The sequence below is a fragment of the Carassius carassius genome, chromosome 28 (assembly GCF_963082965.1).
Source record: "Carassius carassius chromosome 28, fCarCar2.1, whole genome shotgun sequence".
Taxonomy (NCBI): domain Eukaryota; kingdom Metazoa; phylum Chordata; class Actinopteri; order Cypriniformes; family Cyprinidae; genus Carassius; species Carassius carassius.
The window spans coordinates 3,684,575-3,828,753 of NC_081782.1; the positions used below are offsets into that span (position 1 = coordinate 3,684,575).

The 144,179-nt window shown below is 38.1% G+C and overlaps 3 protein-coding genes, 1 long non-coding RNA gene and 2 pseudogenes across 8 annotated transcripts; 5 read left to right on the top strand and 1 right to left on the bottom strand.

Annotated features, from left to right (window-relative positions):
* Nucleotides 1–584: 584 nt before the first annotated feature.
* LOC132107578 (NACHT, LRR and PYD domains-containing protein 12-like) lies at nucleotides 585–80,851 on the top strand. Its single transcript, XM_059513689.1, has 12 exons — nucleotides 585–589; nucleotides 692–805; nucleotides 910–1,069; nucleotides 1,518–3,181; nucleotides 4,273–4,446; nucleotides 7,756–7,929; nucleotides 16,145–16,318; nucleotides 17,123–17,296; nucleotides 18,523–18,696; nucleotides 79,599–79,772; nucleotides 80,289–80,467; nucleotides 80,775–80,851. Coding segments are annotated over exons 1-12 (3,168 nt in total). The 3' UTR covers nucleotides 80,777–80,851.
* Nucleotides 80,852–83,610: 2,759 nt separating this feature from the next.
* Nucleotides 83,611–101,808, top strand: LOC132107737 (NACHT, LRR and PYD domains-containing protein 12-like; annotated as a pseudogene).
* Nucleotides 101,809–102,752: 944 nt separating this feature from the next.
* LOC132107721 (ubiquitin carboxyl-terminal hydrolase 16-like) lies at nucleotides 102,753–109,879 on the top strand. Of its 4 annotated transcripts, none has more exons than XM_059513883.1 (17): nucleotides 102,753–102,815; nucleotides 103,254–103,334; nucleotides 103,419–103,603; nucleotides 103,677–103,777; nucleotides 103,865–103,980; nucleotides 104,160–104,368; nucleotides 104,450–104,545; nucleotides 104,629–104,759; nucleotides 105,274–105,361; nucleotides 105,525–105,606; nucleotides 105,723–105,868; nucleotides 105,944–106,117; nucleotides 106,845–107,493; nucleotides 108,309–108,400; nucleotides 108,481–108,567; nucleotides 108,708–108,855; nucleotides 109,021–109,879. In XM_059513883.1, the coding sequence occupies exons 2-17, from the start codon at nucleotides 103,274–103,276 to the stop codon at nucleotides 109,143–109,145; spliced, it is 2,490 nt and encodes an 829-aa protein (XP_059369866.1). In that variant the 5' UTR covers nucleotides 102,753–102,815; nucleotides 103,254–103,273; the 3' UTR covers nucleotides 109,146–109,879. The 4 variants fall into 4 exon arrangements, with proteins under 4 accessions (XP_059369866.1, XP_059369865.1, XP_059369868.1 ...); XM_059513882.1 differs by having other exon boundaries at nucleotides 102,813–102,942; XM_059513885.1 differs by having other exon boundaries at nucleotides 102,813–102,942; nucleotides 109,024–109,879.
* Nucleotides 109,880–110,713: 834 nt separating this feature from the next.
* ccdc150 (coiled-coil domain containing 150) lies at nucleotides 110,714–123,761 on the top strand. 2 transcript variants are annotated; one of them, XM_059513910.1, is made up of 25 exons: nucleotides 110,714–110,924; nucleotides 111,437–111,790; nucleotides 112,430–112,608; nucleotides 113,190–113,294; nucleotides 113,442–113,571; nucleotides 113,665–113,708; nucleotides 113,778–113,870; nucleotides 115,127–115,234; nucleotides 115,436–115,560; nucleotides 115,869–116,022; nucleotides 116,553–116,621; nucleotides 116,814–116,906; nucleotides 116,991–117,074; nucleotides 117,263–117,361; nucleotides 118,425–118,490; nucleotides 118,575–118,699; nucleotides 119,285–119,357; nucleotides 119,445–119,569; nucleotides 119,642–119,759; nucleotides 119,921–120,091; nucleotides 120,179–120,247; nucleotides 121,248–121,379; nucleotides 121,707–121,793; nucleotides 122,085–122,222; nucleotides 122,957–123,761. In XM_059513910.1, the coding sequence occupies exons 2-25, from the start codon at nucleotides 111,439–111,441 to the stop codon at nucleotides 123,089–123,091; spliced, it is 2,874 nt and encodes a 957-aa protein (XP_059369893.1). In that variant the 5' UTR covers nucleotides 110,714–110,924; nucleotides 111,437–111,438; the 3' UTR covers nucleotides 123,092–123,761. The 2 variants fall into 2 exon arrangements, with proteins under 2 accessions (XP_059369893.1, XP_059369894.1); XM_059513911.1 differs by having other exon boundaries at nucleotides 119,645–119,759.
* A 552-nt stretch (nucleotides 123,762–124,313) lies between these two features.
* Nucleotides 124,314–126,787, bottom strand: LOC132108353 (uncharacterized). The gene is made up of 2 exons (XR_009424430.1): nucleotides 126,660–126,787; nucleotides 124,314–124,525 (listed from the first exon to the last, which is right to left on the bottom strand). It is a non-coding gene; the product is annotated as an uncharacterized LOC132108353 (long non-coding RNA).
* Nucleotides 126,788–128,835: 2,048 nt separating this feature from the next.
* Nucleotides 128,836–144,179, top strand: part of LOC132107745 (neutral amino acid uniporter 4-like) — a 22,377-nt pseudogene continuing 7,033 nt past the window's right edge.

The window sequence follows — 144,179 nt, forward strand, 5'->3', positions numbered from 1 at the left end:
TATAACTGCAACAAGATGATTTAAAAAATAACAGTACTGTTATACCTAAATGCTGGAAAGACCTTTATTTATTTATTTATTTTTTTAAAACTAGCCCATCATGCATTTAACCATCCACTCAGCTTTAAGAGCTGTTCAGATTAAAACTGCAGCTCCGCAGTGAGTCAGTGTCATGGATGGAGGACCTGTTAAATGCAAAGAAATCCTTACAATTAAAAAAGAAAAAGTTATTCACTCAAGAGCAGCGAGCAATGTCTTCAATTCAATTCACATTTATTTGTATAGCGTTTTTCACAATACAAATCGTTACATGTGATTTCCTAACTTAAATTTTTTTTTTTTCTGTTCATCATAGGAGACCAGGACCAGAACTCAGCTGTGTGTCTATAAGGAGTGAAGAGTCTATGGATCATATAGTACATTTTAAGAGTGGAGATACACAGATTGAGCTTAGGTTTATTATAAAATATGATTATATATGGCATTTTATGTTTTAAGTATAGTGTCAATAGTATTTTAAAACATGATAAATACTTCTTGTATCTACACATTTTATAATTTTAACTTACAATTTTTGTAATGATATGGTGTAAATAAAAATCAGAAAGTGCACTTAAAGTCTTTATAATAATAAATCAATAATTTCTTTAAATACAGTAATTAAAATCATTAAATGTGATCTCTGTAATAGTTCAGTTCATCAGAGGCGATCAGAACAAGAGCCCAGCTGTATGTCTATGAGGAGTGATTCGTCTGTGGATCAGCCATTAGATTTTGAGAGTAGAGAAAGACAGACTGATCTCAGGTAAAACATTTCTGAAGATATTATTTGAAGATATAATGTGATTTTTTTTAAAAAGACATCATGTTTATAGAATTATCTAAAATTGTGGTATTTTTATTTTAAAGCCATGATGTCCTAAACGCATTTAGATCAAATCTGATAAAGAAGTTTCAGTGTCTGTATGAAGGAACAGCAAAGCAGGGAAACCCAACACTCCTGAATGATATCTACACAGAGCTCTACATCACGGAGAGTGAGAGTGGAGAGATCAGTAATGAGCATGAGGTGAGGTGACTTGGGGCGTGCAATATCATGATTTAATGTCTTAATTTTTAATTATTAAAATGTCTCCATAATCTGCATTTGTAGAACTATCATAGTATTGTGCTTCAGCACACATTCTATTAGTTGCAGACAGTTACGGCACCTCTGTCTCATATATACTGTACAATGAGACATACTGTATGTTCACACTCTGGGGACACTGCAATTATTCGCAATCACAAAAGTACATTAATTGCATGTGGATTAAAGCTTTGCCAGTTAAAGATTTTATTTGTGTACACCTGAAGCACACGCACACTAAAAAAGTCTGTCAGACAGTGCCTGATTAGTGGACAACTTGCAAAATAGTAAAAACCAACATAACAAGGAATCGGGATAAAATCGTGAATTGTGATTTTCCTGAAGAAAATTTGTGATATGATATTTTTGCCATATTGCCTACCCCTAGGTGACGCAGATTGAGAGACAATCCAGGAGAGCAGCAACAGAGGACACATTGATCAAATGTAGTGACATCTTTAGACCTTTACCTGAACAAGACAAACCCATCAGAACTGTGCTGACAAAAGGAGTCGCTGGCATTGGAAAAACAGTCTCTGTGCAGAAGTTCATCCTGGACTGGGCTGAAGGACAAGAGAATCAGGACGTCCAGCTCATATTTCCTCTTCCTTTCAGAGAGCTCAATCTAATGAAGGGGAAAACACTCAGACTTTCAGATCTTCTTTATGTATTTTTCCCTGAAACAAAAGAAATGGAAATATCCAGTGACAAATATAAAGTGTTGTTCATCTTTGATGGTCTGGACGAGTGTCGTCTGTCTCTGGATTTTCAGAGCGATGTGAGGTTGTGTGATGTAAGTGAATCAGCATCAGTGAACGTGCTGCTGAAGAACCTCATTGTGGGGAATCTGCTTCCCTCTGCTCTCATCTGGATCACCTCCAGACCAGCAGCAGCTGATCTCATCCCCTCTGAGTGTGTCCATCGAGTGACAGAGGTACGAGGCTTCAGTGATCCACAGAAGGAGGAATACTTCAGGAAGAGAATCAGAGATCACAGTCTGGCTGATAGGATCCTTTCACATCTGAAGTCATCAAGGAGCCTCTTCATCATGTGCCACATCCCAGTCTTCTGCTGGATCTCAGCCACTGTTCTGGAGAAGATGTTGAGTCAAGCAGAGAGTGGAGAGATTCCCAAGACTCTCACTCAGATGTACACACACTTCCTGATGCTTCAGACCAACATCAAACATGACAAGGACTATGAGAATAACATGACTGTTAAAGACATGATCCTCAAACTGGGGAAAGTGGCTTTTCAGCAGCTTGTGAAAGGCAATGTGATCTTCTATGAGGAAGACCTTAGAGAGGGTGGCATTGATGTGACAGAAGCATCAGTGTACTCAGGATTGTGCACTCAGATCTTTAGAGAGGAGCTTGGCTTGTTTCAGGGGAAAGTCTTCTGCTTTGTTCATCTGAGCATTCAGGAACATCTAGCAGCTCTATATGTGCACCTCTCCTGCATAAACAACAACATAAATGCGTTTGACCAAATCATTAAACAGAGTTTGTGGTGTACATTTAAGGACTGGTTTCAACTTCATTCATCAAAGCATGTTTCATTGTCTGAGTTGCATCAGAGAGCTGTGGATGAGGCTCTACAGAGTGAAAATGGACACCTGGACATTTTCCTTCGGTTCTTTCTGGGTCTCTCAGTGAAGTCTCATCAGATTCTCCTACTAATGAAATTGACAAGAAGAAGCTCTGACAGCAATGAGGCAGAAACTGGCAGAAATAAGAAAACAGTTAAGTACATCAAGAAGAAGATCATGATCATTAAGGCTCCAGAGAAATCCATCAATCTGTTCCACTGTCTGAATGAACTGGGTGATCATTCACTAGTGGAAGAAATTCAGCGTTATTTGAAATCCGGAAGAATAAAAAAAGCCAAACTTTCTTCATCTCAGTGGTCAGCTGTAGTTTTTGTGTTGTTGACATCAGAGAAGAAGCTGGATGAGTTTGATATAAATGAATTTGTTGGAGAAAAAAATGATACCGAAAAACAGCAAATTTTTAAGAAGCTGTTGCCTGCGATTAAAGAATCCAGATCAGTTCAGTAAGTATTTGGCCAGATATAGGTTTGGGCAGGGGTGAGCTGAGCCCACCCTATTAGAATTTAGGCAGTGTTTTTAAATGTTTTCATGATTTATGCATAGAATTAAATAATCTGGGGTGGGCTGTTCATATTTGTAAATGTGAAGATACATTTTTATTGCTCTTGATTTTTTTTAAAATTGGTTCATACCATTAAATTGACTTGGGGTGCGTTTCCCAAAACCATAGTTGCTAACAGGTTAGCAACTATGCTTTTGGGAAACGCACCCCTGAGCAGTTGAAGGGCTGACATATCTTACCTGTTCAGCAGGCAAAAGCCATTTCTGCATCTCTGTCTTTAATCTATAAAAGAGTTGTTGCCACTTCTCGAAAGTCCCCTTGTTTCAGCCTAGACTCTGTAAGTTTCCATTTTTGACAACTGGCTCTCCGCAGTTAAAGGTTTTGACAAAAGGTGATTCCCAAGGTGTAAATTATAATTGCTGTTCAGAACCTTACTGATTAAAAGCACGAAAGACGAAATATGTCTGATGAATGACAATTCAAACTGATGAAAGACATAATTCAACTAATGAATGACATTAATTCACTGTGAAAATGGTCCAGATGACTCAAATTATAAATCATAATTATAAGCATACCATAAGGACAGGTGTGGAACACTGATGTTTTATATACTTGCTCACTACATTATGTTTATTTTACATACTGCAAATAAAGAGTTCATATGCAAACTCCACTAAGAGTTTTCTGATATTTATCCATTTTTATCTATTATTAGCATTTTTATCAAGCTTCTATGCTTAGTTTCAGTAATTTTACTTTAATGGCAATGTGTAGGTCATTTTCTATGCCATTACACTGAAATAAATAAACATAAATATAGAAGCCTGATAAAAATGCTAATTTCAGATGAAATTTTAGATGGCACTTAGAGGCTTTTGTATTTGAACTCTTCTAATATAAATAAGTTAAACAAGTTTAAATTTCTAATGGTATGAGTCATTGCATTGGAATTTCAAGTTGTTGCTTATTGTTATTTTCTCTTGCTTTTTGTATTCAGTTAATTTTGTTTAAAAAGTCTGATTTCTACAGGTTAAGTGACTGTGGTCTCACAGATGAAGGTTGTGCTGCTCTGGCTTTAGCACTGAGATTAAACCCTTCACAACTGAGAGGACTGGATCTGTCTGGAAATAAACTAAGAGATTCAGGATTCATGCTGCTCTCTGCTGTACTACAGAATCCTGAATGTAAAGTGGAGGAATTGTGGTAAGGTCATATATGACTTTCACACATGAAACAAAGTATATAATATTTGAGGTGTTCAGCCTCTTTCTTCTGCTGTGACTTCAGCTGATTGAGTTGTAAATAACTGAACATATGAGCTGCTCCTCAGTAACATGATACTGCATGACTGAGAACACAATGAACTACACTTTCAGACACAATCAACATTTCCCTCCTTTGCTTTTAAAGAGACTCGGCTCAACACATTCAGAACAGAGAAATCAAGAACATGTTGGATTCATACTTACTGTTGATCACATTCACCTTTCTGTAGTGACTCTTTTTAATTGTATATAATCATAGATACAAACACCCAAATTAGTACATATTAGTACAGATCTACATAACAGTGAAACTTAGCTGTGTTGGAATTGGAATAGTTTAATTACAACCTGAATTCTGGAAATGAATTTGCATAAATTTGAATAAAATGAAAACTAAAATACTTTCAAATTACATGAGCCAATATTTTATTTACAATATAACATAGAGAATGTCTCTGTTACATATGTAACCCTTGTTTCCTGAAGGAGGGAATGGAGACGTCACTTTGGATGACTGATGAATTGGGATCTCAATTTGAGAGATCAATCCACCTCAAGTGTGAAGTAAATGAGCCAAAGCACATTGGCATCCAGCTGCTGCTGATTACAGTGTGAGTATAAGAAGGCAGTTGGTGCAGCGCATATTTAGATTTTCGCTGAGAGGTCGAACCGGTGACCCTGCCATTCAGCGGTGGTACAGAAGACATAGCGAAGGGACGTGACGTCAGTAGATCCTTCCTCAGAGGAATCCGCCAAGGAGGGGCTGTTAGGAGGAGCAGATTTTCAGGAACCAAGTCCGAGTGGGTCAGTAAGGCACCACGAGCAGGACTTGCTCCTTGTCCTCCCTGATCTTGCACAGTGTCTGTGCTAGAAGACTTACTGTGGGAAACACATACTTGCTGAGGCCCAGCTGTCAGCTATGAGCCAGTGCTTCCATGCCAAGGAACAGCTGGCAGTAAGAAGTCTCTAGAGAGGCAAACAGGTCTACCTAAGAGACTATGAAATGTCTCCAAATCAGCTGGACTTTCTGGGGATGGAGTATCCATTCTCCGTGGAGTGCAGCTTGTGACAGTTCGTCGGCTGCCCGGTTGTGCAAGTCTGGCATGTGAATGGCACAAAGCAACCTCAGATGTTGATTGTGCGGACAAGTACATGCTTGCCTTGTAAGCGCCTCCTGAGATGGCGCAAACCAGGCGTACTGCCAGCAATTCTAGGCAATTGAGTTGTCACTGCAGTTGGGGGCCAGTCCAAACCACCAATACTGCAAGCCTTTTGAACATGCCCCCCCAGCCAGTGGAGGAGGCATCTGTGTGAACCACAGCATGCATGGAAATCTGTTCTAGGCGCACTCCTGCCCAGAGAAAAGCCAGGTCTGACCACAGGGTGAAGATTTGGCAGCAGGCTGGTCTGACTCAGACCCGGTAAATGCTGCATTGCCACGCCCACCTCAGGACTTGGCCATGGGTCCAGTGCTGAAGCAGTCTCATATGTAGCAGACCGACATGCTGCTGTAGCTGTCATATGCCACAGGAGCCTCTGAAACTATTTCAGTGGGATGGCCATCCTGCTCTTGAACGTATTCAAGCAGTTCAACACCGTCTGAGCACGTTTGTGCATAAGTCATGCTGTTTGTTCAACCAACTCCAACTCCATACAGAGACCCTCCAGGTTGATCGCTGCAAACTCTTGGGCTCTTGGGGACAGAAGCATTTAAAGATGCACTTCTTCGTGAGCATCTTTAATGGAAGCTCGTGAAGGGCCCGGTTCAAGATGTGCAGATCCAAGATTGATCTTACCCTACCACCTTTCTTCGGTACAGTGAAGTAAGGGCTGTATAACCCTGTCTTCATATCGGCATGAGGGACCAGCTCTATTGCATCTTTCCCCAGTAGGACTGTGATCTCTGCATGCAAGACAGGGGCATCTGCCACCCTCACTGAAGTAAAGTGGATGACCCTGAACTTCGGAGGGCACTGGGCGAACTGATTCACATAGCTGAGTCTGATGGTCTGACGGAGCCAATGAGGCGGACTGGGAAGTGCTACCCAGACCCCAGAAACCTTACAAGTGGCAACAATTAAACCACCGACGTAAACAAAACCTCAAACTAAGACTAAAACTATTGGTCAAAAAACATTTTCATAAACTGAAATAAAATTCAAATTTCTAAATAAATGAAAAGGTTAAAACTATACTAACAACAGAAACTGAAAAAATAACTCAAATAAAATAACAAAAAATAAATAAATAATCGTGTTCATGATTTAATAAGCTATAATTCTGTGCCAGAAAATCTGAGATGTGGTTGTTTAGGGAAATACCTGTAAATTGCGTTTCATGTACTTACGCAGAAAGCTAAGTGCCTAATCACAAAAAATGTGTTTTTGCATTTAAAAAACAAGGGGGAAATGAAATGGGAAATAACTATAAAATGGGAAATGGGAAATAAAAATAACGCACACTTTTACAATTTTTGGATGAGCTGACTGTAGTGAATAGTCATTTGATCACGCTTTACGATTAACTATGGCAATGTCAGCCTCGAGTCTGTGATACAAGCATCGCTTTGACTGTGCAAAATGCATCCAAAATGAGAGACAGCAGCAGCTGCTCAGGGATTTCACTGCTTGCCGTGTCCTGTGTAGCTTTAGAACTGAGATTGAGTGTGTTGCTCATCTGAAGTGCGTGCATGCTGGAGCGGCTCATCAAAGTGAAGTGCAAACATCATGTAAATCACCAAATCACATTGAGTTTTGAGTAGTATGAGGTTTCAAAGCATTTTAGATTGTTTCTTTTTATTGTGTACATTCATAAAGGGAGAGACGGGACATACTGTAGTGCGCGCCGGTGGCTGGTCTGTGCAAGAGATCCTTCAAATTAATGCATTGAAAACGCAGATGGGCAAAAATTAAGTTTACAGAGTTTCAGTAACGATTACAAAGAACAGGTTTCCTCAAATCCAGCACTGTAGGGGGTCATTGTCCTACATAATTTAGCTCCAACTCTGATAAAAGCTCAGCTGCCTGCAGCTTTCTAGTAACTCTGAAAACCTTTTTTTTTGAAAACCAGTTATTTTGAGACCTTTATCAATGTTCTGTTTCATTCTCTGTGGCATTTTAGATCTTAATCTTATCATCCATCAAATATTGATTTGTGCTTTTAAGTTCATATTTTCTCTTTAATCATGGATTCACTGCTAAACTTATCTGATCTGATGGACTGAGGAGTGTGACATTGTTCTCTGCAGGTTGAGTGATTGTGGTCTCACACATGAAGGTTGTGCTGTTCTGGCTTCAGCTTTGAGATTAAACCCCTCTCACATAAAAGGACTGAAACTGTGTGGGAATAAACTGGATGATTCAGGAATCATTCTGCTGTCTGCTGTACTAAAGAATCCTGACTGTAAACTGGATATATTGTGGTAAGATCATATTTGAGTCTCACAAATGAAATTCGTGGTATAGTATATTTGAAGTGTTTAGCTTCTTTCTGCTTCTGTCAGTTCAGCTGATTGAGCTGTAATTGACTGAATACATGAGCTGCTCCTCAATAACATGGTTTACAGAGGGACTGAGTCACACTGAAATACACACTTTTAAAAACAATTAAATTTTCAGTCCTTTGGCTTTAACCCTTTGAGGGTGGCAAACACACTGGCTTGTTCATTTGCATTTTTTTTCTGATACCAGCAAAAAGAACTTAAAATTTTTTGTCCAGATATGCATTAAGAAAATCACAGTTTGTTTCATTCATCGTCACATGTCGAGGCATGGAAATGTCACAGTCACAGGCTCTGTAAAACTCTCTGACAAATTTTAAAGATTCTATGCCACAAACTTTTAATATTTCATAAGTTGATCCTGATAAGGGCTTGTCGTCACAGTTGTAAACACGACAGCTTTTTTTTTTTGTGAGGGGGTTTGGCGCCACGGTATCTTTGTTTCCAGGCAGAACTTTAAAGAAAGCGACACATGTCTCAAGGAAATCCTGTAGAATTCAACCAATCTGAGGATGACTTTGACAATCCTGAAGTGTTTTCACTTTTGTGTCCCATATGACCCATATACAGACGATAAGCCAACGGTCTGTGGCGTGACATCTGAGGCTGAGACAATTGCTCTGATGACATGCTGATAGTAGCGGACATGAAACAGGTTAAATAAAATAGGCCAAGCATTGTAGTGTATGCATTTCAACAGGAGTTCGCCATATGCATCTGTGATTATCCCAGTTTCACGTTAATTATTTCTAAGGTCGATGTTTCCTCATGATGAGTGTGTGGTTGATTTCAGCTGTACACAGCGTCAGAAGCTTGTGCTTATCGCAGTCAAATCGATAGGCTTGTACAACTTCATGCGGCGGAGTAAAGATCGGCTGCCGTCAGACAAAGCAATGCATTCTGGCTTGAGAGAAAAATGCACATAGCTGTATGATACTCCCATGTAACTTAAGTAAAATATTGCTGTGGAGAGATCGCAAAATTCCAGCACAGGTATGTTTTCATATCATCAGTGCTTGTTCATCAGTGAGTGCACACAGGGTTGCCAGATTGCACATATTAAGTAAAACACTGGGAAGAAAGTGTATCCTTAAAGGATCACATCACCCATTTGCATTTAGCTTTGTATTGTTAGAAACCCAGTCATATATTATAATGATCATGGATTTTTCCTTTATTTTTCCCTGAGATGGGAGAAATAAGGATTTAAGTGTTTTACTTCCTGCTTATTATGACGTAAAAATCGTAATTTTGCGTCATAATAAGCAGGAAGTCAAAATTCATTGAAAAGTGTAGAGACCACACACACTAGCTTATTATTATTCCAGGGGGTGGGACTCACTCACCCTACAGGCCTATTACAGATCAGTGGGTGCGACTAAACTTACAGAAACGAAAATGAAAATCCGCCATCTTGTTTGGAAGCTATGTAGCTAAGCTAACAAGCGCTTATGGAGTCAGATTTACGAGAATGGCTGGAGGAACAACTCATGATATGGAAGAAGAGGATTTTCAAAGTCTGTTGCTCGAAACAGATGTTCGTGGCTATCTATACGAGCCACAATATAGCGCAGAGCAGCTGAGGCTGATGGAGGAACAGGAGGCGGCGGCTGCAGCCGAGGCCGGAGACCTGCCTGTCGCGTCCGAGGAGCCAGGGCATGTTCGAGCTGGTGCGGACTGGTGGTGCCTGTGCTCTCGTTGTGCGCCTACGGACACAGAGCTAGAGTCCGTCTGCTGCCAAGAATTTGAAAGATGCCAATTTCTCCTCAAAGAAATGTCTGAGGCAGACAAGGACACGGATGTTTGCGTTGTGAACCATCCTAGTTTCGCCCCGCATATGGACAGAGGCGTCCTGGAGACATATTTCAGAATTGATTTCACGAAATGATTCCCGGTTAATAAGTTACGTAACGTCAACTGTAAAATGTTTGTGCAGTACCTTTTTTAATGCACAAAAAGCTTACTGTGGCATTGTTTACTACTGTGGCACGTAAATACCATACATCGCTAACTGTGTCCTCAATGTCTTGGGAGTGGGAGTGGCTTGTGGAGCTGTGCAAATGTGTTGCATTGTGGGAGTTGTGGTTTTCCATACAAATGAGCCCTAAAGTTACTTTCTGTAATAACTCGGTCAAAAAGGCACCAAATTCGAAAATTTTAATAGATTTCGACTACATATATGACCCACTTTCAATGAAGATCAATGTTCCCACGGGTGAAATGCTCCTTTAAAGGAGACGAGCTCTGTTTGGTGAATAAAGCTCTTCACATCTGTCAACCACAAGCATGAATGCTAAAGTAATGAAGAAAAATCAAAAAATAAAACCCAGTTTTTAGGATAAATAAAGATAACGAGTCGGCCAATATCATGACGATTGTTTTAATTACTCGAGAAGGGTGGATATTGTCATCAAGATTAAAATATAAACTAAAATAAAATAATCGCACAGCCCTAATCTATGGCTGCGGAAACAGTTAAGAGTGAAATGCATTACGGGAAGTTTAGTTTGAAATGTGCTCGTGCAACATGTGTTCTCGCTGTGCTGTGTAATTCAGAAGTGGAGAAAGAACATCATTCAGGTCAGTTCACCCAGGGGTTTTTGCACACTGTAACTTTGACAACTTTTACCTGCATGACAGAGTAAAATTGCATGCATCGGATAAGTTGTCCGCCTTATCATTGCACTAATATGAATTAATAAGCTGTAACGCTGTCGCTGGGACAGATGAATTGGACAAAGTAACAGCAGTCATCAAATTACTAAATTATGATATATGCATAGGTGGGTGCTGGGGTCTAATCTGTCGGATTGCAACATATATCCATTTTGTTAATTAAACATTGCACATTGTGTTCGTCTAATTAGAGTTAAGACAGTCGGTGTGTTAGCCAAGGCTCACATAGCCACAGGCCACTAACTAAGCTGGTTGGCGAAGTAGCCCAGGCAAACATAGATAGTAAAACATGCGATTCACATTGCTCTTTGGAGCATCAGCAGTACATATGTCTTTGTGATAGATCTGCTTGTTGGGGTGTTTTGTTCTTGTTTTGGCATTTATTGTTCCCTCTATGTCTCCTGCTTTGTGGGTTTATTACATGTATGTTATATTTGCAGCAGCAATATTTCTTACATGCTCACAGCAGCATGTTGTGGATGTATTGGTAGTAGCAAGTCTCTGTACTTGCTCTGCCGCAGCAGCAGCATAGCAGATCTATCTCCAAAATTGAGAAATCAGCCTTGGCTAAGCATTGAAACTAGAGTTTTAATACAGAAAATAGAGGCAGGCAGAGAGAAAATGGAAACAAGATAAATTTCAAGTGTCCTATGAAATTTTGAGAGACTGTCTGACAGTGGCGTAGACGGAGAGGGGCCATGGGGGCACTTACCACCTCTCAAAACTGATTGCCCCCCGCAGTGTGCCCCTACCTTCTACATGTCCATCAACCAAAAAATAAATAAATGAATTCAAATCATATCTTTAAGCATGCATTTGAATAATTAACAATTCCATGATGCTTTTTAACGACCAGGATTGAGGATAGCGAGCGAACCTTGTTTGTAGAGGCTAATACACTAATCAATCAATCAACTTTTTATTCAAGACACAGAGGTCCATAGAGACAACACAGTACAGATATATACATAAATACAAGACAATACAAAACATTTAAGTATGATGCAGGCATCATTAAAACATAAACTAACTCTGCACACCACCGTGTGATTCACCTATTAAAGATTAAGACGATCGGTTATTGTCAGCTTTAGTGTCACAGATGGTAAAACCTGTGTCATACGCATTTTGTCATGATCGACCCTGGTTTGAATCTGCCTAATGGTTTACTTATTTCTCCCATTTTAAATTACATCAGAAATGCATTTATTTTCAATGAAAATGAAAAAATCTAAAAGTTGAAAATAAATTATTGGGTAGGATTAGGGTAGGTGTGAGAGTGCTTTATTGTCCCAATAAGGTGGCATCCATTTATTATTTTGAATTAACATTTACACTCAATAAGTTATTATTGCATACTGTTTATAATTGTAACGATGAGCCAGAGACGTTCGGATCCATATGCAGAACTTTTACTATAAGAATGGTCAAACAATAATCAGTAACGGCGCCCGGTATGTCAGGGATATCCAGAATCAATAACAGAAACAAGCAGATGTCGGGGCAGGCAGCAGAGAATCAGAGTCAGTATAAACAATCCAAAGGTCAGGTACGGAAGGAACAAACACAAGGAAAAACGCTCAGAAATGTCAGACAGGCTAAACAAGACTTCGCAAAGTGTCTGTGTGGGAGTGCTGCTTATATGTGTGTGTAAATGAGGTGCAGGTGTGGCAAGGTGATAGTGATGCAGTGACTCATGGGAGATGTAGTTCGGGTGGGGTGCAACAGTATGAGAGGTGCTAGTGTCCAAGTGATGATATAGTGACATCTGGTGGTTGATGGGTGGAATGGTCCTTAGTGGAGTGCCCTATACTGAAGTTCATGGGCACTCCAGCTGATGATCGTTACGATAATATGCTACAATACTGAGGTGCAGATATTTCCACTATTTGCAGTAAGTATTATAAATAGCAGAAAATCCTGCTATTTTAACATATATTGTATTGGAATCTATAGCTATTTGCACTTAGAATAAAAAGCATATCACTAAAAATTCTGTTTTTTGCACTTAGTGTAAATAGTATCTATCGCTAAGAAAATATGCTATTTTCATTTAATCTAAATAGCAACTATCACCATTTAAACTTCTATTAGTGCAAATAGCCGTGCCCTTTTTTTCTGCTTTGACCAAAAGCTTTAAAATGCAGGAAGGCATTCCAAGGCAGAAAAGCCACATTCAAATCCAAATTCTGCTTTACTTCCTGTCTCCGGAGGTACCTTCCTCTGATCGAATTTTGAAGGCAGCATAGATGTTTCCTTCACTGCCTTGGATATCCCACAATTCTGTGAGTTCCATTCCGTGACTATTGAGCTAAAAAATATAGATGTCTTCTGAAAGTTGCGTTTGATGTCAGTTTGTGTGTAAATGTATATTTCTGACTAACTTTTTGCACTTCGATGTTATTTCTGGAGAGAAATCAGTATAACAGAAATGAAATATTAGACAGAGAGAAAGAGAGATGGAAGTTGTGTGTACACGCGTCTGTGCATCTCTCTTTACAGTGTGTGTGAGTTTACTTCAAAAACAGCTATTTTTTTCCTCTCGTTGCTGGAAATTATAATGTAGGGATTCATTATTAAAACTGTTATTAATAAAAGTTGTGGGGCAAGAGCGTAGACAAGTTTCTTTGCTTCTGGATGTGTGAGCTGTGTGTGTCTCAGTAAGCAGTGCATTAATATGGAATGGTAAGTCTCTAATGCACACCAGTATAGGTGTGTTTATTGTAGGAGCTAGACGTTTTATGATGATGTGTGTATTTTGTTAATTGGGTTGACTATTAATTGTGCTCCTATCCTTGTTAATTAGGTGAATTATCTGAACAGACTTCTCCTAAACTTTATTAATAAAGAATTATATCTGTGTTTGTGCTGTCACTGAACCAGAGAGAGCAGTATTCATGTATTGGCAACAGCTTCACAAATTCTACAAAGTCTTTTCAACCAAACAGTATTTATTGTAAAAATTCTAATTATCACAGCAATACTGGGATAATTTTATTCTTATAGGATATAAACACTCATGTTAAAGGTAGAGATCAAAAAAAAAAAAGAGTAAATCACCTTTTAAAAGAAACTTGATGCTTCAGATAAAGATGGTATCAATTACAGTGACTCCCAGCACTGGGTGGCATTAGTAAGAGCATCCAAGCTAAAACCTCTGCCAAATCAATTTGTGGTAGTTTGCTGTTGTGGTGCCCATAGTAAATTAAGAGATTTGTTCAAATTGCTGATACATCCATTAATGAAACAAGTTACATTTTTATGTGTGTGTTTTAAATAATTATTTTTAGTTAATTAATTATTTTTTAAATAACATTGTAGCATATCAGACCCGAACCAGACAAATTAAAGAGTTGATCAGGACTGTGGTTGAAACACGAGACAAATTCCTCAGGAAGGCAACAGGTTGTAAATCATTCATTGCCACAATTCCGAAGCAAGATAACCAACCAGCCAACTCTTTCACAGAACAGCTTTCAACATTAAAACCACTAGAACAATTATTGACATTTTCATTTCTGAGAAGAGATTGTCAAATTTTAGGCAAATAATTGAGATGCAACCTCGGCCATCACATGTTAACCCATGAGAGTAATAAACAAGATCCTTGGATTGACCCCCCCCCCACCCCCCACCTAGCAGAACCAGACTGAAATTCCTAAGGGGGGCCTTCTAACCTCTGGTCTCCACAGAAATCTTAATGTAAGAGAATGGCACAGAAACTGTCTTTTCCAGATATAAATGGACCAAAATGAACTCAAAAATTACTTATAAATGAATATCAGTCCATCGCTTAACTCCATATTCATTTAAATGTAACCCACACATTTGTCTATCATGTTATAATCACTTATTGTGTATGTCTTTTAATAACTATTGGATAGCTTAAGGATACATATTCATGTTTAATATGTACATGTTTGAATCTGTTAGCTTGAAACAGTCCTGACCATCAGTTATTTGTTAAATGTATCATATTCTTGTTATACGAATCATGTCCAAAATTAGACCCTGCAAGATCCGGAAAATTCAGACCACGTGCTTAATAAGATAACATATGATTTATGATACCCCGAGCAAAGAAAATATCTGATTGTTCAAGACAACATTTGAGGTGTGGCCAACAGGCCAGTTTAAATACTTAGGACACCATCAAATCCTGCTTTTAGCTTTGCTTCTGCTATTAGTCATGCCTGCTTTTTGCGTTTGCTTTTAGTTTGCTTTTAGGCTGCTTTTCGTTTTGCTATTAGCCATGCTTTTAGTCATCACTTTTAGCGTTCTTTGAGCACGGCTCCAGCGTCCGTCGGCTTGCACGCCTGCTGCTACTTAGGCACGATGAGAAGAAACACCACCTAGTCTCGTCAAACTTTACTTCTGTTCTTTTACTTTAGTTTCTTTTCTTTTCCGTTTGAGAGTTTTGTGTTCCGAGTTAAGTTTTGTAACGCCGTGTCTCAGAGTCTGACCTCGAGTGCCCGTTCAATTTCAACCAGCCACACAACTCCGCGTCTTCAGCCAACGCCCAACCACGGGCTTCCCAAAACGTCATTTCAGTGACTGCTGAACTTCCAGCCAATCAGCGACATCGGGAAACCCCCTTTCAACAACAACAAAGGGAACCCCTTTACACAGGCAAAGTACCTCCAGACTGATCTATACTGGAGTATCTAATATAATTTTAACCTCACTGAGGAACTCAATGCGAGGGTTAATTAAGTGATTGATGGCTGTTCATGTCAATGCAATTTCACATATTGCGGTAAACTTGGGATTCCAAATTTTCGTTCTCGTTAATCATTCTTCCCTAACTTACTATCTTCCTGCAACTTGTATGAATGTATGAGTGCTTGTGTGTATGTGTTAGATTAGTTTATATGTCTTCGATTTATCTAATAAAGCCTTATTCATATTGAAAGGAGAAGTATCTTGTGTTTTGTGCTTACAAGTTAATGTCTTAAACTGCCGATCTTGTTACTGTGCTAATTGATAGTGTTTTCACTATACTTTGGATATTAATATCCAGCACAGATTTGATGTTAAACGGCTCGTTCAGTGAATCGCAGGGCGTCTCAGTGATCATCCATGAAACAGTGATTCTGTTCAAATCCCCTTTAAAATTTTACATGTTTAAATTGACCTGTTTCCCTAACAACATGCAGCAATGAACTTTTTGTTTTCTTCCAGAGTCTCTAGTAAATTACATGTTGGTTTTTCATTCTGAATCATGGGGAAATCATGATATAGATTTAATACTAAAAATTGTGATTTTCAATTAATCCAGAATCGAGCTGCTCTAAATGGGTTTCCAATGTTTTGTAATCATGTTTTACAGTCTCTGATATTTTAGATTTGTCTAATGATCCATCAGACCCTTGATTTGTGTTTGTTCTTGTTTTCTTTATAAATTAATTCCCGTCTAAACTGTTCTGAACTAAGAGAGTGATTGGTGCATTGTTCTCTACAGGTTGAGAGATTGTGGTTTCACAGATGAAGGTTGTGCTTTTCTGACTTCAGCTCTGAGATCAAACCCTGAACACCTGAGAGAACTGAATTTGTCTCGTAATAATATAGGAGATTTAGGAGTCATGCTGCTGTCTGATGTACTACAGCATCCTGATTGTAAACTCGAGAAACTGTGGTAAGATCATATGTGACCCTCACACATGTTCCTGTGGCTCAGTGGTAGAGTGTTTGCAGCACAAAAGGCTGTGGGTTTGATTCCCAGGGGAACACATGTTAGGTAAAATAAATGTTAGCCTGAATGCACTGTAAGTTGCTTTGGATAAAAGCGTCTGCTAAATGCAGTCTGAGTTGATGGTAGCCATTGACTTCGTAAATAAAAACACATGAAACACAATGTAAAGTAAATTTTAAATGTTCAGTCTCTTTCAGCTGCTGTGAGTTCAGTTGATTGAGCTATAAATGATTGAACACATGAGCTGCTCCTCAATAGCATGATACTGAAGACTGAGAATTACACTGAAAAACACACTTTCACACACAATCAACATTTCAGTTTCATTTTTTTAAAACAGACTCAACCTCAACAGTCAGAAATGAGAAATTAAGAAGATGCTGTGTTCACCATGATGTGTCTGCAGTGACTTATGCACACCCACATCAGTTCATATTAGTAACGATCTAAATAACAGTAAAAATAATACTACTAATAGTAAAACTCATAAAAATAGATTTTGCATGAGACATTTTACATAAAAATACAGACATGGTGCAATGAGAAAATATATTTTAGACTTACTGAATGAGATCATGTTCTATGATCATATTTTGTGCTCTCTGATATTTTAGATATCAGTTCAGTGATCCATCCAACATACTAATTTGTGCTTTAAGTTTGTACTTTCTCTTTTATAATGCATTAACTGCTAAACTAATATGACCTGATCTGAGAGAGTGATGAGTGTATAATTGTTCTCTTTAGGTTGAGCTACTGTGGTCTCACAGATTTAGGATTTGCTGCTCTGGCTTCAGCTCTGACATCAAACCCTGAACACCTGAGACAACTTAAACTCTCTGGAAATAAACTAGGAGTTACAGGGGCCATGCTACTGTCTGATATAATGCAAAATACTGACTGTAAACTGGAGAAACTGCAGTAAGATCATATGGCTCTCACACATGAAACAAAATCTAAATTTGTATGTTGTATATCCAACTAAAAGTATATTTGAAGTGTTCAGCCTCTTTCTGCTGCTGTAAGTTCAGTTGATTGAGCTGTAAAACTACAGGACTGAGAGTCACACTGAAATACACACTTTAATGCACAATCAACCATTCAGTTTCTTGATTTCAAACAGAGACAGCCTCAACAAGTCAGAACTGAGAAATGAAGAAAATGCTGGATTCATTCTTGTTCACTACATTTTTCTGCAATGACTCTTTTTAAAATGTTAATTTAGTGTGTAAAAGCACACATTCATGACTACACATCACTATGTACATATCTAAATAAGTGAAACTAATTGAATAATTATTTGAATAATTTAAATTATTTTCAATAGTGAAAATACTGACATATATATCTGAAATATAATTTATCCTGACTGAATGAGACTGTAGATTATGATCATGTTTTGTGCTCTGTGACATATTTGACCTCAGTCCAGTGATCCATTTAACATTGATTTGTGCTTAAATCTAATCTCATTTGATCTGAAAGTGAAGAGTGTGTCATTGTTCTCTACAGGTTGTATAATTGTGGTGTCACAAATGAAGATTGTCCTCATCTGGCTTTTGCTCTGAGATCACACCCTGAACACATGAGAGGGCTAAATCTGTCTAATAATAATCTAGGAAATTTGGAAGTCAGGAGGCTGTTTGATGCATTACAGAATCGTGACTGTAAACTAGAGAAACTGTGGTAAGATCATGTGTGACTCTTACACATGTAACACAAGTATATTTGAAGTCTCTTTCAGCTGCTGTGAGTACAGCTGATTGAGCTGTAAATGACTGAACACATGAGCTGCTCCTCAGTAACATGATACTGAAGACTGAGAGTCACACTGAAATACACACAATCAACATTTCAATCTCTTGACTTTAAACAGACTCATGTTCTAATTTTGTGAACACACAAAAAACTAATCCAATTTCCATTTTAGTACAGATCTAAATAACAGTAAAACTCTGTGTAGTGGCTTAACTTAAAACAGACTTTGTATAAGGCAGACAATGTGCTTAAAAATAGCTCTATTTTAGATTTTATACGATCAACCAAATAGATTTTTGCTTTAAGTTTGTACTTTCTCTTTAATAATGGATTCACTGCCAAATGTATCTGTTCTGAGAGAGTGAAGAGTGTGTCATTGTTCTCTACAGGTTGAGTAATTGTGGTCTCACAGATGAAGGTTTCTCTGCTCTGGCTTCAGCTTTGATATTAAACCCCTCACATCTGAGAGAACTAAATCTGTCATTTAATAAACTAGAAGTAACAGGAGTTACACTGCTATCTACTGTACTACAGGATCCTGACTGTAACCTGGAGAAACTGTGGTAAGATCATATTTGGCATTTCACATGAAATACAGTGTCAGGTATATTTGAAGTGTTCAGTCTCTTTCTGCTGCTGTGAGTTCAGCTGATTGAGCTATAAATGATTGAAACAGTAGGTGCATTTACATGGAACATGTGAATGTGGCTAGTTTTTACATAAATGTTAAATAAAGTGATCTGGTTGAGATGCATGTTTATGTCTCACAAGCTTCAAATTGGATTTGATCTTTGGGCATTTGCACTCTGCATGAATAGACAGTTTCCTGCTTTTTGTGGATAGATAGTCAGCTCTGGAGGGGGCTGGCTGTGGTCATAAAATGTCCTGGTGTACAGGCTTGCACTATTGGATATTTTTTAGCTCCTCTCCTGTTAGCGTTTCTTGTCAAGGGAAGAACTAAATGGTGAAATAGTAATCTGGCCTATCGAACAATGTTTTTCTTGACTGGTTGTTTTTTGGCTGAAGTTGATTCAGCAGAATTAAAAGGTGGAATAATCATCTGGTTTTAATGAGGTAGATGTCTGCATAGAAAGGCTGAGTGTTGCTACATGAACCCTCCTGAAATTGGAAACTGGAACCCTCCAGAAACTGAAGGTTGAGGCAGCACTTGCAGCCGAAGTTCTCCCAGAGGCAGATGGTTCTAAGGACCATCATGCTTTTGATGAGGGCTTCAGTTCAGTTCTTCAAAGTTCAGGATGGGTTGGGTTCTTTCTACACCCCAGACAGTGGTATATTCCTAATGATCCCACTAATGTAGTTTTGCAAGCCTTTTGACCTATGCCCTTCCAGATGTCAGACTAGGAAAAACTAAATATACTATGCCCAGTTAGGGCATTGGATGCTTATCTCTATAGAGCTGCTCTGTGGCATATAACTGATTATTAATTGTGTGTTTTGAGTTCCCTAGATGAGGGGCACCAGCAGCCAAGTAGAGAATATGTAAGATAGTTGAGGCCAATGTCCACATGTTATTTAGCCTGTGGGCGACACACTCATGTTGACCGACTGGCTCAAAGTACACAGACATAGAATGCTATAGAGTTGTTGCCTTATTATTAATGCCTTATGTTAATTAAGAATGTTACAAACTGTAGATGAATTTAAGTGAGGAAGAAATATATAATGTCTCATCTCAAAACAAACATTAAAACAAACACAAAACAATATAAAGGCTTTTTACATGAGTAAATTTGAAAATAAAGGATTAACACTTTTATTAATTTAAAAAACTATTACATAGGAAAAACAGACATTCTAGCTAGTTACTGACCTGATGCAGACAAATATAGCTGAAGCTGACTGAATTCGTCCTGATCTGGAGTGAGATAAGATAAAAATAAGCGGGGCAGTCTCAAAACTGTCCAGATGGCTCTCAATTACAGGTGCATCTCATTAAATTAGAATGTTGTGGAAAATCTCAACAAATTAGAATACTTCATAAGACCAATAAAAAAAACAAAAATTCTGTGAATTGTTGGCCTTCTGGAAATTATGTTAATTTACTGTACATGTACTCAATACTTGGTATGAGCTCCTTTTGCTTTAATTACTGCCTCAATTTGGCGTGGCATTGAGGTGATCAGTTTGTGGCACTGCTGAGGTGATATGGAAGCCCAGGTTTCTTTGACAGTGTTTCTCATTTTCCTCTTGACAGTAGCCCATAGATTCTCTATGAGGTTCAGGTCTGGTGAGTTTGCTGGCCAGTCAAGCACACCAACAATCATGGTCATTTAACCAACTTTTGGTGCTTTTGGCAGTGTAAAATCAGGATCTTCAAATAGCTGGTCAGCAGATGGAAGTATGAAGTGCTCCATAATTTCTTAGTAAACGGGTGCAGTGACTTTGGTTTTCAAAAAACACAATGGAATAACAGTAGCAGATGACATTGCACCCCAAATCATCACAGACTGTGGAAACTTAACACTTAACACTGGACTTCAAGCAACTTGGACTATGAGCTTCTCCATCCTTCCTCCATATTCTAGGACCTTAGTTTCCAAATGAAATACATAACTTGCTCTCATCTGAAAAGAATCTTGAAACACTTGGCAACAGTCCATTTCTTCTCCTTAGCCCAGGTAAGAGGCCTCTCACGTCTGTGGTTCAGGAGTGGCTTAACAAGAGGAATATGATAACTGTAGCCAAATTCCTTGACACGTCTGTGTGTGGAGGCTCTTGATGCCTTGACCCCAGCCTCAGTGCATTCCTTGTGAAGTTCACTCAAATTCTTGAAATCGATTTTGCTTGACAATCCTCATAAGACTGCGGTTCTCCCAGTTGGTTGTGCATCTTTTTCTTCCACAGTTTTTCCTTCCACTCAACTTTCTGTTAACATGCTTGGATACAGCACTCTGTGAACAGTCGCGCACCACGCGTCACTGATGTAAACACATAGCACGCCGCAGGTTTTTCCTCCTGTGACGAGAGCCCTGTCCGCTCGATAGCACATCAGCTGGTCGAGCTGAATAGCGCCATCTGGAACGCTGTTACTGAGCCATGTTTCCGTGATATATATATATATATATATATATATATTAGGGGTGTAACAGTACGCAAAAATCACGGTTCGGTACGTACCTCGGTTTCTAAAGTCACGGTTCGGTTCATTTTCGGTACAGTAAGGGAAGGAAATGCAATCATTAAACTGCAGGTTGTTTATTACTATACACTTTTAAAAAAAATACTTTTTAATAAACTATAAATAAAATAAAAAAAGAATAAGAAATAAAATAGTGCTGCAAAGTTCTCTACTAAATAAAATACTCTCAGTCTCAAACCAATATCATATAATAAAATATAATGAAAAATATAAATAAATAACTATGATTACAGTGCAGCATTACCAATCCCAGCTTGTAGGCCTGCTTCACCAGATTCGTGCCTGCTGCGGCGCTGGCGCGCTGCTGCTGCTGTAGGTGACAGGGAGACCGCCGACAGACCAGGATCTTGTCTTCATGACAACAATATCTATGCTTCATGTTGAGCATAAATATAAAGCCTACTGATAAAGGACACCGTCAACAATATTGACGGCAAAATAGACTATGTTTGACAGGTGCAATATTTGAAAATCGATAATTAATTTATTTTTTAAATTACATTTATATCTGAATTAATGTCAACCTATAGACTTTCAAACATCAAAGTGTCATGAATTAATATGTATTTGTGTACAAAATGACATATAAACATATTTTCCTATTCTATTTTGCCTGGTAACGCTTCCAACATGCTTGCGTGTCGCGTGAAAAATAGGCATCAGTTCTATTTCTAGCATACACGCGTTTTCCGCGCGGCTCGAGCCTGCAAGCTCTAACCTGTTAACATGGGAGCCGAATTAAAAACGGACATGTCACGCAGCTGAGACGCTTGCGCCACGCATCCAGTGTGTCGCCGGCCTTAGAATCAGCTGCAGGGCGGGATTTGCGCTGAACGCTGAGACTTCCACTACTTAATATGTTCGTTTGGAAACACGAAAATTCACTTATGTTCCGCGCACAAAATATTGCATTCCGTCATTCGGTACACACGTGCACCATAGCGAAAGCCCTGTACCGAAATGGTCCGTTACGAATACACGTACTGTTAAACCCCTAATATATATATATTAGCATTATTTTCTTTTTTGCAATAGCCTGTTAAGCAAGCTATTGTAAATGTGAAATATCTGAGATTGTAAATCCACCCCTTCAAGTATGTCTTTGTCGTCTACAGGTTGAGGCATTGTGGTGTCACAGATGAAGGTTGTACTGCTCTGGCTTCAGCTCTAAGATCGAACCCCTCACACCTGAGAGAACTGAGTCTTTCTGGGAATGAAATAGCAAATTCAGTGAAGATTTTCTCTGATGTACTAGCAAATCCTGATTTTAAACTGGAAGTACTGAGGTAATATAATTTCTTTGATAGTCACGTCTTTGTCCTCAGTAAGATGTCTTCTTTAATGTAAATAAAGACTGAAAGCAGCATGTAAATAAAAGCTCTTTAAATTCACTAAATCTCAGTTAATTTAATTTCATTCATCTCCATTACATAGGGTGGCCATATGCACCAATCATACGGTGACATGTCCCAGCCATGATTTTAATATTGCCTAAAACATCCAAAGCATGCAGGTATTTTACATAACCGACCAATCGTGGGACTGTGTGTGAGAAGGTGAGATCTACAGGGAACGATCAAAGTGAAGCAAATATGCGCACGTGATTGTTCGTTCATTTGAATTGAAGCGTCGCTGTGCATTTGCAAGAGTGATTCGAAAGCATAAGGAGGTGTCTGCTCTGCTCTCTGTAGCTCTCATGAATGCACAGTGCAAACAGCCAAAACCTGGATATTTTAGTCAATAATAAAGTCCTGGCCAGGACGTGTTCTGTATGAACAATGCATATGGCCACCCTGACATTACATCACATGAGCTGCTGCTACTATTTTTGGCCCACCAACCATTTACTGTAGCTTAAGTTGCTTCTGGTAATACTCTTTCACCTGCTCTTCTCTTTTAAGGGTTAATTAATTATTTTATTTTATTTTTTTCTGAAATCATCTGAGCCCACTTTGTGTTCTCATAGATGTCATAAAACATATCATCAATTTAAAGTGTGAAATACAGTATACATCTGTAACCTGGATGTAAATTTGTGATGATCCAGAGGAAATAAGGCTTATTAACATGACTTCAATGGATGTGTAGGCAATAGTTCTTACACTGTACAGTAAGACACTGAATGTCTCCATTGAGTTTGTCACATTTCTAATCAGTTTATATGCCACTATATGAGACCAAACATGACAAAATTATGTTTAGTCATAAGAGTTAAATTTTTGTAATGGGGAACAGTTTCTTGGCTGTTGACTGTTTCTTCAGACAGATCTGTCCTTATATCACTATGAAACAACATCTCACATTCAACTCGGTGTCTGTTCAGTCCTGAAGCACCTGATAGTTTCAAAAAGCATTACTGAGCATCAATATGCATAAATCTCATGCTTTCAGGAGCAGTTTGTGGCAATGCTTGTATCTCCTCTGGAGCTCTGAGAACAGAGTCAATAACAAACTACAAACACTTCAACTACAATTCACAGTGTATGATTGTTTTCTACAGGTTGATTGATTGTGGTGTCATAGAAGAAGATTGTGATGCTCTGGCTTCAATTCTCAGATCAAACCCTTCACACCTAAGAGTACTTGATCTGACTGAGAATAAACTAGGACGACCAGAAGTGAAGTTACTCTCTGATCTGAAAGATGATCCAAATTATAAACTGGAGGAACTATACTATGTGCGTATTTTTATAAATATAGTCTTTGAAGTTTAAGTTCAGTAACAATTTCAAATGTTTGTAATTGGCAAATATAAGATAATAATTCAGCTCCACTTTAGTCTCTGTAATTTAATAAGAGCTGAAATGTGTAATGTTTTTGTCTTAAATGTTTTCATCTTTCACAGTGTCTCTGTGTGTAAGTGATAAAGAGAGAGTTGTCGATAATTTACTGTTATTAACCTGTTAGCAGTTTTTCATTCATATCTGTTGCTGTAATATGAATATCCTAATATCTCTGGCTTTCTTTTCTGAAATGGATCTGATATGATGTGACAGCAGTAATATCTCATACTCGTATGTGATTGTCTGTGTGTTTTATTGTAGAGCTCTCAAAGTAAATAAGGAGTCACTACAGAGACAGCCACGAAATCAACAGAGACTGAAGACACAGAAATCACACTATTGTGTGTGTGTGTTTGTGTGTGCGCTCTTGTTTTTGTGACATATCAGGACACAACTCTGTATAATGACATGGGTATGACACAGGTATTACAAGGAGAGGGTGACTTATGAAGACATGACCCATGTCCCCATTTTTCAAAATGTTTATAAATCATACAGAATGAGTTTTTTTTTTTGAGAAAGTAAAAATGCACAAAGTTTCCTGTGAGGGTTAGGTGTAGGGGTAGGGTTGGTGTAGGGCGATAGAATATACAGTTTGTACAGTATAAAAACCATTATGCCTATGGGATGTCCCCACTTTTCACAAAAACAAACGTGTGTGTGTGTGTGTCTCTCTCTCTCTGTGTGTGTGTGTGTGTGTGTGTGAGACTAACAACACTATTTTTTTATTGTTGTAAAAACACTTATTGCACTCTACAAGCAAGTGTTATTAAGCAGCAATAAAGTGAAACATTTTAATTAACAAAATATATGTAACCCTGTTACAAGAAAAAATGTTTTGTTTGTGTGTCCAAATACATAATGTGTTGTTTCTTTAAAGGGATCCCTGGGTTATTAAGAATTGTATAGCTTAATATAACGTAGCCTAAATATGTAGTAGAAAACCTATGAAACATTCATGTTATTTAAAAAATCCACATCATTACATATTTTGTGCCGTTATTTTGATTAGCCTCTGTGTGCTACTTGCACTGCGAGCTAAATTTTTTATTTCTATTTTTATCACCACAACACTAATCAGAATACACAACTTGGAAAATACTGATGCAATGACCACAGCTACTGAAATAATTTACAGATGGCGATGGATGTAAGCATAGGCTTGAACCAAATGCTGTATCATCGATTTTCACCTAATGGCTTGTTTCCACTGAGCAGTACGGTACAGTACAGTTTAGTATGATTGGCAAAAATTCGCATTTTTCGCTATCGAATTAAGCAACCATCCATATTAATGGGAGGTAGCAAAATCTGACAGAGTAGCACTAATCTTCACATGCATTATAGTATGATGAGGGGCATAAAATTCCCATCCCACTTTAGCTTTATAAAAATCGATGCGTTTCAGAAAGGCGGGGAATAGAGGAGAAAGAATAATGTACAGTACTGTATGTGGAAAATAATGTTTTTTAACCTTAAACCACAGGAATACATTTCATTACACCAAATACACAAAATAATGTTACAACCCGAATTCCAGAAAAGTTGGGACGTTTTTTAAATTTTAATAAAATGAAAACTAAAAGACTTTCAAATCACATGAGCCAATATTTTATTCACAATAGAACATAGATAACGTAGCAAATGTTTAAACTGAGAAATTTGACACTTTTATCCACTTAATTAGCTCATTTAAAATTTAATGCCTGCTACAGGTCTCAAAAAAGTTGGCACGGGGGCAACAAATGGCTAAAAAAGCAAGCAGTTTTGAAAAGATTCAGCTGGGAGAACATCTAGTGATTAATTAAGTTAATTGATATCAGGTCTGTAACATGATTAGCTATAAAAGCTTTGTCTTAGAGAAGCAGAGTCTCTCAGAAGTAAAGGTGGGCAGAGGCTCTCCAATCTGTGAAAGACTGCTTAAAAAAATTGTGGAAAACTTTAAAAACAATGTTCCTCAATGTCAAATTGCAAAGGCTTTGCAAATCTCATCATCTACAGTGCATAACATCATCAAAAGATTCAGAGAAACTGGAGAAATCTCTGTGCGTAAGGGACAAGGCCGGAGACCTTTATTGGATGCCCGTGGTCTTCGGGCTCTCAGACGACACTGCATCACTCATCGGCATGATTGTGTCAATGACATTACTAAATGGGCCCAGGAATACTTTCAGAAACCACTGTCGGTAAACACAATCCGCCGTGCCATCAGCAGATGCCAACTAAAGCTCTATCATGCAAAAAGGAAGCCATATGTGAACATGGTCCAGAAGCGCCGTCGTGTCCTGTGGGCCAAGGCTCATTTAAAATGGACTATTTCAAAGTGGAATAGTGTTTTATGGTCAGACGAGTCCAAATTTGACATTCTTGTTGGAAATCACGGACGCCGTGTCCTCCGGGCTAAAGAGGAGGGAGACCTTCCAGCATGTTATCAGCGTTCAGTTCAAAAGCCAGCATCTCTGATGGTATGGGGGTGCATAAGTGCATACGGTATGGGCAGCTTGCATGTTTTGGAAGGCTCTGTGAATGCTGAAAGGCATATAAAGGTTTTAGAGCAACATATGCTTCCCTCCAAACAACGTCTATTTCAGGGAAGGCCTTGTTTATTTCAGCAGGACAATGCAAAACCACATACTGCAGCTATAACAACAGCATGGCTTCGTCGTAGAAGAGTCCGGGTGCTAACCTGGCTTGCCTGCAGTCCAGATCTTTCACCTATAGAGAACATTTGGCGCATCATTAAACGAAAAATACGTCAAAGACGACCACGAACTCTTCAGCAGCTGGAAATCTATATAAGGCAAGAATGGGACCAAATTCCAACAGCAAAACTCCAGCAACTCATAGCCTCAATGCCCAGACGTCTTCAAACTGTTTTGAAAAGAAAAGGAGATGCTACACCATGGTAAACATGCCCCGTCCCAACTATTTTGAGACCTGTAGCAGAAATCAAAATTGAAATGAGCTCATTTTGTGCATAAAATTGTAAACTTTCTCAGTTTAAACATTTGCTATGTTATCTATGTTCTATTGTGAATAAAATATTGGCTCATGTGATTTGAAAGTCTTTTAGTTTTCATTTTATTCAAATTTAAAAAACGTCCCAACTTTTCCGGAATTCGGGTTGTATTTTAGTAACATCATATGACCCTTTTAATACACTGTAAAATATAATTTATTCCTGTAAAGCAAAGCTGAATTTTCAGTGTCATATGATCCTTTAGAAATCATTCTATGCTAATTTAGAATCAATGTTGGAAACAGTTGTGCTGCTAAACATAAGCATATTAACCTGCTCTGGATATTCTAATATGGTTATTATTTATTTTATTGGCATATATAATAGTTACCTGTATAAATTATAAAATACTATGACAATGTAATGTTTAATTAATAATATTATGTTTATTCATTTATTTCATTTTATATTATCATCTCACACATGGATCGGCATTTTCTATAATGTCTAAATTCTAAATCAAAAAACATAGTTGATATGACTTAATATATAATTAGCATTAAACAAACAATATCATTCATATTCTCAAGGATTTAAACAGGATTCAAAGATTAAACAGAAAAAAGATTATTGAACAACCAATTAGGTGGCGATATGCACTAAGTATGTAAATGGCCATTTAAAAAAAGAAGAAGTAAGAAACAGAATGGCGCGCTTTTTCTTAGCGTCTTTTTCCACTGTGACTTGTTGATTCATCGCTCAGTTGAGAATGTCTTGTTAACCTAACCAGGAACATACTCTGCAAGCAAGGTTCTCTTACGAGAGCTCTCTCGTACTGCGTCTTAGCTAAGACGCTACGGGAAAAGTCTCTTTACACGAAATACTGAAGCAAAAAAATTATCCTTAATTTTGTATTTTTGTAAAGCGCATTTGCAGCAGTACACAGCCATAGGCGAGACGGCTCGTTCGCTCATTGGCTTGTTCTGCGGCAACTGCACAGCCTTTCGAGCGCAGGCTGATGCAACATCAGACCAATAAGGGCGCAAAGCGCCCTTCTTGCCACTTCCCGCCGAAACGGGTGTGGCCCAACCTTTAAAAGGAGCTCGAAAAGGCTGACTCACCTGATTTTTCATCTCTTCAGCGAAGCTCACGCATCGCTGGATCACGGAGGAAGCAAGCGCCGTCTGAGAAAGCATATCAGCGGGACGAGCCATTCTGAAGCTGCTGGCATCGCCGCCTTCCACTGCCGTTCCTGCTGCGCTGTCCGGCGCCTATATCCTTTGTATCCTTATATATCCTGTGTGTGTTCGCCCTGCGACGCACACTCACAAAAGAGCTGCGTCTTTTTAAAGATGCCCTCGTGCGGCTCGTGCAGAGCCCTGCTCAGCGAAGGAGATCGTCACGTCATCTGCGTCTCCTGGCTGGGTGAGGACTATGCAGCGCTCGCGCTCGCTGACGGCGGCTGCCCTCATTGCGAGCTACTGTCTATGGTGACTCTGAGGACTCGCCTGGCGTCCTTCTCGAAGCCTGCATCATCCGCTGCGCCGCAGCGCCGTAAGAAGTGCCGCTCGCAGCGCCTAACGGAACCGCCTCCAGCTCGGCAGAGCTCGCCGGTTCCCTCCGCTTCGCCGGCCTCCACTGCATCGCTTCCCGATGTTCAGTGTTCCGCTGTTTGTCGACGCGTCATCCGAGGAAGTGAATCTTAGGCCCGCGTCGGAGGAAGAGGACACGTGCTCTCTGCTTGCTTCGGGCAGTGAGGGTTGGGCGAGCTCCGTGGATCTCGCGCCCTCTGCTCAGAGGCCCAGCAGACGGGGGGATATCGATAAGGAGCTGATGCGAGTACTCGCTCTGGCCGCGGCGAGCCTCGGCCTCGAGTGGTCTGCACCAGCGCCCCCTTCACGTTCCCGGCTGGATGGTAGCTATCTCCCGGATGACCGTTCTTCTTCAAGCTCAAAGCACGCCCCCTTTCTTCCTGAGCTTCACGAAGAAGTGGCGAAAGCTTGGAACGCTCCATTTTCGGCGAGAATCCGTTCATCTGTTTCGCCAGCATTCTCCACACTGGACGGTGCTAAGAACAGAGGCTACCTGTCACTTCCGCCGGTGGAACAGGCTATAGCAGCGCACCTTTGCCCGCCCTCTGCTGGACGGCAGAATAAGGGCGGCATTGCCATCCAAAGCCTGCCGCATGACGTCATCGCTGCTCGCACGGATCTTCTCTGCTGCTGGGCAGGCTGCGTCTGCACACCATGGCTACGCTGCAGATTTTCCAGGGCGATCTTCTCCGCAAGCTGGATGAGATGGGACCTGAAGCGATCTGTCTCGCGGATCTGAGGAGTGCTTCGGATCTCTCCCTCCGCGCTACTAAGTCCGCTGCACAGGCCATGGGACGGGTTATGGCTTCCGCTACGGTGGCTGAGAGGCATTTGTGGCTGACGCTTTCTGACATCAAGGAGTCTGAGCGCGCAGCGTTCCTCGACGCGCCGCTAACTCCTGCAGCTAGCCGCTCTAGACCGGCCCCACAGAGCTCTCAGTCACGCCTACCGCCTCCTACTGCGTCATCGCGACAGCGTCAGCAACGCAGCTCGGGACCCCGTTCTCGCTCTTCAAGCCGTTGCCCCGCACCGTGGGAGCCGCGGCAGAGGATTGCGGTGAAGCCAGAAGCCCCGAAAGCATCCTAGCACTGCTGGGAAAGCGCCGGTGTTCGAGTTCCACTGCGGCCGAGCTCTCACCCAAGCGCGCCGCTGTTGCAGTTCCAAGAGTTGTGACTGCCTCAGTGTCTTCTGCAATGCGCAAGCCTGCACGAGTGCCCGCTTGCCTGCACACAAAAGCCGTTATCACGGCTACCCAGATGTTTCACGAAAAGAGTGTTTTTTCTGGTGTTCCGGCCACGGCCGATGGTGCTATAAATGTAGTGACGATGCCCACTCCTCAGTGCCCATCTCCACATGTAAGCACAGCCCTGCACACAGGGCCTGCGCCCATAAATGCGACTCAAGTCGATCGCGAACACTGCATAGTAAGCGTGCCCACCCCACTGTGCCCACAATTACTATGTCACACGCGTCATGTGGTTTCTGTAAAAATGAAACCCGTGCACGCTCGTCCGGCCACGGCCGATGGTGCTATAAATGCAGTGACGATGCCCACTCCTCAGTGCCCATCTCCACATGTAAGCACAGCCCTGCACACAGGGCTCGCGCACATAAGATCGACACAGATCGGTCGAGCGCGCCGCATAGTAAACGTGCCCACTTCCCAGTGCCCACATACACTATGTCACATACGGCGCGGGGCTTCTGTAAAAACGAGGCCCGTGCACGTACACTCTGCACAGGCAGACAGTGAGTTGAAAGTGGTAAATGTGCACACATGCAGCCCACAGTTACTCGCAGACATATCGAGTCCCACGGGACCTGCTCAGCCTTCCCCCAGTCGGTTAAGCGCCGGGACGGGGTCGAGGAGGAGCGATCTGCCCGATGTGATCAGCGCGCTCCCCGCCTCAAATGCGCAGCACACCCGAGCGCCGCCATTGCCCAGTCAACAGAGCGCGCTTCGCATCCAGCCCTTAGTCATTCATGCAGATGCATGGTCAGCGCTTCCAGGGGTTTCGGATTGGGTGCTAGGCATTATAAAGAGAGGCTACTCGCTACAGTTTTCCCGATGCCCTCTGCGCTTTTCAGTGCGCGTCGAAACTACGGTCAAAACAGAAGTAGCACACATACTTCGGGCCGAAATATCAAAACTGTTGAGCAAAGGGGCTGTAGAGCCTGTGTCTCAAGCTCAAAGCGAGGGGGGGCTGTACAGCAGATACTTTCTGGTGCCCAAGAGAGACGGGGGTCTCAGGCCCATACTGGATCTAAGACAGCTGAACAAGGCATTGATGAAACGCAGTTTCAAAATGCTTACGACCAGGAAGCTCCTCGCGCAGATTCGCAGAGGGGACTGGTTCATGTCAATAGATCTGAGGGACGCGTATTTTCAAATACAGATAGCGTCAAACCACAGGCAATATTTGAGATTCGCCTTCGAGGGCCAGGCATACCAGTTTACAGTCCTGCCGTTCGGCTTGTCCGTGGCTCCTCGTACGTTTACGAGGTGCATGGATGCAGCGCTCGCTCCTCTCAGACTCAGAGGCATGCGAGTGCTGAATTATTTGGACGACTGGCTGGTTCTGGCCCGATCACGAGCGGAGCTGTGGACCACAGGGCCGTTTTACTCGATCACCTCGAGAAGCTCGGCCTCAGTGTGTCAATTGGGCGAAGAGTTCGCTGAACCCCAGTCAGACGATTCTGTTTCTGGGTATAGTTCTGAACTCGTGTTCCATGACGGCGCAGCTGTCACCACAGCACGTGATGGGCATTCAGCGCGCATGAGGCCACGCATTCAGCGCCATGAGGCCCAGCATCTTTTGACAGTGTTTGAGCGACACGGTCGCGCCGCAGCGGAAAGAATGCGCCCCCTGCAGTTCTGGCTGAAGGCGCGGGTGCCGCGCAGAGCGTGGGTGTCTGGCTGGGTGCATTTCAAGGTCAATCAGAGCTGTGTTACAGCTCTGGCACCTTGGACAGCGAACGGCTGGTACCAATCAGGTGTAAGCCTGGGGACTTCCCCGAATGTGAAGATGGTGTCGACGGACGCCTCCACTTCGGGATGGGGAGCGCTGCTCGAGGGCAGACCGTCCTTTGGCCTATGGTCAGAGCGGGAAAAGCTCCATCATATCAACTGTCTGGAAATGCTGGCAGTGGAGAACGCGCTGACGCGCTTTTGTCCCCAAATCAAGGATCACCACATCTTAGTCCGTTCGGACAACATGTCTGTGGTGTCCTACATAAATCGCCAGGGCGGTCTCGGGTCCCGAAACCTGTACAGGCTGGCGGAACGCCTCCTGGTTTGGGCTCAGCGCAACGTGCGTTCGCTGAGGGCAGTGCATGTGCCTGGGCTACAGAATCTGGGTCCAGACAGGCTGTCCAGAGGCAATGTTCCTACGGGTGAATGGTCTCTACACCCGCAAACAGTCCAGCTGTTGTGGGAGAGATTTGGCAGGGCGGAGGTGGACCTCTTCGCGTCCCACGAAAACGCTCACTGCCCCGCGTTCTTTTCCAAGAACGAAAGCGCGCTGTCACGGGAATGGCCGTGCTGCCCGCTTTATGCTTTCCCTCCCGTCTCCCTCCTTCCGCAGGTGATAGAACGGGTGAGAGAAACGAGATGTTCATTACTGCTTGTAGCACCTCTTTGGAAGAACCAACCATGGTTCCCAGATTTGATGCAGTTAGCAGATGTCGCCCCGTGGCCAGTACCGTTGTGGAGGGACCTCCTCTCGCAGGCCAGGGGCTCGATTTGGCACCCTCAACCGGAGTTGTGGTCCCTCCATGTGTGGGCGCTCAACGGTTACCCGCTGATCTCGTAGTGGGAATGCTAAATACCATCACTCAGGCTAGAGCTCCGTCGACACGACGTCTGTATGCCTCGAAGTGGTCGGTGTTCTCCAGCTGGTGCACAGCTCGAGGCTATTCACCCCTTAGTTGTGAGGTGACGGAGGTTCTCTCCTTCCTACAGGAGCTGTTGGATAAGGGCAGAGCCCCATCCACGCTCAAAGTTTATGTGGCGGCCATCGCAGCGTTTTCTTAAACAGCGCTCGGTCAGTCAATAGGAAGGAATGATTTGGTCATCCGGTTCCTCAGAGGAGCAAGGAGGCTGAATCCTCCCAGACCTCCGTCAGTCCCTATGTGGGACCTCGCAGCGGTTTTGGAGGCCATGAAGGGTCCCCCTTTTGAGCCTATCCAATCGGTTAGCCTTCAGCATCTGTCGTTCAAGACAGTATTCTTGTTGGCTCTCGCTTCGGTGAAGCGTGTGGGTGATTTTCACGCACTCTCAGTGAGCCAGTCGTGCTTGGAGTTTGGGCCTAATGACTCAAGGGTCATACTCAAACCCAGGCATGGTTATGTGCCGAAATCCCTCAACACACCGTTTCGGGCTCAGGTTATTGCCCTGTCTGCCCTGCCGGTGTCAGGAGAGGATAGAGACTCGAGTCTTCTTTGCCCTGTCAGGGTTTTAAGAGCTTATGTGTCTCGCTCTGCTGCCTTTCGGCAGATGGAGCAGCTGTTTGTCTCGTTCGGTTGACGTTCCAAGGAAATGGCTGTTTCGAGACAGACTCTATCCAGATGGATAGTTGACGCCATAGCGTTAGCTTACGCTTCCAGGGGCCTTCAGTGCCCGTTGGGCATCAGAGCACACTCCACAAGAGGTGTCGCCTCGTCGTGGGCGTGGTCCTCTGGGATCTCCTTGCAGGATATATGTATGGCGTCAGGTTGGGCCTCGCCGTCTACATTTATCAGGTTCTATAACCTGGAGGTTCCCGCCTTGCAAGCAAGGCTGCTGTCGGTGTAGTCGAATCAGGGCCCTGAGGGGAATTCTGAGTTCACGAGCGCAATGCGCTGCCGACTGTTATACGGGCAGTATTGCGTAAGACCCGCATTGCCACATTGGTCAGGCCTTGCCTCGGCTGTGTGATGTCATATTGCCGCATCTACGGATGCTGCTAGATATGGGACGGAGGGCTGTCCCCCCTTTCTGTCCTGGACTCTCTGTGAGTCCCTCAGGTGACTGTGCACTGTAAATCCTGGGCGTTGCTTCAGGTTTATTGCTGTGATCCCTGTGCGCACGGCGTTTTACATTGGGTTCCCGTAGCGTCTTAGCTAAGACGCAGTACGAGAGAGTTCTCGTAAGAGAACGTACTCGGTTACTAAACGTAACCTCGGTTCTCTCTAGAAGAGCGAACAAGTACTGCGTTCTCTGCCATGCGTACGATTCACTCTGGTTCGCTTCGGCGATGAAATAAATCAGGCGAGTCAGCCTTTTCGAGCTCCTTTTATAGGTTGGGCCACACCTGTTTCGGCGGGAAGTGGCAAGAAGGGCGCGAAGTGCCCTTATTGGTCTGATGTTGCATCAGCCTGCGCTCGATAGGCTGTGCAGTTGCCGCAGAACAAGCCAATGAGCGAACAAGCCGTCTCGCCTATGGCGGTGTACTGCTGCAAATGCGCTTTACAAAAATACAAAATTAAGGATAATTTTTTGCTTCAGTATTTCGTGAAAAGAGACTTTTCCCGTAGCGTCTTAGCTAAGACGCAGTACTCGTTCGCTCTTCTAGAGAGAACCGAGGTTACATTTAGTAACCGAGTACGTTTTCAACCGAAAGTTCAGGGTATAGCTGACGGGAAGATAACCGTGCTTTCTGGAATACACAGAAGTGTAAAATACTTGAGTAATTTTACTTGTACTTAAGTATTATTTTGGGAGATTTGTACTTTACTCAAGTACAATTTAAACTGACTAATTGTACTTTTACTTGATTACATTTCTGAAGAAAAAACTGTACTTTTTACTTCTTACAATTTTATTTCATCTTGAAAAGTACATTATATTTTTATTTTATCTTGTGCACATTAAGCTCAAACATGTGTGCCTGACGTGAGAACTAATGATCATTGTTTTCATGCATCAAACACACACGTTTCTACTTCAGTTATTGATTTGTTCCCCCTATTCTTTCTTCCCCCCCTGTATTTTAGTAGAGTGTGCCATGATACTGTTTTATTTGTCAACACCCATCAGACATCATATTGTGTGTATTTGGTTGCTTAAACTCAACAAACTATGGAAAATAACTCCTATATAATACTCTCGAGTCAGCTTTATGCATGAGCTTTGGATGTGACTGTGAGGGCACATAACACAGCCTTTGGAGCGCGTGAGTACCAATTGGCTTAAAATTCTTAAAAAGGTGTACAAATTATTATACATTTTTGTGACAATTTGTGACAATGCAACAATGACCCGATTAGTCAAGTGACAGTTCTGTCAGCTGTCCTGAAATGCAAGTGAGTCTTGTATCGCAGCTTGCAGGTCAGTGATGCACTGATGAGAAGCTTGCTCTGAGAGAGTTCATGGATTCAAATGACTGATTTAATTTTAGACTTTGTGTGGATTTATTTTATTATTCAAATCTACAAGCTATGTTGAATAAATGCAGGAATTTCCCTCATTCTAAACTTGAAAGATGCGAGATTTATTAAAACCATGCGACACATAGCCTCCCTCAGAAAAGTTTTTAGGCCTGGAAATTGTTGTTTTAAAATCGCATGTCATTTCCATGTTATTCATGACCTTACAGACCCTATAAAAGCAACTGATGCATGCTCTTAATCACTTAAACTGGTCCACCAATGTGATTGCGCGAGTGCTCCGTTAGCTCTCCCTTCTGTAATTATGTGCCGGATCCGTTGCCCCGCTTTGTTCCGGTACCTCGCAATTTACAAATTAAGCACTGTACATATTGCTAGCAAACGTAACTTCACTGATAACCTATATGGTTACAATTTAATTTAACACCACTGATCTGGCTGTTGCAGGTGAAGGGGCCACATCTAGCATTCCAGGTCCCAGTGAAACACAGACCACTGAGACCAGGGATACTCAGCCTGGGGGACGCAAAACTCAATCTCCCCTAGGGCAAACAAAGGGCTAGAGACTGAACTGACTGAACTGCTGTGAAGAGAGAACTGAAGATGAACACCGAGCCGAGTCAGATAATGAAAAATAGACTGACTCGTTCACGAGTCAAGAACCGGTTGCATCGGTTTTCGGATCACCAGTACTTCTTTCAGACAGTTCGATTCAATAAACCAGTTGAAGAAAACGTTCACCGGTTCTTTTGCACTCGATGTAATGGCATCATTGGCGATGATTGCCCTATATTCAAGCCTTCGGTTTACCTGGGCTCATAACACTAGCACAGAATCAGTTCAGAATCAATCACCAAAACAGTCAGTTCGGTTCAGACGCTCTGTGTGTCAGTCTGCTTCACGCTGAATCACACATGGGCAGTATCATCAGCTCCTCGGTTCTCGAATCGGACGGGTCTGACAGAAATGGTTCTTGACTCTTGAACGGGTCAGTCTTTTGTTTGTTATCTGGCTCAGCTCTGTGTTCATCTTTAGTTCTCTCTTCACAGCAGTTCAGTCAGTGTACTGTTTGAGTAAATGAATTACTCCGGGATATTGGTTTGTTTGAATTCAAGGGGAGTGTCAGCCACATTAAAAAAGTTAACAGCTTGAGTCAGTGGTTTTTAACCTGTGGTCCGCGGTGGTATTGCAGGTGGGCCGCCAATTATATTCTGTTAATTTCCAGTCCATTCTAGGGCTGTGCGAAAATCGTCATAAAATCACGATTTGAACGTGCACGATTTCTTAATCGCTTTATAGCACGATTTTCCACGGCCCTGACCTCCCGTAGTATGCTATCCGATCCAATCAGAATGAACAGAACAGACTGGGCATATGCCTTACTCCAGGACAACACTCTGTCTGTGATGCGCCTTTTTTCCGAGCCCATGTTAACGGATCAGAGCATTCACACTGCACACGGTAAAAGGCTAGAAATAAAAACGTGCGAAAATAATTAATATCTAGCACACGAGCATAGAGAGAGTTGTGATCGCAAAGGATGCAGTTTAAGTGAGAGCAGACACGTTTTAAGTTCGCACACTCTCTCCGCGCAGAGCAGCGTGTATCTGAGCAAGCACGTCTGGTTTTGTGACAGAGCAAAGGAAATCTGCGTGCGAACAGAGAGATTATTTTAATGTGCTTTCGCTTTATATTTATGCGCTCTCGCTGCTAACCGCATACACATACTGTATACACACTGCAAACACCTGAGGCACCGGTACAATTAATGAGCTCTATGAACAATGCATGGCAAAAAAGAAAAAAAAAAGTCCCTGTACACGGGATTTTTTTTTTTTTTGCCATAATTCTATACATTTTGTTACATCTTTACTATAGTGATAATTTGGATTTATGTCTGTTCTAGAGACGTTACAACTTTTTTGAAAAAGCTGTAATTGGTTTTTAATCCTGAATGCATTTATGACTGTAAAAGCATATCAGTGTGTGTCACAATCGCAAAGTTGATCAAAGAAATCGCAATAGGTTTTTTTTTTTTTCCATATCGCACAGCCCTAGTTCATTCAATAAATACAGTTAACAATCTAGCTTCTGAGTACTAAGTTATTAACCCAACAATAGCGGGGTCAGTTATTTTTTTTGAAGTGGGCCGCGCAAACATTTGTGTGTGGTTGTGTGGGCCGCGAGTTAAAAAAGGTTGGGAACCACTGGCTTAAGTAATTTGTGGATTAATGCTTATTGGAGACGCGAACCGTTTAAAACATTTCAGTTTGATTTGGTGAACTAGTTCAAAAAGATCCAGTTACATCGAATGATTCATTCCCGAACCGGATATGACAAACTGCTTTGTTTTGAACTCGCTCACAACAGACACGGAAGAAAAGACAATGTTGAATAAAGTTGTCGTTTTTGCTATTTTTGGACCAAAATGTATTTTCAATGTTTAAAAAAATTCTAACTGACCCTCTGATGTCACATGGACTACTTTGATTATGTTTTTCTTACCTTTCTGGACATGGACAGTAGACCGTACACACAGTTTCAATGGAGGGACAGAAAGCTCTCAGACTAAATCTAAAATATCTTAAACTGTGTTCCGAAGATAAACGGAGGTCTTACGGGTTTGGAACGACATGAGGGTGAGTTATTAATTACATAATTGTGATTATTGGGTGAACTAACCCTTTAAGAAGTCACTGGTTCATAAAGAGGGCTTGCATGAGTTACTGTCATATTCTCTTTGTTTTTGAAGTGTCATTTTGGATGTCCCATACACTTGCATTATAGAAAGAGAAATGTTTTTCTAAAACTCTTAGTTTGTGTTCATCTGATAATTGAAAGTCATAAAGGGTGGCATGAGGGTGGAAAGAATGTAAGTTTTTTGTGTGTGTGTTCCGCTGTGTTTTATTTTAATTGTTGTTGTTGAACTAAATATACATGTTTGACCTGTGCCATTGAATTTTTTCGTTCTCTCCATTTAACCATTCTTCTGTATGTCTGTCAGAAAAAATGTACTTCTAATTTTTTAATACTTGAGTACCATTTAAAGTTGTACTTTTTTACTTTTACTCAAGTATGTTTTTGACCAGATACTTGTACTTTTTATTGGGTAAAATTTTTACTGAGGACTTGTACTTTCACTTGAGTAAAATGTTTGTACTTTTTATAAATCTGGGAGTTTGATACTTGCACTTTTGCCTGTTATTCTTTCCCCTAGTTTGCAGAAACACTTCTAATGGGGGAGACTTGAATATTCTCATGTCGTATATGAGGCCACTATTGCACACGTACAAGAAGAAATGGGTAAACGCTCTTAGAATTATTTATTTTATTAAATATAAAATATATATTTTTAATCCGATGCAGGGGATGGTGGATGATGATGAACAGAATGTGTAGTTTAACACTGTAATAGTTAAACAAATCAAATGCAAAATATAAATAACACGTATACTATTTGATACAAATGTTAACCAGTTTTTAAGTTTTACTACAATTTGTTCCTGAAATCCACATTTGGAATCAAGATAATCAGAGGTAATCAAACCATGCACATCCTAATAAAACATGTTTCATGGATAAAGGGGAAAAAATCATGTTGGTGGATATTCTACTATTAATAAAAACATGTGGGTTTTTATTAATTATATGGGTATAAACAATATGGTCCCATTGATTTGGAAGTATGTTTCTTCTCCTAACATTTAGACGGATTTCATTAAATTTGTTTGTGTTATATAAATCTCTGTTTGCCATTTGTTGTTCTTATAGGAATTTATAACAGGTTTTAGATAAGAGATGACTTGCCACAGAAATCCTTTAGCATGTGCTTGCTTGAGTTGATCAGTAGGCCTATCCCGAAAGGCCTATACAAAATAGACACTTGTCTGTTTTTTTTTTTTTAACAAGACCATCTATTTTACATTTATACAGGTGTGTTGTAAAATACATTTATTTATTTATCACATCTGTTAATGAAACTTTAAACACAAAATCATTTGCTGTCTTTATTCAGCAAAAAAAGAAAAAAAAAGATAGAATGTGTCACGGTTCATGAATTCACTGTCTCACCTTTTCTGTGCGCGCGGTCATGTTGGAGGCGTGGTTACTGATTACCTATCACTCTGATCACTGCCACCTGCTGCACTCATCACCGGGGCTATTTAAACCTGTCTCTCACCCAGACGTTGTTAGTTGGTTTCAGTGTGTTTGGGGTTTGGGCTGTTCATGTGCTTCCTGGTCTACACTCTCCGTTTCGGATTCCTGGATCCCGCCGGTTTGGTTTGTCCATTGCTTCCCTGTTGCGTAAAACCTGATGATTACATTATTTTAAATGAGTCCACCCCCCAAGATTACTGTTATAAACATGAGCCGTGTCTAAAAGGCAAAGGGGGAGGTATTGCTTCAATTTATAACAACGTTTTCAGGATTTCTCAGAGGGCGGGCTTCAAGTATAACTCGTTTGAAGTAATGGTGCTTCATGTAACATTATCCAGAGAAACAAATGTTAATGATAAATCCCCTGTTATGTTTGTACTGGCTACTGTATACAGGCCACCAGGGCACCATACATAAAGAGTTTGGTGATTTTACATCTGAGTTAGTTCTGGCTGCAGATAAAGTTTTAATAGTTGGTGATTTTAATATCCATGGTTATTGGAATCAGCATTTATAGACATTCTGAACTCTATTGGGGTTAGACAACACGTTTCAGGACCTACTCATTGTCGAAATCATACTCTAGATTTAATACTGTCACGTGGAATTGATGTTGATAGTGTTGAAATTATGCAGCCAAGTGATGATATCTCAGATCATTATTTAGTTTTGTGCAAACTTCATATAGCCAAAATTGTAAATTCTACTTCTTGTTACAAGTATGGTAGAACCATCACTTCTACCACAAAAGACTGCTTTTTAAGTTATCTTCCTGATTTATCCAAATTCCTTAGCATATCCAAAACCTCAGAATAACTTGATGTAACAGAAACTATGGACTCTCTCTTTTCTAGCACTTTAAATACAGTTGCTCCTTTACGCTTATGGAAGGTTAAGGAAAACAGTTTGACACCATGGTATAATGAGCATACTCGCACCCTAAAGAGAGCAGCCCGAAAAATGGAGCGCAGCTGGAGGAAAACAAAACTAGAGGTATTTCGTATTGCTTGGCGGGAAAGTAACCTATCCTACAGGAAAGCATCAAAAACTGCTAGATTCGATTACTTTTCTTCTCTTTTAGAAGAAAACAAACATAAGCCCAGGTATTTATTCAATACGGTGGCTAAATTGACGAAAAATAAAGCCTCAACAAGTGTTGACATTTCCCAACACCACAACAGTAATGACTTTATGAACTACTTTACTTCTAAAATCGATACTATTAGAGATAAAATTGCAACCATTCAGCCGTCAGCTACAGTATTGCATCAGACAGTGCACTATAGGCCCCCTGAGGAACAGTTCCACTCATTCTCTCCTTGATTCCTTCAACTCAAAAGTTAAGAATGTTATTGATGATATTGCTCCAATAATAGTCAGTAAGAAAACAAACAGACAGAAATCAGTTTGGAGAAGATCAACAGCAGTTCAGACTATGAAAAGACAATGCAGAAAAGCAGAGCGGATGTGGCGGAAGACAAAACTTGAAATTCACTATAGCATCTATAAAGACAGCCTTCATGCTTTTAATTTGAAACTAGCCACAGCTAGACAGAATTTCTGTAACTTAAATAACACTAACTTAAAACAGTAACTTAAAACAGTAACTTAAAGTAAATTAAACTAGCCACAGCTAGACAGAATTTCCAAACTTCTTAAAAACTGCAGTTGTTAAGCCCCTGCTGAAAAAGAGCAATCTTGATTACACCATTTTGAGCAATTTTAGACCATCTTCCTTTTATAGGCAAAATTATAGAAAAGATCGTTTTTAATCAGCTGAACAAATACTTAAACTCAAATGGATACCTGGACATTTTTCAATCTGGTTTTCGACCTCATCACAGCACAAAGACAGCACTCATTAAGATAATAAATGATATTCGCTTAAATTGTGACTCTGGCAAAATATCGGTGCTGGTATTGCTAGATCTCAGTGCTGCGTTTGCACTATCGATCATAACATACTACTAGAGAGACTGGAAAACTGGGTTGGGCTTTCTGGGATGGTACTCAAATGGTTCAGGTCATACTTCGAAGGAAGAGGCTATTATGTGAGTATAGGAGAGCATAAGTCTAAGTGGACGCCCATGACATGCGGAGTCCCACAAGGGTCAATTCTTGCACCGCTCTTATTTAGCCTGTATATGCTCCCACTAAGTCAAATAATAAGAAAGAACCAAATTGCCTATCACAGCTATGCTGATGATACCCAGATTTACCTAGCCTTATCTCCAAATGACTACAGCCCAATTGACTCCCTCTGCCAATGCATTGATGAAATTAATAGTTGGATGTGCCAGAACTTTCTTCAGTTAAACAAGGAAAAAACTGAAGTCACTGCATTTGGAAACAAAGATGAAGTGTTCAAGGTGAATGCATACCTTGACTCTAGGGGTCAAACAACTAAAAATCAAGTCAGGAATCTTGGTGTGATTCTGGAGACAGACCTTAGTTTCAGTAGTCATGTCAAAGCAGTAACTAAATCAGCATACTATCATTTAAAAAACATTGCAAGGATTAGATGTTTTGTTTCCAGCCAAGACTTGGAGAAACTTGTTCATGCCTTTATCACCAGCAGGGTGGACTATTGTAATGGGCTCCTCACCTGCCTTCCCAAAAAGACCATTAGACAGCTGCAGCTCATCCAGAACGCTGTGACAGGATTCTGACTAGAACCAGAAAATCTGAGCATATCACACCAGACCTCAGGTCCTTACACTGGTTTCCAGTTACATTTAGGATTGATTTTAAAGTACTTTTACTCGTATATAAGTCACTAAATGACCTAGGACCGAAATATATTTCAGATATGCTCACTGAATATAAGCCTAACAGACCACTCAGATCATTAGGATCGAGTCAGTTAGAAATACCAAGGGTTCACACAAAACAAGGGGAGTCCTCCTTTAGTTACTATGCCGCCCGCAGTTGGAATCAGCTTCCAGAAGAGATCAGATGTGCTAAAACACTAGTCACATTTAAATCTAGACTTAAAACTCATCTGTTTAGCTGTGCATTTATTGAATGAGCACTGTGCAATGTCCGAACTGATTGCACTATATTTTCACTTTTTTTATTTTATTTTCATTTTAAATAAGTAAATTTTAAAATAATTTTAATAGTTTTAAAATTGCTTGTTTCATTCTTGTTATTATTTTTCTTCATTATTATTTTACTTTCTTTTATGTAAAGCACTTTGAATTACCATTGTGTACGAAATGTGCTATATAAATAAACTTGCCTTGCCTTGCCTTGCCTCTACTATAGGAGAGGAACAATTGTATAAACTTGTTAAATCATCTAAACCAACAACATGTATGTTAGACCCTATACCATCTAAGCTCCTAAAAGAGGTGCTTCCAGAAGTCATAGATCCTCTTCTGACTATTATTAATTCCTCATTGTCATTAGGATATGTACCCAAAACCTTCAAACTGGCTGTTATTAAGCCTCTCATCAAAAAACCACAACTTGACCCCAAAGAACTAGTTAATTATAGACCAATCTCGAATCTCCCTTTTCTGTCCAAGATACTAGAAAAGGTGGTATCCTCACAATTATATTCCTTCTTAGAGAAAAATGGTATATGTGAGGATTTCCAGTCTGTATTTAGACCGTATCATAGTACTGAGACTGCTCTCCTTAGAGTTACAAATGATCTGCATTTATCATCTGATCGTGGGTGTATCTCTCTATTAGTTTTATTGGATCTTAGTGCTATGTTTGTCACAATTGACCACAACATTCTTTTGCATAGACTTGAACTCTTTGTTGGCATTAATGGAAGTGCATTAGCATGGTTTAAATCGTACTTATATGACCGCCATCAGTTCGTAGCAGTGAATGAAGATGTATCATATCGATCACAAGTGCAGTATGGAGTACCTCAAGGCTCAGTACTAGGGCCGCTACTCTTCACGCTTTATATGTTACCCTTGGGAGATATCATCAGGAAACATGGTGTTAGCTTTCACTGTTATGCTGATTATACTCAGCTCTATATTTCTTCGCGGCCTGGTGAAACACACCAATTTGAAAAACTAATGGAATGCATAGTCGATATAAAAAAACTGGATGACGAGTAATTTCTTACTGCTAAACTCTGAAAAAACAGAGGTGTTAATTATAGGACCTAAAAACTCTGCTTGTAATAACCTAGAACACTGTCTAAGACTTGATGGCTGCTCTGTCAATTCTTCGTCATCAGTTAGGAACCTAGGTGTGCTATTTGATCGCAATCTTTCCTTAGAAAGCCATGTTTCTAGCATTTGTAAAACTGCATTTTTCCATCTCAAAAATATATCTAAATTACGGCCTATGCTCTCAATGTCAAATGCAGAAATGCTAATCCATGCATTTATGACCTCAAGGTTAGATTATTGTAATGCTTTATTGGGTGGTTGTTCTGCATGCTTAGTAAACAAACTACAGCTAGTCCAAAATGCAGCAGCAAGAGTTCTTACTAGAACCAGGAAGTATGACCATATTAGCCCGGTCCTGTCAACACTGCACTGGCTCCCTATCAAACATCGTATAGATTTTAAATATTGCTTATTACTTATAAAGCCCTGAATGGTTTAGCACATCAGGATTTGAATGAGCTCCTTTTACATTATAATCCTCTACGTCCGCTATGTTCTCAAAACTCAGGCAATTTGATAATACCTAGAATATCAAAATCAACTGCGGGCAGCAGATCCTTTTCCTATTTGGCGCCTAAAGTCTGGAATAACCTACCTAACATTGTTCGGGAGGCAGACACACTCTTGCAGTTTAAATCTAGATTAAAGACCCATCACTTTAACCTGGCTTACACATAACATACTAATATGCTTTTAATATCCAAATCCGTTAAAGGATTTTTAGGCTGCATTAATTAGGTAAACCGGAACCGAAAAACATTTCCCATAACAGCCTATGTACTTGCTACATCATTAGAAGAATGGCATCTACGCTAATATTTGTCTGTTTCTTTCTTATTCCGAGGTCACCGTAGCCACCAGATCCAGTGTGTATCCAGATCAGAGGGTCACTGCAGTCACCCGGATCCAGTACGTATCCAGACCAGATGGTGGATCAGCACCTAGAAAGGACCTTTACTGCCCTGAAAGACAGCAGAGACCTGTCGCCTCTGGCTTGCTTAGTTGGGGTCACTTCATCTACAGCGATATCGTTGACTTGATTGCAAATAAATGCACAGACACTATTTAACTATGGAAGCCTATGGGTAGCATAATTCAATTTGGGATGTAATATGCAATATTGACAATGCAATATGTAAAATGACAATGCATTTCTGTATTTACATTTACATTTTCCAATACATTTGTGCAACGTTTGGTGCAAAATGAAAATGAAAATTAAATTACATAATTTTCATTTGCCATTTCATACACCAGTTTTAATATGTAAAATGAATACTAATTTTAACGCTTTATAAGTTGCAAAATTGAAATGAAAATGTATTACAGATATGATTAGATATGAATAACCTGTTCAAGCTAAAACTGTGGCAAAATTATCATTTAAATGCTATTTTTCTTAAATGCATTAACACTCACAGTCAAGACACTTCGATTGCATTTTCATTCAGTGTCCCGCAATGAATGTAGCAAAATTCAATGTGCACATTGAAAATGCATTCCGAGCTGATCACGTGTCCGCCCCCTCCCGCCATGTCAATCACTGTGTGAACAAGGCGGGGCTTGCAGAAGGTCTTAGACTCAAATCTCAAGAAGAGGATTCAAGTGAGAGAACATGGACAAGACAGTTGGTCCATGTACGTTTTGATCATTTCAGTTTATGGCTTTAATATTTCATTCGCACTGGTGGGCGGAGCTGAAACGCTGCTTTCATCTGATTGGTCGAATCGCTTCACCTTCAACTCGGTCTTTTCATTCTTTCAGGCAGAATAAGAGTCAGTGCGAGTGTGACACTGTAATGTCTGAAACCACCGCTCACTGTTAATTAGCATAATATTTGAACCAGATGTAGCTGGGCACATAATTCATGCTGCTGAGACCTGCAAATTATTTCTAGGTTGTAGTATTATATGAATATTGCCCCAATGTTAAATACAGTGCAAATAGTTATGTCTCTTTGGAAAAAAGTGAAGTGGAAATAAAAATCAATAATAGACTGAACAGTTCCATGTCTGTAACATTTACCACTCTCATCTTTTAAGTCATAAGGCACTAGGTATGTGTGTGTGACATTAATAAATAATTGTAAAAATTAATATTGTTACATTTCTGAAATAAAAATAGTAAAATTAGCTCTATGCTGCTCAGTGCTCCTGTAGCCTACCCCAAAGCGCCCTCTCGCGGCTGTAGACGGTAATGTTTTCTCTTGGTTCTGAATAAATGCGACTTACATGTTTTTTTCCTCGTCATGACGTATTTTTGGACTGATGCAACTTATACCGAAAAATACGGGTAACATTATTATTATTATTTATTATGAGAGTAATTGACACAGACTAGAACTTTAATGTTTCACCAAATTCAGCTCAGATCTTCAGACTCGTCTGACTCGTGTTGCTGTATAACTGGCCAGACTTACCTTCCCAAAAAAATCCTATTTAATTTTATTTCATAAATTTAACTTTATTTATTTCCACTTCACTGTTATCCAAGGAGACAGAACTATTTGCACTGTTTTTATCAGTGGGACAATATTTATACAATACTATAACCTTGCAAGTCGCAGCAGCACGAATTATGTGGCCAGCATAATCGGATTCAAATATTATGCTAATTAACAGTGAGCGGTTTCAGACATTACAGTGTCACACTCGCACTGACTCTTATTCTGCCTGAAAGAATGAAAAGACCGAGTTGAAGGTGGAGCGATTCGACCAATCAGATGAAAGCAGCGTTTACGCTCCGCCCACCAGTGCGAATGAAATATTAAAGCCATAAACTGAAATGATCAAAACGTACACGGACCAACTGTCTTGTCCATGTTCTCTCACTTGAATCCTCTTCTTGAGATTTGAGTCTCAGACCTTGTGCAAGTCCCGCCTTGTTCACGCAGTGATTGACATGGCGGGAGGGGGCGGACACGTGATCGGCTCGGAATGCATTTTCAATGTGCACATTGAATTTTGCTACATTCATTGCGGGACACTGAATGAAAATGCAATCGAAGTGTCTTGACTGTGAGTGTTAATGCATTTAAGAAAAATAGCATTTAAATGATAATTTTGCCACAGTTTTTGCTTGAACATGTTATACATATCTAATCATTTCTGTAATACATTTTCATTTTAATTTTGCAACTTATAAAGCGTTAAAATTAGTATTCATTTTACATATTAAAACTGGTGTATGAAATGGCAAATGAAAATTGTTATTTAATTTTCATTTTCATTTTGCACCAAACATTGCACAAATGTATTGGAAAATGTAAATGTAAATACAGAAATGCATTGCCATTTTACATATTGCATTGTCATTTTGCATATTACATTCCAAATTGAATATCGCTACCCATATGCTTCCATATTTAACTGAACAGAGAGGACATCACTGAATTCAATGATGAACTGCCTTTGACTATCATTTTGTATTATAGACACACTGTTTTCCTAATGAATGTTGTTCAGTTGCTTTGACGCGATGTATTTTGTTTAAAGCGCTATATAAATAAAGGTGACTTGACTTGACTGCGTCGCTGTCCTGAGCGGTGGTATCCTCAGCCTGCCTCAGAGCCCGTCTTCACTCGTCTATGCTTCGTCCAATGAAACTGTCATTGTCATTTCACGAGTGCTTGAGTATAATAAACCTCTGTCATTTACTCGCTAATAATACGCTATTGGATTCTCTGCCTTTCTTTCCGCACCAGACGTAACAGAATGTTTATATTCGAGTGCATGTGGTCAAAAAAACAAACAAAAAAACATTCAGTTTACTTTGTTATTAATAATGGTTCTGAATGATTGAACAAACTATTAGGGATGGCACAGAATAATCATCATAACATTTTTTTTTATTATGGCACAACCGATACATTTTGGGAAAGTTATTAAACAACACATGACTCTCAAGGTAAAATAATATTAAAAATGCTTAATAGTTGCAGACTCATTTACTTGGAGCATAGCCTACCTCGGGTAGGCATGAAACAGTCTATAAATTATTTTGCATATTAACAATTATACACTAAGTGTAATATCATTGTACGCTGAAACATATCATCTTGAAAATCTTGTCATCTGTTTCAGTGACAACCTTTAGACAACACAATAATATTTTCAGAGTCGCTTTAACGCAGGAAACTCATGAATATTCATGTATGCTCCGCCCAGTGACACCAAATATCTCAGACACCGAATATTTCAGAACACCGGTTCAAGGTAAAAACTGTCGTTAATACTGTCGAGGCTGTAGTGCCGTCGGATGCCGTATGCAGTCGACACACGTGGGAGATGTCCGATTCCTAGAAAACCAGATGAACTCCTAATGCAGGTATGGTTTCTGTTCGTCTGGTGAAGATTACTGTATCACATGCCACTCTGTCCAAAGCCCGCAATCGGATCATGTTTTGATACATGGACCCTTATCTCGTTTTACCGCTTCTTTCCATAGCGCAACTTATATTTTATTTTCTGTAAATATAACCCCGGGGTGTCATATTATAAATTGTATTACAATCTCTTGGAATCAAAACGTTTTAGAATCTTGACAAAATGCATATCGTCAGAAAGGTCTGAGTCTCAAGATTCCATATTTTGTGATAGGAGTAATACTAAGAGAGAAATGTGTGACAAATACATCAAAAAATTAAATGTGGTTTGTATGGCACCTGGTGGCTGTTTTTGGTATAACACTTAAACAAAATTGCATAGTAACCTCTATTTTTAATATAAACTTCAAGTTGGGAACACAACTTAATTAAACACATTGCTTTAATTTTATGCAAAATTTGGATTAAAATCTATTTTGTAAAATATTTATTTTATATAAAATAAAAATAGTACAGTATTTTGTTTACAGTATAAATGTAAACTTCTATAACTATTTTTAACTTTCTTTTTTTTATTAAATGATTTCACTTCTGCAATAATCTGCTGATATTCTACTTTAAAAACAGACTAACCTTAGGTCTCTATTCAAAAGTGTTCATGAATTATAACAATTTAAGTTTGAATAGTGCACTTTCAAGTCTTATGTTAAATTTTTTTTTTTATAAAATATTTGTTTTTTACGGAAGAGGATTAGGGCCAGGCAATAATAAAAAAATAAAACCATCTCGAGATTAAAGTCATTATAATGCGAGATTAAACTCGTTAAATTTCGAGAAAAAAAGTCGAAATACAATCTTGAGAATAAACTCATTAAATAACGAGAATAAAGTCGTTGTGTTGCGAGAAAAAACTCGTTAAATTTCGAGAAAAAAGTCGAGATACAATCTCGAGAATAAACTCATTAAATAACGAGAATAAAGTCGTTGTGTTTCGAGAAAAAAACTCGTTAAATTTCGAGAAAAAAGTCGAGATACAATTTTGAGAATAAACTCATTAAATATCGAGAATAAAGTCGTTGTGTTTCGAGAAAAAACTCGTTAAATTTCGAGAAAAAAAGTCGAAATACAATCTCGAGAATAAACTCATTAAATATCGAGAATAAAGTCGTTGTGTTTCGAGAAAAAAACTCGTTAAATTTCGAGAAAAAAAGTCGAAATAATGAACGCGTTCAATTTTTGAGATCGATTTGAGGCGACATTCATCATAAAATCGAGCCTACATGCGTTTCAGCCATCGACACGCGAGCGAGTGAGTGAATTTTGACTTCATGCATGTATCTTGTTGATTATTGATGACTTTGTAGGCTACCATGTGCACTGTAATACCGTATCAATAGTTCCTAAATAGTTCAAGAACGAACACTTTACAGAGCTGGTTATAGCTCCACATTGCTTTCTTCTTAGCTAGACCCATTTATTAGCCTATGTTTAAGCGAGTCACGTTTACACGACCAAGCTTTTTCTAACGTAATATCAATTTGAAAGGCCCAGGGGGAGCAGACTGCACAATTATGTCCATCATCACTGTGACAGAATTTTTACGAGGCCGGGGTATTTCAGAGGACATACTTTCACTTCTAGAGGAAGAAAAGGTATGTATTCAAATTGGAACAGTACGGTGACGCATTGCTGCCACATAAATATTATTTCCCCCCCCCAATTATGTCGTAATAACGATATCTTATGTCGTTTTAACGACATCTTTTCTCGTAATAACGAGATCTTGTCGTTTTAACGACATCTTTTCTCGTAATAACGAGATCTTATGTCGTTAAAACGACATCTTTTTCTCATAATAACGAGATCTTATGTCGTTAAAACGACATCTTTTTTGCCCTTATAAGGGCATGTGTTATCATGTACAAAATATGCCTTTATCCACATAAAATTGACAGCCTATCGCGCCTTTATCACACATTCAAAAAGCTTAAGCAAATAGTAGCAGCCCCCAATCATGCAAAATTAATCAATGAGGCCCTTTTTAAAAATATATTTTATATAGGCTAAGTTTTTTTTAATATGATATATTATATAGGCCTAATAAGATTTATTTTTGTTAATAGGCTATATCTTCATTACCTAGAGATATAATTAAACAAAAAGTATTCAAAACACATCTAACAGAACATAGCCTGAGTTGTTTATTTTTTACAACATTGTGTTCTTATTTTGTTTAATTAACGAAATGTCAATCTTCGTCTTTATAAGAAGATACAATAAAATAAAAAAATCTTCAAGATGTATAACGGATTGTCACCTTATAAACAGTCCTTTTTTAATGGAATAATACACCCTTATAATAAAGAAAACGCTTCAGTTATAAAGAATATGAACGCAATGCATTTAATTATACATTAAGCGTTTTCCTTCCCTTTATTATAAAGAAAATAGGTGGCTCTTAACGTGTCTTTCTATGGGAGGGTGGTATTGCGGTGCACAGCGAATATTCAATGCATTCAATGAAAATATTCAATGGTATTCAATGCAAAACAAAAATGAAAAATACAATTAGCCAATAAAATAAACAAATTATTGTGGCATTAATTAGCCCATAAACAATATTTATTTTAAAGTCTAAACGAATTTGTTTAAAGAAAAACACCAGCGTTGGGCGTTTATCTGTAGGCTAAGTGTTTCAGCCACCCTTTTCAAACTGGCGCAATAAAATGCAACAGAATTTGATTAGTTAAACATGAAGAGGATTATCTGTCTGGCATGGCCGCTCGCTCTAACATTAACCTATATAAATGTTTGCTATTATGAAGCTCATATCCAAGTGTTTGTGCGGAGTGTGGTACGCGCACTATGACATGGATGAAGGCGCCGGTGCCACTCGCATTTTCCTATCAACAGTGGAAACAACTTAAAATACTCCATCATTTCTGGTCATACAGAACAGAATAATACATCTGTCGCAACTACTTTTACTTTTATTTGTGTAAACTCACAACAACAAGAAAACGGTGTGCCTTTGTAAAACAAAATAAAACGAACAGGGCGCGCTTTCATGATCTCTGTGAATTGGAGCGCCGCTCAAAAATGAACTGACAAACAGTGTATAGACAAGCCTCACAGACATGAGAAATATAACTATAAAGTTAATAAAAAAATGTCCACCAACGAAAAAAAAATCCAATCGAAAGCAAATACAGTAGCTACTATCTGATTAAGTAATCCTGTCCGTAATAAAGGCGCATCTAGGCTACATTACAGCGGAGATGTATGGAGATATGTATGCAGGCAGCCTACACTGATTTAGAAAATACTAGTTAATTAATAAACAATTAAAATGCTTCGTTATTTTTTTCAGATACATTTATTATATCATTAGCCTACTTTTGCTGGTGCTTTGCGGCAAGTTTTATGCATGCGCTTGAGCGCGGAATATAGGCTATAGCCTACATGCACCCAGGATTGAATATAAACGTGCGATTTGTCCTAATTGCTTAAATTAATGACTAGAAAAATCCTTTAGTGTATGGCAACTCTAATCAATAGCCTACATTTAATATTTGACATTATTTCATTAGTAATTAGTATCCAGCTCGTCACATTTAATTAGCTGAGTTAGCATAATGAATGAACTAATAAAATAATAAAATAAAATTTAAATTAAGATACGAACCATATATTTCTATATAGCATTGCTTATTCCACCACACAAAGGACTGTTTATAAGGTGACAATCCGTTATACATGTGAAGATTGTAGGCTGTATCTTGAAGATTTTTGTATTGTATTGTATCTTCTGTTATAAAGGCGAAGATTGACATTTCGTTAATTAGGCAAAATAAGAACACAATGTTGTAAAATTTTCTTTTACGCCGGTTTCACACTGCACGCGATAGCAGAGCGTGAGCAGAGCAGGAGCAGTGCGTATGGTGAGCAGGAGCAGGACACGCGCGTTTTGCTTTCACACTGGCAGCGTTTGTCACGCGCGGCTGAACTGCGGCTTGTGTACAGACAGAGTACTCTATAATGGATAAGTTGGCATTGCTTTATTTCGTTTTCAAATACATTTAAGAGAAAAGACTTGTCAAGAAGCTTATTTTATTAATCATTTCATTTATATAACTTTTGATTCGTCTTTGTTTTTATTGTTCGGGCAACAAGTTTGTTTTTGGACATTTGTTTTCTTTTTAAATTGCTGTTGATCATTTGATTGACTGTTTAAAACACAATAGATATCATCAATGCACTTTTTGGATAACACTGCGGTGTATTTTGCCCATGATCAATGCGTGTCATTTTAATTCAGCGTAAGCGGCGCGTTAAAAATAGACTGGGCGCCGAAACTATTGCTGCACTGCTGTTCCTGCTCTGCTCCTGCTACGCGCTGCCGCGCCGCTTCTGCGTGCGATGTGAATGCACTCATTGAATAACATGGACGCCGAAAAAAATACGTGCTGCTCACGCGCCGCTGACGCTTGCGGTGTGAAACCGGCGTCAAGCCTGTTTTATGCTTCTGCGTCTACTCGCAGAACTACTTTATAGTTCTGCGTCGGGTTGCGTTGCATCGCGGTGCATTTCACCGCCAGAACGCTAGGGGGGTGTGGGGTTCGCGAATCTCTTTGCTAGTTTGTTTTGGTTCAGTGCGAGCGAAAGAGAGAGAGAGAGTGTTCAGTGTTGTTGCAGCTGGAGCTAATCGACGTTGAACAACAATGTTCCAGCGTCTTTCAAAGCTATATGTGTGTTTCAGCCAGAGAACTTAACGAAATTATACTGCAGTAATAAAAATAACCATATAAGAATGGATATTCTCCTCACAGAGCGATGAGCATGTTCCTCATCTAATTCGGATTCACAGTGCGTGCCGTGTTCCACTGCGATCCATAAACGCCTTATATCATATCATATGTATTTTAACAAATGATTTTATTTCAAATGTTTAATCGCAGAAGAAAAAGAAGTCTCCACATGGATGACTGTGCCATGGCATGATAATGTAGTGTCCCGTGGCAGACTTTGATTACTGTATCCATGATGTAACCATGAACATATTGTAAATAAACAACAATCTTTTTGCAAAACAAACGTTGATTTATTTATTGATTGATAAAAAAAGATAAATGAATATGTAAATGTATACATATTAACACAATAAAAAAACAGTTTATCACCCATACATGCATATATTTTTGTGGGCTTTATACAAGAATTGAGCAGTATAAAATCAAAATTTTAGATTGCAGAAATAATATATTTGTGTGGTCAAATATCTCACCTTGTGTATAATTCGAATTTGTTTTTGGAGTAGTGAACTTTATAATTATTGCCCCAAATTTCTATACAATAAGTACGAACATGGAAGCATAAGATAATAAGAACAAAGGGCAAAGTTTTAAGTACAATTAAAATATAAACAACTTAGGTTATTTTAAATAACTTAGTAGGCTATATAAAAATATAAAAAACTTTGTCCATCGTTGAACACAAACAGTGCAGTGTTCACTTTAAAAATGTCGCTATAGCGGGAGGGGGAAACCCGGGGAAACCAGAAAAGCTACACTCCAGAAATGATGTATAATCTGACCAATCACAGCCCTTGGGGTCTGCGTCGCCTCGACGCGTAGTTACAATTTTTTGGAGGTGCGCGTCGAGCTCCGGCGGAGGGTTTGGAGAGGGGTTCGCGTCGACGCAAAGGGGTCCGCGGAGGTACGCCGTCGACTCGACGCAGAAGCATAAAACAGGCTTAAAAGTGACAATGCATTGATCATGGGCAAAATACACCGCAGTGTTATCCAAAAAGTGCATTGATGATATCTATTGTGTTTTAAACAGTCAATCAAATGATCAACAGCAATTTAAAAATAAAATAAATGTCCAAAAATAAACTTGTTGCCCGAACAATAAAAACAAAGATGAACCAAAAGTTATAGGCTATAATTAAATGATTAATAAAATAAGCTTCTTGACAAGTCTTTTCTCTTAACTGTATTTGAAAACGAAATAAAGCAATGCCAACTTATCCATTATAGAGTACTCTGTCTGTACAAAACCCGCAGTTCAGGCGCGCGTGACAAACGCTGCCAGTGTGAAAGCAAAACGCGCGTATGGTGCTCCTGCTCACCATATGCACTGCTCCTGCGCTGCTTACGCTCTGCTATCGCGTGCAGTGTGAAACCGGCGTTATGGTCAGCCGTTGTCTTTAGTAAAATATATTTTTAACAGCAAAAGAGGATTAGCTCTGGTGCAAGCTGTTAGTACAACTGGCCCGTAGTGTTGTAGCCTATTTACAGTTAGTTGATGATAAATTATAAAACACAAACCATTAATAATACATTTAATGTACATTTTCTGTACACTCATAATGACTACTGCCAGTGCCTACGCATTAGAAAAATATAAATCATTAGTTTATACCTTTAAACTGACCTTGATTGTTCTTTTGAAAGGCAAATGGCATATTATTTTTTTTAATCCACAGATTGACAGTGATGTTATCTTGCTAATGGAGGATTCAGCTCTGGCCAACTATATTCCCTCATATGGAGATAGACTTGCTCTTTTCAATTTTTGCCGCAATCAAAACCCTGCTTCCAAAAGGAAGTTGGGTCTGTTTGAAAGACTGAGAGAAAAGATGAAACTGAGAAAGCAATCTACAACTGAACCCCAATCTGAAGAGAGACCTGAGACTTCTAAACCCAAACCCAAATCCAGAGCCAAAGCAAGTAAGCGACAGATTGAAATTGGCTGGATTCATACAGAAAACAAAGAAACAAAACAGGTCAGAACAAAACAAGGAGGGGGTACTAGAAAGGTTGCAATGGACATTAATGCAGGATACAATGAGATCCTTAAAGAAGGAAAATAACTTTTCTTCCCGGATGGAAATTCTTGTAAGGGTGATGAATGTGACTTCACATTTGAAGTTTGGGACTTCAGACAAAATGTTCTTCCCAATGATGTCTCCATTGGCACAATACATGAGGCAGTGAAACTGCCAAATTTGCGCTTCTACATAGCTACTAAGCCAAACGAGTCAGCTGACAGTACTTCAAATATTGAGTCTGAAAGTGAAAATAATGATGAGACCAGCATCATCTCAAGTGATTATAGTGAAGATTTAGCAGACTTTTCTACAATGCCCACTAACAACTATGCAGATTCCTCAGTTGTCACAGATCTTCCAGTGGTACCAGGCCTGAGTATTACATTAGCTGAGGAAGTTTTCATCATGGCAGATGATGTAGTGAATGACCCACTTAATATTTCTGACCCTGAAATCACATTTGGCCCTTACTCAGGAGATGAATCTGACCTGGAGAACACGTTAGTTTATGTGCCTCCAGAAACCACTGAAATTGGCATTCAAACAAAACAAATCATTATACGTCATGGAAACTGCCTCCATGACATGATCAATGAATTTTCTGACCCAGAGACTTTGACCAGGCAACTGGCATTTAAACGCTTATTGCCAGACAATTCAGAGGAAGCTGGCTGTGGGTCAGGGGTTCTCCGAGATATATATAGTACCTTCTGGCAAGAATTCTATGATCGTTGTACACTTGGAACTACAATGAAAGTTCCTTTCATTAGACATGATTTCCAAGCTGACTCTTGGAAAGCTGTTGGCAGAATTTTCCTGAAAGGTTACAAAGACTGCCAATACATTCCAATAAAGATGGCCCCCCCTTTTATGGAGGAGATGCTTTTTGGTGCAGTATACAGTGACCTAATAGAGTGCTTCCTTCAGTTTGTAAGCACCCAAGAACGAGAAATTCTTCAACGTGCATTACAGGATTTCTCTTCTGTTGAACTTGATGAACTGTTGGAAGTTCTTGACAGCTATGAATGCCGCAGAAAAGTCTCTGCAGAAAACTTCTCCGAAATTCTGAAGGAGATTTCCCACAAAGAGCTTGTCCAAAAGCCAATGTTTGTGTTAGACTGTTGGAAGGACATCACACAATCACAAATCACCCTTACTTTTGAGGAGCTAAAAGAGATGTATGCTAAACTCTTACCAACAACTAAAAAGGTCTTAGGACTTTTGAAGTTCCCTGCTGATATGACAGCAAAGCAAAGAGAAGTGGCACATCATCTGAAAAGGTACATCAGAGAAATGGATGATGAGAAACTAGGAAAGTTTCTGAGGTTCTGCACAGGATGTTACTTGATTGTGTCAGAAGGCATCTCTGTTGAGTTTGCAGTGATGTCAGATTTCACAAGGCGCCCTATTGGTCGTACATGTGGGATGTTCCTTCAGCTGTGTGAGAACTATGAGAATTTTCCAGACTTTCGTGCTGAATTTAATGCTGTTTTGGAGAGCAACATTTGGGTAATGGACATAGTTTAACATGTAGTTGTCCACCTCATTCAGAATATCTGAAAAATAATTTTGATTTCTGTTTGATTTAATTTTGATTTGATTTTCAGTTACAGAAATCAAAAGTTTATCATAAGTTAAAGATGAGTTAACACACATTTCCCTTTGCTTGTTTGGTTTTAGCAATGTTGCCTTAGAAATCTTAGCTTGAAGATTGCAATTATACAAGCATATACTTTTGAAAAAAAAAGTAGTTTAAATCCCAGTCTAATTATGCTGTAAATTGTTAATAATTTAACTGCTTGATCACATTTTAAGATACAGATACAGATAAAAAGACACTATTGTCATACATACACTGATACTTGTAATTGTATGCTCAAATATTTTATTGTTAATTTTCAGTGCAGACTCAAAGTTCCTTTAGAAAATGTTTCTGTTAAAATCCAAGGAGTTTTGTGCCAATTTAACAGATTTTGAAATTTCAAAATGTTTTCATGTTTCAATAAGCAGTGCTGTTTTCATGTTTCAATAAGCAGTGCACTTCATAAGCAGTGCTGTTCATTGTTCACATTTGTACTAAATAAACATTTTTCTTAAAGGTGAAATGTGCATATACAACAACTGTGCATAAATCAGACATAATGTTGGTAATTCAGTATCATAAAAAACATCAAATACTCTTATTTTTAACATGGCACACAGCAACATGCACTTTAGCTAAATAAAGGCTGTGCAATCCATAATGCACTATATAGTGATACTTTGGACACATGGTATGTTTACCTACAAAGGGTTAAGTAAGCATTGTGTATTAAACTTTTGCTGTTGATATAGCAGTCACACTCATTTTAACACACCTGCTCTAATTTTCATTGATATGGAGCATGAACTACAGAAAAGACAAATAAATATGAGTTATGACAGATAGGTGCCCAGCTAACAAACTTTTCTTTGGATTAAGGACCATCAAATATTTTGCTGTATTTCTGCTCTCAACAAAATGTAAAGATTAGCTGCACTGAATGGATCTGTAGGAGCATCCCATCCATTTTCCTCCATTAACAGACAGCACAGATCAAAAACTGTTTCATCACAAGGGAACTGACCCTTGGGGGTGCACTCTTCCTGACACAAGGCCGCTTCGTCCATGTCAATTAATTTGAGTCTATCTTCAGCATTGTGCAATCCTGGAAGAGAGAACATCACTGTCGGACGTCCTGATGCTGCATCATTTCCAGATCGTGCTCTGATTTTGTGGGAATTCCATGTATTTACTACCTCATCAAGTTCGTCCTGTAAAGAATAAAGAAATACAAAATAATAAAAATGTACAGAGAAATAAAGCATACTTTAGGTATATTGAACAATAGTGTGATGTATGCGTAATTATATAGCTATTTAAAAGATATAGTTTAGCAAGTGCTACTATATCAATCGTTTTAAAATCCATTGGCGTTGTTAGCCTAATAGTTACTAGTTCATTGTTTATCTTGGCTGTTAGTGGCTATAGGTCTGGAACTGTTTTTTTTTCATGGTAAACCCACATGAAAAAAATACTATAGTATTTTTGAACCACACTATAGTAAAGTACTTGAATTAATTTGTTGGGGTAATTCTATAGTTGTTGTGGTAATATAAAAACTATAGTAATATAAACAAATTACTTTACCCAATACTGTAGCCTACTAAGTTTTTACTATAGGTTATACTACAACACACTACAGTTTACCGTAGTAAAAACTAAAGTATACTACAGTATATGCAGTTGTCAGTTCACTATAGTTAACACTACAGTATGCATTGGATTCAGTAACAAATTGTTAATACTTTAGTTTAGGCTATACAGTAGGCAATACTACAATTGAATTTACTATAGTAAATACTATAGTATTTTTTCATGTTAGAAATGTCATAGGTTATAAAACTATAGTAGGTCTACAAAATGGCATTTTAAAACAAGACATACCTGAATAAGGTTAAGGAAGCAGAACTGGATCAGACTTTTACCCAAAAAGTCTCCGCTAAAGTGTCCATCACTGATTAATGTCTGGAAAAGGTTCATCCAAAACTGTGCGCTCTGCTTACGGAGGATACCCCACCATCCCTCGATTCGTTGGTTTGCTGTGCTTCTTCCGTAAAGGAAACTCCTTTCTCCGGCAAAACTGTCTCCATGGTTACTTCGTAAAGACCTTTGCATTGCTGCCACACTACCATTTTCGGTCCCCATGTCCGCGCGCAACCTCTCGGGACACCCTCCTATGCCAGTAACTGTTTTTATGAAGTAACTGGCTATTACTTTAGGATCGTTGTTGGTTGTGTACGCCTCCATCCACAGAATGTAACGACTGTAACCATCTATACAGCCATTAATGGCAATGCCGTACGGTTTTAATTTATCATAGCTGTCCATATGCCAGAGTGCATTCGGGCCAGCACAAGTGTACTGGCGTCTTCTCAAGCGTTTCCTTCGTCGAAATTCCACACCTTGAGGATCAACAAGTTTAATAATGCGTCTTATGGTATCCTGGGAAACCACGAAACCTCGATGAATCGCGCGTAGGTGAAGCCAGCGATAACCTTGCATTTGTCCACTGGTTGTCATTTCATGTTGGACAAAAGCGAGTACATCGCGCAAATTGGACTGATTTTTTCTTCTAAAAAGACCTAGCCGCTGGCAAATTCTCTTTAAAGTTCGTATGCTAATTAATATTCTGTCATAATTAGCTAAAATTGATAGTATTTCTTTGTTACTGAAAGAAAGTCTAAAATATAGCTTGACTAAGTGATCCAACTCTGCCATCCTCTATCAGTAGGCTGCAATGAACACTGGTCGAATGCGTTATTCTCTAAATTTCATTTAGACTTTTTTTCTCGAAACACAACGACTTTATTCTCGATATTTAATGAGTTTATTCTCGAGATTGTATTTCGACTTTTTTTCTCGAAATTTAACGAGTTTTTTCTCGAAACACAACGACTTTATTCTCGATATTTAATGAGTTTATTCTCAAAATTGTATTTCGACTTTTTTCTCGAAATTTAACGAGTTTTTTTCTCGAAACACAACTACTTTATTCTCGATATTTAATGAGTTTATTCTCGAGATTGTATCTCGACTTTTTTCTCGAAATTTAACGAGTTTTTTCTCGAAACACAACGACTTTATTCTCGTTATTTAATGAGTTTATTCTCGAGATTGTATCTCGACTTTTTTCTCGAAATTTAACGAGTTTTTTCTCGCAACACAACGACTTTATTCTCGTTATTTAATGAGTTTATTCTCAAGATTGTATTTCGAATTTTTTTCTCGAAATTTAACGAGTTTAATCTCGCATTATAATGACTTTAATCTCGAGATGGTTTTATTTTTTTATTATTGCCTGGCCCTAATCCTCTTCCGTAGTTTTTGAACAACCAGATTTATGATTTTTTTTTTTAATTTATAAGAGCTACATATTTTAAAGAGTGTCTTTCATTTACAGGAAAAATAAATGTCAGTAACAACATTGCTGTGTTAAAGAGAATGAAATGTGTTCCTGCCAAACATTCTTCTGATCTGTTTGCACCTAAGATCATGATTTTTTTCTTTCTACATTTATCTAATATCTAATGATTTTAAACTTTGAACTAATTATATGCAGTTTCTGTTCTAAAATGTTTATATCAAACCTTTTTGGAACACAGTGTAGATCTAATAATAAATGTTATTATTTCTTGTATTTATTTAGCAGAAACATTTATTCAGTAATCTTAATGCTACTAATATTAAACCTTACAAAATTACTCTGTATTTCTGACCAGGGGCGCAACTATCCAGTGTTAGAGGGGTATGCAGCAAAACATTTTGGCGCCCCCCCACCCCCACTTCTATATAAATAATTGTGCCAGATATCATCATGTATGGGCTTTTAAATAATAAATGTTTATTTTAAAGTATATCAGACAGCCACTGTAAGCCTAACATAATTATATGGTATATATGTACACACACACACATACATATAGTGAAGTGAAAATGACATATAGCCAAGTATGGTGACCCATACTAGGAATTCGTGCTCTGCTTTTAACCCATCCAAAGTGCACACACACAGCAGTGAACACACACACTGTGAACAAACACCCAGAGCAGTGGGCAGCCATTTATGCTGCGGCGCTCGGGGAGCAGTTGGGGGTTCAGTGCCTTTCTCAAGGGCACCTCAGTCGTGGTATTGAAGGTGGAGAGAGCACTGTACATGCACTCCCCCCACCTACAATTCCTGCCGGCCCGAGTCTCTGAACTCACAACCCTTCGATTGCAAGTCCGACTCTCTAACCTATATATATATATATATATATATATATATATATATACACACACACACAAAGTGACGAGTGTCTCGATTCAACATCAGCGGAGGACCACTGGCTCGAAGCTCATCACGGGCTGATCGCCCGCACCTGCCTCTCATCAGCCGGGCTCCATATAAACAGCGTGCACTCAGGACAAGGGTGAGAAGCCTCTCCATGAGCGAACCCACTGACACTGCTCTCTCCTATCTCTTCCAGACAGCAGCGTGTGACCGAACGACACTGCCACGAGCACTCAATGGATTCACCCCCACCTGGACTCGAGTGAGAGCACCAGCGCACGCCAAATCACCGTCATCACCCCCAAAAGGGCTTTGCACTTGAGTTTGCTCTCGCGTGTTCCTTCCACCACGCCACACTGGTGGAGAATGCAGGCATAACCCTGCAAGGAATACAAACCTGCGATCTCCCAGCAACTCACACTCGTCTTGTTTTTTTTTTCTTGTGTTTCTCTGCCAGGCAGCCGCTGCTCCCCAAGCCTCCAGTATTGACAAAATCCTCCAACGGCTAAGCGGAGGTCAGCATCCGCCAGCAACAAATCACAGAACACTTGGCCGCTCGAGTGGACCAGACCGGGCGAGAACTTGGTGAGCTGCAGGCGGCACCCACTCGACGCATTCCACTGCCCGACCCGCGAGCGAAAGTGTCCCAATGCGACCAGTAGCCAGGCCAGCAGCTCCCTCCCCAAAGGAAGAACCGATGCCCACAGCGGACCCTGCATCTCCCGCACGGACGTGGCTGGCGGGCTGTATCGTACACGCGACCTGCAGACAGAGGTGAGAGTTAACGACCGTCCAGTCCAAGCCCTCCTAGACTCTGGCAGTGCGGTTAGCTTAGTGCAATCTCGCATCATCACGCCACGCAGAGAAACCAAAGCTACCTGCCCCATCACCTGCGTGCACTGAGACACACGCCATGTCCCAACCCGGAGAGTGACGATCTCCGCCTTCCCGGGGAACCTGGCCCCTTGAAGTGGGCGTGTTGAAGGATCTGCCATTCCCCCTCCTTCTTGGCCGAGACTGGCCGAGGTTCGACCGCCTCCTGGCCGCTGCCGTACAGCCTGCCACCACGAAGGGGAGCCACCGAAAGAAAAAGCCGGTGAGAGGAGCCCGTCAGCGGCCGGCCCTATTAGCCATGGACAGCTGGAGAGATTGTGAGTCCCCGGCCCCTGAAACTAACCTCTACCATGATCTGTTCCAACAGGTGAATGGAGGCGGCTCGTTTGCCCAAGAACAACGAGAGGATGATCACCTAAAATTGTCCCCAAGCCCGATGGCACCCTCCGTTTCTACAATGACTTCCGCCGCCTGTAAGAAGTCTCTGCGTTTGACGGGTACCCTATGCCTCGGGTGGATGAGCTCCTCGACCGCCTAAGAAGGGCCCGCTATATCTCCACCCTGGACCTCACTAAAGGGTACTGGCAAGTCCCCCTGTCCGAGGCAGCCAAGCCCAAAACCGCCTTGAGTTCCCCCAACCACCTGGACCGTCTGCGGTCTGAGTTGATGGAGCTAGGTAGGGCTGGGCTCACTGCCAACCCCCGGAAGTGTCACTTGGGCCTGACCAAGGCGAAATACCTGGGCTTCCAATTTGACCCCATCGACCCCAAGAGAAGAAGGTCGAGGCGATATGGTCTGCACTGAAGCCCAGCTCAAAGACCCATGTTCAAGCAGTTTAGGGGTTGGCAGGGTACTACCGCTGTTTCATCCCTAACTTCTCCTCCTTAATCGCCCCCCTGACAGACCTGACCAGGAAGGGGCAGTCCTAAAAAGTGTGCTGGACACCTGAAGCGGAGGAGGCGTTCAAAAAGGTGAAGATGGCCCTCACCTCAGAGCCGGTCCTGCGTGCCCCGGACTTCAGCTGCCCCTTCCTGCCGCAGACGGATGCCTCTGACACGGGACTGGGGGCCGTCCTGTCTCAAGTTCAGGAAGGTGAGGAACATCCCATCCTATACATGAGCAAGAAGTTGACCCCGGCCAAAAGGACTATGCCACCGTCGAGAAGGAAGCTCTGGCCATCAAGTGGGTAGTCCTGGAGCTGCGCTATTACCTCCTAGGGTGGAGGTTTACTCTCGTCACGGACCACGTGCCCCTCCAGTGCTTTGCACTTGAGCGTGTTCCTTCCACCCCGCCACTTAATATGTTCATTTGGAAACACAAAAATGTACCTATCATTCTGCACACAAAATATTGCATTCGGTCATTCGGTACACACGTGCACCGTACCGAAAGCCCTGTACCGAAACGGTCCAGTACGAATACACGTACCGTTACACCCCTAATATATATATATATATATATATATATATATATATATATATATTAGTTTAAACACAGATATCAACGTGTGCTGTTTAGGTCTCATCATCAGCACCCGGGTGATGACGGAATAAATGACAGCTCACATTCCAGTTTTACATATTCTCCAAGCATAGACGTCACATTTTAAATCCTACCTATTGCCTTTCACCATTCACTTATTTAGCTGCTGTCGCATCCCTTGACATGCCATCTCCTTTTCCCTCTTTCTTTTTCTATTTTTAGCCCCCGAGAGCTTTTTTGTTTTATCCATCTTTTTCGAGTTTCAACGACAACGCACTAACGTTACTGCTGCTTACTCAGCGCTCACGGCGCCCCACCCACTCGCGAGGTTCTATGTCTAAATTCTGTGATGAAATATTATGAGGGCACTGGCGCCTGTTAGTCCTCTAAAAATTATATATATTTTTTTTATATAAATAACTTTTAATATACATTTTTATTTTTTACTATAAAAAAAAATAAACAATCGCTTGGCCCACCATGGCGCATACCCACTTTTTGCGACACTGATTTCTGACACATTTAGATTTTGCCATGTCTGGTGCTTTTCACCTCATTGCCACACAACATTTCACACCTGCAGCAGAGCCACAGACAACACCAACATCAGTTCACCAGTAAATGCTGGCAATATTTGTCAAACTCCATGTGTGACATCTAAAATTGTGTGAAATACTATGTCCCGGAACAAAGCGGGGTAACGGAACCGGCATGTGATTACAGGAGAGATAGGTAATGGAGCATTCGCGCAATCACATTGCTGGACCAGTTTTAAGTGATTTTAAGAGCGTGCATCAGTTGCATTTAGGGTCTGTAAGGTCATGAAAATGGCATGCAATTTTAAAACAACAATTTCCAGGCCTAAAAACGTTTTGAAAAAGTTGTGGAATTTTATTTTTCAAATCTCTGTGTAATAGTTATATTTAATCAGGTCCTACATTTCTGTGGTTTTAATAATTCTCGCAGCTTTCAAGTTTATAATGAGGTAAATCCCTGCATTTATTCAACATAGCTTGTAGGTTTGAATAATAAAATAAATCCACACAAACAAGATTCATTCAGTCATTCGAAACCATAAACTCTCTCGGAGCGCGCTTCACATCACACTGTAAAAAATCCTCACAAGAACTCACAAAAAGTTAGACTAATGATTATATTTTATTTAACTGGACAATTAAATGCAAAACTGTTGGCTTAACTAGTGAAAAGATGTTGGTTCAACAATCGTTGGACCAACCGAGAATTAATTGTAAATTCAATTTGTAAATGCAAGTTAACAAGCATACAAGTTGGGTTGGAGGTTGGAGCATGTGCACTGTAACGACCATGAAATTGGCGCATGTGCAATGAAGCGCGCCAACACCGAACAGACAAAGGAGCCTCACCCCAACTGTGGTGGATACGGTGAATAGCTAAAGCCCCAAAAAGTCAGCGTACTCCTTTATCTTGCACTTATATTGCTCATTTTGTAATATGTTTTGTGTTAACAATTTAAAATGTTAAACATAGAACATTTAAAGTATTTAGGACCGGTTGAATGAGATAGCACTTTGAAGGTTTTTTTTTTCTTTTTCTGCCTACTCATTTATTTGCTTTTTTAAGAATGAGTATGGCTAAAGTTACCAATGTGTTGCTGCTGGTTTGAAATAAAACCTGGACCAAAATATCAAGCATAGTAGTTTTTTTAACCTTGTGATGTGGTTTAAAAATAAATTTTTAGTCAACTGAACGTATTTTATTAAGTCAAGTGAAAATAACATTAAAAGTTGAAATTACATAATTTTCTTTGTTTTTTAACTATAAAAACTCAATCAGCTGAACAAAAGATCTTAAGTTGGGAGATATGTGACCTTACTCAGTGAATTGAGTTAAGTGAACTAATTCATTTAAAAGTTGAGTTAACTCAAAAAAGCTGTGCAGCAAATTACCTTGTAATTTTAAGTTAAGTCAACTTTTCTTTTTTTTACAGTGCAGCGCATCTTGTCTGCACTTCAGCGACCTGCTGCACGCTGCGATACAAGACTCACTCGCATTTCGATCGGGACAGCTGACAGAACTGTCACTTGACTTGACTAATCAGGTAATTGTTGCATTGTCACAAAAATGTATAAATTGCACACCTTTTAAGTATTTTAATCCATTTGATACTTGCGCATGACACGCTGTATTAGTCTATGTGCCCTCGCAGTCACACCCAAAGCTCATGCGTATAAAGCCGCCTCAAGGGGCGGTCACACTAGCCTTTGAACGTGCGAAATTATTTCGGACGCCGCTGCGAATATGGGTGGGAGCAAGATATAACGGTTTCCCCTCAGTTATCACAACATGGATTAATCTGTGCTTTTACTGTGTCTTTTGCGACGGCGTCAAAAGCGTCTTATTATATTGTACTCTCTGTCTCTCTCTCTCTATAAATATATACACACTAAACAATAAAAAAAATTATAGAACGTGTCCTCACTCAAATGTACCATCTGTTCCCGTTTCCATTGACACTGCGAACCATGCAGCTTATTTTTTTATTATCTTTTAAATATGTATTATATAAAATAGGATGCTGCGCTACGGCTAAAATTAGCACTTCCTTCATTTTTTAATTTCTGTACAGATAGGTCACGCAGTAACGTATCGATCATCTACTGGTCACACGACTTCACGTGATGCGAATTCGCAGGTCAGAGTTCACCAAACTTGAACTTTCGAACGCAGCGAAATGCAAAATTTTTCACATGAGCCTGCGTTTCCGGTCTGATGCATTCGCATGCGTATGAATGGAAGTCAATGGAACGAAAAGTGCAGTGTGACCGCCCCTTGTAAAATGTATCAGATAAATTTTTTTTCAATTTTTTGCATAAATCTATTAATCAACCTCAGTCTTGATCAAAACTACCAAATTTTAAAAAAAATTCCAAGATTTTAACTTTTTAATTACCAAGTTCATAAATGATGTCACTGATTTGGGGAAAAAAACCCACACAAAATTACATATTTTCAATATAAAAAGTGATTGTGGACTGGATTTTTTTTTTACCTTTTATCACAGTCTTGGGCATGTCAAAGATTAGTAACAAGATTGGCTTTGATACATTGTTAGTTTTTGTGCAGCATTAGATTTAAATTTTTTCTCCCTAATTTGTTGTTGGTGGCTGTTTTTGCCCCATTGACTTCCATTATAACGACATTTTTTGATTGCAAAGCCATGACACCATATAATCATGCATTCTTGATTGTTTGTGGTTTTCACTTTTGGGAAGAGGTAAAAAAAAATATTTTTACAGTTGATCACTAGGTGGGACCATTAGCCCTTTAGATAGGCTTGTGCAAAAAAAGGCATAGTTTCTGGCTTGTATGGAGTTATATGGAGTATAATAGCAAATTATAGTGTGTGTGTGTGTGTGTGATAGAGAGAGAGAGAGAAAGAGAGGGTGTGAGAGAGACCTTTGTGCACTTACCTTGATGTACAGTATTTGAAAAAATCAAAATATGCACCTCATGCTCTCAGAACTACATGGAGTAAACAATAAAAAAAGAAGTATGCACCTGCTTCCTTTTGATGGTGAAAAGTACAGATGGCCTATAAGTGAAATGCTCCTCTTTTCTTGATGGTAAAGCCAGTTTAAAACCTTAAAATCTAAAAAACCTAAAAAATCTACTTCGCATCAAATTTATGAACATAATGTATTATGAACCAAAATGCAATAACAACTTCAAATAAGCTCCAGCTCGCTGGAGGGGTCATGCTACATAATCATTTCTAAAACTTTGGTACAAGTCAAGCCCTTTCTAGTGTTGCTTGCTGCTCTTCTCACCATTAAATATACAGCACGATGGCATGCAAGTGTTTAAATCCACGTACTTTGCTTTTGTTTAGTCTATTCGCTTGTTAAGTCTGACGTCACGTAGCAGCGCTTCCGTGTCCAAACGCTCTATCAGCTACCATGAGAAAACAACAAAAGGTGCTAATATAAACTCACAATGTGATAATATACTAGCGATAAAGTTATAATATTAACCTTTAACTCCATACCGAAGTACCAGATAGCAAGACAATGAATATATAAATATAAAAAAAATATATAAAACTTATTTGTGTTTGGGACGCTGTGAGCACGGAGACTGTAGTGTATATCGTAAGTTTGAAAGCGTTTAACTTTAATTATCAATATGAATAAACAGTGCTCATAAACGGCTGCTGAGGTCATATTCTCAAGTGAAGCGAGTTGAGGCCTAGACCCGGAAACAGCGCTTCTTACGTCATCACTTAACAACCGAATACTTTCACCACCATTAAAAGGCAGCAGGTGCATAAATACACTTTTTTTACTCCATGTAGTTCTAAGAGCTGAGGTGTACATTGTGATTTTCTGAAATACATTAAGGTAAGTGCGCAAAGGTCTCTCTCACAGACACTCTCTCTCTCTTTCTCACACACACACAAACACACACACACACACACATACACACTCAATATAATATGCTGTTATACTCCATATAGCTTCATATACAAGTCAGAAACTAAGCTTTTTTTGCACAGGCCTATCTAAATGGTTAATGGTCCCACCTAGTGATCAACTGTAAAAATAACAAATGTTACCTCTTACCTCTTGATTTTTGGTGCAATCAAGACAATCAAGACTCTCACACACACACAAACACTATAATTTGCTGTTATACTCCATATAACTCCATATACAAGCCAGAAACTAAGCCTTTTTTTGCACAGGCCTATCTAAAGGGTTAATGGTCCCACCTAGTGATCAACTGTAAAATTAACAAATTTTACCTCTTCCCAAAAGGGAAAACCACAAACAATCAAAAATGCATGATTACATGGTGTCATGGCTTTGCAATCAAAAAAATGTTGTTATAATGGAAGTCAATCGGGCAAAAACAGCCACCAACAACAAATTAGGGAGAAAAAAATTAAATCTAATGTTGCACAAAAACTAAAAATGCATCAAAGCCAATGTTGCTACTAATCTTTGACATGCCCAAGACTGTTATAAAAAGTTAAAAAAAAAATCCAGCCACAATTACTTTTATATTGAAAATAAGTAATTTTGTGTGTTTTTTCCCCCAAATCAGTGACATCATTTATGAACTTGGCAATTAAAGAGTTAAAATCTTGGATTTTTTAAAAACATTTGGTAGTTTTGATCAGGATTGAGGTTGATTAACAAATTTATGCAAAAAAAATTGAAAAAATATGAATCTGTTACATTTTTACAGCAGTTTAATTGAGTGGATGTTTTAACCCCGAACAACTCGAAAGGATAGTGAATTTGATGGTTAATTTTTCACGGCACATATCTGTCTGCCATACGGAAACGCCACCCCTGGAGGAGGGGAATCCGCCAAAATGAGGTGCCGGATCTGATTTCGGAGGTGTCGGATCCGGATCCGGCTTGTTCCGGCACAAATTAAGCCCTGCTCTTTTGTGTATTTTCATTTGTGCACTTTTTGAAGAGCATGCTTTCATTTAAAAAAACTTTCAGCTTTCATCATCTGAAGCATTTAGTCTAATTAATAACAAGTCATGTGAACCAAACAAACTGGTGAAAATAGTATACACTTAAAATGATTTAAAACTAAATTACAGTAGATTTAATCGTTTTAAGCATTAAAAATTTAGATTTGTTGAAATTACATCAGTGTTGTTATTACAATAGGTGATTAAGGACAAACAAAACGAGTAGCTCTGGATTGTCTCAAGATTTAAAGAGATGTTTACCTTTTTGCAAACGTATTAATTTGTTGAGGTTGCAGTGTATAACTTTATGCAACAATTAAAATTGTGTAGGACTGTCATGTATTGGAATGATGCCCTGTATCTTTAAGAAATGAAAGTGCAATGAATACTGGGAGCGGGATGTTGAATATGTGTAGTGTGCTGGAGAACACGAGTAAAAGATGCTGTTCAGAATCCCGATTGGTGTGTGATTAAGTTAATAAGATAAACAAGGTATATAAAACAGACACACAACATTGGCGACGAGGATGGAGCCGTGTGGATGTTAGTACTGATTATACACGATGGGAAAGTCAGGTATTCCTACGTTTGAGTGCTACAAAGATCCCGCAACTCTTGGTCCAAGATGGACAAGGTGGCTGACATCATTTGAACTTCACGCGGACGGAAAAGGACTGATAATCGCTGAGGACGCAACAACGGCAGTTCGTCAGAGACACAGAGCACTTCTTTTGCATCATGCTGGACCTGATGTTCAGGATATTTTCTCAACCCTGCCGAACACGGGAGAGGCTGTTGATTATAACGAGGCCATTGCAGCTTTGAATGAATACTTTCCCAAAACCCTGGAGAGACGGTTCAGCAGTTTACACCGCATCTCAGACAGGCAGCAAGAGACTGTGCATTTGCGGTTGACATGAATAATCAGATTCGGGATGCCATAGTAGGCAAATGTTCGTCAACATATGTGCGCCGCAAACTTTTGGAGGAGGGACCTAACCTCACACTAGATCACGCATTGGAGGTTGCTGCGCTCTGTGAATGGATAGAGGAACAGAAGGGTGCATCATCAGTTAGTGAAACATCTACACCTGATAAAGAGTCTGTGAATCACGTCTGGAACAAAGGAGGAAAGCAAATGAAAGGGAAATTCAAGGGAAAACAACATGCAGAAGGCAATAAGGTGAATAAACAGTGCTATCGATGTGGCAATTCTAATCACTTAGGGAGAGATTTAAAATGTCCCGCGAGAGGTCAGACATACCATAAATGTAAAGGACGAGACCATTTCTCAAAAATGTGCAAAACTAAAAATGTAAAGCAACAAACAGTAAACCAAGTTGAAGGTCAACCTGAATATGCATTTGTCATCCAAGATAATTACATGGACGAAAGACTAAATGTTTGCTTGGGAAATGTCAATTTAAAAATGCTTGTAGACTCAGGTGCAACCAGCAATATCATTGATGAAAGTACGTGGGAAAGACTGAAATCAATGAATATCAAATTCCATTCATACATGCCAGAAACAGAGAGGAAATTGTTTTCTTACTCATCTGATAAGCCATTGCCAATAAAGGAAGCTTTTGAGTGTGAAGCTAGAATAGACAACTGGAAGGTATCTGCAGAGTTCATTGTCATCAAAGGGACTGGAGAACCATTATTAGGGAGAGATACTGCTATTAAACTTGGAGTGCTGATGATAGGCACAAACATCGCAGCAGTAACGGACCTCAAACAAACACTTCATTCACAATACCCAGAAGTTTTCCAAGGAGTTGGTAAGCTGAAAATCAGCTTATATATAGACCCAAATGTTCAGCCAGTGGCACAGCCTTTAAGGCGAATAGCGTTTAATCTGAGGGGTACTGTGGAAGAAAAGATAAAAGAACTTCTAAAGATGGACATCATAGAAGAAGTTAATGGACCTACACCATGGGTTAATCCAGTTGTAATAGTGCCAAAAGCCGATTCTGAAATCAGATTATGTCTTGACATGCGACAAGCCAATCGAGCAATCATCAGAGAGCGATACCCCATCCCCACTGTCGATGAGCTCTTACAAAGCATGAATGGATCCATGTTCTTTAGCAAGCTAGATCTCATGTGGGGATACCATCAACTGGAGTTGACACCATAGTCTCATCAGATTACAACATTTGCAGTCCACAATGGGGTATACAGATAAAAAACGGCTCATTTTTGGAGTATCGTCTGCAAGTGAGCAATACCAACATGAGAGTGCGTCTGCCCATGCTGGAATAGAGGGAGTTGAAAACATCTCAGACGATGTGATTGTTCATGCAGCTGACCAGGAAACACATATGCAACGTCTACATGCCGTTATGAAGCGTTTGAGAGAGTGCGGGCTAAACCTGAATCCTTTAAAATGTCAGTTTGGTATGAATCGCTTAAATTTCATGGGAATTCTGCTCACACAAAAAGGCATTGGTCCCACTGAGGAGAGAGTCAGAACTGTAGCAGAGGCCAGAGAACCACAAAACGCTTCAGAAGTCCGGAGCTTTCTTGGAAATTTCAGTTACAGCAGTAGATTTATCCCACAATTGGCAACACTGGCAGAGCCATTGAGACGTCTTACCAGAAAAGACTCTGAGTTTGTCTTTGGTCCAGAACAGAAAAACGCATTCAATGATCTAAAAAAGGAACTTGCAAGAGCAGGGACTTTAGCATACTTCGACAAGGACGCTCCAACGCAGGTCATTGCTGATGCTAGCCCTGTAGGGTTGGGTGCTGTATTGACACAGCGTCAAAAAGGACAAATGGTGACAGTTTGCTACATCAGCAGAAGTCTATCAGACTGTGAGAGACGTTACTCTCAAACTGAAAGGGAGGCCCTTGGCCTTGTATGGGCCTGCGAGAGGCTACACCTCTATGTGTATGGCAGACAGTTTGATTTGGTCACAGACCATAAGCCATTAGAGTCAATATACGGTCCACTTTCCAAGCCCTGTGCTCGTGTGGAGCGATGGGTTTTGCGTCTTCAACCATACAACTTTAAGGTTGTTTATGTTTCTGGAAAAGAAAACATTGCTGATCCATTATCACGACTCCTGGGAAGCACTGCAATGAGAGAAAAACACTCATATAAATCGGATAAGTATGTGAGATTTGTGGCCGTTATAGTGGAACGTCGCTGGAACATGATGAGTACGTCCCAGCGACCAAACTGGCACGTTATGAGGACGTTCCTATAAAGTACCATATTGGTCGCAGCGACGTAACAGATAACGTTCCAGTGACGTAACTTTGTGATTCCCATATCCGTCGTGGGGACGTTATAGTGGAACGTCACTATGATGAGTATGTCCTAACGACCAAACTGGCACGTTATGAGGACGTGACATTACCGGATCATATTGGTCGCAGCAACGTATTTTCACCTCACCATTACCTTGAAATACATAAAAAACTAATAAACTCAATCCATCTCTGGTGCAAAAAATAAACCTTATGAAATCGAATTGTAATCTAATTATAGGGGATTCATAGTAAATACATCAATTACATACATGAATATGCATTTGTCATCCAAGATAATTACATGGACGAAAGACTAAATGTTTGCTTGGGAAATGTCAATTTAAAAATGCTTATAGACTCAGGTGCAACCAGCAATATCATTGATGAAAGTACGTGGGAAAGACTGAAATCAATGAATATCAAATTCCATTCATACATGCCAGAAACAGAGAGGAAATTGTTTTCTTACTCATCTGATAAGCCATTGCCAATAAAGGGAGCTTTTGAGTGTGAAGCTAGAATAGACAACTGGAAGGTATCTGCAGAGTTCATTGTCATCAAAGGGACTGGAGAAATGAAAGCTTTAGCCTAAGTTCTGCCAGGAAGACTCAATTACTTCGTCACTAATTACCTTCCTCATTATCCAATCACATCTTTATACTTTGGTATAAAAGATCGTGCTTACACATGTTTGAGTTCACAGATGCCGACGTGATAACAACCTCCACCCTCCCCACCACCACCAGGATGGTCCTGTCCTTACCTTCCAGGGGGGGGGGGGGGGGGGGGTCGGCTGCGCCCCTGCCTTTGTCTTCAGGCAGGAAATGCAGGTCCACTACCCTCGGATTACGAACCATGGACGGGGCCTTCCGTCAAAGAAATTTATAATTATGCTTGCTGAGTTGTCAATAAATGTATGCTTCGTACGTTTTATCTCCCGAGTCTTTCTGGTAGAACCATTATTAGGGAGAGATACTGCTATTAAACTTGGAGTGCTGAAGATAGGCACAAACATCGCAGCAGTAACGGACCTCAAACAAACACTTCATTCACAATACACAGAAGTTTTCCAAGGAGTTGGTAAGCTGAAAATCAGCTTATATATAGACCCAAATGTTCAGCCAGTGGCACAGCCTTTAAGGCGAATAGCGTTTAATCTGAGGGGTACTGTGGAAGAAAAGATAAAAGAACTTCTAAAGATGGACATCATAGAAGAAGTTAATGGACCTACACCATGGGTTAATCCAGTTGTAATAGTGCCAAAAGCCGATTCTGAAATCAGATTATGTCTTGACATGCGACAAGCCAATCGAGCAATCATCAGAGAGCGATACCCCATCCCCACTGTCGATGAGCTCTTACAAAGCATGAATGGATCCATGTTCTTTAGCAAGCTAGATCTCATGTGGGGATACCATCAACTGGAGTTGACACCATAGTCTCATCAGATTACAACATTTGCAGTCCACAATGGGGTATACAGATAAAAAACGGCTCATTTTTGGAGTATCGTCTGCAAGTGAGCAATACCAACATGAGAGTGCGTCTGCCCATGCTGGAATAGAGGGAGTTGAAAACATCTCAGACGATGTGATTGTTCATGCAGCTGACCAGGAAACACATATGCAACGTCTACATGCCGTTATGAAGCGTTTGAGAGAGTGCGGGCTAAACCTGAATCCTTTAAAATGTCAGTTTGGTATGAATCGCTTAAATTTCATGGGAATTCTGCTCACACAAAAAGGCATTGGTCCCACTGAGGAGAGAGTCAGAACTGTAGCAGAGGCCAGAGAACCACAAAACGCTTCAGAAGTCCGGAGCTTTCTTGGAAATTTCAGTTACAGCAGTAGATTTATCCCACAATTGGCAACACTGGCAGAGCCATTGAGACGTCTTACCAGAAAAGACTCTGAGTTTGTCTTTGGTCCAGAACAGAAAAACGCATTCAATGATCTAAAAAAGGAACTTGCAAGAGCAGGGACTTTAGCATACTTCGACAAGGACGCTCCAACGCAGGTCATTGCTGATGCTAGCCCTGTAGGGTTGGGTGCTGTATTGACACAGCGTCAAAAAGGACAAATGGTGACAGTTTGCTACATCAGCAGAAGTCTATCAGACTGTGAGAGACGTTACTCTCAAACTGAAAGGGAGGCCCTTGGCCTTGTATGGGCCTGCGAGAGGCTACACCTCTATGTGTATGGCAGACAGTTTGATTTGGTCACAGACCATAAGCCATTAGAGTCAATATACGGTCCACTTTCCAAGCCCTGTGCTCGTGTGGAGCGATGGGTTTTGCGTCTTCAACCATACAACTTTAAGGTTGTTTATGTTTCTGGAAAAGAAAACATTGCTGATCCATTATCACGACTCCTGGGAAGCACTGCAATGAGAGAAAAACACTCATATAAATCGGATAAGTATGTGAGATTTGTGGCCGTTATAGTGGAACGTCGCTGGAACATGATGAGTACGTCCCAGCGACCAAACTGGCACGTTATGAGGACGTTCCTATAAAGTACCATATTGGTCGCAGCGACGTAACAGATAACGTTCCAGTGACGTAACTTTGTGATTCCCATATCCGTCGTGGGGACGTTATAGTGGAACGTCACTATGATGAGTATGTCCTAACGACCAAACTGGCACGTTATGAGGACGTGACATTACCGGATCATATTGGTCGCAGCAACGTATTTTCACCTCACCATTACCTTGAAATACATAAAAAACTAATAAACTCAATCCATCTCTGGTGCAAAAAATAAACCTTATGAAATCGAATTGTAATCTAATTATAGGGGATTCATAGTAAATACATCAATTACATACATGAATATGCATTTGTCATCCAAGATAATTACATGGACGAAAGACTAAATGTTTGCTTGGGAAATGTCAATTTAAAAATGCTTATAGACTCAGGTGCAACCAGCAATATCATTGATGAAAGTACGTGGGAAAGACTGAAATCAATGAATATCAAATTCCATTCATACATGCCAGAAACAGAGAGGAAATTGTTTTCTTACTCATCTGATAAGCCATTGCCAATAAAGGGAGCTTTTGAGTGTGAAGCTAGAATAGACAACTGGAAGGTATCTGCAGAGTTCATTGTCATCAAAGGGACTGGAGAAATGAAAGCTTTAGCCTAAGTTCTGCCAGGAAGACTCAATTACTTCGTCACTAATTACCTTCCTCATTATCCAATCACATCTTTATACTTTGGTATAAAAGATCGTGCTTACACATGTTTGAGTTCACAGATGCCGACGTGATAACAACCTCCACCCTCCCCACCACCACCAGGATGGTCCTGTCCTTACCTTCCAGGGGGGGGGGGGGGGGGGGGGGGGTCGGCTGCGCCCCTGCCTTTGTCTTCAGGCAGGAAATGCAGGTCCACTACCCTCGGATTACGAACCATGGACGGGGCCTTCCGTCAAAGAAATTTATAATTATGCTTGCTGAGTTGTCAATAAATGTATGCTTCGTACGTTTTATCTCCCGAGTCTTTCTGGTAGAACCATTATTAGGGAGAGATACTGCTATTAAACTTGGAGTGCTGAAGATAGGCACAAACATCGCAGCAGTAACGGACCTCAAACAAACACTTCATTCACAATACACAGAAGTTTTCCAAGGAGTTGGTAAGCTGAAAACCAAAAAAATCAGCTTATATATAGACCCAAATGTTCAGCTAGTGGCACAGCCTTTAAGGCGAATAGCATTTAATCTGAGGGGTACTGTGGAAGAAAAGATAAAAGAACTTCTAAAGATGGACATCATAGAAGAAGTTAATGGACCTACACCATGGGTTAATCCAGTTGTAATAGTGCCAAAAGCCGATTCTGAAATCAGATTATGTCTTGACATGCGACAAGCCAATCGAGCAATCATCAGAGAGCGATACCCCATCCCCACTGTCGATGAGCTCTTACAAAGCATGAACGGATCCATGTTCTTTAGCAAGCTAGATCTCAAGTGGGGATACCATCAACTGGAGTTGACACCGCAGTCTCATCAGATTACAACATTTGCAGTCCACAATGGGGTATACAGATAAAAAACGGCTCATTTTTGGAGTATCGTCTGCAAGTGAGCAATAACAACATGAGAGTGCGTCTGCCCTTGCTGGAATAGAGGGAGTTGAAAACATCTCAAACGATGTGATTGTTCATGCAGCTGATCAGGAAACACATATGCAACGTCTACATGCCGTTATGAAGCATTTGAGAGAGTGCAGGCTAACCCTGAATCCTTTAAAATGTCAGTTTGGAATGAATCGCTTAAATTTCATGGGAATTCTGCTCACACAAAAAGGCATTGGTCCCACTGAGGAGAGAGTCAGAACTGTAGCAGAGGCCAGAGAACCACAAAACGCTTCAGAAGTCCGGAGCTTTCTTGGACTTGTCAGTTACAGCAGTAGATTTATCCCACAATTGGCAACACTGGCAGAGCCATTGAGACGTCTTACCAGAAAAGACTCTGAGTTTTTCTTGGGTCCAGAACAGAAAAACGCATTCAATGATCTAAAAAAGGAACTTGCAAGAGCAGGGACTTTAGCATACTTCGACAAGGACGCTCCAACGCAGGTCATTGCTGATGCTAGCCCTGTAGGGTTGGGTGCTGTATTGACACAGCGTCAAAAAGGACAAATGGTGACAGTTTGCTACATCAGCAGAAGTCTATCAGACTGTGAAGGACGTTACTCTCAGACTGAAAGGGAGGCCCTTGCCCTTGTATGGGCCTGCGAGAGGCTACACCCCTATGTGTATGGCAGACAGTTTGATTTGGTCACAGACCATAAGCCATTAGAGTCAATATACGGTCCACTTTCCAAGCCCTGTGCTCGTGTGGAGCGATGGGTTTTGCGTCTTCAACCATACAACTTTAAGGTTGTTTATGTTTCTGGAAAAGAAAACATTGCTGATCCATTATCACGACTCCTGGGAAGCACTGCAATGAGAGAAAAACACTCATATGAATCGGATGAGTATGTGAGATTTGTGGCCTTTATAGTGGAACGTCGCTGGAACATGAGGAGTACGTCCCAGCGACCAAACTGGCACATTATGAGGACGTTCCTATAAAGTACCATATTGGTCGCAGCGATGTAACATATAACGTTCCAGTGACGTAACTTTGTGATTCCCATATCCGTCGTGGGGACGTTATAGTGGAACGTCACTATGATGAGTATGTCCTAACAACCAAACTGGCACGTTATGAGGACGTGACATTACCGGATCATATTGGTCGCAAGAAAGTATTTTCAAGGTAACAAGGTATATAAAACAGATACACAACAAGGACGTTTTTTAAAATGTCGCACCCCAGCTAACACAGTTACGTCGTGACGGCATAACTGGACCAGACCATATTCGTCGCAGCGACGTCCCAAATTACATTCCAGTGACGTAACTTTGTGATTCCCATATCCGTCGTGGCGACGTTATAGTGGAACGTCGCTGGAACGTGATGAGTACGTCCTAACGACCAAACTGGCACGTTATGAGAACGTTACTATAAAGTACCATATCGGTCGCAGCGACATACCAAATAACGTTCCAGTGACGTAACTTTGTGATTCCCATATCCGTCGTGGGGACGTTATAGTGGAACGTCACTATGATGAGTATGTCCTAACGACCAAACTGGCACGTTATGAGGACGTGACATTACCGGATCATATTGGTCGCAGCAACGTATTTTCACCTCACCATTACCTTGAAATACATAAAAAACTAATAAACTCAATCCATCTCTGGTGCAAAAAATAAACCTTATGAAATCGAATTGTAATCTAATTATAGGGGATTCATAGTAAATACATCAATTACATACATGAATATGCATTTGTCATCCAAGATAATTACATGGACGAAAGACTAAATGTTTGCTTGGGAAATGTCAATTTAAAAATGCTTGTAGACTCAGGTGCAACCAGCAATATCATTGATGAAAGTACGTGGGAAAGACTGAAATCAATGAATATCAAATTCCATTCATACATGCCAGAAACAGAGAGGAAATTGTTTTCTTACTCATCTGATAAGCCATTGCCAATAAAGGGAGCTTTTGAGTGTGAAGCTAGAATAGACAACTGGAAGGTATCTGCAGAGTTCATTGTCATCAAAGCGACTGGAGAACCATTATTAGGGAGAGATACTGCTATTAAACTTGGAGTGCTGATGATAGGCACAAACATCGCAGCAGTAACGGACCTCAAACAAACACATCATTCACAATACACAGAAGTTTTCCAAGGAGTTGGTAAGCTGAAAACCAAAAAAATCAGCTTATATATAGACCCAAATATTCAGCCAGTGGCACAGCCTTTAAGGCGAATAGCGTTTAATCTGAGGGGTACTGTGGAAGAAAAGATAAAAGAACTTCTAAAGATGGACATCATAGAAGAAGTTAATGGACCTACACCATGGGTTAATCCAGTTGTAATAGTGCCAAAAGCCGATTCTGAAATCAGATTATGTCTTGACATGCGACAAGCCAATCGAGCAATCATCAGAGAGCGATACCCCATCCCCACTGTCGATGAGCTCTTACAAAGCATGAACGGATCCATATTCTTTAGCAAGCTAGATCTCAAGTGGGGATACCATCAACTGGAGTTGACACCGCAGTCTCATCAGATTACAACATTTGCAGTCCACAATGGGGTATACAGATAAAAAACGGCTCATTTTTGGAGTATCGTCTGCAAGTGAGCAATACCAACATGAGAGTGCGTCTGCCCTTGCTGGAATAGAGGGAGTTGAAAACATCTCAGACGATGTGATTGTTCATGCAACTGATCAGGAAACACATATGCAACGTCTACATGCCGTTATGAAGCATTTGAGAGAGTGCGGGCTAACCCTGAATCCTTTAAAATGTCAGTTTGGTATGAATCGCTTAAATTTCATGGGAATTCTGCTCACACAAAAAGGCATTGGTCCCACTGAGGAGAGAGTCAGAACTGTAGCAGAGGCCAGGGGCCTAAAATTAACAATATTACTCAACTTTTTTCTATTATAATTCTAACAATGCATGAGGAACATTATATGGAAAAATTTTAATGAGAAGGAATAGGTTTTATAAATTTGTTGTCAACAAAAGATAAGCATTTCAAAAGAGAATCTTCCCCGCGGCTTTCTGTAAAATTAAAGGCAGAGGAAAACAACAATAATAATATTAATAATAAGTTATAAAAATTAAACAAATAAAGAAATATCATCATGATTCTGATTAACTGAAACGTTTCACATTATTATTATTATTATTGTGTCAAAAAAAGAGAAGCATAACTTAATTTCACCTAATATTTTTAAATGCCATTATAAGAATTAAACACACAATTAAATTGTATTAATATCAGTAAAATGTATTAGTATATAGTATTATTAGTATGTAAGTGTAAAATGACTTTAGGAGAAAGGCAAAATAACAAGCAAAATTACATCTTACCTACTAAAGGGGCCACTAAACTTAACTCAATAAAATAAAACCAAATCAACAACAGAGATAGTTTCCTGACTCCCTCTCTACTTAAAATGAAAAAACAACTTGAAAACAACTAAATGAACAGAAACGTGCACCCACTCCCCACAACTTCCAATTATACTGTAAAAATATTTACAAAGAAAACAAAAAAGACAAAGATCAGCCTTGACAACATCTCAGATTTGACTCAAATTAAAAAAAACAAGATTAAAAAGCAGTACATCCTAGGACAAAACTCCCCGACCATTAAATCGCAAACCAGCAACCAACATTTAAGTCTGTCATAAGAGTGTTTTTAGTAAATCAATAAGCATTTTCCAGGTTGTGATTCAGAAATACAGGTCTCAATGATATATTATTGTTTCTAATGGGTAAAAGCAACTCATCACAATGTCAATGCTGTTGTTGTGAAGTGAAGGAAACAAATGAATGCATTGTTATGCACTGCAATCAAATCCCTTGAAAGAGAAGGAATGGTAAATGTCAATACAGATCTTAATATGATGAGTTTCTGGTAATAGAGCTGAATGCAGCAGCACAGACCAATCATGTAGGGATTTTTCCAGTGGTGAATTTTGTAAGACTTTTGCAGTCAATGCTTTCAATTTAAATCCCTTCAGTACAAGACAGTTTTTTTTTTTTATCTAATCCATGTCCTTTAAGTTTATACTTTCTTTTTTTCTTTTTTAAAAAGAAATTAACTTATAATCTGATCTGAGAGAGTGAAGAAGACTGTGTCGTTGTTGTCTGCAGGTTGAGGACATGTGGTCTCACAGATGAAGGTTGTGCTGTTCTGACTTCAGCTCTGAGATCAAACCCTGAACACCTGAAAGAACTGGATCTGTCTTGGAATAAAATAGGAGATTTGGGCATAAAACATCTCTCTGCTGGACTTAAAGATCCTCACTTTAAACTGCAGAAACTGGAGTAAGTTAATGAAAGTCACTCATGTAAGGCATGTACTTTAATGTACATTTTAGGACTAAAATCATCTTGTAAAATAAACATTCAGTAAACATACTAAATCTCAGCACAAATAATTCTGATGACTGACCATGAAGTTCATCCAACTTATCACATCACATGATCTGCTGCTTCACGAACCATTCAGTGGAGCTTCAGTTGCTTCTGGTAGTTTGACTAATACTGAACATTCTGTATTATATGTAAGGTTATAATGAAGGTTATTATTAATGAGTGAATAAAGTTTATAATCACTTTAGTTTGTATCAGTGTTAAAAGGAAAGAGCCTCAAAATATTTCAAACAAGAAAGTTGTGTAATAAGCAACTCTCTTAAATATAGTAGAATGAAGAAAAATAGAAAAGAATCAACACTGGTTTTCAGGAGCGGCAGAGTTTCAGCCTTTCTCCTTCGTCAGCATTATATCTCACACTACAGACACTTGGAACTACAGTTCACATTGTGTCATTGTACTTTACAGGTTAAGGCGTTGTGGCGTCACAGTTGAAGGATGTGCTGCTTTGGCTTCAGCTCTGAAATCAAACCCTGAACATCTGAGATATGTGAATCTGTCTGGAAATGAACTACAAAAATCAGACGTGAAGTGTCTCTCTGATCTAAAGGATAATCCACTTTATAAACTAGAGAAACTATACTCTTGTGAGTACATTTTTATTTAAAACTTTTAAAGTTTAGTAACAGGTCTTATATGTTTGTAATTAGAGCATTAAGATTACACTTTAGTCTCTGTACTTTAATCTGCGTATAATGGCCATCAATGACCAAATGATGTGACTTATCTATGCATATGAGAATATTTTAATCTCTGACTGTGTATCTCTGTGTTAGTGATAGAGTTCGTATTAGTAGTTTTCATTCAAATATTTAGCTGTAATATGAATATACCAATACTAATATATACTAATGTCTCATACTCATACGTGACTGTCTGTGTGTTTTATTGTAGGACTCTCAGTATTTAGACGTCAGTCCAGTTTTCTCAGGATCAGCTGATGGTGAATAAAGAGCTTCTACAGAGACACACAGACACACAATCAACAGAGACTAAAGACACAGACACACAGCTATCATACTGTCATGTGTGTGTGACTTCACATCAGTTTTGTTAATTTTACATGTTATGGACCAGTTCTTTTGAAATACAGATGTCATTGTATGTTCAGATGTCATCAGATATCATTATATTTACGTGATGTCTGTGAATAAGTGTTGAAAAGCATCATCTGCAATTTGGAGGTTTTTATACTGATTGTGTAGATGCTGTAGCATGCTATTTACACTACAAGTCATGACAAAAAAAACATTAAAATCAACAAGTAATAGACATGGTGTAAATTACAGTTTTATATTGGAATCTATCTTTTAAAAAACACTTAAATGATCTGGTTTCTATCAAGTTATTGTATACTGGTAGTTACTGTATAAATAAGTTCACTAAAGCTGTTTGGACTAACCACTTATTTAGAATTAAGTTGATCTTTTCCGTTTAATGGAAAAAGGTGCATATTTTATTGTCTAGCATCTATTATTTATTCAAATGTTTTGTCTACCAAGAGTGGAGAGTTTTACAGAAGGTATAGCTTCAAGTATCATTATAAATGAATCAAAAGTCTGTTCTTCTAATAATCAGAAATACAATTTATCATATGACTGTTATTTACTTTCCATCAGTAACAACAAATGGGTGTGGTTCTGCAGCTGTTAAATTTAAATGAAGTTTACTGACAAATTATTGTGCTGCTTGTCAAAACTATGATTTTTATGATAATGGACGATTTTTTATTTCAGGAAAAGTTTACATTGTATTGTGCATTATAAATGTTAATCACTTGTGTCTGTTTCATGTAATAGAAGATCCTCCAATTACTAGATCTAACTTTTGGCTCCTGACTAAAGTTTACTTACATTTTCATTTTCACTTTGGATTTACATAAATTTTTGAAACAAACTTTTCCAGCAGTGTTCAGTTACTGAAAAGTGCTTTGTATGAGAGTACTAGAACAGAATAAATGCATGCAATAAATAACTAACGATAAAGAAAGCCTTTTTTTAAACACATAATTATGTAATAACCATTATGAGTGCAGGCTAGCAAAATATCAAAAAGTACTTCACTTGTATATTTGTTTATTTTTATTCACATGTGTCATCCCAATGAGCTGGGGTCCTCCTAGATACCTTAGACATGACAGGACAATAAACATGTTTAACTTTTGTCATGTTTTTCATCTGACACTGACAGATGTTGGAGATTATTTGTATTTTAAATTAATTAAACATTCAATAATTAATTCATTGTATATTCATCAACTAATGTTTAAAGTAAGGCTGGTAAGTGATTCAAATTTTTAATCTAATTAATTACATGATGTGGTGATTAATTAATCCAATTAATAGCACATCAAATTCCTATGAAAATATAATTTAAAGTTGTTGTGCAAAGCATCAAACAGATTACAAAAAGTAGGATCAGCAAGAAATATTTTGTTTGATAAAATTTATTACATATACTCTTTTGGACCATGTGAGTAAATTATGACAGAATTGTCATTTTTGGTTGGGTGAACTATAACTTTAATCGTTTATTTTCTTAATTTTATTATTATTCCTATGAAAATATTAAATTATTTATTTAATGAAATGATACTCTAAATAATGAACTAATACTGCCAGTAGGTGGTGGTAGCCTAATGTCTTAATGATTACGTCATCGATTCATTTATTCATTCGTTTGATTCGTTCAAATGGCTGATTCATTCAGGAGTGAAGTAAATAGTTCTTTATGAACGGTTCATTGAATCATTAGGCTTGTTCGACTTGAAGCGGTCTTTATATTTTTGTTGGCAAAATTGAGCAAAACAGACAACATTGTGTCTACAATAGCACAATATTAACTTTTTAATGAACTGTTGTAGCCTATAAGATGAGTATAACATTTGTGTTTGTGTGATATTGCACTTAGCCTACAGCTCATGTGATATTTATTAACTATGTGATGTAAATATGAGACACGTACAATTTCAAACGGGGGCATTTTGCCCCATGTCTTGAATTTTAGGGATATTTCCTAGGCTCCATCACGCAGTAAGTTGTTGCCCTGCCTAATATTAGTCATCAATTGACATTGTATGAAATGGCAGATGATCGACATATGTCTGGGGCTGGGCAAGTGCATTAATTCGTTAATAATTGTAGCTTTATTTTTCTCCATAATTAATTAATCTAATTAACGCGTTAAATTACCAGCCCTAATTATTATCTTCTAATAATATGTTTTAAGCCACATTCAGGTGTCTATAAACCAAAATGGATTAAAAGAGTGGGAGAGACAGACAGCAGCACTGACACAGCACATAGTATGACAGCTGCCCTGACCAATGAGATGCTGACTGTGATTTTAATCGCATGATTCTCCTGCTGCTTTGTAAGGGGTGTTCTGCACTCACATCCGTAAAGGAACAGAGCATAGCTTACTGAAGAAAGCCGGTCTGGATGAGCAGTGGAGCTTGTGTGAGGACTGTGAGCCAGGTGTCCTGACATTGTATCCTACCCGTCAGATTTTCCTGTCAGGTTTACTGCGCATGCGCACATCAATGCTGAACAACAACATTTAATGTATCTGTATTATTGTAAGGGTGGGTTTAGCGTTGTGGTAGGAGTAGACGTTATTAATCCATAACTTTTTTTTTTTTGTAGCTGTGTGGATGTGTTTTTTTTCTAGCTGTGTGGATGTGCCCAGAGCCGTTGAAAAACATATTTAACGGCTCTGGATGACTCTCTGGATGTGCCTGAAATGCGGCCACAGTCTAGACGTCATCGCCGCCCGCATCAGAAATCAAAAGTAAAAGTAGCTAATTTTGATGTTTCGCTCTTTAAAGTGTCATATTATTTCCATATAACTACTAATAATTTATTTTTGATAGAAACCTTTATAAAAGCGACGCCGTGAATTTACATGTCGCTGCTTATAGAAAAAAACGTGGAGCAAGTCGATTAGTTAAAAAGGAATCAAGATAAGTAGAGACGTCACAGTCACAGATTACTTCTGTAAACGAGAAAAACGGGATCTTGAGACGTGACACTTCTGTTTCTCCGATTGTCAGGATCTGTTCATCTGAATTAATTTTTGTGTTTGTTTGTAATTTCCATCCAGAGTCAGTGAGATCAGATACTGTTTCAACTGTTCAGATCCATCATGGAAGACACAGAAACATCCAGCGATGAAGATTTTTTTCCAGGATGCAGGTACTCTGAATAAACACTATATGAAATAATTGAAGATGTTTGATGAATGGTTTAAAGAACTTATAATAAAATTATCATCATAAAGGATTACCTTTTCTCTCATAGTTCAGTTCATCAGAAGAGATCAGAAGCAGAGCCCAGCTGTGTGTCTTTGAGGAGTGCCTGGTCTATAGATAATGTAATAGATTTTAAGAGTGGCAATACACTGACTGCTATCAGGTAAAACATTATAAATATGATCATAGTATTGCATTTTATTTTCTCAGAATGGTATCAACATTCAGTAAAATGTTCTACAAGATGAGAAATTCTTGTTGTACAATTTTTATAATTAATCCTTATCTGATATTTTAACAAATACAGTGTTACACACACTAGCCTATATACAGTACACATCTGTGAAAGTACTGTTAAATTTGCTTTTTTTTGTATGAACAGTGTAATAAATAAATACAGTAATTCAAATCATTAATTTTAATCTCTTTCTGTTATAGTTCATTAAATCAGAAAAGATCAGAGGCAGAGCCCAGCTGTGTGTCTATGAAGAGTGACTGGTCTATGGATAATGTTATAGATTTTAAGAGTGAAAGTACTCAGACTGATCTCAGGTATATATATATATATATGATTATACATGGTCTTTTTATTATCAGAACAATATCAGTAAACGTGGTTCATGTTGTAGGCTAAATTGTGTATAGTTATTTTTAACCTTTATCTTATATTTTAACATAGTGTTGCTCACATACACATATGTGAAAGCAGTCAGTTTACTTCCATTTACATATGTTGTATAGTGTAAATGATAATATTTAGTTTTTGGAAGACATTAATTCAAATTATTTACTTTAATCCGTCTCTGTTATAGTTCACTTCATCAGAAGAGTTCAGAATCAGAGCCCAGCTGTATGTCTATTAAGAGTGATCAATCTGTGGGTCATCAAATACATTTTACAAGTATAGATACACAGTCTGTTCTCAGGTATAACATTTCTGTATAAAATAAATGATTTGATTATAATTGAGAATACAAAAATACATTTTGCTTAGTAACTTATACAATAATGTGGCATTTAAATTTTCTAGCCATGAAGTCCTCAACATGTTTAAATCAATTCTGATGAAGAAATTTGAGCATCTCTATGAGGGACCAGCAAAGCAGGGAAACCCAACACTCCTGAATGAGATCTACACAGAGCTGTACATCACAGAGAGTGAGAGTGGAGAGATCAGTAATGAACACGAGGTGAGACAGATTGAGACACAATCCAGGAGAACAGCAACAGAGGACACACCGATCAAATGCAGTGACATCTTTAGAGCTTTACCTGAACAAGACAAACCCATCAGAACTGTTTTGACAAAAGGAGTCGCTGGCATTGGAAAAACTGTCTCTGTGCAGAAGTTCATCCTGGACTGGGCTGAAGGACAAGAGAATCAGGACGTTCAGCTCATATTTCCACTTCCTTTCAGAGAAATCAATCTGATGAAGGACAAAACACTCAGTCTTTCGGATCTTCTTCATAAATTTTTCCCTGAAACAAAAGAAATTAAAATATCCAGTGACAAACATAAAGTGTTGTTCATCTTTGATGGTCTGGACGAGTGTCGTCTGTCTCTGGATCTGATGTCCCGGACATCAGAGCGATGTGAGGTTGTGTGATGTAAGGGAATCAGCATCAGTGAACGTGCTGCTGAAGAACCTCATTGTGGGGAATCTGCTTCCCTCTGCTCTCATCTGGATCACCTCCAGACCACCAGCAGCTGATCTCATCCCCTCTGAGTGTGTCCATCGAGTGACAGAGGTACGAGGCTTCAGTGAGCCACAGAAGGAGGAATACTTCAGGAAGAGAATCAGAGATCAGAGTCTGGCAGATAGGATCATCTCACACCTGAAATCTTCAAGGAGCCTCTACATCATGTGTCACATCCCAGTCTTCTGCTGGATCTCAGCCGCTGTTCTGGAGAAGATGTTGAGTCAAGCAGAGAGTGGAGAGATTCCCAAGACTCTCACTCAGATGTACACACACTTCCTGATCCTTCAGACCAACATCAAACATGAGAAGGACTATGAGAAGAACGTGACAGATGAAGACATGATCCTCAAACTGGGGAAAGTGGCTTTTCAGCAGCTTGTGAAAGGCAACCTGATCTTCTATGAGGAAGACCTGAGAGAGTGTGGCATTGATGTGACAGAAGCATCAGTGTACTCAGGATTGTGCACTCAGATCTTCAGAGAGGAGTTTGGCTTGTATCAAGGGAAAATCTTCTGCTATGTTCATCTGAGCATTCAGGAACATCTAGCAGCTCTATATGTGCACCTCTCCTGTACAAACAACAACATAAATTTGTTTGACCAAATCACCAAACAGAGTTTGCGATCTAAAGTTAAGGACTGGTTTCAACACAATCCCTCAAAAAATGTTTCATTATCCGAGTTGCATCAGAGTGCAGTGAATGAGGCTCTGCAGAGTAAAAATGGATATTTAGATATTTTCCTGCGGTTCCTTCTGGGTCTGTCACTGGAGTCTCATCAGATTCTCCTACAAAGACTAATGAAACAGACAAGAAGCAGCTCTGACAGCAAAGAGGAAACAATTGAGTACATCAAGAAGAAGATCATGACCATTGACTGTCCAGAGAAGTCCATCAATCTGTTCCACTGTCTCAATGAACTGGTTGATCATTCACTAGTGGAGGAAATACAACAGTATCTGAACTCTGGAAAAATAAAGGAAGTCAAACTTTCTTCATCTCAGTGGTCAGCTGTAGTTTTTGTATTGTTGACATCAGAAAATAAGCTGGATGAGTTTGATATTAATAAATTTGCTAGTGTAAACAAAAAACTGAAAGTTTTTCATAAGCTGCTGCCTGTGATTAAAGAATCCAGATCAGTTAAGTAAGTATTACTGAGAACAATCACTTCACAGTTTAAACATTAAGAAAATGTGGTCAGTATTATGAAGTGTTTTATAATCAGTAACACTGTAAGAAGAAGAAGTTGCCTATGAATAAAAAGCCCAAGTTTATAAGTTGTTAAAAATACAAATAAATGAGGAGTTATAAAATATTTAATTGTAGTTTGTTTAAAACAACCACAACAACAATTTACTGTTATGAGGCTGTCCAGAACAATGCAATGACCTCTTTATTAAAACAAAACAAAATTACATCCAGGTGATAAATGGGAGATTCCAAACACAAGATAGATTTCCCAATAGGAAACAGAAAAATACTTCAAAATAAGAGTTGAACACAGGCAGGGATCATGACACTTCATTGTGCAACAAAGAAATATTATAAATTTTTTGATATGTTATGCTTTGTGACATTTTAGACATCAATCCAATGATCCATTAAACATGATTTGTGCTTTATGTTTGTACTTTTTCTTAAATAATGGAAACTGATCTGTTTTGAGTAAGTGAAGAGTGTGTCATTGTTCTCTACAGGTTGAATGATTGTGGTCTCACAGGTGAAGGCTGTGCTGCTCTGACTTCAGTTCTGAGATCAAACCCTGAACACCTGAGAGAACTGGATCTGTCTGGGAATAAACTAGGAGATTCAGGAGTCATGCTGCTGTCTGGTGTAATACAGAATCCTGACTGTAAACTGGAGATACTGCGGTAAGATCATTTATAGCTGCGTTTCCACCTAAATTACCTGGAACATTTGTACCAGGATCTTTTTTCACAGGAACCCCCCATATTATAGCGCTTTGTGCTACCTATAATAGTTGCCTGAATACTTCCTTCAGCTCTGCTGCTGCATTGAGCTGAAACAAATGGAAGAGCTCAAGTGTTTCAGAGTATTCTTATAGCAAGCTATAACAGTGAGCTGGTGGGTTTTTCTCTCTCTGTTATCGGCTGCGCTGCACTGATGCAGACACGTTCATTTGATTTGGCACTTACACTTCCAACTCTTGTTCGTGTACTGTTTTTAGAAATGGACTCTGAGGAGTCCCTGCAGCAGATATAATGTTGTGCACCATGGTCTTGGCGCTTCATGCTACTGAGCATTGGTCTGCCGGAGTAATATAATATCTCTTTCAGCTCTGCTGCTGTATTGAGCTGAAACATTAAGTGGCAAGCTGTTGTAACATTAATGTTATAATGGCTCAGGTTGGAGAGTTAAGCAGATGGGTTTTCCTATCTCTCTCTCTCTACTTCTGTGCTGCACTGATGCAGGCACGTGGGTTGTTTCGTGTACTGCTTCTAGGCGCAGACTCTAAGAGTTCTGCAGCTGATGTTTGTCATACATTATGGTCTTGGCGCTTCATGCTACTAAGCATTAGTCTACCCGGCTATTAATTTTTCTTTCAGCTTCGCTGATGCTTCAGCTGGAACAAATCAGTGGACGAGCTTACATCTGAGTAAATTCCTATGGAAAGCTGTGTTTACAAAAAAAATGAATGCCATAGCGACTCGGGCTGCATAGTGAGCAGGGTTTTTTCTTGTCTCTACTCCTGCACTGCATTAATTAATGCAGGTACATTGATTTGGCACTTATGCTTCCAACTCTAGTTCATGTGATTGTTTTTATCACGGACTCCACAGCTGACATTTGCAGTGCTCTTTGGTTTTTGGCACTTCATGCTACCAACGCTAGACTGTCCAGCTAATAATAATTCTTCAGCTCCACTGATGTTTGAGCTGGAACAAATAGTGGACTCTGTGCTATGAGCTGGATCTGTGGAGTTTTGCAACACACATTTGTTGTGCAACATGGTTTTTGGCACTTCAGGCTACCAACACTATTTGAATAACTGGCCTAATCATTATTCTTCTTATCCCAACTGAGTTGCACTGAGCTGAGCTACTTTGTGAATGAGTTCACGTGTAAGAGTATCTTTTATGGCAAGTTATTAATGCTCACCATGGTCAGCCTACTTCATGTGATTGATGCAGCGCTTTTGCTACCAACACTCGCTTCACATGAATGGCCACATTATGTACTACACCATACGTTATTGTGCACTAGAGATATTGGGTGCTTCATGCTACCATGCAGTGGTTGCATGATTAATTACTCTAATCTTTTCAGCTCCGCTGTTGCATTGAGCTGGAACTGTGTATGAATGTGTTTGTTACCTTTATCAGCTATTCCGCCGCATGTTGCGTTTCGGACTGATTTTACTGTTCTCCGCGCTTTAGCTTTGAAGATGGAGAGGATAGCCCTGAAGCCATTGGCGCAGGGCCTATGTTGAAATCCAAGTCCCCAATCTGTGGTCGGTGCTGGCATGCCTGATTTAGTATCCATTCCTCTTTCAGAGGTTTTTCCCGCAACTCAGGTGTCTCGGGGCCTCATGAGGGAGGATTAGGTTGTCGTATGGTTACACCATCCAGCTTATTTGGGTTGACTGGATTTGTGTCACCTAACCTTGTGCTTGGAATAAGCAATGTCAAGAAGCTGACACAGATGTTCATCCTGTCTCTATCTGAACCAGAGATTGGTTTGTGACCATCAGTCTAAGAATGCGTACTTCTGCATCGAGATATCCAAGAGACACAGCAAGTTCCTCAAGTTTGTTTTTTGAATAAAGCTTTCCAATACTTTATTATTCCATTGAACTGGCCTTTAATGCAAATTGAGTGGCTGTCACATTAGGTCAAGGACTGACAACATGGCTATGGTCTCATACATTGGTCAGAGAGGATTACGCTCTCGCCCCCTGTCAGGTTGGTGAGACATGTTCTTCTTTGGACAATAGACTAGGTTCCTGTCGATCAGAGCCATTCATGTCCTGGGTCACCTCAGGAGTGGACTTACTCTTCAGGCCGAGTTTGAAGGCTGGAGAATGGAGATTGCACCCTCAGGTGGGTGAGTCTCATAAGGCAGAGGTTTGGCCGAGTGGAAGTGGATTGTTTGCTTTGAGCATGCGCATTGCCTGCTCTGGTTTCCTTGTCTCCTCCGTCGCATCTGGGTGTGAACGCTCTAGCCAAGAATGGCCCAGGACCAGTCTTATGCCTTCCCATTGACCTGTTTGCTCCAAACGATTCTGTTCAGACTAAGGTTGTTCAGAGTGAACATCTGTTTTTGGTTGTACCGTTTTGGCCCACTCGTACATGGCGCTGTATGCCCTTAAGTGGACCCAATCTGGACCCAGTCCATTACCCTGTAGGGACCTGCCACAGGTTTATGTGGCTGCCATATCTGCTGAGCATTACCCATAGAAGTGTTTTAGAGGGATGTCACCCTTTGGTTTCCCATTTATACAGGGACGAGACAGCTTAGGCCTTTCCACCCAGCACAGATCCTTTTTTGGACTTATTTTGGTTGGAAGGTCTGGCAGGCCATCCATTTGAGCTGTTTAAGTCTTTCAGATAACTTTGAAATTGTCTATTCTCTATTAGACGAATGAGGATCTGCAGGCTCTGTCAGCTCCTCTTGTATGGACTTTTCCCCAAGGTTGGTTAAGTCTTACTGCTTCCTGGGCCTAGTATATCCTAAGGCTGCTTCGACACTGTTTGCTTTCAGCAAGTGGTTGGAGACTTTTTCTCCCTTGCTATGTGGGGTCAGATAGTACTATATCTTTAGCCTATGAGGCACGTGGTGTGACTTCGCCTCTAAGGTGCATGCTCGTTTTATGACAGCAATGGTTTCTTCTCAGGCTCTCTTTAAATAGCTTTTGATGGAAAATGTCTGTGCTGTGGCAGGTTAGTCCTCTACTAGCACTTTCATCAAGTTCTACTTGTCTGAATGTGAGGATGGCTCTTGGCTCCCGGGTCTCTTCCACTTGAGCAGACTCTTTCCTTGGTCTTACAGCTATCTTAGGTACGTCTGGCATCATGGTATATCATTCCCAAAGTGATGACGTCATTGCAGCTTTGAAGTGAACCTATGAAAGGGAACATCTCGGTTACATATGTAACCTTGGTTCCCTGAATAGGAAACGAGATGCTGCGATGCTGGCTTTTCCGTACCTTCGATAGCGCTTCCTTCGTCATATTGTAAAATCTGATGAAATAGTGTGTAGCACACATTCATGGTCATACGTACGTATGCTCGGGGCGGTGCTAAGGGCTATTGGCCAATAAATTGGCGTGATGGTAAAAGGGCTTCAGACATTCGTCACACCGGAGGTGATCCCAAAGCAATGACGTCATCGCAGCATCTCGTTCCCTTCTCGTTTATCTGAAATTGTAACAATGCAAACAGGTTTTTTTGTAAGAGGTAGGTTTAAAGGTCCCATTTTTCGTGCTTTTTTGAAGCTTTGATTGTGTTTACAGTGTGCAATATAACATGTGTTCATGTTTCGCGTGTAAAAAAACACAATTCACCTCAATTCACCTATCTGTATACCGCTGTTTTCACTGTCATAAAAACGGGCTGATAACTTCCTTGTTCTATAAAGTCCCTCCTTCAGAAATACGTAACGAGTTCTGATTGTGCCAGCGGTTCCTGTGTTGTGATTCGACAGCAGCTGAGTGCACGCGGCCCTCCTGGTAACGCGACTGGACTAGTTTTGAGAAGCAAGTGGGCAGGAGCATGTGCTGATGTACTTATCAATCACAGGAGCGCTTTTACTGACGAGATACGCATGAAAATCGCATTAGATTTTTTTGCACAGCCCTAACATCTAGTTAACAAAGCTAAACAGCGTTGCCCTTTGTGTAATAAGTTACAAAACTGTTAAACGCACCAACTTAAATAATAAAATACACTTACCGGTTGTGGTCCATAAACAACGCCTTCTCCAGACAAAGTGGGACCTCTCCATCTTTCAGGAATAATCTTTGTGCGAATCCGGCATTAAACTGATTGAGATTGAGAAAGCTGTCCTCAGCAAAATGTGCTGCACATAGTTTTACATGTGGATTATAATTTTCGTGAACCGAGTTAAACATAAATTGTAACCATTAATCTGCAAGTACAGCGTCCCTGGGAAGCCCAAACAAAGGTGATTGGACTCCGAGATAAAAATAACAGCGTTTCGACGACATGGCGACAAACACAAACGCAGCTCTTCCTCTTTTCTGTCGGAGCGCGACAAGGCCACGCCCCCCTGTTTGTGAATTCATGTGGGCGGAGGTTAGTCAAAAAACTGTTCTAGTGACGTCATTACTGCAGGAACTAGAGGGCTGTAGTCCAAACGGGTCGTATTTTGTAGGCAAATTCTGTTAAATAAAATATCTTGCTTGGCATTGAACTTTGAGCTTTAGAATTTTACAGATATTATTTATACTCTAACAACAACATTACACACTAACTGAAGTTTAAAACATGGGATCACGAAGAACGGGACCTTTAAGGTTTGGTTAAGGGTTAAAAAATATTGGTTTGTCAGAAAAGTATAAAAGTAATCAAAGTCTATGGAAAGTCCCCACAATTCACAGAAACAAATGTGTGTGTGTATGTGCCAGTGAGTGCGGAGATCCACTTCCGTCTCAGACACAGAAATTAATAATATTGATTTTTTTATGATGATGTTTTGTGCTCCATGGCATTTTAGATCTCAGTCCAATGATTTATCAAACATGGATTTGTGCTTATTTCGGTTTATACTTTCTTATAAATAATGGATTTACTGTTAAACTGATCTGATCTGAGAGAGTGAAGAGTGTGTCATTTGTTCTCTACAGGTTGAGTAAGTGTGGTATAACAGGTGAAGGTTGTGCTGCTCTGACTTCAGCTCTGAGATCAAACCCTGAACACCTGAGACAATTGGATCTGACTGGGAATAAACTAAGAGATTCAGGAGTCATGCCACTGTCTGTTGTAATACAGAATCCTTTGTGTAAACTGGAGATACTGCGGTAAGATCAAGACTCTCAGACATGGAACACAATGTAAAATATTTTTAAGTGTTCAGCCTCTTTCTGCTGTAAATTCAGACTGACAGCAGAAGGTATGGGAACCTTGGATGCTTTAATGGTCAAAGAACACTCAAAAGGCCATGTGATTGACATTTAAAGCAAAAAATCAGGTTTCGTTTTATTCCACATCATGTTTAGGGGCATGCAAATGTTCCCACAATAACAGGATGGTGTTTAAATCTTTTGGACGTAAAGATTCTATGTCATGAATTTTAAATATTTCACCTGCATTCAAATATAGACACACATCTGCTGTTCAAAGCAAGTAACAGTGAGTAAAATAATGGTAATGTGTGTTAATAGAGCATTAGCAATGTATGCGAGATTAGCGGCAACCATGCTGGCGATGCTAATGGGATATAAGCTAATAGTGGACTCTGGAAATCAAAATAAAACTATTGAAAAAGCGCTTTGTGTTTGTTGTAGAATATGATAGGGGATATATTCACACCTTATAGAAGATAAAGAAGTAACTTGACGTAGCTCAAAGTTAAAGCTAAAACACATGGCAGCAACAAACAGGAAGTGACGTCATGTGAGCCCTGTCTGGCACGTTTAAAGCACTGGCTAGCACTAGCCTGACTATGGAAAAGCAGATAATGTAACACACTTTCACAAACAATCAACATTTCAGTCTCTTGATCTTAAACAGGCTCGAGTTCAACACAGTCAGAAGAATGTACTAGATTAATTCTTATTTTTAATCACATTTATCTTTCAGCAGTGACTCTTTTTAAAATATTGTTTTAACGGTGCAAAATCACACTCATCACTTCTCCATCACTTTATTCCTGTGATTTCAAAGCAATGATTTTTTTTTTGCATCATTACTCCAGTAACATGATCCTTCAGAAATTATTCTAATATTTCTAAAAATGTTTTTTTAGAAAAACCTGTTTTTTAGAAAAACATTTTTTAGAATTTTTTTTTAGAAAAATCTCTTTTTTTTTTTGCATCATTACTCCAGTAACATGATCCTTCAGAAATCATTCTAATATTCTGATTTGCTGCTCAAAAACATTATTATGTTGAAAACAGCTGAGTATATTTTTTTAAGGTTTCTTTGACGAATTTAGAAAATTTAGAAAATTTAGCTCCATTTATCTGAAATATAATTTTTACATAACATTATAAATGTGTTTATCATCAGTTTTGATCAATATAATGCATACTTGCTAAATAGAAGTATACATTTCTATAAATTCTTAAAGTATTCAACTTTTAAATATTGATAATAATCATAATAATGTTTCTTAAACAGAAGTGTATTAAAATGATTTATGAATGAGCAAATTATTTCTGATGGATCATATGACACTGAAGACTAGAGTAATGATGCTGAAAATTCAGCTTTGATCACAGGAAATAAATTACATTTTAAAATATATTCAAATAGAAAGCAGTTACTTTAAATAGTAAAAATATTTCACAATATTACTCCTTTTGCTGTACTTTGGATCAAATTAATGCAGGCTTAGTGAGCAGAAGAGAATTCTTTAAAAAACATTAAAAGGCCATGTGCTTACTGTTCAAAAACTTTTTACTGGTAGTGTAAAAGTTTTATGATCATGTTTTGTGCTCTGTGACATTTTAGACCTCAGATTAATGATTCATAAAACATTGATTTGTGCTTTAAGTTTGTACACTCTCTTTAAAGGGCTCTTATGATGCGATTTAAATTTTTCCTTTCTCTGAGGAGTGTTACAAGCTTTTGGTGCATAAAGAAGATCTGTAAAGTTGCAAAAACTAAAGTTTAAAATCCAAAGAGAAAATCTTTATAAAAGTTAAGTCATCCACGCCTGCCTAAAACGGCTCATTCTAACATGCCCCCACATGTCTACGTCACGATGTGGGAAGATTTGTATAAAGCCACCCAAATGTTCACGCAAAGAAAGAAGATGTATTTTTTATTCTCGCTGTTACTGCTGGCGCCATGTTGTGGAGACGCTGTATGTTTCCTTTTCTGAAAGCGCAATTACTTTCGAGAATGAGGACTGTTTCCTGAACCAGTAGTCTATAATGCCAGTGTCTGTTTCTATATAGTTGAGAGATTCTAACTTTGCAATGACAGTCTGGTGCTTCTGGAGTTTAGAGCAGTGTAGAGTAGTGCTTGTTGTTTGTTGTTTCTCCGATCACAAATGCAGACATGGTTTTATGTTTATGCAGCACGATATGTAACAGTATGTTGAGGGGCGTAACATTTCCGTCATGCGCTTGAGGCATTCGGCCAATCACAATGCACTGGATAGCTGGCCAAGCAGCGTACATCTTACTTTTTCAGGACGATGAGCTTTGTAAAAAATTTATCAGTTTCAGAAATGGCGGGCCATAGAGGAGATATTGTTTTTAGATACACAGCGATAGTTTGTAGTTTATAGTAACGTATGTATAAAAGTATTACATTTATAATTACTATTCCCCGCCTCCAGTTCACTCACGTGTTTGAAGATGAAAACTTACATAAATAGTGTTGTGTTCTGGGAAACAGTATCCCATGTAGTGTCTTCAGATATATCAAATTTCAGCAAATGTAGCAGGTAATCCGGGCATTCCATGCATACAGAACATTCTCTTACTATTCACATTATACACGCAGCATACTGTAATATAGTAGGAGTTGTGTGGTAGTATGCCATTCAGAACACAGCTTCAGTACTGATTTCAGTGTGCTTGAGTTATAGTTAGCAGATTCTGGTAAATATAGTAGGTCATCCGGGTATTTGATGCATACAGAACATTTGCACACTATGCACAGCATACATACTGGATACTGTAGAAACAGTAAGAGTAGTATGATAGTATGGCATTTTGAACACAGCATGTGCTATCTGTCTTTGTCAGAGATTAAACATCAACCCAATTGTTTCTTGTGTTCCCGTGTCATTAAGTGTCATCTTCTGGATTTTTGGTTTAAAAAAGACTATTGTTATGAGTGTACGCTTTGTCTCCTCGTTCCTCGCCATAGTACACATGTGATAATTACACCAAATAAACAAAATAATTTTCTTTTTAGCAACGTCATATGACCCCTTTAATAATTTATTTAACTAATCTGATCTAATCTGAGAGAGTGAAGAGTGTGTCATTGTTCTCTACAGGTTGAATGATTGTGGTCTCACAGATGAAGGTTGTGCTGCTCTGACTTCAGCTCTGAGATCACACCCTGAACACCTGAGACAACTGGATCTAAAATTGAATTGGATGTGGTATTCTCACATTGATCAGATGGGCTGCACAGCAACCATGTGCAGCTTACTTTGTTTCAACTCTCAAAACCATGACCCCCTTCCTGCACCTTCACTGACACCTTTACTCATCAGCAGGATCAATATGGTTTGGTTTATTAGAAGCAGGAACTGGGGTGGAATTTTTGGCATGGTGACAAGAAAGGTCCCAATAAGGCATGAAATATGTAATCATATACAGAGAATGTTATAACATACTGTTTTGTAATGCAATAGTATTCACAATCAGCATTTCAATCTCTTGACTTTAAATCGACTCAAGCTCAACACAATCAGAAGTGAGAACAGTGCATTTGTGTTCTTAAAGATAAAAATAGTGAATGCGGTTTTTGAGTGCATTATAACAATAAAGAGTTTTAAGAAATTAGACTTTGAAATACTGAAAATAAAAAGGGTTAGTGGGAAAAGAGAAAAGTGGAAATATTTTGGTGTAGAGGAAATGATTTTCAAAATATCAGCAACAATGAGAATGAATGTCTGATACAAGAAACAACTTAGTGCTGCCTCGGTTGAGAAAGAGTCCTCTGACTCGTCAGCTGTGAGTCACATGAAGACAGATATAGTAGAAATAGTTCCTTACAGTCTACTAAGGATGTTCAAATATGTTAAAAATGTTCAAATATGCGGTGCACAAATAACTAAATGAAAATCAAATGTCTAGTTTGTGTTTTATTCTCTCCTTACAGTGACTCATTTAAAAATCTCATATAGTAAATAAAGCTACCAAAAAAAGAGCAAAATCACATGACTTAGAAACAAAAAACAGATGTTTTGTGTCATTTCTTACACAAGTCTCATAATATACAAGAAGATTTAGGAGAAAGATTGGGATAATCTGATTTTTTTTTTTTTTGGGCATGAGTGTTTTAAGTTACATCAGTGGGGATCTGATTCCGCAATCTGTTCATGAAGTCCTGAAATAATATATAGGATGTAGGTGTTAATATTCAGAACTCATCACAAGATCAGTGTTATTATGGTAATGGTGCAGCAGCACAGACCCTCTCATGTAAAGTTTTATTTTTCAGTGGTAAATTTAGCAATTTTCATTTTTAATCCCTTTAGTACTAGACTTTTTTGTTTTGTTTTCATTTGATTAAAATAACTGTACAGTTCACCCTTGTTTTAAACAGTTTAATTAATTAAAACTTTCACATGAAAAGATTAGTTAAAGATTTCACATGAGACAGACATTTGAAACATAATAGAAACATAATTTTCTGTAAAGTTGCTTTGTAACGATTTGTATTGTAAAAAGCGCTAAACAAACAAACTTGAATTGAATTGAATTTGACAAAAAAATATTGCATTTCATATATATTATTTATCATGCTTGAATGAGACTTTTGTTCTTTTATGATCATGTTTTGGGAACTGTGGCATTTTAGTCCAGTAATCTATCAATCATACTGATATGGTCTTTAAATTAGTAATTTCTCTGTAATAATGGATTCAGTGTTTAACTAATCTAATCTGATCTGAGAAACTTTAGGTTTTTTTATGATCATGTATTGTAACATTTATTTCAATATATTTTTTGTCAAATGTCTGTTTCGTAAATTAAAAATATTTCGTTTTAATTAAAGGCAATGTTTAAAACAAGGGTGAACTGTACAGTATGATCATGTATTGTGCTCTGTGGCATTTTAGATCTCAGTTCAATGTCAATGTCAATGTCAATTTTATTTCTATAGCACTACTAAACACAACACCAGTTGACCAGTGTGCTTTACATCAATACAAAATACAAATATAAAAACAATACAAAAACAGTACATTTCATCTTTAGCCATATGCTAAATCAAAAAGATAGGTTTTTAGCCTAGATTTAAAAACAGACAAGGATGGAGCAAATCTAATACTAAAAGGTAAAGCATTCCACAGTCTTGGAGCGGCCACTGAAAATGCACGATCACCCCTGCTTTTCAGCTTTGATTTCGGTATACACAATAATCTCTGGTTTGACGACCGGAGACACATAGCTGGACGATGTTCTACCAGTAGATCCGAAAGATAAGTAGGGGCCACACCATTTAAAGATTTAAAAACCAACAGAAGAATTTTAAAATCCACACGGTATCGTACAGGTAACCAGTGCAAGTGACGTAATACTGGAGTAATATGGTCCCGTTTTTTAGTACCTGTTAGAAGTCTCGCCGCCGCATTTTGTACTATCTGCAACCGGGATAAAGCTGATTGGCTGATCCCATAATACAATGAGTTGCAATAGTCAAGTCTCGATGTCAGAAATGCATGAATTAGTCTTTCAAAGTTATTAAAATATATAATTGTTTATACTCTGGCTAAAAGACGGAGCTGGAAAAAGCAGGATTTAACCACTGAGCTTATCTGCTTGTCAAATTTCAAACCATCATCAAACACAACACCCAAGTTCTTTACACAAGTCTTTGCAGACAGTGTTACATTACCTAGGGTTATTTGAGTAAGAGTATTTGATGAGCCAAACATCATTTCGGTTTTATTTTCATTAAAATTAAGAAAATTTAGAGATAACCAAGCTTTCACATCAGATATACAGGCCCTAATTTTCTCACAGATGAAGGTTGTGCTGCTCTGATTTCAGCTCTTAGATCAAACCCTGAACACCTGAGACAACTGGATCTGTCTGGAAATAAACTAGGAAAGTTTGATGTGAGGCTTCTCGCTGCTGTACTGGCGAATCCTCAGTGTAAAATAGAGATACTGTGGTAAGATCATCACTCTGACATTCATATTGTCCTAAGTAAATGTGTCCTTTAATGTCAATTTTAGGACTAAAATTAGCATTACAAAATAAATGTTCAGTTAACAATAAATCTCAGTATATACGGCACTTATGACATCTCCATCACATCACACGACCTGCTGCTCCTGTTTGAGCCACCAGTCATTTACTGGAGCTTCAGTTACTTCCTAAGCCTCTCTGACTCTGGCGAGTCATTTCTTTCATTACCATAATTGATGGATATCTAAAATATAAAAATAAGGAAAAGGCTAAAACAAGCCTGATTATAATTTGCATTTTATTTTATAATTCCTTACAATAAAAAAATAAAACATAAATTATAATGTCATATATAGGCTATGTAAAACTTTGTCCTATAATAATATACTGTAGCTGCTTTTTCTGATTTTTATTGTTGCTCTGTTCTGAATACCTTAACACGTAAAGGATTTTCTGCAAACTAGATTAAAGTGATTATTACGTTTTTAATATGGATATTTTTCTTACAAAAATGCATCGATTACGCTATAGGAGGCTTTGTTCAGGAAGCCATTTTTAATTGATTGTGCTTTTTATTATGAACTTTTATTGACTTCTCATGAACCGATGCAGTGCAACAGCCGCTTAGTTGCATCAAACAGCTTGAAAGATCAAAAACATTTTTTTAAAATAATTCTGACTGGATTAGAAATTCATATACGCCTAGGATGACTTCAAGGTGAATCATTTATGGGCTAATTTTCATTTTTAGGTGAACTAACCCTTTGATGACAGGGAAAGCCCCTTATACTGGAGAGCAGCCACTTATGAATTGTTTCTAGGAGGTTATAGTACATTGAAGAATAAATATATGACTTTTTACATATATTTTTGCGATATATCTATGGGAGTTTTTGCACAATTGACGGGTTTCCATTTGTGTATTTGCAATTTGAAGGTCATGGAAACGCAACAGTGGTGCATTTTTAACTTAAATGGTGTATTAAATAAAATATTTTATAAAATGTGTCTTATTTTATTTTTTTATTTTTTATAAAATGTATTTTATTTTTAATTTATTTATTTTATATGCAAATAATTGGCCCATAATTGAGATGCAAATATTTTTTAGAACAATAAATGAACAATACAAGATGGTTAAGTGACACTCTTAAAACTAGCAAAATCAACATACTGTATAGAAAGACGTATCTGTAAGAATCAGCACAGAAGAGTTTCAGTCCTTCATCAGCGGTTTACTGTTCCTCTTATATCCTGAGCAAAACATGATTTAAGGAAAGGAAAGTTGATCAAAGTGGTATACAAACTCCAAACTTACATTTCTAATCAGTTCAGAAACTGCCAAATGGAAAATCATGAACTTGGTGTTTAAAGACAAGAGTTAATAAATAACATTTTAATGGGAAATGTGGGTCCATGTAAAGCAAATATCCTAGGTGTTTAGTAGAAGTTACAGCAAAAATAAAAATAAAAAATCCATCTTATATCATTATGAAATAGTATCTTACATTCAACTTTGTGTGTATGTTCAGTTTCTGGAAGCACATGACAGTTTCAAACAGCACCACTGAGCATCAGCATGCATATAAATCTCATTCTATCAGCAGCAGCATGTAGCAATGTATTATATGTTGTTATATCTCCTCTCCTGCTCTGAGACCAGAGTTAATAACAAACTACAGACACCCTAACTACAATTCACATTATGTCATTGTTGTCTACAGGTTAAGAGATTGTGATCTAACAGGTGAAGGTTGTCCTGCTCTGATTTCAGCTCTGAGATCAAACCCCTCACACCTGAGAGAACTGGATCTGTCTTTGAATATACTATCAAAATCTGATGTGAAGTCTCTCTTGGATATGAAAGATGATCCACATTGTAAACTGGAGAAACTAAAGTATCATTCGTGAGTATTTACTTAAAGTTTAGTTACAGACCTCATACGTGTGTAATGAAAATATAAAATAATATTTCAGCTCCACTTCAGTCTCTGTACCTTAAACTTTGTTTAATAAGAGTTTAATTCTGTGATGATTTATAAATATATGAATATTTGTATCTCTTAAAGTGTCTATGTGTGAAAACAGTTGTTGATCATTTACTGATATTAATCTATGATCAGTTTTTCATTTTTATTCTGAAATGGATCTGCTGATGTGATGTGACCGCAGTAATGTCTCATATGTGACTGTCTGTGTGTTTTACTATAGGACTATCAGTAGTATTTAGACATCAGTCCCGTTTCCTGTGAATCAGCTGATAGTGAATAAGGAACTGATACAGAGACACATAGTCACACAATCAGGAGACTCAAGACGTTGTTGGTCTGTTCTTTTGAATTAAAATTTTGGTGTGAACTATCCCTTTAAGTGACAAAGGTAAAACACATTTCAATTACCAAGCCATAGAAACTATATATATATATATATATATATATATATAGGATATGTATTGTACACTATAGACAACTTCAATTATGGGAGAAAGAATTTGATTTAAGTATAATACATTCAGTTTACATTATACTTTCAGGATACATTTAGTGTAAGGTGACATGTTTTAAATTAGAGAGCATCAAGAGCCTGACTACCGAAAAGAAGTCAGGAAATCTATAATATTATATTATTTACCTATTATTTTTTACCTGTTTTTTTTTAATTAAGACAAGTAAAACTTTCATAACTAAACATTGTCCATTTTGGAATCTGACAATTTAACTTGTAAATTACATAAAATATACGCTTGTAAATAACATATCTGTACATTCAATAAAACAGTTTTATTTTCTCTATATTCCTATTCATGTATTATATTTCATTATTTAATTTTTCTGTTTTTCTTATAGTGTTATATTTAATCTATACTGTGTAATTCCTACAGTATGCATGTCTGCACTATAATGTATGTTTGTACTATGTCTGTACTTTCTTCTGCACTGGAAGCTCCTGTCATCATTCCTTGTTAGTGTAAACATAGGCTACTTGCCAATAAAGCTCATTCTGATTCTGATTGTATTTTATATATGAAAGTATATCTAAATTATCTTTTAAAATGGACAGATGGCCGAAATTTATATTTCTTTTTTCCTATTTTTATTTTTTAATTTTGCTTGCTAAAGTGGAATCTCCTGCATGTTCTGCAAGTGGAGTCTATTATGTTCCCTTCCTTTTTCTGGCAAGACAATAAAATTAGTAGGATATATATATATACATATATATATACACACACACACACACACACACACAGCATTTTTAAATTATTTGATGAAAACTTGATCATTAAATCTGATATTTTTATATACAAAATTATATATATATATATATATATATATATATATATATATATATATATATATATATATATATATATATATATGAACTGTAAGAATCTCATTTTTTTTTTAGATTGGAAGAAGAACAGAAGATCCAGCATTTCATAGAACGCACCTTTTGGTTCATAGTTTTATTTACTTTCGCTTTCCTTTTAGATTTTTGAACAATTCAGCTTCAGGTCATGATGTGATGAATCGCCCAAAAGGCTGCTTTGTGTGAAGCTGTGAAACCATTTAAAAGCATCTAACGAAATATAAAAAAATTCGTGAACAAAGCTTAATTTGTTTATTTATTTATTATTATTATTTTTGTATTCATAATTTGATAGTATTACTGAATACAAATATTATAATAATAATGCTTACGTATGCAGGCCACAGAGCAACAAAATATCCCTGAAAGAAGAATGTCAAAAATATCCACAAATGGGGAGTTTGAAATATTTTCTGAGTGTAAATCCAGTCTAATCAACATTCAGCCTTTGACAAAAAGACCGTTAAAAAAAGATACAGATGTGTGTCAAATGACTTTGACACACATCTACGTCTGACTACGTTTTAGTCAGACTCTTATTTTGAAATTACATTGTATTGAGCGTCACCCGGAAATACTCAGAGCAGCCGGTCAACATGCTTTACGACACAGATTTTTTAATGCAGTTCGAGTTCGTTTCGCTACAAATTATTTAATTTCGGGAACTTGAATGGATGAAATTCCGTTTACATAGTTTTAAATGCATTTGGTAACTTCGTAAGTAGACTTAAAATGTTTTCGCCATGTTTGTCTTCTGAAAATAACAGCTGCTGCAGTTAATTTGTATTTTCAGTGGATTAAAAGTCCAGTATTAATTACATATTAATCACTTAATCTTTTTTATTGATGCCACTTTATTACATTTCTCAAAGTATTTTGTATCGGAGAAAGGTAGTATCTGATAGTCATAAACAACCTCATCACAAAAGACAGTCATTGGCGTTTATGTGATATGATAAATCTATTATATCGTATTATTATTTCTGTATGTGATGTTTATATACATGCCGTGTTTTAACCCCATTCAGGTGCTCTTCTATAGACTAAAATGGGTAAAAAGAAGGGGAAAGACAGAAGTCCTCGAGCAGACAGCAGCACTGATTCAGCAGGTACTGTACATGTTTGATAGCTGCTCTGAACAATGAGATGCTGACCGTGATTTTAATCACATGCTTCTCCTGCTGCTTTGTTAGGGGTGTCCTGCACTCACATCCGTAAAGGAACAGAGCACAACTTGCTGAAGAAAGCCGGTCTGGATGAGCACTGGAGCTCGTGTCAAGACTGTGAACCGGACAAACCTGTTGAACAGCAGATCTCAGAGGATGAACCTGACAGAGAAAGCCCAGCTGTGTGGATGTGCTTGAAATGCGGCCACAGAGTAAGTGCTCAGGTGACTTTTGACACATTGCTGTTGAACCGCCACACATTAACAGTATCGTGATCCTCATCAGGGCTGCGGGAGATCAGGAAATCAGCATGCGATCAAGCACTACGAGACGCCTCGATCTGAGCCACACTGTTTAGTGCTTAGTCTGGACGTCTGGAGCGTCTGGTGAGTGACACACATCCACCTCCACACTGAAATGTGACCGGATCTGTGTGTTCAGACCTCTTTACCTTCTGCTCCGATGTGCTGCAGGTGTTACATCTGTGATGATGAAGTTCAGTATTCCAGCACGGGGCAGCTGGCGCAGCTGATAACACACATAAGAAAACAAGTGCTCACAGATCCTGGCAAGAGGAACTCCAACAGAAGTAGGTGTTTTAGAGCTTTTAGGGCCATTCGCACTTATATAATGTCAGTAGTAGTTATACAATGTTGTAGAAGCAAAATATCCACTCTCAAAATTGACCAGTGCATGAAATAGTAGCATGTTTTTGCCTGGAGTGTCTTTCCTTTAACAAAAGCATACATTTGCATACATACTCCGCAGAAAGTAAGAAGGAAGAGAGCTTGGAGATAAATCCTGCAGAGCAAACGCTGGATGAAGAGAAAGAGGAAGAGGAGAAGCAGAAGAGCAGCTCAAAACATGATGACAGTCCCAAAAGACAGAAAGCAGCAGCCACAGGAAGCTCTGGTGTCGTGAGCGTCAGGGGTCTCAGTAATCTGGGCAACACGTGCTTCTTCAATTCGGTCATTCAGGTACAGAGTCAGAGTTTGAGATGCTTCACGTGAGAAAACATGTAAGTTCTGCAAACCCTGATGTTCTCGTCTTCCTCTCAGAATTTATCACAGACGCAGTTTTTGCGAGAACTGCTGAACCAGATCAGGGATGAGAAGAGCTGCTTCACCATCACACCTGCACTGTCTTCTGAGCTGGTACTGATGCTGAGACACATGATGTTCTTCTGGCATAAAGCTTTAAATAACAGGATGTTTTCACATTATCATTATAATTTCAGGAACCTCTTCAGATCCAGCTGGAAAGGCCCGGGTCTCTCACGCTGGCTATGTGTCAGTTTATGAAAGAAGTTCAGGGGTCCAAAAAAAATGTTGTGACCCCTAATGATCTCCTCACACAAGTATGTAAAAAGTAGGTATCCAAAAAAAAGTGTTCCCAGCACAGAAGCCTCATATAAGAAGAAATGTTCTGTCCTTAAAAGATTTTATAGCATATGTTTAGTCTTTTGGTTGCTAGTTTGATTCACTTTTACAATAGATAAAATGACAGAAAGCCTCCAGAAATAATTAAAATGAATTCTACCCTGCATTCAAAAGTCTGGCTCATTAAAATTAGGTCCGTTTTATTTTAAAACCAGTGACTTCTTTTTAGTCTGCAAAAATGCAATAACATGATCAAAAGTGAGAGTAAAGACATAATGTTACAAAATTTTTCTGTTTCAAATAAATGCTGCTGTTTTGAGTTTTCCATTCACCAAATAATTCTGAAAATGATCTCAAATCAGCATATTAAAATTATGTTTAATGATGCTGAAAATTCAGCTTTCCATCACAAGACAAAATTACATTTTAGAATACATTAAAATGGAAACATTTGCAATTGCAATAATATTTTACCATATTTATTAAATGTTATCTGTTGACAGAGCTCCACGCTTTAAAGGCTTTCAGCAGCAGGACAGTCAGGAGCTTCTGCGGTACCTTCTGGACGGCATGAGGGGAGAAGAAGTTAAGGTACGACCCTCTACAGGACATGAACACAGACCAGACGAAATGCACATCATTTTAGCAGTGGACTTCTGTCTGCTTGTTTTCTGTCCATTCATTTGGAAATAAAGAGTATTTTAGATATTTTAGTGTAACCTTCTGCTGCTTGTTTATCCCCTGTATTTTCCAGCGAGTTAATTCTGGAATTCTGGAAGCTTTGAAAAACTCTGGCAAAAGCTTAGAGGCTGAGCAGATGAAGAAGGTTCTTAAAGGTACAAGTCATTGTCAGAATGAAAAATTATGTTTTAATGTAATGCTTAAAGCATGATTAAATACAAACCATTAATAAAATGATATCTGTAACTTTCTCTTGCATCATTTTCACCAGAGTATGAGAAAAACTGTGCGCCCAAGAACTTTGTGGACCGAGTGTTTGGTGGACAGATGAGCAGCACAGTGATGTGTAAAGAGTGCAGAACTGTGTCTCTGGTGACAGAGATGTTTCTGGATCTTTCTCTTCCTGTAGCTGATGAGGTGAACTTCATATAGCTGCTTTACCCCTGATGTGAATATTCTGGGGAATTGATCTGATTTGAGGGTTTCCTCCAGGCCCACAGGAAGAAGAACCAGAAGAAGGTCATGCAGTATCACAGCAGCGTCAGTGATGATGGAGACCGAGAAAACACAGCATCTCTGGCCAATGGGAATGAAGACATGCCTACAGGAACAGGAAGCAAGTACCAGCAGAAGAAAGCAAAGAAACAGGCCAAGAGACAAGCCAAGGTGAAGACACACACACACACTAGTTCAGATGGTCAGCAAAGTGGGAATAATAATGTCTTTGCAATTGTGTGTGAGTGGGTGTGTGTGTATATATATATATATATATCATAATCTCAACCATACTGTTTAATTGGCAAAATGTGTACATTTAGAATGTCATTGGAATTAAACAATATGTTTTAGCTCCAGCTGTTCTCATTTTATTTTGTGAAGTTTGCATTTATAAAAATGAATATATATAGAGAGAGAGAAAGTAAGAGAGAGAGAGAGAGAGAGAGAGAGAGAGAGAAAGTAAGAGAGAAGTAAGTAAGAGAGAGAGAGAGAGAGAGACTTTATTTGAGCCAGAAATAAATTGCAATAAATGTTGCCGTTTGTTAGTAATTGCTTTGGCCGATTACTGGACATTTTAGCAGCAACTGTTCATAATTGATTTAGTTAATTTTGAGGAAATGTCCATTCAATTTCATTAAAAACTATTATGGTTATATTGCCTTTATATGAGCCAGAAATATATTGCAAACAATTTAAATGTTTATTTATTTGAACCATTTATTAGTAATTTCTTTGAATGATTAATGCACAATTGCATATTATAGCCTCCACTCTTCTTTTTTTTTGAGAGAGAGAGAGAGAGAATTTTGAGTAAATTTGAAAAGTATGCTTTTTAGTAGAATCCAGACCATGTGAGAAACAGCTGTATTTTGTTTTTTTACTTTTATGTCCATAGACTCAGAGACGTCAGCAGAAACTGGGCAGTAAAGTCATTTTGGACGCTCTGACCAATCAGAGCACGGCTAGCAGCACTAATCTTCCAGATGCCTCCAATCAAAGTCTATCAGTAAATGGCAGCGCTGATGAAGAACCAGGCGAAAACAACCAGGACAATTTGAGCCCTGAGAAACCTCCTGCTCTCTCACAAAATGAGGATGAAGATGACAAGGAATCCGAGCAAGAACATGCTACCTCTGTCAACAACCGCTTTAACGCCTTATCTGAAGACCAGGCTTCTGAAGATGTGTCTGTAGAGGGAGAAAAAGCACAGGATGTGAATGCAATTGAGGAAGATGATGCTGCTGACCAGCTTTGTGCAGAAGAGGATCAGTTAACACAAGAACTGAATACTCTGTCACTAAAAACAGAAAGTGAGATGGAGAATAGAGATGAGGGCTCAGACGATGTGAAGGAATACACAGTAGTGAATCAAGACCCTGAACTGGCCTTTCAGTCCCTGGCCAGCAGGACGGCGCCAGAGAAGCAGGAGTGTTCGCTGGAGTCCTGTCTGTATCAGTTCACTGAGGTGGAACATCTTACAGAGAACAACAGACTGATGTGTGTCACCTGCACTAAACGCCAGGCTGGACATAAAGCAACAGACGGTACTCTGCTCAACTTTTATCATATCAACCATAAACTAGACTTAGATTAATAAACTAGACATAAAATATTTACTTGAAAAATGTTGAGTTACTTAGTATTTCTCCAATTTAATAATACTGGTATTATTAATGATATTGGTTAATAGTTGCATGACATGCGAGTGAACATAAGATATTACTTTTTTTTTTCTGCATGCCTTGGCCAAAAAATATATATTGTGATTATTTTGTCATATTATGATTTCTACATATATTCACTGCTGCGACATCCAGACAAAAACAACAAAGACTCTATTACAAATGGAAATATCAACTTTTAATGGGTTTTTGGTTTAATCTTTAGAAGAAGAAAAAAACTAGCACTACATGCTGCAATACAAATATTTATTCTTCCACTTCAAATGTTCAAACCCTTGAGATTTTAGTGTCAATTTTAATGCAAATTTAAATATTTTGTGGTATAAATGTTTCAGATACTTTTGAAAAAATCTTATTTGCAATCATGAAATATGTTAAAAATATATCAAATATTTATATTTATTATATGTAATTTATAATATATTAAAATATTGTTCAGTATCGTCTGGAGCACATTAGCGTTTATTGCATAGGGCTTAATTCATGCCTGACCCCTTTCATATTTTAAAGTGACAAAAAAAATCATTGTGCATAATTTTGTCTGTATTTGCTATTGTGCAGTTTTTGGGGGGGAAATAAGCCTGAAATAAGCTGTATTTTTTAGTGATTGAACACAACACTTCAGAAACCTCATTTGTGAAAGCAAAGCTTCTAAACAGATTCTGTTGTGTTGTCAGGTAAGAAAGCTGTTTACAGAGATGCTCTGAAGCAGATGCTGATCTCTGATCCTCCAGCAGTGCTCACGCTCCACCTGAAGAGATTCCAGCAGGTCAATCACCTTGTTCAGAAACTCATTTAACACTATAAACTCGAACAAGAGCCTTTATTTAGTCATTTCTTTGCCTGTAGGTTGGATACAGTGTTTGTAAGGTGAACAGACATGTGCAGTTCCCTCAGATCCTGGATCTCGCTCCATTCTGCTCATTAAACTGCAAGGTGAGCAAATGATTGTTGGTTTTCACAACACTTCTCTCCATCCTTACATCACTTTTTGGTGTCTGGGTTCAGTAAACTCACTCAAAACTGGTTCAAACTCGCAGATCAGCAGTTACCCAGATGTGTGTTTGTGTTTTTAGGGAGTGAAGGAGGGCGAGATGCGAATGCTGTATAGTCTTTATGGTATAGTGGAACACAGCGGCACCATGCGGTCTGGACATTATACAGCCTACGTCAAATCACGACCCTATACGCGCAATTATATAGAAAATGGACTCGATGCTGGCTGTGAGTATCTGTGCTGTTGAGCTGGAGTTTTCGATGGCTTTTATGGATTCATGTGAATATGCATTAATATCAGAGGCCAAAAAAATCAGTTTGTCTGTGCGTAATGCAAATTGCATTATAAAATGACATTTCGATTATTATCTATTTCTAACCGTCATCTCGTAGCAGGTCACGCCGAGGCCAGTAAAGGATCATGGTTTCACATCAGCGACAGCAGTGTTCATCCGGTTCCAGAGGCCAAAGTGCAGAGTTCCCAAGCCTACCTCCTGTTCTACGAGAAGATCTCATAACTCACATGAGGAATAATCTTAAAAATAAAGGGCTGCTGCTGCTTCATTCTGACTCGGTTGCTGCTGGGAAATCCTGTTTCAACACACTGCAAATGAATTTAAAACTTGAATCAAAGTCGTTTCTATGAGCATCATCTTTTATTTTTTTCTCTGTTATCTGCTGTTGTTCAGGGTAAATTTTAATTCATCCATAACAAGATGCAGAACTTACTTGGGATCTGTTTTTTAAGAGAGTTAATAATTTGCAGTGGTGATTCAAAAGCAATGAGAGATTTTTCTTCCCTCTAGATCATGATGGAACGGTTTGATGAGGCTTTGGTGTGGTTATTTGCCTCATACAGCGTTTCTCAAATGCCAATACTGATAGTCATTTTGCATGAATCTAAACGAAGAAAAGTCATATTCCACCCCAACATTGAAGGTATATATAATTAATTTTCATTATTATAAAGAATAGTTTTTTTTTGTTGTTTTTTTTAGGTTTAGTAAATGATCATGGATACATTAAATGTTAAATCTGTGTATTTAAAAATGACACAATCAAAATAATGTTTTTAAGAATAGGCATTTTTATATGCAAAATAGCCTAACTATATCTTCGTTTTATTTTGGGGTGAAATATGACATTATTACAGAGATTCTTTTTTTCTATTTCTAAAATGTAAAACTTAACTGAAATATATATTGGTACAATTTTATATTGCAATAAAAACCTTACTGTCCACAAGGGCAAATATGGCAAATGTTTTGTTTCGTAACATTCTAAGAAGGCTTCAAATAAATAAAAATAACAATTTTCAGTTCTCAAAAGCGTCTGGGCGTCTCTTGTCAAAACAATACTTTGTCTTGTAAAAGGAAACAGAATATTATTGGAAGGCACCATTTACTGCGCATTAATAACTACATATATTATAATTTCGCTTCCTCAAGGGGGCGCTTGATGGCTCAACAATCGCAGCTGTGCTCAAATATTAAGACGTTTTACCTTCCTTAGAACAAACTTGTGTTCTAAAATTTTAAACTTTCAATCTGATAAATTATTTCTCATGTACACCAATATCTGGCGCATCAATCGATGTAAAATTATATATACTAAAAAACGTATCCTTTCATCAAAAACGACTGATTTTTTTAAAGGGATAGTTCACCCAAAAATTTAAATTTTGTCATTAATTACTCAAATTACTTGTTTCAAACCCGTAAGACCTTGGATCCCCTTCGGAACACAAATTAAGATATTTCTGATGGCATCTGAGAACTGTCTGACCCTGTATATAAATTGCACTTTGCATGTAAGGTCATTAATAATACTAATAATAAAATGACTGTGAAAAGTAGCAAAACCCACGTGGCCTAGCTATTCTCTTAGCAGTAGTATGAACAAATATTCACACCAGAATAATGATTTTGAGACGTTGAAAAGCTACTAAAAAACACACAGTGAAGAGTTAAAATTAAACTGTTATTTTGTATCGTCTCATACCTGACCAATCAGATAGAACGTCCGGGCCACTACGCCCCGCTTATTTTTTCCGCTCTAGTTTCGTTTTCTTTCGCTGTGGCGGGAGTTTAGAACAGAGCACGAGAGGGAACGGTCTCCACGGTAACCATCTAAGCCGGAAGTGCTGGGCTCCTCGTACGCAACAACAACAGATAAAAACAAATGAAATCTACTTTGCATTCAGTTAATACAAACAAGCCTCAAGCCTCAGCCTCAGCGTGTGACGGAAATGCAAAGGTGTTGTCAATGAGATTCACCGACGTCAAGTAACGTTACCGGTGAGTTTCTGTCCGATGCACTGATTTAAATTTCCATGTTAATATATATATATATATAACTATCTTTTACCTGACCAAAATATATATATACAGGTCTTTTACCTGACCAAAAACATGTAAATGTTATTAAATTACGATTTAGCCAAAATAAAGGTTAAAGAATACTTTTGTCTATCTATCTATCTATCTATCTATCTATCTATCTATCTATCTATCTATCTATCTATCTATCTATCTATCTATCTGTCTGTCTGTCTGTCTGTCTGTCTGTCTGTCTGTCTGTCTATCCATCTATCTGTCCGTCTATCTGTCTTTGTCTCTCTCTCTCTCTCCCTCCATCCCTCCCTCTCTGTCTGTCTGTCTGTCTGTCTCTCTGTACGTCCATCCGTCTCTCTCTCTCTCTCTCTCTCTGTACGTCCATCCGTCTCTCTCTCTCTCTCTCCCTCCCTCTCTGTCTGTCTGTCTGTCTCTCTCTGTCCGTCCGTCCATCCGTCTCTCTCTCTCTCTCTCAGTAATGTCCAGGTCAGTGATCTGTCACGGGGCCACGGCTCCGGAGTCTCTCTCCGTCTTACAGCAGCGTCTTCAGACAGCGGAGCAGCAGACGGAGGAGTTAGTGAGGAGTCTGGGCTCTGTGGGAGCGTCTGCAGATCTGCTGCTCGTTAACTCTTCAGACGGGAGCTCCTCTAAGCGTCCCATCAGTCCTGTGAACATCCACCGGGCCCTGAGTGCCGCAGGAGAGGGTTTGCTGTGGAGACAGTGTGAAACGCTGGTCGCTCGTGTATGCAGATTAGAAAGTGTTTTGCACGCTCTGAAACTCACCACCTTCCGTCTGGAGACGGACAGACAGCTCAATCCATCCAACATGGGTCCGTTTTCAGTGGTGCATGTGAATATAAATGTGAATTATGCATCACAGCAGTATGATAAAAGGATATTTGAGATGTGCAATACATTACATTTAACAGTGTTATTAAATTAATTCACTTTAGAAGAGCATTAGATGACAATAGAGGATTCCAAATGTAAAAACGGGGTAAATGAGCATGCACAATAAAATGTCCAATAATAAGAAAAATTATAATAAAAAAATCCAAATGTTATACATATATATATATATATATATATATATATATATATATATATATATATATATTTATATCACAATAAAAACCTGTAGTAACAATTGTACCGTTCGAGATGTGGAAAAAAGCTAACAAATTCTTCCAAAGCTTTCCAAACCTACCTTTATACTGTAAAAACAGTATAATCCTTTTTTTTGTATTATATATATATATATATATATATATATATATATATATATATATATATATATATATATATATATATATATATTAGCATAGTTATAGTGTAGTTAATAACTAGCTGTATATAAAAACAATGAATAGTCTATGCAATTTCCTCAGTAGGATAACTAGGCAAACTTGTGTGTTTTAGACTCATTTTGTCAGCGTGCATCTGTGGGAGCAGTTTCTCTCTCTGTGTAGTGCATCTGCAGGAGCGGTTAACCACACTGCAGGAGCAGCACGAGGAGGAGCAGCGCTCTTCACGGCGGGAGGTGCTGCAGTTACAGGATGAGCTGCAGCTGGCCTGTGAGCAGAGACAGGAGGCGCAGCGGGAGGTGCTCAGACTCAGGGAGGCACTGGAGAACACCACCTCTGCTCAAGTAAAACGGCTCATATTAATTAAGAGACTGCATGAAATGTTTGTGTGTAAAAATTAATAAATGAACCCATTCAGTTTTCAGGTGAAATGGTAACTAGTATTTATTTATATTTTTTAAATAAACATGTAAAACATCAAATTTTAAGCAGTGTTTTTAGTGTCATGTATATGCTATTATAGTTTTACTAATTAATTATTAATTAAATTAATATATAAATTATTATTTTATAAATTCATTTATATTTTAATTTTACATACACTTTTTTGTTATTCTATTATATGCATTTGCCATTTTTTCCCTAAATATTTTAATATAAGTTTTTATTTTAGTTTTTATTTCAGTTAGTAATTTTAGAACTACAAGGTAATATTAAAAAAGTTTTTTATTTTCACTTAATCAGCATATTTTCACTTTCAGATTTTTTTTACTTTAATTAACAGAAATGTTTTACAATAAAAACTATTTTCAAATAGAGTGTATTTTAATGTTTTTCCCAGTTAAACCAATGAATCTTTATAATGTCATAAGTAAAATAGCTATTATATGAATTGATAGTTCTTGACCTCTGAAACTGTTCGCAGATGGTGCAGGATACCACAGCACTCTTGGAGGCTGAGCAATCCCACAATGCACTGCTGCTGAGATTGGAGGAGATGGAGAGAGTGGTGGAGAGGGAGAGACGACAGGTAAAGCATGTGTCTTGTTCAGAAGAGGCTGCTTCTAAATTATCAGACCTTTACCTGATGGACGATAAACTGGGCCAAAACAAATCAAGACATTCAAAAAATGCCAAATTTACGCTTTCTGCCCACTGTTTGTTGGTGTCTTGTCAGGTGGAGGTTCTTCAAGCAGACTGTCACTCCTTACGTACTGATGGACAGGCAAACAGAGCAGAGCTAAAGAAGAGGGAGGAGCAAATACTGGGCCTGGAAAGAGAGTGTCGTGAACTTCGAGACCAATCCGGTCAGAAACACTGAATTATGGGACATTTTAAACTATGTCTATGATACAGCACGTCTTTTGGTAGTGAAACTAAAGTGTTTTGTTTCCTCTCAGGAGTGAAAGAGACTCTGATTTCACAGCTGACCAAAGAGATGAAGGTACGAGAACATGTGAGAGGGACACTGAATGCGGGAATGAGACGTCTCATGATGTTTGTGTGTGTTTAGAGTGTGAAGACGGCTCTGCAGAAACAGCAGCAGGAGAACAGCAGACTCATCAGAGAAGGACGAGACCTCAGAGCAGCTGCAGATCAAGTCCAGGTACACATACACACATGAAATGGTTTATATACTGTCCAAACTGCATTTTCTATCATCATACACCAACCCTACACCTAAACCTACCCCTTACAGAAGGACAAGGGTTTCAGATATTGCCATCTTTGTGGGGACATTTTGTCCCCATATTGTAGGGTTTACTAGGACCAAACACACACACACACACACACACACTCCCTCATCATCTATTTAGCATTACATAATTATATTATCTCAACAAACCCAATATACTGCCATTGTACAAATTTGGATTAGAGCAATGGTTCCCAATTTTGTTTGGTCACATCTCTGTTTGAAAGTAGTGCTTACCCCCCCTATAATCTAATTGTTTTGAAAATATTATAATATATATATTCTAATACTAGAGGGGACAAGAGAAAGGAATTAAATTAATGCAATAAAAGAAATTAAATTGTAGCTATTGAAAAATTTATGTGAAAGGAAAATAAATATGTTCTTTTGTTTTGTTGACAAATTCAAAGAAAGACAATTAAAACAGCATACGTTCTTTCAGTTTGTATTGTTTTGAATAATAAAACATGGAAGATACTTCACTGGAAGAGAAACTTTTCAGCACTGTTTTTAGTTTTTGCTTTCTTTCTGTGTTGCAAAAATGTACATAACATATTGTAATTATTTATTGTATATTATACAATATTGTTGTATAAAAATAATGTTTTGCAATATTAGCAGTTATTAAATAAAACTGAATCAACTGAAATGGTTTACATTGTTCTGTGTATTTTTTTTTGTTTATTTTCTGTTGCAAATATTTACATTTTTTATAATTTGTAAAAAATGCTTTTTAATTATAAAAAAATTGGGTTTTACAATTTTCTCAAATAAATGAATAAATAAAAACTGCAATATTAATAAAAGAATAAATCACCCAAAAAAAAGAAAAGAAATTCTTTCATATACAAGCCTATATGACTTTATCATCTGTGAAACTCAAGGAGGGATGAAAGGATTGTAATTGTAACTGTCACGTTCCAAAAGCACATAAAAGTACTACTGTATAATAGTGTACATCATTCATTTGTTCTGTAACCATTCAAATAATATGTGTGAAAAAAAGTCTGAAATTCAGTCTGTTATTCATCTGGCTCATATGTATGCGTCTATCCATCCAGCTTTAATCCAAAAACATCATAAACTTTGCTCTTCTGATGTAAAAATGTGTGTGCTTGTTATGAATGAAGTTTATTCAAAGAAGTTCACCTCTTTCTTTCTCTCAGGTGTTGAATGAAGAGCTAGAGGTTCAGTGTTCAGAGCTGAGCACCGCTCTTCATTCATTAACACTGGAAAACACTCGACTACAGACAGAACAGCACTGCAAAATTAAGGTATTTCAATTCGGTTTCAGTTTTAATATCATTTGATAGCATGAAAAACAATTGTTCTTTGGAATTGGCAAGGTGCCATAAGAAACAAAATAAGAATAATAGTAAAAGTTAAACCGTAGCAGAGCAAATTAGCACTAATTAAACAAGTGATTCAGAAAATAATGATAGAGCAGTATTGCTGGGAATGTGTTGTTTGTTCAGGCGGAGCGAGATCGTGTGTTTAAACACCTTCAGGAGCAGGATCTGCTTTTAGACACAGCCAGAAGGAACATCCAGGCTGAACTACAGGGCACCATATCAGAGAAACTCACCCTGCAGAAAGAGCTGTGAGATACACACACAAGTTCACTTCTAGAAATCATTCACAGCGGGGGGATCACGACCCACAGCAGGAAAAAGACAAACACTTCCTGTGTCTTTTGTTGCTGACACCAAACGCACCGTATTTTGACTCAAATTCATCTCACTTTTTTAGATTTAGGCTGATGGCAACGTGCTGCATGATCCTTGAAAACCAAAAGTAGACAACATAAAAGAAAATATGAGTGTAAATCACAGTTCTGTCATAAGGTACTGTGAATGAGATCAGGATTGTAATGTTTGTGATCGTCAGCTCTCTTAATTTCTCTCAAAGGGAGGCTCTGAAAGCAGGTCATGCCAAACTGCAGCAGAGTTCCACCATTGCCCAGGAGACAGCTGTCAATCATCAGCAGCTGCTGGAACGCACCATTCAGAGGCTTCAGGGGGAGCTCAGCTGCGCCGTGAAACATGATCAGATAAAGACTGAGGTCAGCTCAAAGTGCTTTTATGAGTTCAAAGAAAAGGACTATAAACAGATAAACAGAAATTCTGACCGGATGAATCGCATTTCAACTTTTTTTGCTTGTTTGTTATTATTATTATTATTATTAGTAGTAGTAAAATTTTTATATTATATTATACATTTAATAATATGTATCAATTATATATATACATTATATAATGTATTATAATTGCTAGCATGCTTATAAGAATAAAATATTGTTTTAAAATAGTAATATAATTATTAATTGTAATAATTATAGTGACAATAACAAATGTAATAATAATAATACAAAATAATATTAAATTATACAGAATTGTATATTTAATCTACATATATATATAATGTGTTATTAATATGATATGTATTTATAAGATATAATATAAAAATATAAGAATTTTTAAAAAAAATTCTTATATTTTTATATTATATCTTTATTTAACATTTTTAAAAACACTAGCCACACAACCATCTGTGGCCTATTGCTTTAATGAACTCTTTATTTCCAAATCTCAGATGAACTCTGCAGTCATTTCACTGGAAAAGGAGAAGAAAATTCTGGAAACACAGCTATCGGAGATCAAGGTACTGTACTGCTGACCAAATGTGAGGTCACTTTCAGTCTTTCTCTAGTGCCTTCAGGAGGTCAGAATTTTTCACTGAATTTAATTTCTTCTCCTGCATTTGATGGATATAAAATGGAGCTCATTTCACATGCTACATCGACTCCACTACAACAGTTACCATAAACATCCTCTTCATCCCTGTGATTGACAGGTGGAGTTGACCGTGGTGAACTCAGCCCTGCAGAAACAGAAGGAGGAGAACAAGGAGCTGATGGAGAGCCTGGCAGCCTTGGAGCATCAGCAGGTTTGAGATCAGAAGATCACCGAGTCAGATGTACGTCAAAGGAAAGAGCGCTTGTAAGTCTCTCTCTCTCTCTCTCTCTCTCAGGTAACTCATCGTCAGGTGGAACAGATACTCTGGGACTTGACAGACAGCAAGAACCAACTGGCATACGAGAAGGGCAAGTTGCAGGTCTGTTTCACACAGACGCATACATTTTGTGTTTGTATGGATTTGTTGCACACATTTTGCACAGTGTGACATAAAACGATGCTTGGACAGTCATATGATAAACACACACAGTGTATGTCTGAAACACACACCAGGTTTCAAATAAAAGGGGTGTGTGTGTGTGTGTGTGTGTGTGTGTGTTTACACAGGCGCGAGTGCAGCAGATGGCCGCTGACCTGAAGACATTGAAAGCAGAATGTACTCGACACTGTCAGAGCAACACTGCACTGCAGAACAGTTATACACAGGTAAACACACACAACAAGCTCTGTGCCACTCAGGTGTGTGAAACTGAACTGCATGAATGCAGAAAAGCAACTGATAAAAACTGCTAAGAATCCTCAGACTGTTGATGACTATTGATTAAAAGGCTCATATCCTGAGGAAGCAGATACACAGACTTCTTCTGAGATCAAATAGTTTGCTGCATTTCTGCCCCAGTCCAAAAATACAGCCTTTTATAAATAAACTAAATTAGAAATATACTGAGCAAATATATTTGCAAATATATTGCAAATATACTGCAGAAAAGCAACTGATAAAAACTGCTAAGAATCCTCAGACTGTTTATTGATTAAAAGGCTCATATCCTGAGGAAGCAGATACACAGACTTCTTCTGAGATCAAATAGTTTGCTGCATTTTTTTTGTAAAAATACTACAAGTTGCTACAAGTTTTCTGTATTGCCCAAGCCATTATTACAGTTATGGCTGATACCTGACAAGCCCATAATTATTTTCTTGATATGACTTCAAATTAGATTCAATTAAGAAAACACAAAAAACTCAAATCAGTCGTTTTAAATGCCACATGTGCATGTTAAACATCACAGCATTATAATGTACAGTATGAAAATAAATATTTATTTAGAGGTTATATTAAACAGTGTTATTAAATTATTTGTAATATCTATAATATCTGGCATTAACTGACATGGTACCATTTTAACTTGCATCCTTAGATTCTAGGCATTAGAAAGCAAAACATATGACAATATTTAACATCCATTCTGTTTAGAATTTTAGCCTGCCGAGTCACAACAAAGAAATAAAAGCAGAACAGAGGATGTGTGCATCACATTTCAGTGCTGATTGTTTTATGCTTTTATTGAATAATGGAGTATTTAAAAACTGTGTGAGAGCAGCAAAGCCTTGTTCGGCGTAGGGTGCAAAATGGTGACATAAAACAAAACAGTGGTTGTTTTTTGGAATTAAACTTTAAGGACTTTAAGAATAAATATGAATATAAATAATGACTCCCTTCAACAAGTCAACTACTGAATATTTCACACTCTTTCTGCCTCGTTCTCAGGCGCAGAGGGAAAATCAGACATTAAAAGAGCAACTCTTCACACTACAGCAACAGCACAGAGACATGGTGAGGGGTTCAAAGAAAGACAACTGAAACCTAAGAGCTGAATTAACAAAAGTTCAAAAGTGTTTATGTTTTTGTGCATAACAGAATGAAGTAGCTCAAACTTTGGAGAACGTCCTGTCGTCCCACGCTCGTCTGCAGCAGAACACGCAAACACTGCATGCAGAGCTGAGAGAAAGAGCACAGGAACTACACACACTCAGGAGAGAGAGGTGTGTGTGCGAGACTAAGAGGACACACTTCTGATTAGAGGAAAAGGGTCGTTGCAACTTAAAGGGGTACTCATTTTTCATGTTGCACTGGTAGCTGTCTTTGACTTGTGGGATGGATGTAGTATTAGTTCCCAATCCCATTGCAGAAGTGCTGAATACACAGTCAGCCCAAAAATTTACATTTGCTGAAAATTCTAGTTCATCCAAGATACAGTTTCATCATAACAGATCTGGAGAAATTTAGCATTACATCACTTGTTCACCAATGGATGCTCTGCAGTGAATGGGTGCCGTCTGAATGAGAGTCCAGACAGCTGATAAAAACATCACAATAATCCACAAGAGCTTCACACCACTCCAGTCCAGCAGTTAACATCCTGTGAAGCTAAAATCTGTTTATAGGAAATAAATAGACACTTCACAGCTCAAATAACAATTATGAGAGTGCTTAAATATTTGCTCGTTTCTGGAGAATGTCTTGCCCCATAGACTTCCATTATAAGTGCATAACTGTAAACTTGGTCTTTGTATAAATCAGTGATTGTTTGCAGTAATCTGCATTACTGTGTGTTGTGTGTTTTTCAGACTGCAGGCTATGAAAGAGATTCAGAGGCTTGAAGCTGAAGTAGAGAATCTCGACGCAAGGAACAACGAGAAGGTTTGACGCACACAAACACTCTGATGACCAAATAGACAAGAGATGAGATCGAGGAGATTAACTGTTCACATGCTCACATTTTCGAAGGTTGAAGCTTTGCAAAAAGCACTTGATGAAGCTCAACTGGACAACAGGAAACTATCCCAGAGTTTAGAGCAGGCCTTACAGGAAAACCACAATACACAAGACAAATTAAACGCCCTCAGTGAGAGGTGAGGGAATGTGATTGGATGGTTTATGTCCTCCATGTTTTCTCGAGTTTACATCATACATGACTGCACCAGCAGGGAGGCGGAGCTTAAAGAGGCGAGGGCAGAGATTCGCCGATTGACAGAACTTGTAGATTCACACAAGAGCTTGCTCAAAAGGGAAAAAGACTCGGGGAGAAAGTCAGCACAGAGGGTAATGTTAAATAAATTATGTATTTTGATCATTTTGTAAATTAATTAGGTATGTCTTGCTAGGTAGATTTTAAATTACAGCATTTACAAGTATATCTATATGCTTTATAAATACATTTGAATTTGATTCAATTCTACTTTTGATTCCCGTTTTCTATATAGCTGAAGAAGGCGCTGAATGATGCATCGGCAAAGTCAGGTGACCTCTCACGAGCCAATCAGAAGCTTGGAGAGAAGGTGTCTGAGCTGGAGAACCTTATATCTCATCTGAAGTCTCAACTGAATCAGTATTTGGGCAACAGAACACCACTGAATCACTCTCTGAGAATCAAAGTGTGTCATTTTACTGGACACAGGCTCTCTCACTGTGGTAATAACATCCCAGAATGAGTTTTTACATCGTCTTTGCCTTCTCGACAGGATTTGGAAGCAGAAATTAAAAGTCTTGAAGAAGCGAAGGATGAATATAAGAGAAGGAGTTATGAACAGGTATATGCTTAAACCTGTTTAAATACAAACAAGTGAAAATGGCCTCTCTAAAGGTTATGCTAAATCAGAAATGTTCAAGATCCAATAGCTGATAGACAACTCCAACAGACTACTGTCTTAACCCAATATAGATTTATGTATCCTATTTGATACATGACTTTCTAAGGCCTCTGCATAATTTACATAACTAATACTGTCCCAAAAAAAACTTTTTACTGCATGTCTTCTGCCCCCTTGTGGATTATGCATGCAAACCAACAAGTAGAAAAGTTTGCAATATCATTTCTAAATGAGTTGCAATAAATGTTATTTGCTCGTTAAAGCAATGGAAAAATAAAAATAATTTCATTATTTCTATAAAAAAGTGTTGATATGCTGTATATGGTAATACTTTTTAATAATGTATTTAATAGTGTATTATGTTGAGCACATCAGTTAATTTAAATTGAAATTTGCTTTTTTATAGTCTTAATGTTATACTATGTAATTATTATTACAAATTACATGTTATTAAATATACATATTCCTTGCAAAATAAAATACATTTAAGTCTTATGCATAATAACAGGAACAGATTTATTTAAAAACGTATCACCTGAATGTATTTTAGAATTTCTGTCTAGTGTACATCTGAAATGTCTTTTAAAAGCTTTTGTTAATTGTATACCTTGTATAATTTATTCAGAGATTACCATGAAAATAGCTTTAATGCTGGCATGGCGTTAAAAAGTGAATAAGTAAATAATACCAGGAACATTGCTCATCCAACTTGATTTGAAGTTTAACCACAATAGTCTTAAAAAGTATTGTCGAAGGCAGAAAATTAGTACACAATCACTGCTTGAATAGCTTGAGCAGCTTAAAATGTTTAATTTCTAAATTCACCCTTAGAAGTACTGCTGATAAAAATATTAGAGCTAAAACCAAAGAAAAATGGGATGATCTGACTATAACCAACATCCTGACTAAATCTAAAGAGTGTGTTCTGTGTGTGTTTCAGTCTCAGTCTTTGCTGCAGCTGCGTTCAGAGATGCTTTCTCTCCAGTCTGAGCTGCAGTGTCTGTCCTCCACTCAGCAGGGGGAGCTACAGGCCGAAAGAGACCTCAGTCGCACGTTACAGGAGAAATGTCGGGTCAGCGCTCTCTTGTTCACCTTTACTCTGTGGAGCTGTCCCAAATGTTGACCTCAGCCCTAATGGTCCATGTGCAATTACATCAGGAACTTCCTTTTCTGCCCATGTCCATTTCTTTCTTAGGTTGTTTGCTTTGGGATTCTCTTTCCATATCTCTTTTTTTCCTTCCTCTGTATCTTGCAGTATCAGCAAGCTAGAGTTCCCTTCATCTTCCTGTCTGTTAGGCCCTTCAGGGCATCAATACTGCAAGACCAGTAAAAAGTGCTGGCATTATGTAAATGAATAATCAGGGGTTTTATGCTGAATGCTGGTGTTATGTGTGTGCAGCAGCTGGAAGAGAGATTAAAACGGCTCCAGGACGAGAGGGATGAGGCAGAAGTGAGACTCAGGGAAGTTTGTCTGGAGTCACAGCAGGTAAACAAACCCCAACAGTGTCTGTTTATACATGAGGAATAATAATAGAGACAATGCCAGAATTTTAATCGTCGCTTTTAAACTGAGTCTGAATGCTGTCGTGTTTCCAATGATTGTGTAACTTGTTCCAACATTGTGAAATTGATGCTGGAAACCATGTCAGATTTTAGGTTGCCTCCTCCTCCTCTGATCACAGCCAGTGTTGAAATCATACAAGCTCTCCAGAGGATGCCTCTTATTTTCGCCTTTGATTTGATTCCTTCGTTTCCATACCATTTCCCTGTTCCTCAGATCACAGAGAGCATGGATGAGGACCACAGAGGGCTCTGCTCTAAATCTGAGAGCTTTAATGGCCAGACAGAAGCAGAGAAACTTACAGAGAGCTTGAGCAGTACGGGAAAAGACCCCACACAGTCCACTCCAGCTCAGGTAGCACATGAGAATACAAATCATGAACATACTTTATACTGTACTTGTTCGAAATCCATTAAAAAGGCTCCTAAAAATTCAATGATTAATTGTACAGAAGAATTTTAACTTAAGAAAATACATGTTCAAATGCTTTAAAAATATGGAATTTAAAAGGACTTATTTGATACATTTGACAATTTTTCTAAATAAACATCTTTTAAGGGATTTTATATTTGTATTCAGCAAGGATACGTTAAATGAATCAAAATTTATTACTAAAGATTTGTCTTGCTTTCCACAAAAATATTAAGCAAAACAAATGTTTTTAACGTTGAGAATATCAGTATAGAATGAGTTCTGAAGGATCATGTGACAATGAAGACTGGAGTAATGATCCTGGAAATTCAGCTTTGCATCACAGAAATAAATTACATTTTAAACTATATTTAATTAGAAAACAGAAATTTTACGTTGTAATAATATTTCATAATATTACAGATTTTACTGTATTTTTATCCAATAGAATCGTTCAATTTTTTTTTAATATAAATGTTTTCCCCATAAAATTCTACCAAACTCAGACTTATAATATAGATATAGATATATTTTTTTCCAAAGTGTCTATTTTTACATTTAGTTATTTAGCAGATGCTTTTATTTGATATTCAGATTCATTCAGTTTGTTCTCAATGACATCTCTGGTCTTTCTTTGTGTTTTTATTTCTGACCTGAAGGCTGTTCTCTGTTTTTAGACTCGTGTTTGCTTTTTTGACCCTAAACTGGAGCCCTGGGCCTCAGCACTACAGCGCTGGGAGATCAAGAAAGAGCTGGGACACGTCGCCGGCAGTTACAAACCCACAAGACACGTACGTGCGCTGACCACCTGATAACAGCATCCATGGAGAAGCGCATCACAAACTCATAGATCATGCATGTAATCGGCTTGAAAAGATTCAGTTATCTACAATAGGTGTGTTTGTATGCAAGTACATATCAAGCATATTCTGAACATGTATTTCATTGCTTGAAACTAAAAAGTGCACTAGCAAAAACACTGTGTGTGTAGAAAGACAGAGATGGTCTGCTCATAAAATAAAGTGGAAACAGAGCTGCACTTTATAACCACGTGCCCTAATTACTCACAAATTACTCATGTTAAACATGTTTGTTCCCTGCAGCCCACAACAAAGTTATTCAGTTGCAATAAAATAAGGTCAAACTCTTACACCTACAAAATGAAACTCCAGAAAGTACAAATATGACTGCAAGGGAGGTGAGGTCTTGCTGGAAGAAAGGGACAACCTCTACTTGTCTGTACATTGCGGTATTGTATTTATATTAATTGTTTTTACGGTGTATCTTTTTTTAATTGGTATATCTTTTTTCTTCATGCCAATAAAGCTATTTGAGACTGAAAAGACAATAATATAGCAATTGCGATATAATAGAATTATTTTTTATTTTATTTTTATTTATTATCACCGTATGCTTCTGTGACATGTACATTTTGCTTAATAAAGTTGATCCAAGATACCCAAAAATTGTAAAAAAAAATAATAAATACAAATGCTTGTGTGTGTGTATATAATGTATAATTGTAATAAATTATTATTAATTAAATATTAGCATATAAATATTATTAATATTATTAATTACATTATGGGTTTTAAAATATATTGTGAAGGGAATTCATGAATTCATTGCTCAAAATTTTAGTTTTTGTGTCCAGGAACTGAACAGTAACCGTCTCCTCCTAAACCCCGCCCACCAGTGATATGTCTGCCAACCAGAACGCGTAAAAAGCCAGCGCTTGTACTTTGGCTAACAAATCCTCTGTTTGTTGTTTACAGAGGCTAGTGCTGTTAGAGCTGTTATTTCTCAAGGCACAAATCTGATATATGTCACGTAATGGGGGTATTTTATGTTTGCTATTAAAAAAAAAATTGCAGCACTTATTTAAGCCTATGTGTAACAGACATAGACTGTAAAAAAATAAATAAAAGAACAGAGCACTGGAACACTGTGGTCAGTCGTCTCTGTGTCTCCTTCTATCGGCGGTAAGGAGTCACTTCCACTACAAATGTTTCTTTTTTTTCATATGTTACCTCCTTTCCTCGTCTCGTGCCCCCGCAGACAGGGAGAGAGCACGCGCGCTCACGCCTCCTCCTCGGCCCTCCTGCGCTCGAGGCTCCAGCGCTGCCACGTAATCTCGCACGAGCACCCGCTCACTCACTCAAAACCTCCGGGAACCGAGACAGCGACTGCGGAAGATTAGAAACACAGTGTACGAAAGCCCTCCGGCGGGTGTAGCGGAGCGCAGACTGAAGCGGTAAGCGAAAAGTGCGTGGAAGTGTCCCCACGCGCGCGGCGCGAGCGCACAAGACGCAGTCCATATTTAGCGCGATCGCAAGCAACAGGGCGATCCATGTGTATGAAGTGCTGCCGGATAGTTTTCAAGTCGTTTGCATGCAACAGGTCCTTGATTTGTGGTCGGCAAAAACTCATTTGATTGTAAACACTGGCGCGTCGCAACTTCGATGCAGAAGAGAAAGTGTGCGGCAGCCGCTGTCACGCGCTGGATTTCGAGTATGTTCTGTACTGTATTATCCTGATCTGAGAGCTGGACTGGGACTTTTCTGTTCTCAAAGCCTGTATTAGTGTGTTCTGAGCAGAGATACTGAGGACTGTAACTTTTGTTTTCATGTAGAGAAGTTCAACACAATATATCACTCCCACCTGTACAACTGATTCTGTTCGTGTAGTGCTTGGTGGGTTTGGGATGTTGTGTAGTTGTGTTATAGTTAAGGTAATCCAGTACATTATTAACAAGTTGTCCACCAACAAATCGACTTATATGGTAATGTTTCAAATAAGGACCAGTGTACAGTATATCAGCCAGGTCAAAGATAGAACATAAGTTTGTGCCATTGTGAATTAATAAAACATTTTAGTCATAGAGGTTTCTGAATTAAATCATTTTATAGTTTGTGAGCAAATCAATTAATTTGAATTGGTTCTTTTCATTGAATTAGTCAAGATTATTTAGTCTTATTCAAATTTATTTAAAAATCCTCATCCAGGAATCAGAAATGAAACTCTGTATGAGTTCAAGAATCTACAGATATTTTGTGAGTAGATTTTGAACAATAATGAACAATTTATATTTTATTTTTATTTATTCGAGCATTTCATATCAGAGTTTACATCTCATTTGTACATATTAAATTGTTCCTAAATTGTATTATATATGTATTAGCGTTTATATTTATGTCTAGACATCAGTATTTGAGTCACTGATTGACTTCTAGTAAAGTGAACAGATTTACTTGGAGATATGCAAACACTCTGAAGTAAGAAATGACACATCAGCAGATCTGGTTTTGTTCGTAAAAGAGTTTAATTGAACTGTGTATAGCCCCCCCCCCCCTCAAGTGAGTAGTTCATTATGGGACATGCACAAAATCTTAAGATTCCGGATACAACACCCAGTTCCTGTTTGTCTGGGTGGGAATTGTGTCCGAGGCTGCTGTTCTGCTTCGTTCTGTATGTGTGTGCGCTGCTGCATTTCCACATTCAGATTTCTTACTGCTGGCCTTTGCTCAGTTGCCATGACTACGGGTGGAAAAAAAACTTACTAAAGGTGTGAAGCCACAGATATGGAGCAATATTTCATATTATTTTGTGGGGACAGTATTCTAAAGTGCGACATGTTTTGTACTCAATGTGAAACATGTTTCTATTATTATACATACACAGTTTATATAACAACTGATTTGTTCACACTTCAGGTCATGTAATAGAAAAAAATATATAATATTTATTAATAATATGCTCATATGATCATTTATTAGTAGAGTATTAATATTCTTAATATACACACCTGGTATCCTCCTTATCAAAATGTAATAACTTGCTGTGCCTCTGAAACAACTTTTCTGCTGACTTCACAATCCAGTCAATGGATAAAATCAAGTTATTTTATTAATTATTATGGATGTATAATTAATATGATGTAATTAAAAATGTATTTGTTACAGTGCAGCAGCATTCAACAGATAAAAAATCTAAAGTCATCAAAAAATGTATCAGTTATTAATAATATATAAATATGATAATTTATTAAAAGTATATGTTAATTCTTTTTTAATATACATTCCTGGTACTGTTATGCAGAATTCATCAGCACACATTATTACAAAAAAATTATAATTGGATTCTAATCAAATTTTACCCTATTTTTTTCTCATTAACTATTCTGTCTCTCTTAAAAATGTCGACCACAAAAAGCATCTAAAAATACATTTATGTACATTTAAATTTGAAATCATTTTTTTTTTTGCTACTTAGCCATTAAATACTTTATAAGTACATTGATATAACTTTATAAATGTTTATTAATGTGCTTCAATTAAAAAAAAATAATAATAATAATTCTTAAATTGTATGTGTTTTCACAGGACCGTGCATTTTGGTTTTTCATCTGGGATCGCCGGTGACCCGCTGTGTGGAAACACACTGAGCCATGCGGCAGTTGAAGGGCAAGCCCAAGAAGGAGTCTTGGAAGGACAAAAAGGAGCGCAAGCAGGCCATGCAGGAGGCGCGGGAGCAGGTGACTACGGTTGTTCTCCCGACGCTCGTAGTGCTCGTGCTGCTCATCGTCCTCTTCGTCTACGTGGCCACAAGACCCGGAGCCATCGAGTAAAGAGACTCCAAACAGCCAAATCTCCCCTGTCCTCGTCATTCTCTTTCATTTCCCCTCGTTCCTTCCCAATGAATGAACTACACACAATCATAAGGATGGATGGATTGATAAAGGAGTGGGTTTCAGTGCCATGTTTGGAGTGTGTTAAAGAAGGAGTCTTCCGTTTGGGCTTCTGACAGCGCGCCTCTCCCAGCCTCCATCATTCGTGTCTGTGGCGGCCATGTTGGCTCCAAGTGCATTCACAGGGTTCTAGTTTCATGCCAAAGCACCTGAGACACAGCAGACTCAGACTGACCCAGGAAGCGGGCCAGATCTGATGTCTCTGTGCTCAGTACAAATGAGAAGTGACTGTAGTATTGCATATGTCTGTAGCATGCAAGTTTACACACACACACACACAGTTTCACAAATGAACACTGATGGGATTAAAGACCGAAAAGAATGCTACCCAGAATGTATATTTCTGAATGCTCTACCGAATGCCTCTTAACAACCAGTTGCTGATGTGTGCGTGCGCGTGTGTGTGTGTGAGCAGATGCACCATGGGGTGCATGTTTTTATAACACATCTGTGATATACAATCCCGGCGGAAAACATGCTCTTATTTAAAAATGTATTCCAGCAGGACTTGGATCTGAAAATGTGCCTTAACTTTTAATGACGTAACAGCGTTTGAAGTGTTAATAAAGATATAGGAAGCCATGCTGACTGCTTTAAGTATGGTTTTAATAAGACTCTGTGTTTAGATGTTTCAAGTTTTTTTCACATCTGTCACTTTTGGAAAATTTTCTTAGAAACTTTGCTTTTGCTGACAGTTTTTTTCGTGTTTTCTTGCAAATAGTTTGCATTTAAATTTACATATTTCCTCCCCTCCCATTCCGCATTTGCTTGCAAAACATTTCACGCTCTTTTACAAAAGTAATACAACTCCCATAAAACTTTGCATTCATTCACAAAAGCATTGAATTATAGCTTTTACTCCCACTTCATATTTACTCCCACTTCACACAAAATGTTTGCAAATTTGTTTTTTTTTTTATACTTTTCTTTGCATTACCATGTCAATATAAGGGCTCTCTGGCTACATAAGACAAACTACACTCTTTTTCTGCTTGCAGAAGAACTTTTCAAATTTATTAGCAGTTCAAAAATATTGTTTTGAAGAAAAATGCACTTTGAAATTTAATATTTTAAAATATTTTTATTACTTTAAATAATAAATTATATATTACTGCTTAAATTATTAATACAAAATTGCACTACCACACAACAATTTAAATATCATTGGCGTACATGATTATTGTTTTGATATTTACCATTTTGTTTTTTGAATGCTAACACAGTTCTCAGGGGAGAACTTTTTAAAGAGATGGGTAACAAATTAAAAAAAAAAAATCGGCTACTTGCAAAACAAAATGTATGGCATATAGTGAAATATTCTGTATCTGTAATCTTTATGTTGGGGAAAAATGTCAGTAAAATAATTCTGGTGTAGTAACTGCTAATGGTAACCAGTCAAACTTGACTCCTGGGGCCAGTTGCGTAAACTTAGCCACCATGTTAAGACTTTGTCTTAAGAACTAGTTTGACCAATAGCAGTTGCCAAGTGATCTTACTTTTTTTCAATACAAATAAGAACAATACTACCTTTTCATAACTGAATTAAAATGTTCTGACCAGTTTTTAAGAAAAAAAAAGACTAACTTTTTTTAAACTAGTCTAAACAGTTTATGCAACTGGTCCCAGGGCCATTACTATAGGGGCCAATGCACAGTTGCTGTATTAGTGTCGCGGCCCCTTTAAGGAGCTGCTCCGTCCTGACGCCGGTGACGTGGAGCGCATGGTTTGTGTGTGAGAGCCTGTGATGATGTGCACTGTCTGGGTGATCCACTACAAATCTCCAGCGGGACTCATCTTCATTGACAAGGGGTTTAGGCTTGAGTCATCTGATCGCGCGGGTTGTTCGGTGCGGATGTCGGATCCAGCTCAGGGCCGGTGATGGTCGCACATGAAGCCGGAGAGAGTTACAGAAGAGCGGCTGTGATTTCTGCGCTCCTTCGGTAAAGACTTCCACTACTGAACCCATCACTCTATACAGCGTATAATGCACTACATAATCAACATTAACCTCCTTATATTGCTTTATTTTTAAACCGTAAAGTTATTGTTAACCATTTTTTGTGTATTTGTTATATTTAATGATGCGATTCATATATTTTAAAGATGGGTTTTTGATAAACACATTTATTTAACATTTTAAATATAGCCTATTTCTAGTGTATATTGTACGCCCATTTTTAGTAAACACATTCTATTAAAAAAATTTAAGTATATAAACTTTAAATGCATTTTCTATTCTAGTTAACAAAATGTCTATTATATATTTAGTATTTTTTGCATAACAATTATAGTAGTATTTTATGCATTATATGTACTATTATGCACAAACACATGTATATGTGTTTATATATAAAATAAAAAAGCAAATCTTTAAATATTAAATAGATAATAAATCTTTTTAATAAACAACTTTATTTTATATTATTTTGTGTATTGTTTGTGTAACTATTACATAGATTTTACTATTATTATGATTATTATTAAAGATGTGTCATTTATAATGTATAATATAATGTAATATATTATTCCCATAAATTTGGGTTTAATAGTAAATTTGGTAACTTTACTATTGTCTATTGGCTAGTGTCATGATAAAGAACAGGTGTGTCCAAACGTAGTTGCATGCATAGTATTTGCAACAGAATATGCATATTATTTATATGCTTTTTACTGCTTAACAATTACAAGCTGCTTTGACATTTAATCGTTTAATGTAATTACAATGAAAAGTTAGTTTTAAATGTCACATTAGTGTGCAACAACAACAGTCAAATGTTGTGTAGTTTTGTGTTTTCTGTCTGTCATGTGTTTTTTGATTGGATAGAGTGTGTGTCATTGTGTATGTTATTTACAGCTGATTCCCTGTGTGTCAACTCATCAGAGCACTCAACAGACCCGCAACACAATCAGCTTCAGTGGGTTTAAATAAACCTATTCCAGATGAGCAGCACAAGATGCCAGCACCTGAACAACTAGGTAATGATGTATTTTTTGCACCACAGATCACAGTAGTTCATGCAAATATCTCTACACTAACAAAACAGCACCACAGGACTGCCATGTAATTGCATTCTATACAATAGATTAAAGTATATTTGAAACTATTTTAATAAACACAAAATCAAAATAATATTTCAGTGTGTAGTATTGTAGTTTTGTTTTAAAAACATGTATTATTGTTATGCATATTTATGTATTTACTATGCATTTTTTTGAATGCATGATATTTTATGCATATATAAAAATTGAAATGAAATGTAAAATGAACACATAAATCTATTTATATTCTATAAAAGTGTTTTTTTTAACACTTTTTTTAGGGCAGCTTTTTTGGTTGACCTGTTTTGATCACCAGATACTTTACTTTACTTGGTCTGAAAACACACATCCACTTGAGGCAGAGCAGACAGACGGTTTTGAGCTGCTCAGGTGTTTCTTAATGAACTGAATAAAGCATCAGGCTGCTGTTTTTTAAGCAGACCTGTTTTTATATTTTAATTCATGAACTAGATCCGTTAATTAGGCCATGCATTTATTACTGCATTAGATTTAATACCTTTAAGCCTGTGATTTTATTTCAAATATGACACGGAGCAGACATGGAGGTGATGAGCCCTCTGATAGAGGAAGAATGAGGTGAGGAGGAGGAGGAAGATGTAGACGTAGATGAAGACTCGGAGCACCTTACACAAGGCATCACGTGAGTCTCACATCAGGGTTTCTTTTGTAGTTTATAGGCGTTTGTTTGCAAACAACAATTTCATCTGTAACAAAAAAAAGTGTGTATACATAACCAGCATCATGTTGTGACCTCCTCCATTTCTGACATCTCTCTGCTTGAAATAACAACATTAATGTGGACAAAACGTCTGTTTTCCCTCTTTCTCAGGTTTACTCAAACCCTGCTGCATCTCTTAAAGGGGAACATCGGCACAGGGTTGCTTGGGCTTCCTCTAGCAGTGAAGAATGCTGGGATTGTGGTATTTAACATCTCATCTTCCTCTGTGAAAACATATGAGTGATAAACCCAGTCTAGATCAAACAGACCCTAGCTTTTCTTTTTCTCAAAATCCAAAACTGACTCTGAATATGAACACACTTCTAGATTTATGTCCAGGTTTTCAGACTGTTAGTAAATGCAGATCATGAATCTGACCCCCAGACTCTAAAAACCTGAAAATGCTTGAGGGGAGTAATAAATGTATTTGTTGTTCCCACAAAATACAGTTACAGCTTTATTGCTCCTGTAATTAGATTGGTTTGTTTTCCCCATCGTGTCCTGATCGCCGGATACTGACTCTTAATGGCTGGACAGGTTCAGATGTGAGTTTTAGACAGGTCAGACTGGTTTACAGTCTAAACTGCTGTTGGTTTGTAAACGAGTCAGTCCACAAACGTTATTGCCATCATAAAGACCTCATACAGTAAGCAAAGTTCACGCTGAGAGAGAACGATAAGGCTTTATTACTCTAGAAGACACTTAAAACCTTTACCTTTAGTCATTTAGCAGACACTTTTATCCAAAGGGACTTACAAATGAGGACAATAGAAGCAATCAAAACCAACAAAAGAGCAATGATACACAAGTGCTCTAACAAGTCTCAGTTAACTTAACACAGGGTTTTTTTTTTCAATTATATAATAAATAAAAAGAAAACAGATAGAGTAGAAAAAGAATAGAGCAAGCTAGAGTTAGAGGCTTCTTTTTTTGTGCTTTTGTAAATTGTGTAATAAAAATAAAAATAAAACCGATAGAATACAAGAAGATTAGAGAAGCTAGTGTTAGTTAAAAAAAACACACAATTCTCTGTTTCTTCTCCAGCTCGGTCCAGTTAGTCTGGTTCTGATGGGCGTTGTGTGTGTTCACTGCATGCACATCCTGGTCAACTGCGGTCATCAGCTCAGTGAGCGGTAAGAACGCACCAATCACAGCCCACCGCCTCACTCACCACAGCCAATCACATTTCAGCTTCTGTTTTTTTTTTTTCTGTTTGAGTCTTGACCTGATGTTTAATGATTTTTTTGAAAAGCAGAACTAGGACTAGGCATAACTAAACTCTTTGGTGAATCAGGTTTTATGATCAGTGATTATTTTCTTAATAAAATACCAATTTAGCAAATTATAATAATTTGCTAAAACTTTAAAATATAAAAATACTTTCCAATAATTTATTCATATTTTTTTTGTTTTTTTTTGTATTCCACTGGGATAGTTCCACTGTGAAATTCAATTCAAGTTTATTTGTATTGAATTTCACAGTGGAACTGGGGTGTGGCAGCTGATGCACATGCTTGTATCACATTAAGCCTGGTGCTAACATGAACGACCTAGGTTTGAGTTATATATATATATATATATATATATATATATATATATATATATATATATATATATATATATATATATATATATAAAACAAGAATGACTAAAAACACACGGCAGAATTACTCAAATTAAAATGAAAACTAAAAAATATGAATAAATTATTGGAAAGTATTTTTATATTTTAAAGTTTTAGCAAATTATTATAATTTTTTTGTCTACATGCAACATGATCTATCTTTTTTTTTAATTTCAGTTTTACTTATTTTAGTTAATCTAAGTGAAAATTAGAAATGTTGTCTTGTCAATTAAAGGACAAATAAGTTTATCAATAAGATTATTCTTAATATGTTTTTTTAATCTTTTAAATTTATTTATTTTTTTGTCATTTATTTGTTTAATTTATTTATTTATTTTTTGGCAGATGAACCCCTTTGACCTAAATACTTAATTGAAGACCCATTATAATTTAATATTTCAATCATCACAGTTCTGTGATGTTTGTTAATTGTGACATGCTTGGCATGCAGGTTTTAATTTTTTTTTATAAATTATTATTATTTTTTTTTATGGTTCTTATTCTATTTTAATGATTTAAATATGATCTTTTTGTCCACTTGTGATCCAGTCTTGCTTCAGTTGCATTCTTCTCTCTGCTTCCTGTCATTCTCCACTTTAGCAGGATAATAGACAAAAATAACCCCCCAAATGCTAAAGTGACATAAAGCAGGTGTTCATCTGTGACTTTACATTAAGCATCACACAATATCTGTTCAAATGAACATCAGTGTCTTAGATTGTTTGTAAAATGATAGTTGTATGTATGTTGCAGTCAGCTCAAAGATTTGAAGCGTGCATATTGTGTATTGTGAGCGCAGCGGTTTCTAGCGTGTGGACTTTCCTGCGGTCTGGATCTCTGTCTGTGCGTGATCAAAGGCCTGTCCCTGGGCTCTGACTTCAGGAAGCGCAGGCGGCTGCATCAGTGTTGGAGTGAAGCTCATCAGTGTGCTGTCACACGCCTGCCAAGTTATGGCAGTGAGGATATATTATGGACTAGAGAGATCAATATATCGACTACACCAATAAATCAGATGATATTTGGCTGTTTGGGGATTATTGCGTCAGGGTTATTATAAATAACGAAAGCCTTAAACATTCACACCTGCTTTGTGTGAAAAGAGTATTTTTGGGGGGGTTAGTTTTGTCTGTTCAGTTATCCTGTTGTGTTTTTATTACTAGATGTAGTAATAAGTCTGAGACACGAGTGGATGAAAAGCTAATGTGTGACCCTGGACCACCAACACCAGTCTTAAGTCGCTGGGGTATATTTTTAGCAATAGCCAAAAAGACATTGTATGGGTCAAAATTATAGATTTTTCTTTAATGCCAAAAATCATTAGGATATTAAGTGAAGATCATGTTCCATGAAGATATTTAGTAAATTTCCTACCGTAAATATATCAAAACTTAATTTTTGATTAGTAATATGCATTGCTAAGAATTTATTTGGACAACTTTAAAGGTCATTTTCTCAGTATTTAGATTTTTTTGCACCCTCAGATTCCAGATCTTCAAATAGTTGTATCTCGGCCAAATATTGTCTGATCCTAAAAAAACCATACATCAATGAAAAACTTATTTGAAAAATGTACACTTTAGACAGGTTTTGTGGTCCAGTTTTTTTTTTTTGTGCTGCTTTTCTCTTGAAGAATATGTGCCAGTGTTTCTGTCCTCACAGGTTGAAGCGTTCCCCCCTCGGTTACAGCGACACGGTTGCAGTTGCCATGGAGATGAGTTCCTCCCAGTGCCTGAGGAGAGGTGTTCATTTTGGGAGGTGAGCTATCCCATCATGCAGTTCATTGGCATGACATCCCCCCACACACCCCTCGTGAGAGAGAGAGAGAGAGAGAGAGAGAGAGAGAGAGAGAGAGGGAAGGCAAGAGGGCAAATGTCTGTGCTGGAATGAATATATTCATCAGAGAGCGGAGACACAGGACACTGCCTGCAGAGATCTGATGTCCCACACACAGAATCTTAAAAAGATGCTGCCTCGTTTTTATCTCTTTCCAAAGATAATATCATGCATACTGAAACATAAACCCCTGATGAAGATGCTACTACTAGTACTTAAAAAAATATTAATAATAATGATAATCATAATAACTATTACTTAAATAATATTAAATTGAATAAAAAATAAAAAAAAACTTAAATAAATTAACATTTTATATAGCAGAAAATTCTCTCATCGTTTACTGTTTTGAATGATAATACTGTTTTGGCATCGTAAAAAAAAAATCTTAATTCATGAAAAAGACCTTGATCTTCAAATGTTCTCTTTTCTTTTTTTTTCTTTTTTTTAAAATGGGTTTCAAACACTATAGGTTTGAGTAATTTATGATGGAATTTCAGTATTACTTATTTAATCATTAAACATGTCAGCATTATTTATATTCTATTTTAGTTTATATTAATATTTTAATGTATCAATTTTTTTAGAAACATTAAATATATTTTATTATTTGTGTATTTATATTCTTATAAAAAATATTTTTATTTCATATTTTCTTACTTTTGTAATTTTTTCAATAGATCTAAGTAGTTTTGTTTTTATTTCAGGTATTTTTTCCATTTGATAATTTTTAGGTTTATTATTCATTTAAAATGTTTGATTAAATTAATATAATTAATTATTTCAACATTTCAAGTAGTTGGAAATGTACCTTTGTAATTAAAATTTATTAAAATTGTATTTTATTTCATCTTTATTTCAATAAAGAAAACTGTGTTTAATTTTCACTCAAACCACTATCTTTTCCAGGCACTTGGTGAATTTCTTCCTGGTTTTGACCCAGCTGGGCTTCTGTAGCGTTTAGTTTGTGTTCCTGGCTGAGAACATTAAACAGGTATGTGTGAGAGTAGAGCTCCACAAGTTTATTTTCTTCTTAGATGAACTGATGTTGATTATGTGACGGAGCTCACACATACCTGAAAATGAATAGAAAGACACATTTCAAGAATGAAGACATGCAGCGGCCAATCACAGTTCTTCTTTGAATGTAACAGGCAATCAGACTCTTGAAGTCACAGCCGTGTGTGTGTGTGTGTGTGTGTGTGTGTGTGTGTGTGTGTGTGTTAGGTGATGGAGGGAGCTCATCTGAACAGCTCTGTGGAGTCTGTGCTGTTATACTCCAACAGCTCAGAGGGGGGCGCCGTCTCCCTCTCAGCTCCTTCTGTCTCTGCAGCTTCAGGGTTGGACCTGCGGCTCTAAATGGTCTTCCTCCTTCCCTTCATCATCGTTCTGACCTTCATCAGAGACCTGAGGAACATGGCCGCCCTCTCCGACATCGCCAACCTCTGTATGGCTGTCAGCCTCGTCCTCATCTTAACATATATACTCAACGTAAGTGTGCGTGTGCGTGTGTGAGAGCTGTGCGATATGAGCAAATTTTATTTGTTTTTTTCAGATTAAAATTGTGATTGCGATTTTAAAATATTAAAATAAATATTTTATAAAGCTCCAGGTCTGCTGTTATTATATAGCAATATGACTATAAAATAATAATGACAGTAATAATAATAATAATTAATACTACTCCTATTACTGCTATTATGAATACATTTTAATATTTTTATTGTATTATTTTACTGTAAAATCAAGTATTTGATAAATTTCTGTACTAAATAATAATAATTATTATTATTAAACAAAATTATTAAAAAATAATAATAAATTAATTAATAAAATCAATATTTAACTGTAAAATTATAAATCAGGCTAATAATCAAATAAAATAATAATAATTATTATTATTATTATTACTAAACAAAACTATTACAAGTATTTTAAAATCAATAAATCAATTATTTAAGAAATGTTTAATAAAATAATAATGATGTATTTTTTAGTATTATAAAAAAGATATTATTAGATTTAGTAACTTTACTACTACTATGACTAAACAAGCAATACAAATATTTCTATTTAATTTTTAATTATTGTAAAATAATCAAGCATTTAACAGAAATAATATAAAAGTACTACTACTCCTAGTGATGCGCGAGTTGATCCGAAATAAGCGGGTGCCTGCGGTCACCCGCGGTTACCCGCGGTTACGAGTCATCCAAAAATATTTTTAATGATATTCGGGTCGCGGTCGGTCGGGTCGTTTGAAAAACATTTGTAATTTATATAGTACTAGACACAATTTTGAAATACATAGGCCTACACTTTATTGGCTGAATAACTGGCGCGGATAGAGTGACCACCTGTCCCGCTTTACGTTTTACTGTACAGCAATTTTACCCTTTGTCCTACCCTTATACAGTCTATGGTCCTACCTGACGCAAATTGAGCATCTGTCCCGCTTTTTCAATTGACCCAGCATAATGAATACACGGATACGTCCATAGACGTACTGTTAACTTATGTCCAATAGTTCAGAGGAGAGCAATAAAAGCGTTAGGGTGATAGGCTTAGTCGTGCGTTAATCAAACTGTTGACTGGTGAACGAACGCCTCCTCAACAATCTCAAATTGGAGAGCGCGCGCGCTGTTCGGTCAGGTTAAGCAGCCATGGCCAGTGGGGCCACGAAAAAGAGAAGATTCACTTTTAATAGCTAATGGACCGCTACATAGCCTACTCTTGGTTAAGACCTGTAGATGGCGAAGCAGAGAGAGCTTTTTGCATTTTATGCAAAAGGAGTTTTTCTGTGGGACATGGTGGAGAATACGACGTGAGCGACATGGTGCATGTGAATACCACAGAAAAAAAGCACATCATCAAGAAACATGCAAATCAGTGCAATCGTTTTACAATAAACCAAATGACCCACAGGCTGACAAAGTTTGGGCAGCAGAAGTGACGAGCATTTATCATTCCGTACATTACACACATTCATATCACTCTACTGCAGTAACAAGTTTGCCCCAGTAATCTTTACAGATTCTGAAATAGCTAAGAAAAAGCTGTAGAAACTTTGGGTGATATTTTGGGTCAGGTAGTGTCTTAATCTTTGAGTCGGTGGGTTTAAAAGGAAATATAGCCAATATATTACAGAACGCTTGAAATGTCTACTTTTAAATGAAAATATTCAAACCAAAATAAATAGTTTAGTCTCTGATTATGTAATCCATATGAAATGTGCATTTCTCTGGCGTTCATGGTGAGTCCGCATCGTCAGCTTCATCTTAGCAGCGAGCGACACAGAAAACACCAGTTTATTACTAAACAATTAAATGTCTCCTTGCTAATTTAGTCACATTCATAATCATTACTTTAACCGGTTCTTTGTGGCAAGCTTTATGTGTGCGGTCATAACGCTTTATTATGCTGTAGTCTATAGTCTATTTAAGTAATTAAATTAATATAAAGGGGCGACGCATTTACTACTTGTAAAAAAATGCGGGTCAGGAAGCGGGTCGGGTAAAATTTTTTTTTTACTTTCTTTTGTTGCGGCCGGGTTAGTTGAAAACATTGGTCGGGTGCGGGTTGTTTATACATTAACCCGCACATCACTGACTCCTACTACTAATTATTATTAAACAAAACTATTAATATAAAAATATTACTCATGTAATTTAGCTCTAAAATAATAATAAAAAAAACAAGTATTTTCAAAAATAATCAAAAATCATTTTACTTTAGAGTCCAACTGTAAAATAAAATACTAATATGACAGTTAATTATTGCAGTCTTAATTTCTTCATTTTCAAATGCTTTTATTTTGGCATAAACCTCATGGATCCCTTAAAGCTGCAATGAGCTTCAGTTGTAATGAGAAGATGGATTATCAGCGTTTCTCATTACAAAACTGGAAAGATGATGGACATATGTTGCATTCACAAATGCATGTTATAAGCAACTCAAACCGATGCAGAGATGAGTTTGTATTAAGCATTTACTGTGAACCGCTGCTCTGTGATGCTGAAAACACTGCTTGTGTGTAAAAGAATCCGCATCGTTCAATCTAGAAACACAACTGATACAAGTCTATGCATGCAGACGCTCACAAATTGCAAGAAGCCACCAATTCATATTGGAGGCAAATTTCTGTATGCATCTGATTGACAGGGCTGTGGGCGGCTGACACTGGATCTTTACATGCATTGTTCCTGTCATGTGTGTGTGTGTGTGTGTCTTTCATCCTCTATGCTACAAAGAAAGACTGCAATTATAATCCTGATGTGAAACTATATCATGCCTTTACCGTCTCTGGCTATGTGTAGGATGTGAGTGATCCCAGACGTCTGCCGTTCGCCTCCACGTGGAGGAAGTTTCTCTTCTTCTTTGGAACAGCTATATTTGCCTTTGAGGGAATTGGAGTGGTGAGATGATGATTCAGCTTTTATTTATATGATTTCGATTTGACGTTGCCTATGTATGTCTCTCTCTTTTTTTTTTTTTTAAAGCAGTTTTTCCTTTGGTATTGAAACAATTAGGTATAATTATAATAGACTAATTTGAAGTCTTGATGAGCATAATCGATTTTCCAAACCCAAACTCTTGAACAATGTGCTTCTTACTTTTTTTTAATCTTTATTTATTATTTACACCGAGCTATTTGCAATGCAGTATTGGATTTTTATTTACTTATTTTTTTATTATTATTATAATTATTATTATTATTTACAATTAAATTAATATAAATGGCAGATGATTTAATCCATTAATTCTAATATGTTTTTATATTAAAATAAAAAAACAATAATATTTCTAATATATAAATTTCTAATATATAAATAATGAACTTTCCCCATAATCAATCTTTCTATATTTTTCCTCTGCTGCAAAAAAAAAAGGCAGGGAAAAACACTAATGGATATATTTCTTTCACCATTAGAATAAATGTGAAACTTTTTTCCCCCAAAGCTCTTGAAAATGTTATTAAAGTGTATTAAACTAAAGTTCTGATACCTGCAGATTCCTTGATTCATGCATTCCCTGGGAACTGAACGTATGACCTTGCTGTTGCGAGCCTCAGTCTTAGCTGTTTGAGCTACAGGACACATGATTTGTTCCTGAATTTGATCAAAGGAAGCCTTCTTGAAAGCCTGTATCATCTTGGACACTACTTTTTGGACTTGGCTTTGTGCATGTGACGCCTGAAGCAAAGCTTCACCACCTTCTATTCAGTCTTCTGTTTTATTCTCACTCGCTTGCTTTGTGTAGGTTCTTCCATTGGAGAATCAAATGAGGCTACCGAAGCGATTCCCTCAAGCCCTCAATATCGGCATGGGCGTCATCATCGTCCTTTAAGTGACCCTGGCGACGCTGGGATACCTCCGCTTCAGAGACGACATCAAAGGAAGCATCACGCTTAACCTTCCACATGATTCCTGGTAAATATGCCACATGTGCACTTAAAAAGTCTGTCGGTCATTAGAGAGGTGATGGGAATTTCTCTGAAAGTTCAAAAGAAATGCGTTTATTCACATTTGAATTATAAATGCATTTATGGTCGATTTACTTTAATGCATCCTTGCTGAATGAAAGTATTATAAAGTAGTGTAAATCAATTGATACACATTGAACTTTAGTGCTCATGTGGGGAAATTGGGTTCAATTCCGGCCTGCATCATGTTCCAACACGACTCTCTCCAAAAGCTGAAAACTAAAAATGTAAAAAGTCCCATCCATCACATCTGAGTGTTAAATCAGTTCAGTTTAGTTATCGCAGCACTCTGCTATAGTGGAGTTAAATTCAGAGAACTAATATTAAACTCCTGTCTCTTTGAAGCTTCCTATGCATTCACTGTCAGAAACATCTCGAGTGATTGATTGCAGCTCACAGATCAAATTACGGAGAAATCAAAACCAGTTGCTTTCAAGTTAAGCTTTAACTAAAGCCTGCCATTTCCAACTCACTTTCATGGGGACTTTTATCTCATTAGCATCCGTCAGCTGAGGACAATCGGCCACCAGAGCTAATATCTGATTCAACATCTGGTTTGTTGACAGATCCAGCAGTGACGGCAGTGTGACATGCATCTGAAACTGTTAAACAACTGTTGTTTTATTATTATTATTATTATGCATGTAGATTTTTAATGACATCGTACTGTGAGACTGCAGTATTTTATATTTAAAAATGAATTTGGAAAACTGTAGGACTGGTCAAGAAGTCCAAAATGTGTTGAAACAGGAATAAAAACAATGGAACAAAATGCTTCTTTGAATCAATTCATTGAAAAGAATCTGCTCATAAGAGTCATTTGTTCATGAATCAGACTTTACTGATCATGCTGTAAGCTCGTTGTATTTAATATTATTTTTCATCTTGCATTAATAAACATTTATTGTGTATTTATTTAAATCTTTATGCCATTTTACATATATTATTTCATTTGAATTAATGAGTTTGAGCTCAGTTAAAAAATATATATATACTTTTATTTTGTAAGCATGCATTTAATTGATCAGTCAAGTAAAGACACTAAAGACTTGTAATGTAAAAAAAAAAATAAGTCAAATAAATTGAGTTCTTATAAACTTTGTATTCATCAAAGAATCCTGAAATGCATCACAGTTTCCACAAAAATATGAAACAGAACAACTGTTTAAAACATTGATAATAATCAGAAATGTTTCTTGAGCAGCAAATCATCAAATTAGAATGATTTCTGGTGATCATGTGACACTGAAGACTGGTGTACAGCTTTGATCACAGAAATAAAACTACATTTTAATAATATATTCAAATAGAAAGTTATTTTACATTTATAATATTTTATGATATTAGTTTTGATTCATTTTTAATCAAATATATTCAACTTTAGTGAGCATAAGAGACTTCTTAATAAACAATAAAATATTTTATGCACTCCTAACTTTTGAACATCAGTGTAATTATTTTATTATTTGCTATCATTAAGTTACAAAATATTTTTTTATGGAGTTGCAAACTAGCTCTCATTTTTCCCATCTCTAGTGTTGAAATCAGCATAGTGCGAGTTAAAGATTTTTCAACAAACTCTGTGCGTTGAGTTTCCTTTGAAGTCGTGTTGAAATCCTGCATTGCATCATTGACGTTTTTCAACCCTTAATTGCACATTCTGGGGTTTCTGACTGGATCTGTTCCCCGCTTCTCTGCAGCATTCATGTGTGTGTGTGTGTGTGTGTGTGTGTGTGTGTTGCCGGTCTAATCAGTTGGTGAAGGTCTTGTACTCGTTTGGTGTGTTTGTGAGTTTTGTGGTGCAGTTTTTCGTGCCGGCAGAGATTCTGGTTCCGCCCTTGTGTGAGTTTGTCAGGAAGAGATGGAGACGGGCGGCTGATCTCAGCCTGCGAGCGCTGCTCGTCTTCCTCACCTGTGAGTGAACGCACACACACACACATGCACATGCTCTCATCCAAAACACTGTGAACCGCCTCGATAAACAGCATTTTAAAGCATCAAAGTCATGTCTTTTAAGCTGAAAGCAATCCCAGAATGCATTGTCTCAATCTCAGTGAAAACAAAAACTGGTGAATCAAAAGAAGTAGAAAGTTGTATTGCAAGCATGCTGGTATTTTATTCAATAAATTCCATTAAAAAAATGGATTTGAACCATTAGTTTAGTATGTAGGCGGTTCATCTTGGTATGCTCCTTCTTCATCGTCCTCTTTCTTTTCTTGCTGTTTTCTCTGCACTTCTTCCACCCACCCATCCATTCCCTCATTTTCTCCCTATTCCTATCTTCTCCTCATCCTAATCCTGCCTCCAGTATTCATTGGTGATGAGAGGAGAGATAGTGGAGGTTTGTTCTCCTCCCAAAATGATGGATGGATGCTGTGAACCATTGTAAACCTGAAGGCTCTTGGATTAGTTTGATATATGTTTTTTATCTTTGGAAAAATTGAGTCGGCCACTGAAGCGTGAACCACCCAGAGACCTAAATTATGAAAATAAATATTTGTTTAACATCGTCAGTCATGCAGGTACGAGTGAAAGAGCGTTTGCTATGAAGAAAGAGAATGAGGAAGAGAGAATGTAGCAAGAATGGTGTGCACACGAGTGATGGTGTGTTTTTGTTTTAGAAATGGTGAAAAATGGAGCGAGACTGTGAGATGCAAACTGTTAAAACAGGATCTACCTATCAGCGCTATTTTAATGTTATTTCTATACTATTATAGTATTTATTAATATTTTCATTTTCATTATTTATCCATCCATCCAAGTAATCATTCTAGCTATTCATTGTTCTGTCTGTTGATCTGTTTATTATTCCATTCAATGATCATTCCTTCATCCATTCATCCGGCATTCCTTCATTTTCATTCCATCCGTCTGTTCATCATCATTAATTGTTATCCATACATCCATCCATCCATTGTTCATTCATTATCCATCCACCGTTCAGTCCATCTATTCTCCATTCCATTCTCTCCATCTGTTCAAATCTCTTCAACCGTTGTTCATTCTGTCAGTCTATCATTCATCATTTGTTCCATCCATCTATCCATTGTTAATTTATTGATCCATCCATTCATTGTTCATTCTGTCAAACCATTGTTTATTCCATCTATCCATTATTCGTTCATTCATCCATCCATTGTTCATTCCATCCATCCATTGTTAATTCTGTCCATCTATTCATCAGTCATTCACTCCTTCATCCATCCATTATTTATCCTGCCAGTTCATTCATTCATCCATCTATCCATCCATTGTTTATTCAATCAATCATCCATTTTTCAATTTGTCCGTATGTCCATCCATTGTTCATTCCTTTTTCCATCCATCCACTCATTCATTCTATCCATCCTTTATTCCTTTATCCATCCATTCATCCATCCATTGTTCATTCCTTCATTCATCCATCCATCCATCCATCAATCCATCCACTCGTCCATTCTGTCCATCCTTTATTCCTTCATCCATACTTTGTTCATTCCTTCATCCATCCATCCACTAATCCATTCTGTCCATCCTTTAATCCTTCATCCATCCATTGTTCATTCCTTCATCCATCCATCCACTCATCCATTCTATCCATCTTTTATTCCTTTATCCATCTATTCATCCATCGTACATTCCTTCATCCATCCACTCATCCATTATGTCCATCCTTTATCTAACTTTCCTACGGTTCAAACTATTCTTTGAGCTCACTATCAATCTAACTGTCTATCGTTTTAGTCATTGTAGCTATTTTATCATTCAATCCATTGTTCTAGCTTTAGTTTGAGACATCATATCAGCTATTAGTCTATTATTAAAGCTATTGTTTTAGCTGTTATTAATAGTAACTATCATTCTACTTCTTGTTCTAACCACCTATTGTTCCAGGTATTGTTTTTGCTATTTATCATTGTCGCTATTTTTTTTAGCAAACTATCTTTCTAGCAATCTACCATTCCAGCAATTGATGTTGTAGCTATCTATCATTCTATGTAGATACAATCGCTCTTGCTTCCTTTCCTCCCCAGTGGCCCTGCTCACTATTCATTTGTTGGTCTTTTGTTCTCTCCATCTCTCTGGTCTCCTTGGACATATCACTTTCTCCACTTATAAGATTTCTTTCATGATTTTCTTTCTCTCTTTTGTCCTGAGCTCACGGTCACTGGCTTCTCCGTCTCTCTTTTCAAAGTTTCAAGTTGCAGCATGGCGACATGAATGAAACATGGACACCATTATTTAAAGAAAAGAGCTTGGTGGGGTTAGAAACATATTCATGCTCATTCATTGCTAAACCGCAGAATGATGCATTTCTAAGTAAAACGATGGTGGGAAATAGTGTTGAGTGGAACTCGATTTAATACCATAGAGTGATTGTTTTATTGGCCAAGATATTATTGGTTAATATCATTGTCTCTGCCCACACAGTAGAAAAGTCATTACAGAGGCAGAGA

Excerpts from the sequence above, each read along its gene's own strand:
- LOC132107578 (XM_059513689.1), top strand. Across the intron at positions 1,070-1,517 it reads AGATCAGTAATGAGCATGAG|GTGACGCAGATTGAGAGACA; the intron begins GTGAGGTGACTT and ends GCCTACCCCTAG. Across the intron at positions 7,930-16,144 it reads TGTAAACTGGATATATTGTG|GTTGAGAGATTGTGGTTTCA; the intron begins GTAAGATCATAT and ends TGTTCTCTACAG.
- LOC132107721 (XM_059513883.1), top strand. The coding sequence starts at position 103,274 with ATGGGTAAAAAGAAGGGGAAAGACAGAAGTCCTCGAGCAGACAGCAGC. Across the intron at positions 104,546-104,628 it reads CTGCACTGTCTTCTGAGCTG|GAACCTCTTCAGATCCAGCT; the intron begins GTACTGATGCTG and ends TTATAATTTCAG. Across the intron at positions 106,118-106,844 it reads AGGCCAAGAGACAAGCCAAG|ACTCAGAGACGTCAGCAGAA; the intron begins GTGAAGACACAC and ends TTATGTCCATAG.
- ccdc150 (XM_059513910.1), top strand. The coding sequence starts at position 111,439 with ATGTCCAGGTCAGTGATCTGTCACGGGGCCACGGCTCCGGAGTCTCTC. Across the intron at positions 112,609-113,189 it reads AGAACACCACCTCTGCTCAA|ATGGTGCAGGATACCACAGC; the intron begins GTAAAACGGCTC and ends AACTGTTCGCAG. Across the intron at positions 115,235-115,435 it reads AACAGCACTGCAAAATTAAG|GCGGAGCGAGATCGTGTGTT; the intron begins GTATTTCAATTC and ends TTGTTTGTTCAG.